At 40.8% G+C, this 144179-nt stretch overlaps 1 protein-coding gene and 1 long non-coding RNA gene across 2 annotated transcripts in view; one reads left to right on the top strand and one right to left on the bottom strand.

Annotated features, from left to right (window-relative positions):
* The window catches only part of LOC140261070 (uncharacterized), a 221259-nt gene extending 203520 nt beyond the window's left edge, over nt 1-17739 (top strand). Inside the window, exons 2-3 of the long non-coding RNA XR_011905664.1 lie at nt 16320-16406; nt 17610-17739. This is a non-coding gene — a long non-coding RNA (uncharacterized lncRNA). The remainder of the gene's footprint in view (nt 1-16319; nt 16407-17609) is intronic.
* A 24541-nt stretch (nt 17740-42280) lies between these two features.
* On the bottom strand, nt 42281-143101 carry TBC1D4 (TBC1 domain family member 4). Its single transcript, XM_072354114.1, has 20 exons — nt 142332-143101; nt 87553-88155; nt 85055-85144; nt 80623-80727; nt 79002-79134; nt 77032-77123; nt 76071-76181; nt 75399-75518; nt 71624-71698; nt 70366-70592; nt 68390-68539; nt 61036-61196; nt 60497-60706; nt 56233-56391; nt 55095-55253; nt 54373-54617; nt 51930-52089; nt 48287-48456; nt 46140-46316; nt 42281-44528 (listed from the first exon to the last, which is right to left on the bottom strand). The coding sequence occupies exons 1-20, from the start codon at nt 142806-142808 to the stop codon at nt 44310-44312; spliced, it is 3843 nt and encodes a 1280-aa protein (XP_072210215.1). The 5' UTR covers nt 142809-143101; the 3' UTR covers nt 42281-44309.
* Nucleotides 143102-144179: the final 1078 nt, after the last annotated feature.

The raw sequence follows: 144179 nt of genomic DNA, 5'->3' as shown, positions 1-144179 counted from the left end.
CAAGCAAATAGGTATTTTCCCTCACAGTATTAGCAGGATTCCATTCAACAGAGCAATCCTGCATCAAAGATACAAAGAGAACACCTATTGATAAGCCACAGTGCCATTTTATTTGATGCTTTCTTACAAAATTGTGGGTTTCTAACTTCAGAAGTCTGATTAAGGGGTGTATGCATTCACAAAGTCTACATTTCATGTCTAGACAGCTTTGTGAACATCAGGTGAGATGTTTCTCTTTCATGTGCTTTTATGATTCCGTAAAAACGTCTGATTTTACTCTGTTAGTGCTTTCAGTCAAGATGCTAATTGATTTTCAGTGGTTATTCACTTCATTTTCTGATTGGATGTACAGACCAAAATAATAATATCTGTTCTACTCTGCGTGATTTACAGATAAAATTTTTATTGACCTCGTTTGTCAAACCCATTTTCCTCTGAATATGTCATGCTGATTTTACAACTGAATCACATTAGATGAATTTACATTCAGCATAGAAACCACAGCCTTTTAACCAAATTTCCTTGTTTAGGTGAACTCTTCACTACAAAGGATGACAGCACCCTATGTTGTATGCAATATTCATATTCCAATATGTAATTACTTGTGATACGAAATTGTTCAGTGATGTGCTAAATACGTAACATAGTGAGACTGCTAAAAAATCCAGTGTTATGGGATAAAATGTTCTCAGTTATATGATGTGATGGAGGATCTGGAGTGTCATGCTGCAGTTTGATATTCCATATAGGTGCAATGTCCTTTGTTACATGCTCCTGACTCCATGATGCAGCCATCTTTCTTTAATGTTGCTCATCAACCTGTGCCCACCTTCCCTTTCATTATGTACAAAAATGGCCACTTCTACTCTTCTCCAGAAATCTCACTTTTCTATATCCTCCCTCACTCCAGCCATAAATTTCTGTCTTCACGCTAACCACAACATCTCCAGCATGACATCTTCTTGGTAAAACAGCTGAAGATGCGTGTGTCTGATTTTCATAGAGGAAACCAAACCAGCAAAACCTACCACTGAGTTCTGATTTGGAACCAGGTGAGACTCCACTTGTCCTGATTTGGTTTCACTTCAAGTTCAATGAGCTCAATAAACACTGAAGCTCAGGGTCAGTCTTGATGCCTTAGTCAGCTCACAAGGGTTTTTAGCTTAGTTTCAGCAAAGCTTCTTGATTCTAAACCCGCTTCTACTTAGAAATACAGTTCTGTTCCATGGTTTGGGGGGTATTAAATTTATTTTCATGATTATGAAATTTCAGGTGCTAATGTATTAAAAGCCTTTTGTACCTTAGCCATGGTGATTTGAAATGGTATAAGTTTAAACAGATTATCATGCATCCTATTCTGGCAATCCCTTCAATTCATTGTTTAACTTATCTAACAATCAAATTGATTGCTATGGTGGAAAGTGAAGAGAAGCCAGAAGAAGAAGCTACAGCATCTAGTGGGAAAGTTCAGCAATGACCCAAAGAGAAACAAGGATCAAATCATAGAATCACAGAATCACAGGGGTCGGAAGGGACCTCCAGAGATCATCGAGTCCAACCTCCCTGCCAATGCAGGTTCCCTTCACCAGGTTGCACAGGTAGGCATCCAGGCGGGTCTTGAATATCTCCAGAGAAGGAGACTCCACAACTTCCCTGGGCAGCCGGTTCCAGTGCTCTGTCACCCTCACCGTAAAGAAGTTCTTGCACACATTTGTGCAGAACTTCCTATGCTCCAGTTTCCCCTTGTCCTGTCTCCACATACTTCTGAAAAGAGCCTGGCCTTGCCACTTTGCCCCCCGCAACTCAGATATTTATGGACCTGGATCAGGTCCCCTCTCACTCTTCTTTTCTCAGGGCTAAACAGACCCAGTTCACTTAGCCTTTCTTCACAGGGGAGATGCTCCAGGCCCTTCACCATCTTTTTGACCTTCTGCTGAACACTTACCAAGAGATCCCTGTCTTTTTTGTACTGGGGACCCAGTACTCCAGATGAGGCCTCACCAGGGCAGAGTAGAGGGGGAGGATCACCTCATTTGAGCTGCTGGTTATGCTCTTTTTAACACACCCCAGAATGCCATTGGCTTTTTTGGCCACAAGGGCACACTGCTGGCTCATGGCCAACCTGTCATCCACCAGGACACCCAGGTCCCTCTCAGCAGAGCTCTTCTCCAGCAGGTCATCCCCCAGCCTATACTGATGCATGCAATTATTCCTCCCTAGGTGCAAGACTGTACACTTGCTTTTGATAAACTTCATCTGGTTTCTTACTGCCCAGCTCTCCAACCTGTCCAGGTCTCGCTGAATGGCAGCACAGCCTTCAGGTGTGCCAGCCAATCCTCCCAACTTCATATCATCAGCAAACTTGCTGAGGGTGGCCACTATCCCCTCGTCAGGGTCACCAATGAAGATGCTGAACAAGACCAGACCCAGCACCAACCACTGGGGAACACCGCTAGTTACAGGTCTCTAACTAGACTCTGCACTGTCAGTCAACCTGTTCTCAACCCACTTCACTGTCCACTCATCTATCCCACACTCCCTCAGCTTTGTTATAAGGATGTCATGGGAGACGGTATCAAATGCCTTGCTGAAATCAAGGTAGACTACATCCACCATTCTCTCCATATCCACCCAGTCAGTGATAACATCATAGAAGGCTACCAGGTTGGTTGAGTGTGACCTCCCCTTGATGAATCCATGCTGACTACTCCTGATAACCTCCTCTTCTTCCAATTGTCTGGAGATGGCATCCAGCACAAGCTGTTCCATCACTTTTCCAGGAACAGAGGTGAGGCTGACTGGCCTGAAATTACCTGGATCTTCTTTGTTGCCCTTTTTGAAGACCGCAGTGACAGTGGCTATCCTCCAGTCTTCAGGCACCTCCTCTTCATCAAAGATAAAGATCCAGGAGCATCAGGCTAAGTTTATGGATGTGGTGTAGGTCCACACCTATTATGCAAATCTCAATTTCAGAATGCAGCCTACAAACCCCAATACAAACCCCAATAAGACACTTTGCAGCAGCATCACATCTGTTGTGGTTACTTTCTGAACAAAGAACATTTGGAAATCATTAGGATAAACCACATAATCAGTGAATGAAATTCAGGAAATCAATTGTACCCAGCTGTGCCCAATGTTAGGTACCAAACTTAAGGCCCTGTTAAAGTCAGTGACTGTTGTGCTGTTAACTTGAAGTGGGCTGGGATTTCATCTTGGTACTGCTGACAGTAATAGAGGAAGGATATAGAATAGATGAATATACTATTCATCTATAGAGGAAAATGGATGGAGGAACACCACTGCAGAAGGAGCTAAGCATAAGCAGAACTGCACCAAGTGATAATTCATACACCTGTGCTATACAGGTTCAGTCTCTTGACAGCAGGCGCACAAAAAGTATGGAATATAAAGCAAATTTTTGCTCTGTTTTTCTCATTGCACTTCAAAAGCACCTGAGTATAGAAAACATAAGCAATGATTTCCTAACTAAAGATCAGACCCCCCCGACTTCCATTAAAATAGGAAAGAATGAGAATTTCACTATTCCCCATTTTTACTCTATTGAGGCATACAGAAAGGATTACACTTTATAATACAGACCAGCAGTTGGTGCAGAATCACTTGTGTAAATGTGATGCTGGCTCTTATCCTTTTGTTCTTTCAGTGACTTACCAGGGGACCCATCCAAAAATGCTGAGATAAATACCATTATCTTTTACCCATCCGAATGCTGGAAGATATAATAAATGTTAACAGTTTTGTCCTGTTAGGACAAAATACTTTTAGCAATCATCACAGGCAGAGATAGAGAACACGAAACAACTCATGCTTCAAGTTCAGTGCTCCATGACCCCAAACCACGTTTTCTAGTAAATACAAATGGTCTCCAACTACTGGCACATACATCTCAGATTCATTCAGAAGTTCCTTATAGAAGAGATGTGGAAGAGAAGAGCTCAGTCTGGAAAAGAAACCCTGGAGAGCTCAGCACAATAGCAAAAGCAAAAAAAAAACTAACTGGTGTGAGGGCATCTCAGTTATGTATCCAAGGAGCACAGAATGTGCAAAAATGGAAAGAAAAAAAAAAAAAAAAAAGAGAGAGAGAGAAAGAGAAAATGTATTGTTCTAATAGGCGTGGTTTTCCTTTAAATATTAATGCCTCTTAAAAGCAGCATTTCATAAACTTTCCTCCAGTCGCAAGCACCGGATGCCAGAAATGCAGATGAGCAGCTGCCCTTCCCAGCCCTTATTTTGGATTTTACATAGTTGGGAGAATCTTTAGACCTTAGAGCATATTTATTCTTTGATTTCTTTGCTAAAACAGTCTGCAGCTTGAGTAAACATTGAGGATGGCATGCAGCCAAGTGGTTTGTCTACATAGGCAGCTTTTTGTTTCTCCAGTCTTCATTCACAGTTACAGCTGAGTAGTCACAAGCAGTGGATGCTCCCTGGAGAATGGCTTTCAACACGCAGAAACAAAGCCAAAACCTGTGAATTTTCCTTCTCCTGTACAGATTGGACCAGTTCAGTATTCTGTATATATCTCAGAGATGATCCAGGCAACTCACTCCCACAAGGTCCAGATCAGATCTCAGACCAGGTTATGCCAGTACAGATTTTTTAGCTTTAGCAAAGTTTGTGTTTTTTGGTTTTTTGTTTGTTTTTGTTTTTCTGATAATAGAATCATAGAATGCTTTGGGTTGGAAGGGATATTAAAGCCTATTTAGTTCCAACTACGTGCTGTGAGCAGGGCTGCCCCCTACCAGCTCCGGCTGCCCGGGGCCCCATCCAATCTGGCTTTGAGCACCTCCAGGGGTGGCAAATCCACAGCTTCTCTGGGCAGCCTGTGCCCAGAGAACAAGTTGAAACAAGTTGAATCAGACTGACCCAGAGCCAAAGTGACAGTCAAAAGCTACCATTTCTCTGACTTATTGTTTAAATAACTCTCATCAAAGTACTTTAAATTTGCCTTCATGTTAAACATGTTGATTCTTCCCTGTGTAGGACTCACAGAATATAGATGAATGGTTAATCTAATGGCTAGAACACTTAATGGAGGGTGATGAATCCTTGGTTCAGGGACCATCTCAGTCCGGTAAATACTTTGTTATGCCATTCCTCACCTGTTACATTAGTTTGAGCTCCCACTGAACCTAAACTTAATCTCACACTGCTTGTCTATGTGATATCACTTTGTCCCAACTTTGGAAAGAGCTGAGAGGACCCATACTGAAGTACACACAAGCACATAACCATTATTATATGAATAACCTCCGTGTGTGATATAACGGAGCATGAACAAACATAAGCAAGATAATCTCTGTTTCCCAAAATTTCTACTCTCAATTTTCGTAATTTAAACCATTTTGGTAAAATTGTATTATTTTTTTAATACATGAGAGGTCTGTACTACTGGAGGTTTCTATTATGCAGCATTCTGTAGCTCCCTGAGGTCCACAGGAGGGCTGAGTAATTACTCTTTCCAGTGGGATAAAGCTCCTGTTTTAGCATCATTGAGATTGCAAATGGAAATCAACTGCTGATCAAAAGCTAAATATTACCTTGCCTGAAACCTGAGTCAATAGATCTCTATATTTAGATAGAAAAACGAAATCTATTCGCAGTAGACCCATTAATTCTGTTTTAGTTGTAATGACAGATTACAGTCTGAAGCCAGGAGTGAAGAGACAGAGCCAGTGGTGAGGAGTTCATGGTATATAGCGGAGATTGGAAAACCTGTATTTACTACCTCTGCCTGAGTGACACATAGTCTGTGAATTGTGGAAATAGACATATTGGAACCTTCTATGACAAGATGAAGGAGGGAAGAGTAACAAAGATTGGTAACTTCAGGTTCTTCATCTGTCAGTTGGTATACATGCCTAAACATATCCCTCTTCTTGCACTTTCAGGAAACTAGACTCACTATTATTACACAAAAAATTTCCAGGCAACAGAGAATACAGGCAAGAGGATAAATGAATATGTTGATAAATTCATATATATATCAGACATACCACACATACATTGTTAACATAAAAACAAGATACTGATTCGTCTTTTGATCCAAATTATCTTAAAATAATAAGACATGAATTTTGAATGTTTTGCACAGAAAACATTGTATGATGTTATTCAGCTCATTGACTTCGTACACAGGCATAGGTGGCTGTTTTTTGAGATTGACACAGTAAACCTTAAGTATGGTATAATAAAATTACCAAAAGGATGATGTTGGGAAAAAAATCTTACAAATGGGGGAGAACAGTAAGGCAAACTTATCTCAGATATTACTTTTATAGTACATTTTCAGCTGATGTAAACTAACTGAAAATATCAGCATTATAGTGACTCTGCTTTCCGAAGGACTTTGTTTCTTTGAGTCTCAAAACAAAAGTCTACACCAGCAACATCTTCCTGCTGCCCTGAGTAACGTTAAAACCACAACTGATCTCAGAACCATACAGAAGAAAATGGTTGTGTCACATCTCAAATCTGGAATTTGTCTCCATGAGATATACATAGTGGAGGGATAACACTCTACATTTTACAGTGTAGCTGAGCTACAAATAAGGAAATATCCAGCGTTTACCATAGATCATAAGCTTCCAAAGTTTAAGAAAACTTTATAGTAATAATTTTTACTGATTTTGCTCTGGGGAGTTGGGTTTTGGTCAACCTGCTGTTTTCTCAGTTGGTATATCTGCAGTGTATTTAAAGTAGGTCTTGGGGTCAGATTTCCCTTGTTTTCACAGTCAGAGGAAAAATTCCTGAGTTGACATGGGAAAACTCAGGCTATATTTTCCTTCTGGCCTCAGATAAGGAGCCACTTGGAGTGGTGTACTGGGTTTATGCGCCAGTGTCTTGGTAGCAGAGTATGCTACAGTTCCAGTGAGTTGCAAAGGGACCATACAGATAATATCCCAGTGCACAGCCATGGAGGAGCCCATGAGGCAGCAGTGGATGAGGCCTGAAGGAGGCACAGCCCATGGATACCCCCACAGGAGCAGCCCCGGGCTGGAGCAGAAGCCTGTGGAGTGCAGCTCGTGGTGGGGCAGGAGGGCTGGGAGACTGACTGTATAGGGGGACCCATGTGGAGCAGAGCCTGAAGGGTGGGTCCCATGGTATGTAGCCATGTTGGAGCAGTGCTTGGAGAGCTGCAGCTTGTGGGAAGCCCACACAGGATCAGTTTGGGAAAGACTGCATGCCATGAGAGGAACCCACGTGGAGCAGGGACAGGGAATGACAATGGAGGAGCAGCAGAGATTAAGTGTTATGGAGTGACCTCATCCTCCCTTCCTCATTCTCTTGCTCCACTCAGGGACAGGAGGTAGAGGAGAGTGGATAGAAAAGAAGGTATTTTTAGTTTGCTTTTAGTCCTCACTGCTCTAGTCTGTTATCATTAGGCAATAAATTATATTAATCTCCTGTGCTGACTGTTTTACACATAACAGTAATTGGTGGCTGACCTCCCAGTCTTTATCTCAACCCTTGAGCTCTTTTCCATCATATTTGCACCCTTTAGGAGAGGGAATATGAGAGCAGTTATGGCAGGGTTTAGCTGCAAATCAGGGTGAAACTACAGCTGGCAATGGGATGACCAGAGCATATTTCACCAGGCAGCCACATGCTGGATAGCAAGATCCCATCCTGATGGATTTCTTTCCAGAAAGACACTTACATTCCCTGCCACAAAGACACCAGGAGTGGCAGAGAATGTCGGAATACCTGCTTCAGGCAATAGGATAGGTTTTGGCTCACCATCTGGCTGTGGCACTAAGGGAAATGCTGGGTTATGAGATTCATCTAGAGGTCAACTTTGGTTCAAGGCCTACTGTTCAGGCCTTAGTACTTCAGTGCTATTGTTAAAAAGACACAATTTTAATAAATCTGCTGACCAGATTTATATAAAGGAAGGAATAAAGCTGAACCAAGCTTTATTCCTTCTGATAAAAGCTGACATTCTTTCCTTCTGCACCAAACTCACCAAAGTGAGAAAGAACTGAAACGAGCATAGATGATAGAATACTGCAAAGATAGGTTTTGCCTGCTTCCTCTACTGGTCTGCTGCATGCCTGTGAAACAAATCTCACTGTCTCTTCATTCCTTAGCCTTCTGAGTAGCCTAATTTGTAAAGAGCTTGAAAAAACATTGATAAAATATCTACATTTTATCTTTATTGTGACAGTTCAACAAAGACAATCATGTTGGGCAAATATTAAAAATGGAAACATTTGCCCTCTCCCCCACACTTAAAAAAAACACCATACATCAGTGTTGATATGCAAATAATAATTTAAAAAACGAGTACAAACTGTCTTGCAAATCGCAGGCTGAGAGTGTAATTTAGGCAGCTGGGAAACCCAAGAAAAACACATTTTCCTTGATAACTAATGAAACAAAACCACTGATCAGTCATGTGCTGTTCATAGTACTGCTTCTCATAGCAAGAACATATTTTGAACTGTGAGTCATGATGGATTATCCATACTTTGTGTTATAATATACAGAAAAAATAAAACATCTGAATAAACAGAATGGTACAAGATGCTATTACACATCTTAGTTCACTAAACTAAAGAAAGTACTCTCATTCTCCACTGTGTCATTTCTGATTCTGATTTCTGTCTCCCACAAAGGTGAGAGAAAAATCACTTCTAGGTGGATCTTAGGCAGTGCACCTGGCCAAGCCAGAGCCAGTTGGTCAGGGGTGTTGCAAGAGCAAGACCTGACCTGCCTACATAACCAGGCTGGGCTTCCTATGAGTGGTGCAGGGTCCCCAGTAGCCATGAGCTCCCCATCATCTACAGGCCTGAGAGCTGGGATGGTAGGTCCTAATAGTGGGGTAAAAGGCATGAAGCAGACATAGGGCTCTTCCCATTTCTCTCTATCTCTGCAGAAATCACTGCCTCTCCTCCAGATTGTATCCTAAATCTCTTGACCATCCCCACCTCCCCACTGCACATATTTACCCATGTCTCTAAGCAGCCACCTTATCTCACCGTCTAAATCTTCCAAGGCTGTACATGCTCTTCCTACTCCCATCTTTGTGCTGCTTTCAGCTGGAAGCATTGATTAGAGTTAGATGTATCAATAAGGGTGGGGCCAATCACGGTTTGTCAATTCATTTGGGCCCTACCAGTGGTTTCAATAAGCATATTAAAGCTCTGGTGCTCATGTGAGTTTGTTGTTTCTGGAGGAGTGTCCAACAGCTGAGCTGGTTGCAGTTCCACAGGTCTGTTTGCCTTGGGAAACTCACCCTATCCCCTTCCATCCTCCTCTCCATGCCCTGAGCTCCAGAAAGGACGGGTGCAGAACAAGAGGGAGCAGGCTGGGACTGCTTCCTTCAGGGGTTCTCCTGATCTCAGCAGCAAATGTGTTTGTGAACTGAGGTGCTCAGATATCTTTGTGCAACACTACTGAGTATTTCTAATCAAGGACTTATCTCTGGTGTTGTTTTTTTCCTTTTCCCCTTTGGAAATGTCAGATCATTGAGTGCTGGACTGTTCTCAATATTTTGAAGGCATGAGTTTTTAATTATTAATATGTGTCAGTTTGATCTTATCTTTTATTGGACTTACAGCTTCTTTCTGGAGATGAAAATAGCTGTTCCTAAAAGATCCATATTAAAGGAACCTAAAAATCTGAAATAAAAATTTCCAAAAGGTCCAGGTTTTTTTGTTGGTGGTTTTGTTTATTTGTTTGTTTGTTTTAATTTATTTTAAGTTAAGTTGTTTGTCTTTCTTCCTCTTCCCTTTTCATCTTAATTGAAGCTAGCAAAGGCCTCACAGGTTCTCTTTCGGACTGAAAAGTTGATTACTCTCCATCTGTGGCTCTGAAGCAGTGTTAGCATTAGCTAATGTCTCTCTATTCTGCTGACCCACTCTGCTGCAGTGTGCTGGAAGCAATCCCCTGCAGAAGCAGTGGAAGGACTGGGATCTACAGTTTGGATGCACAGATCTCCTGCAAAATTGCCTTCAACCTTCATCACTTCTCAGGGAATACAAATATTCTGGGAGCTGAATTCCCAGACAAATTTTTCTACAGGCTAGGAGAAATACAAGTAAAAGGAAAGTCCATGAGTGAGAAATTAAATAAATGTATTTATCCCTTATTTTAAAAAGACTGAGTGCTTCAGGGAAGTGTTGGTCTCTAGTGGGTAATTCCCAACTGTGACAGGTTTTCTTCACAGTTGAGTAGTTAGCAATAGATTATCTACTGCTGTAATAACATTACTGTGAAGCACAATCCCTGATTCTGGCTTGGAGTTCATCCTTGTATCCTTGAAAATCCTTGCTTAGTTATTATTTCACTCTCCATATCTGTTAAGCATGAATGAGATCCACCTCCCTAAAGAAGGGTCTTCTGCCAAGATGTTGGCTGTCAATAATGGATAGAGTCTTTTTGGTATATTCAAGGCTGTTAGGTAAATCAGTGGGATTTTTTAAACTGTATTTGACAGTCCTACTGCTTAGAAGTATGCAGATGGAAATTCATTGGAAAAATAAATAGATAATATGACAGACTAGATTAGGTAAGAGATACTTTTGTTATCTCTGTCATAAATAATCTTACAGTTCCTTATCCACGCATCACCCCTGACAACAAGAATCTTACCACACACCATAAGAAATAATTTCCTTCAAGATGATGGAGTGAGAGAAAATGCCCCTCTTTGTAGCAGCTGAAGATGAGTTATTGAACAAAAAAGATGTGCCTGAAAGCTTGTCAGAAGCACAAATATACACAATGGAACAAAGTTTAACACATTATTATAGTAAGGAGAGAATGGCTATAAATACAAGGTAATCAGGTTTTTCACTTTTATGACTCTACACTTCTATCTATTCCTTGGACACAGGGCTGCATTATTTAAAGACAAATAGTAGACAATATCATAAAACTCCAAGTGATTTTCAATTGCCTCATATTCCCTGACTGATATTAAAAGGAGAAAGAAAAAAACCAACACACAGCAAAACAAGCAAACTGAAAAGAATGTTGCTGAACATGAAATGAGATCTTAGGATGATCCTCATTGTTATTACTGGAACACCATCATAAATATTTATTTTAATAGGAAATATATGTATGATAAACTAGGCTTTTGTTAGAGAGTGCTAATAAATACCAACAGCCTAAGTTGTGCATACGTGTGAGTGGATGTCTTTCCCAGTCAGACTCAAAACCACTCTGGAATACTATACAGAAGGAAACTATGAAATACTTCTGGACAAACAGCTTTCATGGTTTGTCCACTGAATATCAGCATCTGTCAGCTCCTGATGTGCTGCATTTGTGACTAAAGAAGAGAATCAAGGATCCAGAGACATTTTGAACCATGAGGAAGCTGACATTAACCAACAGGAAGTGAATTTTCAAATAAGAGCAAACACCTGTACTGTTTTTTAACATCTTATTTGGAAACTAAGGTAAATCTTTACTTGCCTATTCCCACAGTCATCAAAGTAAGTAAAAACTTATGCTATGGTCAGAAATCTCCTCTAGTGTTCCTTGCCAGTTTTCTCTGGAGGGAAAACTCTCTTCGTGCCCATGTGGGGAAGAGCTTCACCTGGGACAAGACACGTTCAGGCACTCAGCAGAAAGTAATCTTAAATCATTTGAAATGTGAAAAGTCTGGACTGGCTTGTGCCAGAAGGCAGCGTGTCCCAGAGGGGTGCAAAATGGACCAAGTCATAGCAGAGAACAGGCTGACTGAAGGTGGCTCAAGGAGCTTTGTGATGTGGCCCTACTCTGCCAGGTTTCTGGAAATATGAAAGGCATTTCATATTTCAACGTTGTTCAATATTCTATATTTTTCAATATTGAGGACAGTAATGGTGGTAGATTGGATTAGATGACCTTCATGATTCTATAATTCAACATATCTCAATAGTGTTATGGACTTCAAGACTGCATTCATATTTAGTGTAACAGTATACAACCACAGTTTGCACTGATATAGAAGGAAACGTGAGCAACTTCCCAACAAGAACAGTACAGAAACATAGCTCTGAATAACATTCCGTGAGCTGACCTTGGAGTTACTTCATGTGTCTGCATTAAGGATGTTCCACCCGTTCTCTGCAACATTCCTGCATTGGATAGTACAATGCACGCACCCTACTTTCCTTCTGTAGACCCTGCCTTTTTCAATAGAAGTATTCACTGCGAGTAGCTTCATTTTGAAGCAAATGCACATCTGATATGAGGATAAAGCCTAAAGACCAGAGAAGTATAGATTTATTTCCTCAGGGACTCTCACTCATTCCTTATGGTACTGAACATTTCTCATAAAGTAGGATACCCTTCTTCTGAAAAGAGGGTGGTTTTGCCTTTGAAATGCACCAACTGCTGTTGTATGTACATCAGGCATTTCCAGACCATTTTCCTTCAGGTATCAGGAGACGCAGAAGCCCAACCCACCTCCCTCCTTCTCTCTCTTTCCTTCTTTCTTCTGCCACTTCAGTGGCACAAATAGTGCAATGAGCTGCATAATCTTTGCATTCTGTACATCAGTCTTCACCAGTCTTAAGGCTACCATGGGCTGTTTCTTCCAAGGACCAAATATTGAAAATATTGAATAGTGTGTAGTAGTGATAGGAAGCTTCTAAAAGCTACCCCATAATGAAGTGCAAGTTTGTCTTGGCAAACAGAGGACTGCTTCATTGCTTATGACAAAGTATTCCCTAAAGTTGGATATATAATAGGTTCCCAAATCCTCCTTCTGCTTCAATTTCTTAGTATATTCTCTGCAGTCTATAATATTGAAGCAGTTATGATACAAAGAAAGATTCTTGTTTTGCTCTTTCTTCAGTGGGGGGTGTCAGAGCATACTGAGTGACTCAGCTAACGTAACTTTGAAAACATACTGCCACAGCAAAACACTCAGAGATACAGGCTTTTCTTCATTTCCTTCCCACCCCACCCACTTTCTCATTGTTTGCATTGCATTGTTTTCATCTCTGGCAGATGAGCTGAAAATCAAAATCTGAGTGCTGGAGGGAATGTATCGTACATCTGTTTCCAAGTTCAGAAATTATTGAGATCATATTGTTTGTGGATCTACAAAGACATTCCCTTGTTCAAACAAAGACCAATGCCAGTTCTGTCTTGTTCCTGCTGCACATCGTTACATTATTGCTGCTCTATATTTCCCTTATTACTTTTTAAAATCATTACATTTCATCTTGATCATCAGATTGGTACGATACAAAACATCACATAGCTGCTTAATTATGCATGTGAGTATTCAGTTTATCAAAGCGATACCTTTCATGTGCTACTCTTGTAAGGCAGCAACTCCTCTGTAGTTGTCTTGTGATACACATCCCGACATGATTTTATAGCTACCTACACCTGAGTGTCACAACATTCACGACAGCATGTGAGAGCATGCTGCAATGTGATGAAAGCCTTGAAAAACTAGGAAAAATGCTGCTGTTATGCCATGTCGATATTGTTTACTCTGAAATGCCTAGCAGCCACACTTTTCTGGCAAAGAACAGGACTTATCTCAAAACCATACTTGCTGTAGAGAACGGAACTGCCCCTTCATGCACTTGCAACACTTACACAACCACTACTGTTTGTTTGCAGTTTTGTCGCCTTCAGTATTACACCTATTCAGAGGCACTAGGATAGGGGGAAAAATCTCACCCTTCCTAAGCTCAAGAGTAATTAAGCTTCTCATGCACACAACAGGCTCAGCCCAGACCAAAGTGATCTGGCCTCCATACTAAAAATCACTATTGGTGATACTTCTGGAGGTTTCAGTGAACAGCTAGTAATAAATGCTCCCTTTATGCCCAAAAATATGTTTATGGGTATTGCAGGACAGTGCACAGGTACTAACGCTGCCAGAGTCTGTTCTCTAAGTGCTCTGGCATCTTTCTTTATAAAGAGAAATGACTTGATCTTTCATCTTTATCTGATCAAAAGATATAGCAAGAAACACCTACTTGATTTCAGTGATATATGCTTTGTAAATGGGAGGATTACTTGTCAGCTCTCACTGTCTCCCTTGATTTCTGTATTAGATAAGTCTGTTCTCTCAGACAAGGAATGTTATGCTTCTTAAACCATGCTTCTGCAATGAAGACCTAAATGATTTGTCTCTTTGCATCATTAGCTCGTCCTTGCTGTTGAGAAAGGACACTACTGCTTATGAGTCAAACATCCACTTCAGCTGATGAAGAATGCCAAAGAGGTTAGCGTAGCTTCTTCTCCCTTTTGCCCACACTTCATATTGGATCTCCTTGCAGATTAAAAATTATGTACAATACTTAAATTATTGCAGAACTGTTCTGTGCACGCTAGCCCGTGGTTAATAAGATGTTATACTGCAAGCAGCAAATATGCAGAACAAAGAGCAGGAATATGGAAACGATAGGCAGGATAGTGACGTAGTGATGAGTAAAACAGCAGTAGAGAAGGCTGTGGGCCAAATTGGACCAATTTGGGAACTATGGGGAGGTAAGTCCTACCGCAGTCATGATGAATACGTCATTTTCCAACAGGCCATACAGTATCTAAAGAACTAGTTATGGACAGTTCCCAAAGTAATGATAAGTATGTTCTAGTGAAATATAGTGTAAAATAATCAGTTTTTCCATGTATGGTGACAGGTAGCGCAATAACATATAGGAGACTCCAGATATTAGTATGTTCCAATGTTTGGCTGGTCTTAGCTGCAACCATCCCTTTCTTCTCAAAGACAGGATCCTTCTTACCCTGACATGTTATATGGGGGTTCTTAAAAATGCCTTACTAGTATATCTTACCCAGGGTTCCTTACTTACTAATAGGTGCAGCTATTTATTCCTTTCAAGAACTGGTCAGAATAGCTGCGTATTTGCCAGATTTTTCTTCAGTAGGGATGTTATTTTTAATAGCTTAAACTGCATTCAGTTGCATCAATACAAAAATATCAGGTTCCCAATATATATAGTTTCCCACTTTTAACATTCAGCTGAATCAGCTTGTAGCTATTTATGGGTTTTAATTGTTTTAATTACAGCTTTGGTGTCTTTAGTTTTAGGAAATTAGCATATTAGATGGATTATCTCCCTTTTCCTTGGCCTTTGTATGCAGCTCTTTCCTGTTAAATACAGAAAATCATAATTCAGTACTAACCTTATTACTTAGACATGAAAGCAGATTGGAAGCATGATTACTGCTTCCTTTCATTACTATAAACAAAAAAATTTGTCCAGTTGTTAGAACAGATTTATCGTGAATGATAATGGACTAATTGTTCACACAACCCTACCAATTAACAACATTACAGCAGGAATTAATTTGCCTTCTGACATTCAGGACACATGTTGCACTAACCAAGGGTATATGTGGGTACCCATTAATGTAACCTGACAATCATATCTGTGATTAGCTCAAAGTCTTTCACTGAAAATCCACTAGAACTGATAATCACTCCTATAGAAAACAATCATTAAAAGCATACTCTGGGCAGTTCCTTCCCTCAGTATTTTTAACATTAGCTGCAGTGTCATTTTATATCATAAAACATCCATAACCCTATAGTGTTGCCTTTCACAAATACTTCTATTCATTACAAACAGATTGTGTGAAGCATTTCTACAAGACTGCATCCTTTAAAGCCCTGATCCTGCAAATGCTTGTCTTTGATGACACTTGAATGTGGCTATTACTCACGTGCCTAAGGTTAAGCATATTCATGTCCACTGGATCATGTCTTAGGTCCTAAGCATTCTGAAACAGGAACATTGCTTAGAGATGAGTGTACCTCTGGGAATAAATTTTCATTGACGTGTTTCCATGCACAGTGAATAAAGAGTCAATGATGCATGCATTCCTTTTTCTTTTAATGAAAATAAATCCATCCTATGTCCTCTGTGAGACTGGTTTATCATCAGTACATCATAACCAAATGAGTCACAAGTCACTTAAGGCCAGTTCTGCCTCCTCGGACCTCATCCCCATGTCTCATGCTGGTTTCTACTCATGAAAACACAGCAATTAGCGGTATCTCATCAGGATTTACACAGAGGAGGACAATTTCGTACCTGTTTTCTATATTTCAAGTCTGCCAGTCAGGTAAATTTCATCCTACATTTATAGGGCCATACTGGGATGGAGCTCAAATGGACAGATTTGGGTTTGACTACTACAGCAGCAGATGGCCCAGTGAATACAGGACTTTAATGTTTTTTACAGCCTTGATCCTTTCGTCACAAGTATTCATTAAATATCATTGCAGAAGAGTGTACTTAGAGTTCATTACTGCTACTTCAGCAAAACAGGAGAATAATTGCAGTTTATGTTTCTTCACACAGGCATACACTGTTTGAGGGAGACAATAGATTGGAAGAGGATTGAGATCACATCATGTGAGCAGCAGAGGAAGAAAGATACAAATACAGGTAAGCACAATGCCTTTATTTGTATGAGAGTGAGTTGTATCTGTCCTAATGCATTTTCATGAAATCATATGGAAGGGAATCAAGAACAAAGTTTTACAACAAGGTTCCTTATTGAAGAGAGAGAAACACACCCCAGACTCAGCAGAATGGCACTACACACGTGAATGCAGACTTGCTCTCTTGCCTTGCCAATTTCATTGCAAATGTTGTCTCTGTATCTGCCTCACAACTGTAGGGCAGAACCAGCAGCTTCAAAGCCCAACCTTGCCAAATTCTGCACTCAGACAGAAAAAAATAGACATCTCAGTAATATCCCTTTGTACTCCCAGGGAACAGCTAATTCAGACCTAGGCTTGGTAACATGCCAGTCAAACCAACACAACCACAAAAAGGATGCCTTGCTTTCAGGGGCATCCTCCTTCAAGTCCCTGAACTCCTATTGGCTGCTGCTCTCTCCATTCACAGCATGTCTGCTTCATCCCGCACCCCAGCGAGCCACCAGCCACAGCATTGCCCACACCCCTCCATCAGTGATGGGAGGTGGGGATATCCATGGCAACCAGCCTCCAGCGCTGGGCTAAGAGCCCTCTGCTTCCTCCTGCCTCCACACTGTAAATTGGCAGCATTTCCCAGCTGCCTTAGAAGGGGATGTGAGCCTCTGTCTCTCTTTGTTCCTCATTTCCAGAGGATGCCCTTGCACTGCTCATATATTACAAATAAAATACAGATGCTTTCCACCAGCGGTCCTCCTGTACCTTTCCCAAATTAGTGCTTAGTAGGTGAACCATACAAATCACTGACAAACATACAAGCTCCAGCCATGCCAAGCCTTCATAAACCAGGCAGCCACATCATGAATGGATTTTTTTACTATGAGTAAACCATGGGATGAAATATCTGTATTCACTACAAAGCCATTGGTTATGCCACAGGTACCTAGGCAAGTAACAAGTCACTTTGCTCATTGGTGGGGCTGGATGATGAGCACAAATGAATGTGAGCTTTCACACTGATTTCAGTTAATTTAGGATATCAGCAGCCCTGGACCAAGCAGGGCTGCCAAAGATTCTTGAACTCTGTTCAGGGAGTGTTTCCATTCTTGCATGTGAGCTAATATTTTTTTGATATCTAGCTAAATATAACTTGCTGGATTTGTATTCCTTGAATGAAACACTTCTTTTTTCATTCCCTAATTCTTGCCAGATCCTTGGAAGAAAGCAAGCCAGCAGTCTGACAGGAGCATAACACCAAGACTGCAGCACATCCAGGGGCTGATGATAAACCTCTGACTGCACCCAGGGTGCCTCTGACTGCTGTACTACCCTAAAAGGAGGCTGGAAACCAAGTATCTTACCTCATTTTTGTCCAGGGAGGGACCACTGTCAAATGCCTCTGGGTGTACATTCCCAGGAATCTGCCTTTCCTTTGGCCAGCTCACACAAAAAACTACACAGTGCTGCTTTCTTGTAAAGGCCTTGTAGTATTAGTCACTGGATACGTATGCTATTAGAATACCTATGATACAATACATCTGTAGTAAATCTAAGTTTTGATTTAAGAAACCTCACATTTGTAACTATTTTAAATAGTAGGGTGTGGTAGGTTGGTTTGCTTTTTTTTCTTCACCAAATACACAAAAAAATCAAAACATTTGCAATCTGAAGAACCTCTGCTTAAATCTAAATCCCAAATCCCTTTAAGTTACTGTGAGGTGTGGGTCAGGGAGGTGCTGCAGGTGACTGATGTAATGGGCTGAGATGGCATCAACATCTTCTTCAGCTGTGTTGTGAAAACAGAAAAATCAGAAACCTGTGTTTTCCCCAGACACATGTGGTGGATGGGCCACATATGTAGCCTATTAATACAGAGAGATGATATATACAGGCTTTCTGTCTCATCCTTCTAAAAAGGTTATTAACTGTCTTACTTACATCTAAGGGGAGAGATTGGCCAGAGCTGTCATATGTTCCTGTCAGATTTTTCATACTAGCACAGCAAATTAGGGCTTTGGGGAGTTACTAAAAAATAAAGATAGGTGGTTTGGTGCTGAGAGAAAGGAAATGTCGAATATGATATTTGCATAGGGTTTAGCAAGAAGAGGATCAGAGCAAAATTCATCTCTGTGGGGGGAGGGAGGGCTAGCTTGAGTCTCATGAAACACCCCATTAAACCCTCACAGTTTGTGTTATGCACTCCACAGCACCAGCAAGAGTAGATTCTTTGCACAGGAAAAAAAATACTTCCATTAAAAAGAGTAGTCTGGCTTGGCCATCCACAGTATTTCCCACAGGCTCCGAAAAGATATAATGCTGTGTTAGGGTACACTGATGCTATCTTCAAGTACAATGAAGCACATCAGATGCAGCTATCACTAGAACCTGGAAGGAGAGAGAGATAAATAGAGATATCATTGCAATTTTCTCCTACACGAAACAGCCAATACTGGCCAGGAATACAAGAGCCACAGATATGAGAAGTCCAGTTGTAGGAATCCTCCATTTTCATGTGATTTGTATTCTGGGAATGCTTGCTGTATGTTAGTATGTTTACAAAAACAATATGTTATTACTGTTGTCTTCCTGGGCAGCCCATTCCAGTGCCTGACTGCTCTTTCAGAGAAGAAGTTACTCAGAATATCCAACCTCAACCTCCCCTGGCAAACAGGGATTATATATATACAGCACATACCTTTTACTCCACATACATAGTAGAATGCTAATAGTTATAGCAGCAAAGGATATCTCTGAATAAACAGCAAATAAACCCTAAAAGACTTTCTAGGACTGGTGAATTTCACTATCCAGAATCTGGCTGTTTCTTCTGCTTGATCCTGCAGTGAAGTCATCATAATCATGTTTTATGATGCCACAGTCTGTTGCCATGAAAATAATTGCCATGTCATAAATTCAGCATTATAACTTTACTGTGGGATGAAGAAAGAGAAAACAGACTGAGGAGCTAAAAATACTTGGTGAAGCAATCAAATGCCTTTGAAAACTAACCACAAAGTGATGGGGGAAAAAGCAGATAAAAACCTGAAAGATAAGCAGATGTAGGTGGTGGCACAAGACAAATTTGCCCCCAGTGTGAAAACTCTCCAACATGAGACAAACCAGAGCATTTAGGTCACAGAACAGTCATGTCTGCACGGAAAGAGGAACATATGGAAATTTTTTGCTGTTAATTAGGGTGTGCCTATGGCAAGGCCACTGCAGTTGGATTTGCTTCAATTCAGAAATGCTCAGCTCAGCATAATGTTCTAGTTGTAATTCTATAGAGAAAATCAATTGGTTTGGGTTTTTTCCCCCATAAATGACAGAACAAACAATGCAGAAATGCAGAGAAATAACAATCATAGAATCATAGAATCATAGAATTACTCAGGTTGGAAAAGACCTTGAAGATCATCAAGTCCAACCGCAGCCTAACCAGTAGCCTATCTCTTAAAAAACAACCACAAAACAATACCACAACAACAAACCTCTTCTAAGTCATATCCCTGAGTACCACATCCAAGCGGCTCTTAAACACATCCAGGGATGGCGATTCAACCACCTCCTTGGGGAGCCCATTCCAGTACCTAACCACCCTTTCTGTAAAGAAGTTCTTTCTAATATCCAACCTAAACTTGCCCTGGCGCAACTTGAGGCCATTTCCCCTCGTCCTGTCACAAGTCAGTAGTGAGAATAGACCTGCCCCACTCTCACTGTAAGAACCTTTCAGGTACTGGAAGACAGCAATAAGGTCTCCCCTCAGCCTCCTCTTCCTCAGACTAAACAGCCCCAGCTTCCTTAGTCTCTCCTCATAGGGCTGATTCTCCAAGCCCTTAACAAGCCTCGTTGCCCTTCTCTGGACCTGCTCCAGTACCTCCATGTCCTTCTTGTGCTGAGGTGCCCAAAACTGGACACAGTACTCGAGGTGAGGCCTCACCAATGCTGAGTACAGGGGCAGGATGACTTCCTTAGTCCTGCTCACCACACCATTCCTGATACAAGCCAGGATGCCATTGGCCTTCTTGGCCACCTGGGCACACTGCTGGCTCATATTCAGCCGACTGTCCATCAGCACACCAAGGTCCCTTTCCGTCTGGGAGCTTTCCAGCCACACCTCCCCAAGCCTGTAGGATTGCCTGGGGTTGTTATGACCAAAATGCAGGACCCGACACTTGGCCCTGTTGAAACTCATTCCATTAACCTTGGCCCATCGATCAAGTCTATCCAGGTCTCTCTGTAGTGCCCTTCTCCCCTCAGGCAGATCAACACTCCCTCCCAGCTTAGTGTCGTCTGCGAACTTACTGAGGGTGCACTCAATCCCCTCATCCAAATCATCAATGAAGATGTTAAACAGAAGTGGCCCAAGCACCGAGCCCTGGGGGACGCCACTTGTGACCGGCCGCCAACTGGATTCCACTCCATTGACCACAACTCTCTGGGCCCGGCCATCCAACCAGTTCTTCACCCAGCGGAGCGTGCACCCATCCAAACCACGGGCAGCCAGCTTCTCTACCAGAATGTTATGGGGGACAGTGTCAAAGGCCTTACTGAAGTCCAGGTAGACCACGTCGACAGCCTTTCCCTCATCTACTAAGCGGGTCACCTTGTCATAGAATGAAATCAGGTTAGTCAGGCAGGATCTACCATTCATAAACCCATGCTGACTAGGCCCGATCCCATGGCTGACCTTTAGTTCGTCCATGATGATACCTGAGATTATCCTTTCCATAACCTTCCCAGGCACCGAGGTGAGACTGATGGGCCTGTAGCTGCCAGGATCATCTTTCCGGCCCTTTTTGAAGATAGGCGTCACATTTGCCAGTCTCCAATCCACCGGGACATCCCCAGTCAGCCAAGACTGCTGAAAAATTATGGACAGTGGTTTGGCAACCACATCCGCCAACTCCCTCAGAACTCTAGGGTGCAACCCATCCGGCCCCATGGACTTATAAACATTCAGCTTTCTAAGTAGATCCAGGACCATCTCATCACGGATCACGCAAGGCTCTTTTGGTTCCCCCTTCCCGTCTACCAGTGTAGGGGGCTGCGTTCCCAGGGAGTTACAAGCATAACTATTGAAGACCGAGGCAAAGAAGGTATTAAGTACCTCAGCCTTGTCCCGATCCTCAGTGACCAAGTTGCCCTCAGAATCCAACAAGGGATGGGGATTTTCCTTAGCCTTCCTCTTGGTATTGATGTGTTTATAAAAACATTTACTATTCTCCTTAACCTTAGAAGCCAAGCTCAGTTCTAGCTGCGCCTTGGCCTTCCTAATTTTCTCCCTGCACAGCCTCACTACAAACCTGTAATCCTCATAAGTAGCTCCCCCATTCTTCCAGAGATCGTAAACTCTCTTTTTGTTCTTTAGATCAAGCCAAAGGTCTCTGGTCAGCCAGCCCGGCCTCCTCACCCGTCGGCTCATCTTTCGCGATTTTGGGACAGTCAGCTCCTGCGCCTTTAGGACAATTTCCTTAAAGTATTCCCAACCTTCCTGGGCTCCCACACTCTCCAAAGATACTCCCCAGGGGGCCCTCTCAACCATAGTCCTGAGGAGGTTGAAGTCCGCCCTCCGGAAGTCCAAGGTGGACAATGTGAAGAATGGAAGAATCCTCAGAGACTCTGAGCTGGGGCACTGACAGCCCACGTATGAGGCCCAAGTTTGGGACTGTTCCTTTGTATCAGGGTCAGCTTTTGCCCTCCAAAAATGAAGATAGTGATGTTTAGTGATCTGCCTGAAGTTCATTGGGTTGGAATGAAGGAGGTCTGGATTATATTCCTGCCACTTCCATCACTGACTGAGTAATGTTGGGCCAGTTACTTTGCTATGCTTCATCTCCCTTGGCTTGGAAAGGACTAACAATGTTGACCTCCTCAAGAAAGAGCTTCCTGGTCCGCAAAAATCTGGATGTTGTTATTCTGACTGGCATCACTAGGGTGGGATTAATTTGTTAATGTTCAAATGCTTGAAGTATTTTTTAACTCTTTCATACCAAGCCTAGGATTATTTTAATAGTTAGTGGTGAAAGATGGGCACCTCCAATGGCAATTCAACTCAATCTGGGTTAGAACTAACCGAGTTTCTGGAGGATTCAGATACTTAATTTTTAGATTAAGCTTTTATATTTGAAAGAAAATTACAGCTACTCTGAACCACAACTAGTCCTTCCCACCTTATTGCTCCCCCTTCCCACTTTAGTCACCTCCATTTTTGTTGCTTTTCTTTAGGAGTCAGTGTTCTCTGTTTGCGCACAATATCTGTGGGACTCAGTGGGATTGCTGAATGTCAGCACAATCCACAGTGTGAACATTTAGAATCATCTTTTGAAGGAAATGTTGGAATTCTCAGAAACTGATATCCTAAACTGCAAAGTAGAACACTCTGCTGCCATAAAAAATAGGGAATGGAGTCAGCCTGTCCAGATTTATTTTCCACATACAAATGACTTAATAGTAGTCTTACGTGTGACCCCTAACAAAGTAATGGCAATTGACTGTGATGCTTATTTCTCCTGTGACATGTTTTGTGGGGCTTCTCTGAATTGATCTTTGACAAAATTTCAAAGACCAGCAGTGAGGTGGCATACTGTAGACTCTGGATCAGATCTGTGGTGAACCACATTGCCACATCCACACTGGACTTTGCACACGTATGAATATGTCTTTCATATGACTGTCCTTGTTACAGTCACACAGGTACCTAACAGAGTAGGACAATGTGATGCCTGGGGAAAAATTTCCAATAAAGACCCTTGGTGTTCATAATAAGCCTCAGAGATAAAGAAGTTTGATGATATCACATCTCACGTAAGCAGCTGTAAACTGTACTTTCTCACCTGAGCATGAATGGGTCAAAATTAACATTTTTAGTGAGATAATTTGCTGCAGATAGAAGCAAGGAATCAATTGCACTTTATCTAGGTCTTCCTAGTGCAAGAGAGTGTGGGGGTAGATGTAACTGTGAGCAAGTCACCAAAGAGCTTATCAGATTCTTTGGTAGACCTTATAACTGTGAAACCCTGGAAGACCAGTGTGTGAGACCAAGAGCAAGAAGTGTCTGTTTGCTTCTGAGGGTAGACAGGAAGTTCCATTGATATGCATTGTTAATCCTGTTATTCTTCAGAAACCTTTCATCCTTTATCACTGTTGTTTGGGAGAAGCTGGGACCAATTAACTGATTAGAGGAACTGTTTGAGGAACAGGAATGTCTTGCTTGTAAGTGAATGGTATATAAGATGTATGCTGAACACAATAAAGACAGACTATTCTGATGCTACAAGAAACTAAGAGAGCTCTCTAACTCGACTGAGCACCGACAAGAGAGTGTGAATGAAACAGCAATATTTAAAAGAAAGAACAAAGCACTGGCTATGCTATCTGTTAGCTCCAGAATGAAAAGGAGATTTTAGAGACACCTCACCAAAAGGAGATGCTCCCTTTGCGAGCTTGTTTTATTTAATTCAAAACCAATAGCAACAAAAACTCATGGCTTTCATATTTATAGTAAAATGTGAGATCTGGAGCAAGCAAAAGGTAATTATGTTTGAGGCATCAGTCTTGTGATCCACTTTCTTTTGACATTTTCTGTTACACATTTGCCATTAACTCAGCACAGGTTTGGTAGTTCATTTAACAACCTATGTTACCCTAAATATAGACTTGCTTATCAGGTTCAGTGAGGTTCAAGAGCAACTCAACTGTGAAAGATAATTCTCATTTGGTTGGAGAATGTATCTGTACTTTCCAGAAGGGCACACTGACTCCCAAACTACTGTGGGATACCATGATTTCCCATCAGCATTGCAGAGGTTGAGAGCCTGCAAGGCTTTTTTTGTTTTGTTTTATTTTTTCTCTGCAATGATTTAACAATGGAAATTTACATCACATGAGGTCTTCCAAATATAACCGGCACTGATGAGAAGAGATATATTTATCTCCCTTTCTACTTCTCTAAGACCACCACACATACAAATAGTAGAGGGTTATTAGGAGTGACATCCCAGCTGTTTTAGTGTCTTTGTAGTGCAGATTAATTTATTCACTAGGTTTATACTAATGAACAGAGGAACCCAGAGAAAGATTTCTTCATTGGGCTGTGGGAAGGGACTGTAACAAGGCAACAGAGATTATGGCTTTTATTCAGTTTCTGATATTAATAAATACATAAATCTTTGAAAGTACAGAGAAGCAATAAGATGTTTTCCACTGTATGTGATTTTGCAGTCCAATCTATTAGAAGCTTGTAAAATTATTCATGGTCTTTTCTTTTGAGATTAGTAGAGAAAGAATATCTCCTCTCAACCACTTCCTCCTAGGCTTGGAATAGATACTGATGATGACTAAGTTACTAGAAGTTCAGCATCACATCTATAAAGAAAGAGACATAACAAATATTAGAGATGAGTAGGAGATAAAGGTTGGATGCTTTATATAGATAACTACCCATATTTTTTTCTTGTTTATCTGAAATATATAGAATAATATAAGAAAAAGAAATCTGAAACATGCATAAAAATCCCAATTTCAAGACTATTCTTGTTGTCTTCCCTCATATCTCTGAGTTTGCTCGTGTCTGGGCAGATGTTCTGTAGTGAGTAGTCCTTACTCCTTACTTATCCCCATTACTACCATTACAGAGCAATTTTATTTTTTTTTTCCAGAAATTTAATGTAGGCCATTCATTTGTGACATGAGGCAGGTGAAGGACAGCAGTCTCCAGTTGCAGCTCCAACTGTTAAGTTACTGTTAAAGCAACTAATTTCATATTTTCTGCTATTATCCCTTCAGGGTAGGAGGGGTTTGAATTAGTTGTTAGGATTCTTTTTCACTGATTGCCACGTCCAAGAAAGGAAAAGAAAAATATGGTTCATTTGAAAGCAATACTTGTTCAGACAAGTAGTCTACAACTCTGTGTTTGGAGGTTCAGCTGTCTTGCACATTGCTTAGATGCAAAGTCACTGCCTTTTAGTATGGCCAATAACTTTTCTTAGCCAAATTCCAGAGGGATTTCAATTACAAGTCTAGACAAGACCACTTAAATGACTTACTTATTCTAGAGGGAAGATGATTTATTAAATAAAATATTACCTGATTTAATCATGTTGCAGAACTGACTTCTCTACTGATGACCTGGAAAATCCAGAAGGAAATGTAAACTCCCTCAAACTGCTATCAGTATAAGCAGTAGCCATGCTACCACCTGAGTTGTGCCTCCTGAATAGTTTGCTAGTAGATGAAGACATGGAAGCATTTCTAAAACTTCAGGTGGTCCTGCACTTTGAGGTGTAAGGATCTTTCTTGGAGATTCAGTGGCAAAGATTCCCAGCTCAATTAAATTCTCACAGACTCACAGAATTGTAGGGGTTGGAAGGGACCTCTAGAGATCATTGAGTTCAACCTCTCTGCTAAAGCAGGGTCCCTACAGCAGGCTGCACAGGTAGGCATCCAGACAGGTCTTGACTATCTCCAGAGAAGGAGTCTCCACAATCAGTCTAGACAGTGTGTTCCAGTGCTCTGCCACTCTGCAAATGGGTGAAGAAATACAGACAAGTTTATCTGGAAACATAGAACTGTTTATTTTCTATTGCTATTACTATCTGCTCTGCACAGACATTACAAAAATTGTCAGTACTAATGTGCAGACTACTAAATAGTCCGTCCAGATTGGATTTTTACTCAGAAGGAGGCAGCTATGGTAAAATGGTGTTAGAACCAGCACTTAGCTATGAGTGGGATTTAAACGAGGAGGTCCCACCACAGGCCCACAGGCATCTATGTACGGAAATGTGTTTCTGAAAGAAGATATAAAAATCTGTGGTGATAGAACAAAGAGAAATGTCTTCAAGCTCAAGGAGGATAGATTTAGGTTAGATATAAGGAAAAGTCTTTTACCGTGAGGGTGGTGAGGCACTGGACCAGGTTGCCTGGTGTTGTGGTTGATGCCCCATTCCTGCAGATCTCCAAGGTGAGGCTGGATGAGGTCCTGGCAACCTGATTTAGCTGTGCATATTCCTGTTCATTGCAGGGGAATTGGACTAGATGTCCCTCAGAGGTCCATCCCAACTCTAAGGATTTTATGATTCTGTGATGTACCAGCATGGCTAGAAACAAGGGCTGGACAGTAGATGTGTTCCAAACATGGATCACCTTTTCACCAGAAAAAAAGAAACGTACAGAGGCAACATGGTGGAAGCTCACATCCTCTTTCCACGGGCTGCCTACAAGTCTGATATATATCCAACGCCCACAGATACTCATTCCTGGGCTTGGAGTTGGCATATCCCTGATCCGCATCAGGACTGAGAGGACTTTATCACAAAGGGGTTCTGTTCCGTACCTGCATCCATCCTCCAGGCAGAGAATCACAGAATCACAGAATTGTAGGGGTTGGAAGGGACCTCCAGAGATCATCGAGTCCAACCCCCCTGCCAAAGCAGGTTGCCTACACCACGTCACACAGGTAGGCGTCCAGGCAGGTCTTAAATATCTCCAGAGAAGGAGACTCCACCTCCCTGGGCAGCCTGTTCCAGTGCTCCATCACCCTCACCATAAAGAAGTTCTTGTGCACATTCGTGCAGAACTTCCTATGCTGAAGTTTCAGCCCATTTCTCCTACTCCTGTCCCCACGCACTACTGAAATGAGACCATCCTCGCCACTATGCCCCCCACACCTCAGGTATTTATAAGCCTGGATCAAATCCCCTTGAGCTTGCAGGACTTAATCAGTTTGCTGCACTGAAACCAGAAAAGTGAAATACGCATGTTGGAGCCATGGAAGAGATCTCAGTGTGGTGACCAGAAGAGAAAAACGTCAAAGTGTGTCAGTGGTGAAGGATTAACAGAAGTACAGACAGTTCCCCATCATGTAGCATGGAAGCATGCAGCATGCTGGACAATGCTCATAGAAGCACAGGAGGTTATTCTGACCTTACTCTATCTTCCAGCGAGTCTGTGATGACTAATGCTCTGTCACCAGCTCTCTCCAGTAAAAGTGGAAAAGCAAAAACCATCATTAAAATCTCCACATCTCATGTCAAAGAACAGCAATACCAGAAATATTATGCATCTACACTGATGCAGAGTTGGAGTGCATGTAGAAAGACAAACATATTTGAAAGGCAAACCTGGGAAGCCCTGCTAGGTTCTCTTCCCTTCAGAAGGTTAGGCCACCCCTGCCCCAACACCAGCGCTGGCAACATCCAGCCAACAGAATAAAATAGAGAGACATGCTTGCATGCTGTGCTAGTTTGATTAACTTAGCTAAAGTAATTTATCTAACTAATTTCTGAGATGGGGAACAACAACAACGACGTTCACTGCTCACTGAAAGAATAAATGCATCAGGGTAGCAATTTTCCCCATGAAATACACAAGTAATTGAAGAAGGGATCTTGGAGAAGAGACAGGACAAGATGGGTTTTACATAGCACATAACACTGCAGCTTCATGCAGCAATGGGTTCTCCAAATCCTCCCAGGGAAGGTAAAATGTCAGATGTGCATTGGTTTATACATTCACAAGTGTCAAAGGTCCAGCACTGTGCCTGTACTCTTTTTCCCCTTCTGCTTCAGTGAGTTCATATATTCTGAGCATACAGAAACATGCTATATTCTTAGACATCAGGCTTCAGTCTGGAGAAGAGGGGACTCAGGGAAGACCTTATTGCTCTCTATAACTACCTGAAGGGAGGTTGTTGTGAGCTGGGGGTCAGCCTCTTCTCTCATGTAACTGGCGATAGGACTAGAGGGAATGGCTTCAAGCTGCATCAGGGGAGATTCAGGCTGGACGTTAGGAAGCAGTACTTCTCTGAAAGAGTGGTCAGGCAATGGAATAGGATGCCCAGGGAGGTGGTGGAGTCACTGACCCTGGAGGTGTTCAAGAAACATTTGGCCATTGTGTTGAGGGACATGGTCTAATGAGAACTGTTGGTGATGGGTAGATGGTTAGACTGCACGATCCTGTAGGTCTTTTCTAACCTTGGTGATTCTGTGATTCTATGAAAAATGAGAGGGAAGCTGTGCTTTACCAGGTCTGGACTGCTCGCAGGATTGTACAGCTACACAGATCTCCCACAAGGGGATTCACATGAGAAGATGCACAGGGTATGAATACGGATATGACAGGGGGAGGGGGAGGAAATCAAGCCAACTCACTAGCCTCAGAATAATGTTCAAAAATGTAAAATCCCCAAAGCTGATGCTTTCCAATATCCTAACTGATAACTGATGGAGCTGCGAGAAGACAAAGGTTATGAGGAGAGAATACAGGTAGCAGTTCTCCCACATGGGACTAAGTGGGCACAATGACATCTTCTATACAAGAGATATTTTCCTCATTTTCTTTCTGGTACCAAGAATGAATTCACTGAGAAAGTGGAGCCCTTGTGGAAGGCATGAAATCTTCTGCTTAATATTTACATCTTCACTGAGCTCGATATGGAAAACAGGTCTGGGGAATGGAGAAGCAAGCTGCCTGGGGAATACTGGGCTGGGTTGAGCCTCTGCAGAGGCAGACAGCCACCTACTGCCAAAACGTGAATTAGGAACAGCCAGGAGCTGCATTACAGAAAGCCTCATGTGAAACAGCTTTGCTCGGCACACCAGGCCATCTATACTAGCCAGCATCAGCTGCAAACCTGTCTCAGAAAACAGTATATTGTCCTCTCACTGACACCTCTGTGCCGTATCCAGGCGTAAAAAAATCCAAAAGCAGATGACAAAGTGGAGGCCTTCCTCCTATAGATATGCTGCAGGTTTTCAGTTTTCAACTGTGGAATATCCCTCTTCTCTCTTCATCCATCCCTCTCAAATACTCAGAGCTGAATACACAGCGAATTCCCACAGACACAGAGCTCAGAGCTCTGACAAGTATGGGTGGCTAAAGACAGCCAGCAGAGCAAATCTGAGCTCTGGGAGCTCACCACAGGTAGCTGAGCATCAGGTTATTCGGATGGGATGTGCTCAGCTTCCCCCACCTGGAAGGCTGGGAACAAAAGCCTCCTTGGCAGGCATTACATGCAGCTCCCCTTGGTGGCAAACCAGGGCCAGGAGTGGGGGGCAGGCAGCGAACTGCAGACTGTCCCCAGGGAATGGCCTATTTTAAGCCTGCTTGCAAACATCTCTGTATATGTGCTGCGTTTTCATGGAAGAATAATTTAATCTTCATTGCCATCATCAATTTTTGACAGAGAGCACCATACGACATCCTGTTTACAGCCCACTAAATCTCCATTATGAAGCTGTGCTTACAGAAAGAAGAACAATGTGAAGAGCTACGTTAACTTCTATGATTATATTCCAGCCCTGAAATACAGAAAGATGACTGAAGTTACCAAAAAAAAAAAAAAAAAAAATAGAAATTAGCATTTTGCTGTGCTGTTTTCAGGCCCTGAAAGAAGAAAGTCTTGTTTAAGTAGCTTGTAGTAATAGAGCAGATACCTGTAAAAATGCATGTGGAAAATAGCAGAATTCATCCCTATTGCAGTAGGGATCCGTTGTCTCTGGATCCGTGAACAGAAAGGTAAGTACCATTGTTTAGAACCATACAGCAGAACAGAAATCCTGAGACAGAGTATAAGTGAGAATAGTGAGGTTTCACTGATGCTTCCTCCACCCATGTCTTTCATTTAGAAACCTAGGAGGTTTGGTGAGAGTTGCTGATTTCCCCTGGGGTAAAGCTACATAAAACCAAAACACACAACCAGGAGGGGGAGCTAGTCTAGCATTTCAGAAGGATAGGAATAAGGAGGCAACACAAACAACCTGGGCACAAGAGGGACTGGTAAAACCTCCATCAAATCTGACCCAATGGCATCCATATGCAGACAGAAATCTTAGAATCATAGCATCCTTAGAGTTGGAAGGGTCCTCTGAAGGCCAGCTAGTCCAACTCCCCTGCAAGGAACAGGGATACCACAGCTAGATCAGGTTGCCCAGGCCCTGATTCAGCCTCGCTTTGAAAGTCTCCAGGGATGGGGCATCTTCTTCAAGGTAACCACCAGTAACTGGTTACAGTAGGGCAGATCTCTACAGCTGTCACTGCTGCTGACACACAGCAAAGAACAAGTGTTTTCACTGCTATTTTCATATCACCAGTCTTAATCCTGGCTGTGCCAGCTTTCACAACTGCAGTACAACTTAACTCCAGACCACCAGCAGTTCTCAGGCTGAGCTGGCTGCACCCTGGCTCTACACATCCAGCCATTTTAGTGACAGTCCCTTCAACATTCAAGGAAGCTCATTAAGCATCTGCTAAAAGAGCAAAAGGTCTCAGTCCTAAATTTTCAACCAAAAATTTGTTCTCCATCAATAGGTGCATGTCGCTTGTAATCACAAACGTCACCCTTTGGGAAACCATGTGACACTAGATGCTTTCATTGGACAGGGCCCAGCATGCGCTGGTAGCACCATTTCAATGAAAGAAAGGTTCTGGTTTGATATTAGGAAAAAAAAAATATTTTCAGAAGAAGTGATGAGGCCCTGGCAGATGCTGCCCAGGGAGGTAGTGGAGTCACTGTCTCTGGAGATGTTCAAGAAGAGGGTAGATGTGGCACTGATGGACATTGCCAGTAGGCATGGTGGGGATGGGTTGGGGTTGATGATCTCAGTGGTCTTTTCCAACCTCAATGATTCTATGAAAACCCCATCATTTAGGCCCAGACTTGTCCAACTAAGTCAGGTGCACCTAATTAATTTAACATTTCCTCAGAAGTCAGTGAAACAAGAGATCCCCCCAGAGAGCAATTCCAGTCTTAGACTAAATTACTTCAAAATTAGCATAAGATCTGGATTATCCTCTGGAGGTCTTTCACTCCTCCCCTCCTGCAGAGAATGCATAGAAACATACTAATTAGTGCTGCATGTTGTGGAATAAATCTGGACAATACCTCTCCTCCAACACATGGCCTTTCCTTAGCACTGAGATGGGATTTTCTCTGTTGTTGTGGTTTAAAGGACATCCAAGACTCAACGAATGTTTCTAACCCTGCCTTACTCTTCCAGCGTAGGTTTTAATAAATATAAATATATATTCTCTAAATTATTTCATTAGACATTGATGTGCATATTTAATGCAGTCGTATTAAAACTTCCCTTTCATTTCTGCTTCTAACAGCTATCATTTTCCTCATGCACCCAACCTCCCTTGTATTTTAAAAAGTCTCATGGCTCAACACTGTAAAACAATTCTCAGTGATGTCATCTCCCAGTCATCTGTTTCTAGTGGATAGATACTTCAGTAGTACTTCAGCAGTGACATCTCCTGCCTGTGCACAGCAAATTCAGATCTGCCTCAGTATCTTAATTCAGCAGGAATCTCTGGAAAGCATTTATCTGGAATCAAGAGGAGAAGAATGAGATACGACAGCCAATGTGGTTAAAGGACGTAGCACCACCTTCATAGAATTAAGAAAAAATTAAAAATCTATAAAATGTTATTGTTGAATATATTTTGTAAATTTACACTAAGCAAAGATTATTATTATGATTATTATTTTCAGTCTCCAAAAACAGCACTGCAAGCACCCATAATTCTGTTAGAGTGATAAAGAAAAAGGTTGAAATTTTTGGTGCTATTTTCCTGTTGGGTGATAGAAACAAAATAGAAAATGACTAACAGCATCACTATTTTTACCAAGTTTGCTCAAGGTGAAGTTTTGCCAAAAGGAAAAGGAGATATTTTTATTACCACCTTCAAGTATTTTAATTCAGAGTCTGGCACTACTGATGGCTATCAGAAAATGACCATCTTATTCTATAAATACCGATAGAAGAATATTTTTATATAATATATGTAGCAGCATTCTATGCCTCACTCTTGAGTCAGAGCACTGCATAGGCTTCACCTAGGAAGCTCTGACATTGTCCTGTTTGATACCTCCTCTGCAAACAATATTTATATTTCCCCAACTCTGCTTTTTGCCTCCTCACCCTTTTGCTTCCAGAGAAGTTGTTCTACTCCTTTCTCGCAGCTTAATTTACCAGCCTTCTCTCATCTTTCCTTGGGGGGTTACAAGGAGGTTGGTGAGAATGCAGAGGAAGCCAGGAGTGCTCCTCAGCCCCCAGAGAGTCACCCTTGCCTTTGCTGTCCACACTTCTCTGTGGAGTTCTCTGCTTACAGTTTTCTCCACCATCACCCAAACATGACCCTTCACTTGAGGTTTCCAGGCAGGAATATAAGGAGCGGGAGTAGGAAACACTGAGAGGGTTTTGATTTCTCTAAGGAGTACCTCACTTCTCAATTGGCCAAATCATCACCATCTCAGCTTGGCACCCTGCTTCTCTTTACCCTGCTACACCCACAGTGGTCTTTGCCTTGTTTGAGCTGCCTTGTTTCTCCTTCACTGAATCATAGAACTATTTGAATTGGAAGAGACCCTTAAAGTACACCTAGTCCAACTCCCCTGCATTGAGCAGGGACACCTACAGCTGCATCACATTGCTTAGAGCCCTATCCAGCCTGACTTTGAATGTCTCCAGGGATGGTGCATCCACCGCCTCTCTGGGCAACCTGTTCCAGTGTCTCACCAGCCTTATCATAAAAACTTCTTCCTTATATCTGGTCTCAATCTCCTGTGCTAGTTTAAAACCACCTCCCCTGTCCTGTCACCACAGACCCTGCTACAGAGTTTGTTCCCTCCCTTCTTACAGTCCCCATTTAGATACTGAAAGGCTGCTCTCAGTTCTCCCCAGAGTCTTCTCTTTTCCCAGCTGAACAGCCCTAACTCAACTCAGTCTGTCCTCACAGGGGAGGTGTTCCATCCCTTGGATCATTTTTGTGGCCCTCCTCTGGAAGCGCTGCAACAGGTCTGTCTCTCCTGTACTGAGGACTCCGCATCTGGATGCAGCAGTTTTTGCACTAATTTTCCTTTCCTTCCAGCATGCACAGCAGAGAGCAAATAACACAGACTGTAGAGCAAGCTGCGGTCAGAAAGTGAGCAAGTGAAACACTCGCTTCTGCTGACATTTCTTTGTCTCCACAGCTATTAGGGACAAAACCAAAGAAGGAAATAGAATCTGAACCAGCTCTGCATTGTGGTTAAAGAGTCACAAACTCTGCTGAGAAACTCTGATCATTTTTTTGCCTTTTTTTTTTTTCTCCTTCTGCCTACATCTAATGGGTTCCTATTTAATTGCTCTGACAAAATTTGCCTTGTGGAGATCAGATAGAGGATTTGGAAGAGAGAGTAATTGTTAACGCCTGTAACAATTAGATTATGTAAATGAGAAGAGTGCTTCAGTACTTAGGTAGTAGACTTTGCAGAAAGCTCAACACCACAAACCTTTGCAAAATCAGTGTTACACTTAAAGTTAATCCTGCATGGTATAATAGCCATGACTGTGCAGCTTTTCATGTGGAAGGAAGGACAGTACTAACAGCTTTTGTAAAAAGATACCCAAAAGAAGCCATTCTCAGCACACAAGTTTTATTGCTCCTGCAAAATCACAGAAATATGCTATATGCTCTTTATGCTCTGCTTTTATGTATCACTTACACAGATGCAACATATCATTTGTCATTTGAAAAGAGAGAAGAACCAAACAAGCCAGACAGATGCTGTTGTATCTGTAGGGTTGCAACAAAGGCAGCCCCGAGGAGTTGTGTGCTCTAACAGCCTACCTTGGTATCTGGATTTCTAATGAAACAAAGAGCTGCTCTTCACCCACCATTCAGAAGCCAAAGCCATGGATGAGGGCTTTCACCACATCTAAGTTCAAAAGCTCATCTCTTCCTTTCCAAGACTTCAGAAGTTTAAATGATGGTGAACTTGGTGTACTGGAAAGAGCAGAGCTGTATTCAAAGTGCTAAGGGATTTGGTTGTAGGTTCTTCCTCCTCCCTCTTATGCTATAGAGATGGAAGGGGGCAGTTACACCTTGAAACATTCGTAGTTTATGAGAAAGTTGCTGGCAGAGCCCAGAAGTGAGACTGTGGACCTGACTTGTGACTCTGGACTTCATGACAACAGGGACCCAAAGCACACAAAACTGGCATCTAATTCTCTTTGTATGCCCAGTGCAACCCCAATCCTTTTTCCCTGTTGCAATCTGTGACCCTTCCTTCCTCTCTGTTTCTCCTTCTGAGCCATTGCACTGTGTCTGGAGCTGGATGCTGTTCCACATGAATCACAGACCAGTGGAGAGAGCACATTTATTTCATGTCAGATGTATTGAACTAGGCCCCAAACTCCAGCACCCTCTCTATAAGGTACCTGCAGCAGCTCATCCTTCTTCTGCACCAACCCCGGCAGTCCCAGGCAAAGCTTCTCTGATGTTCATCTTCCTAATACACACAGGATGTATTACAGTGCATTTCCGTGTTTGGGGGTTTGCACTTCAGATGTACTTCAGATTCCAAGTCCCATGGGATGAGGGAAGAAAGGGAAAAGATGAGCAGCCTGACTGGACAAGAGCGGTAACTCATGGACACTGAGAACATCACTCTTCCCTCCTCCCCCTTTCCCACCCCTCCAGCTAGACATGGTGGCTGGAGAGCCCAGTCTGGGACTCCAGAAGCTAGGAAGGGCAGAAGGTTCTGCCAGGGTCCAGGTTCACCTCAGAGAGGAGGGAGAGAGTCTTATGCACACACCAAGAAGCAGAAAATCTGCTGTATCCCAGATAGCCTGAGGGTTCGTGTTTTGTTTAATAGCGTGTTCATTATAATTTCACTCAAAGTATGCCATAGGAGAGGGAGTCAGTAATTGAGAGCCTTTGAGGGCCTAATCACACTCATTATTTGAATCTCCAAGTATAATAACAAACACACAGACTGTGTGGGCTGTCACTGTTGCATGTTTTCTCTTTACTTATGCTTTTTCTAGGATGCCTTTCCTAGAGAGAGAGGAGAGGAATATGTTAATATTAGGATACACCACAGCCAGAGAGAGGCAGATATCAAAATGAGATGAACTAGATTTCCTCTTTGGAGGTGTCTTTATAAAAGCCAGTGGTGAGCCTAAGGAAGACTGAATCAAGTCTCCCTACATCTGATAGTAAGCATTAACTGTGCGATTGAGTGTCTCCCCAAGCTGACCCTAATAATCTTGGACCCACTCTGCTCTTAGCAACTTACTCTCACCCTCCTTCCCACCTCATTGATTTAATGGTAAATCTCTTGGGGGGCTGTACATCTTTTGCAGTCTTACCAGGTTTGTGTTGCAACATCTCTCTAGGCTTTCTTATACCACAAACACTAAGTATTGTTTCCAAAACATAGGTTCATCACTTAGCAAATTCACATCATTCCAGCGCTTTGGCTCTTTTTGTAGGTTTTATCTTGTATGCCATGATCATTTCAGGCAGTGCTAGAAAACAGGCACATATCTTTTTTATAAAGAGTAAGTAGGAGAAATGTCAAGAAGCCAGAAATCTTCAAAAATTGGCACGTTATCATGTGCTTTGGCATAAATAACCTACTAAAAGGCAGAAATGTCTGCCACATCCACTTTATGATTTCCTGTCACAATTCCATTTCTTCCTGCTCTCCCACACACAACCACTTTACACTTCCCCATCCCTATCTAATGAAGAAAAGTTTACTCCTGGTCTTTTTAACTGTGTTGGGCCAGCTTACACTGAGGGACAGATAAAAACAACACCTTTATATACTAGGGGCTTTACAGCCACCCAAATCACAGAATCATAAAATGGCTTGGGTTGGAAGGGACCTCAAGGATCATCATATTTCAACCTCACTGCCATAGACAGGGTTGCCAACCACCAGATCAAGTACTAGATCATATTGCCCAGGGCCTCATCCAACCTGAGGCCCTGGACCTATAGCAAGGAGGTAGCCATGTCAGGCACATAAAGCATCTTCTTGCATTGTGCAACCTCCACAGGAGCATGTCTCCTTATCCCGAGAAACTGGCATACAAGGCTCTGCCTTTTCACAAGATCCATGGAAGTGCATCTTAAGAATCCACAGGGCCGGCAAAAGTGAGAAGCACACCACACACAAACCAAGGTAATGGTCAACTGTCCCACCCTTGGTGAAGAATGCAAGCAGCAAGGGAAAGGCTGCATGTGTGGGAGCCAGCTGGCCTGAAAGGAAAGCAAGATACACAGCAGGACCCCATCTTCCTGAAGAGGCAGCAAAACAAGAGAGCATTTAAGAACAAACGTTGAGGAGAGCAGGAGTAGGTGGAGAGGCAGCATGTTTGGAAAAAAAAGAAAACACAAAGCAACATGGATAAAGCAGGGACACTTGGGAACAACCCACTGAGTGAAAAAGAAGTGGTGGTGGGGAACTGGTGATCAAGAAGGACAAAAAAAAAAAAAAAAAAAAAAAGGAGGAAAATGATCAGTAGAAAAAACAATAAATAGATGAGGAAGTAGAGGAAAAAGGACCCCCCCTTCTCCCAGCTTTGGTATTAGGTTTTGTGTTTTACTCTGAGGTGAAAATCAGTGCTGATCTGCAGTCAAAATCAGGATGTAAAAAGAGTTGGTACCAAGTATCAGAGCTGGGCTACCCTCCATCACACCATCATGTTTCTCAGAATCACAGAAGGGATGAGGTTTGCAGTGACTTCTGGAAGCCATCTGGTCCAACCCCCCCCCAGCTCCATTAGGGCTACTGGAGCAAGGTGTGCAAGCCCAGGCATCTTTTGAAAATCTCCACAGAGGAGATTCCAGGCCCTCTCTGAGCAACCTCTGCTAGTACACTGTCTTCTATAAAGGACAGGAAATGTGCCTCCCATACAGGACAGAAATGTTTCATGATGTACAGAGGGAACCTTCTGTGTTCTAGTTTGTGCCCGCTGCCTCTTGTCCTGGCACTGGCTTACTGAAAAGAACCCGGATTTGTCTTATTTGCATCTTCCCTTTATATACTTGTACAAATTCATAGCGTCCCCTCTGAGCTTTTCTCTTCTCTAAGCTGAACAGTCTCAATTCTCTCAGCCTTCTTAGCAACAAGGAAATGTGAACCAGGATCTTTTCTGACAGGCTGATTTCCAACTGGATAGTGCACAGCACATACTGGTGTTTGAGCTTTCTTCTGGTGCAGGTCCTAGCAATTCTTATTGAACATCCTGTCAACCTCCATCTCTCATCTGTTGAGGTCCCTCTAGACAGTAGCATGACTCTCTGGCACATCCCCTGCCCCACCATCTAGATCATTAATGAATATATTTGTTATTGGTCTCCAATTTGACTTTATTCCATTAATCACCACCCTATAGACTCAGCTGGTAAACCAGTTTTCAGACCACCTCACTGTCTGCTCATCCTGCCCATACTTCATCAGCTTCTTTGTGGTTCTTATGGAAGAGAGCACTGAATGAATTACTGAAGTCAAGGAGGGAAAAATCCACAGCTCATTCCCATTACAAAGCCTGTTCATTTACTCATAGCAGCTTATAAAGCTGGTTAAGTGTGACTTCCCCTGGAAAGCCAAGAATATCATCAAGAGGATGGGTTCTCTTGTTCTTATGTGACTAGGAACAGTTTTCAGATTTAATTGCTCTATCAGTTTCCCCCAACCACTGACATAACCAAATAACACAACTCTCTCCCACATGGATAAGTTTATTGTGTGTCTCACACAGAAAAAAGGAACCAAAAATATTTGTGGACTGGATAAATTCTAAGGCAGAAAAAAGAGAGGAATAGGGAATAGAGCAAACCAGGTGCTGTTCTTCTGCAACTTCCCAACTTCTCTTGCAAACATGAAAGTGTTTTTTCTCCCTCCACAAGGGTACTGACAATCTTCATACAAGTATGCTTAAAGCTTTGTATGAAAGCTGTAGGCATGTAGGCCACCTTATCTATTTATTTATTTTTTTAAACAGAAAAGAGCCAAAAAGATTTTTTATTCTTTTGAGTCAAGAACTGTACTTATTGGTCTTTATTAGAAAACTGTTAGAAGTTCCACCTCGTTGATTTATTACACACAAGTACATATTGTTATAAAAGCAGTAAAGTCACTGTGAGCAGTTCAGTGGTTCAGCATCCCTCTCTTCCCTTTGCTGTTCTATTTGGAAAGACTGACATTCTTCTAAAAAGATTGGTACCTTTGCTCCTTCCACAACAGGAATACTAAGAGTCAGCAATGAATACTTGTTCGAGCCCATTAAAGCTCTCTCAGGTTTTCCAGATTACTGTGATGGTAGAAGACACAAATATGACAAATCTCAGTTGAGATTACAAGTTGGCAGTGCATTCGGCACCAATAGCCCTGTGACTGCTCAGTGCAGCACAAAATTACTGCCAGCAGGGCTGCAGGCTGTACAGAAAGGAGATGTGTGTAGCCACTGAGGTCTCAAGACCTTCTCCTACTCTCCAAAGCCTTAAGCACTGCTGAATATAATACCTTCTAATGGTTTCTTAAGTAAATATGTGACATCAAGAAATTACTCTGTAGATTCTCCACCATCTATATTTACCCAGGCATAATACCAGCTGCCTACGCAATTTCTGCCTTGTTAATGCACAGCAATAATCATAGATCCACCCACAACCCATCTATTTTGGTAGAGCACAGGAATAGACATTAAACCTATAAATGTCAGAGCATGCCTTCATTTTAGATGTTGGTATTATTTAAATTAGCACTTGAATGATGTTTCCACAACGTGATAGCTTTTCAAATGATGGTATATTGCACGTGAAGTGCACTGGTCCCGCTTTAAGCACCTTCAACCCATTAGGCCCATCTATAATTTGGTGCTTTTAGAAATGCAAACACATTTGTAGAAGAGATGTGGTCTCTTTGTTTAAGCCCAGGGGTCCCCAGGGAAATGCTGATGCCATAATCACCTGCATATAGCTTAACATTAGGCTCTGCTTGGTAGGTAAACACACCGTGCATGCGTTGTCCAGACATATTTGGGAACAGCTGTGTCTTGGTGGCTGAATGCGTCCTCTGCATTTCAGAGTGTGACATCTCAAAGCAATACTCTTGGAGGGAAAAATTCAAAGTGTGAAATGGAATTAACAAGTAATGTTTTCTCTGCACCTCTGCGAAAAGATAATAGGAAGAAATCCTTCATTTATGTTCCAATCACTGAAAATACAAGAAGATTAATTAGGAAAGCTTATTACAAGGAAGTCTTGCTTAGGAAAAAAAATACAGAATCACACTGCAAGTGGAACAGCTCAGGGCTGGTTTCAAGAGTCAACAAATAAATCCTGCCCAGCCAGAACAGTTGAAGGGAGACACCCAGAATCAGACTGCTGGGGCACAGTATGCCCACCGTAGAGTGTAGAAGTGGTTCCACAGTTCCTTTGCACAACAGAAGGGGCTAAACATCACAACTGAAGGCACCTGTTTCTGAGAACACTGTACCTGCCATTCAGAATGCCCTCTTATTACAATAAATTATTCAGCAAGAAACATCTCATTTTGTTACAAATAGCATGCAAACAGAGCGCTTTAAGACAGGCAATTCATTTACTTCTGCTGCCAAAAGTTAGAACCATGGTGTGCTCCTTGCATATGTTGTGTGGCGCAGAAGCAGTGCCACCATGAAACTGTCACGCACAGATGTGCATATAGAAGCAACAGTGACATCTCGTGGACAATGCTCAAGTACAAATTTAACAGCTCAGATTTCTCCTGAAGCACTCATTGGCAGCAGACTGATCGCTGAAAGATTATGGGAAGTGTGTTTTCCTGCACTGGAAAACCACACTTGAGTGCTGGGACAAGGTTTGGGAACACAGTATGGACACATGGTCACACAGGAGGCATGTGACAACAGGACTTTTGTTAGTACTGGTCTCCAACGTCCCCACTTACTCTGATCTGTTTCGCATCTGTGCTGTTTCAGCATGTAAAATCCAACTGGAAGATGCCTTTCAGGAGCATGCAGCCTGCAAGTGATAGGACAAGGGGGAATGGTTTTAAATTGAGACAGGGGAGGTTTAGGTTAGATATTAGGAGGAAGTTTTTCCACTCAGAGGGTGGTGATGCACTGGAACAGGTTGCCCAAGGAGGCTGTGGGTGCCCCATCCCTGGAGGCATTCAAGGATATTTCAAGCTGGATGTGGCTCTGGGCAGCCTGGTCTGGTAGCTGGCGGCCCTGCACATAGCAGGGTCTTGAAACCAGCCACACAAAGCCTCTGCTTCCTTCCTGGATGCTTAGTAAATTCACACAGCTGTGGAAGAGCTGCTTCCAGGTTCTGGCTAACCTGGATCCCATCTTCACACCGTGCCTCTGGCTATCTGTATTCTCCAGGACTGCCATTATTTCAGGCAGCCCACTTGACTTCTGTTTTTGGAAAATGATGATAAATTTTGTTTGTTTACAGTCTCTAAAACAACTGAGGCAAAACATATATCAAATACACTGACTGTAAAAGCTGAACTATGGAAGTACAAAATCAAATGATGAACCTCCAAAGTGATAATGCAGCCTGACAAAATGCTTTACATTCTACAGCTCTAACACATCTGTCAATAACCACCTATGACAACTGTGTAGATTGAGCAGATATTCACTATGACTTGTGCGCTAGCTAAGTTACCTCAAAGCACAAAAGCTATTCATACTAATCTAAACCTAAAGCTATGTAGGTATTAAGTGTCCAAATGTAGACCCACTGGACCACACTAACAATATTAAATTCTTAGAATAAACTGTTCTAATTGCTCTAATTGCAAATTGCTCTGCTTTCTTACAGTAATGTTATTAAGGAAAGTGGTGTTGTGCTGAATAGGAAATAATCATCCTACTTCAGATTAGTTGGGCATATCATGTTATGCTTTCGAGCCAGGTCATAACTGTAATGTGGCATTTGCCAGAACAATTTTTCAGTAACGTCTGATCATCTTTCACAGAAAAGTTAATAAAATAAAACTTGAAGGCACCTTACGTAAGCATTGTGCCTCGTAGGAGTGGGGATAAGAATAGCTTTGTGGACAACTTTTCAATCCTTAAAAGATGTGAATACCAGAGAGTTCCCTATGTTAGCCCATCTTACCAGACTGACCTATTTCAACTGTATTCCTAGCAACTCGTGTTCCACATTTACAAGGCAGTTTGCTAGCTCCAGTGAGGGACCTCTTCCCAGACCTTTCAAGATTCAAGAAAAGCCCTCTGCCAGCAGAAACTCCTTAAAACAGCAGATACTTTTTCCTTTTAAGTTCGTTTTTGTAGTCAGTGTGCTGAGAACTAAGAGTTCTATTGTGTTTAGCTGAGGCAGAACAACAGCTTTGAGAAACATTTTTTTCCACAACGTAAAGAAGATAAAGGAAAATAAAACCAAAAACAATTGGATCAAGCCCATTAACCATGCCTTCTCCCAAGCATATATGCTTGCTGCTCTGCCTATGACCTATTGAACATTAGATTTCCCTTTGTATAGTAACACAGCTGCAACCAGAAAAGAAATTGCCCCTGTAAAACTACCTATAACACAGAAAGGGATAAAAGAATGTACGGAGAGTGACACACACCTTATTCACAGTCTTTTAAATAAATTTTTTAGCTCTTCATCTGAAGGAAGTCTGGAGCATATTTGCATGACTGCAGGTTTCAAGCTAGACATCCCAGAGATACTCTGTTACAAGCCCCACTTTGGTCCAGAACACAAAGGATATTAACAGATGCTTACCTCATTGCATTCTCAGTTCTGTAGTTTATTCCTACTTGTTGCTATGGTGCATTTCTCCTCCTAGGTCAGATGTACAGTACAGAGTTCATCAAATCACTATTCTCAACATATTTACACACTAAACATTCTACAGAAGAAAAATAACTTGTAATCCATTAAGAACAATGAAAATATTTTCCCAGGAAGAATTTATGTACTCCCCACATCCTTCTATAAATCCCGTTTTGTCACAACCAGAAACTAAACAGCTTCTTTACACCTTTCACTTAAGCAGCATTATGACAATAAGGGTACCTGAAGTCAGCCAGAAAACAGAACTTGCCAGAGGCCATGGGAAATGCAGCAATGACATTTATTGGAATTTCTCCAGGCATCACATGAAAAATTTGATAAGTAAAACAGAGGATAAAGCGTATTCAGCCCATCTTAAAAAAAGATGCATCTGAATAACCTTGATTCTTCCTAATACACACTACTGCAGTTCCTGGGATTGGTTTTGTCTATGTACACCAGCTAAAACTTACTTAGAACAAAACAGCAAAAGAACTGCCTTTCCACTTGGCATTCCCCATCTGGTACAATACAACACACAAAGTGTGTAAATACTTAGACAGATTCCACATAAATTTATACACAGTGTTAAGACCTCACACCCCAGCTGTGAAAAGAAAGACCGTTGCGTAAATCAGTATTTTTAATCAAGTAAAACAACATGGAAGTAAAAAATAAAATAAAATAAAATAAAAATCAAGAGACCCCCAAACCCTTCAGTTCCGCAGAAGTGTGCAGCAAACCAGCACTGTTGTTCCTCCCTTTAAATCATGTTAAAGATTACATGGAACTGTAACACTTTCTAAGTACTCTCTTTCTAAATTGGACAATCTTATGCATAAAGACACCACTGGATTTGGCACTTTGCTTCATTGTTTTTGTTTTAAAAAAAAAACTGTTTCCTGAAATACAGTATAAATGGTAAGAGATAACGTGAGCCACAGTAACACCCCACTAACAGCTCAGACATGCACTCCAAAATACGTGTCTATACAAATTTATCTAAGATTTCTCCAAAATTCCACTCCAAAGCGTTTTCAAATCTAAATACATCTTTTTAAACTGTTATAAAGATATTTTTCTTCCTTGAAACGACCAGAGCTTACCTCACCTTCTGCTCAGAACACACAAATCTGTGACTTTTTTTTTTTTTGCTGTTTTTCAAAGGAGACCATAAAGCAGGATTAAAACATGAAAAACCTGAAAAGCATTATTAAACCACACCTGTACCTTCAGAATCACCTTTGAAATGTATATTCACTGTATGAAAATTGAAAGGTGCTATGTCATGTTTGAAACTTGCTCAGTCCTCTCTCAGTGCATTTAACACTCTACTTCCTGCAATCTGCCTCAATTTTCTCTTCAAATTAAATTTAGGAACAGTTTTCTGGCTCCCATTAAGCTAAGAAAAGGCTTCTTGCAGTATTTCTTTGGTTAAACGAGAACCTTTTACATGCCTAGTAAGTATCCTGTGGAATTAACATCGGAATAAATACTGCTCCACAGCTTTACTTCCTTCCCCCCGATCATCACTGACCAGTCCCGGGTGGAAACAAGCAGGCTAGGAAGGAGGCACCACTGCTTTTGTGTACAGATTCTTAAGTCTAAGGCTTGATGATGATGCAATGCTTTTTTTCAGGTCCAACATGCATGTGGAAGTACATTGCTGACAAATACAGCCCAGGCAGCAAATGGCACTAGAGCACCTCCTGCATGAACCAGGCCATGATACTTATTCTGCATTACTGGTCTATGAGCAAAACATCAGTAGAATTAGAAGAGAGGCACACATGAGTTCACACAGATTTTCCTCAGAAGATGTGAAACATGCTGCTCTTTGGAGGGATATTACATTCTTTTTTTTCTTTTTCTATTTTTTTTCTTTTTTTCAAGTATTATTCAACATATATATATACACTTTATATATATAAAGACACACTATCTTCATTTCACTACAAGATAAGCACATCCAGAGTGAAATTGTAGTTCACCATTATCTTGGCTGTGAGTACTCAAATTTATCTTTTCCTTTAGGTCAACTTTAAATATACATCTACTCATCATAATTACATGTGAGAATCCTTTATTTCCCCCTTGTGATTTATTTACATAATCATAAAAAAAAAATTAATAGCTTGAATTTGCATACTGAGATTTGAAGGCCCATCTGTAGCTCTAAGTGTCCCAGCACTAGTTTTGGGTAATAACATTGCCTATTGCTAAGTCCTTTGAAAGCAGCATACCCATCTTTTCATTCCCTTAATATTTGAAGAAACGCTGCCCTACAATACCCTGGTTTATGGCTTATTCCTTATTTTGTTTTATTATTTGGATTGTAGTTTACTTCTTTCAGGAGCAGTTCACAGTCAGACAATGCTTCTGTAGGCAAATACTTAATTATCTGCTCAAGAGTCTTTTGATATGTTATCTTCTCCTGTTCCAGGGACTGAATTGCAGTCTTCATTTTGTTCTCTCGAGTCAAAATAGTCTCCAGGCTGGATTCCAGACTCTGAATTCTAGCATGAGCAACCTGTAAACAATAACATTATCTTTTTAATAAATCAAGATGTTCTGAATAACAGTTGTTTCTCTAATGGCATGCTGCTTGGTAACATCACATAGCTACATAGATGTTTCTAAAAGACATCCATGTAGGCAGATGATTCATTCCTACTGCATACCATGCACTGAATCTCCTTAGAGATGCCAGATTAATCTGAAGGACTTCTGAAAGCTTTAAACAGGAAAGAAGACACACAAGCTGCAGCAGGTAAGCAACACTTGGGAGTAACGAAGAACTGAAGTTACAGGGGGAAGAAGGGAAATTGGGAGCATGAGTAGCACTGGAAAATTGTCTATTGACAGGTGGGAGCAATGAAAACCCTATGAAATAAAATTAGCAAGACAGAGATGAGAGAGGAAGTGAACCTTAAATGGTTCACTTGAAAAGCAGACAGTGTTCCCTCCCCTCCAACAAAAGACCTATGGTTTCTCCTCAGAATAGGACACTGAAAAGAAAACAGAAACCATACACCTCAGCAGAAGCAAATGCCTCTCTGTAAGAAGTGAAGAAATTCTGACTATTCCCAGCTGGGGGACAAAGCAAAGAACAACAATGAAGAAGGTATGCAAACAAGAAGACAAAGAGTCTAAGGTACATATGAAGAACATTATGACGCAGCAGTCTGGAAGAAAAGAAGAACTTATGAGTTACTAATTTGAAAGGCTCCTTATAATTATTCTATGCCCTTGCTGCATTTTCCGAACAGATACAAAAGGTCAGGTGGTAGACAAAAACAACAATAATATAGTAAAAATAACGATAATGACAAAGTAATCCTTATTTTCCACAACACCAGAAGAGCGTAGCACAGCAAACTCAGCCCATAAGCAGAAAAATAACACTGTTCTGATCTCTACTGTTTTTTTTTCCCCTGCTTCTGTTCTCAGGTTTCCTAAAGTGAAGGTGCTCCATGAAAACTTCACAATGCTTGTTCAAGTAACAGTTACACCAATAAATGACCAGGTGATGCAAAAGACTTCTCTTTCAAGAAAATGCAAGACGGCACATGTAAGGAAACCTGAAACAAGTTTTGGCCAGGCTATTGGAGAAAGGCTGAAGAGTGAAGGAGCAAAAGAAGCCTTTTTAAAGCATGACTGAATCAAAGGCACACAGCTGTCTTAAAGTCTGCTACAAGAGGCCACCTTCCAAAACAAGACTATGCCTAAGAGCTTCAACAGACAGAAACAGAAAGATACTGCCTACAAAGGCCCAGAGAGGTCTTTCTAAGCCTACTCAACTATGGATTATTTCTTTAAACTTCTCAGTACAGAAGCAAGGCAGTGAAGAGACTGAACTGTTTCAGCTTTTTTCCATCAAGATGCATAAAATTTAACCAATAACTTTTACATGAAGTGCAGAAATAATTTGAGAAAAAAGAAATCTAAAACAAGAAGGAAGAATATAAAGAACAACAGACAAGTTAAAAATGCCTAACAGAAGCAAATCACTGTAATGTTTAGCTGCATAAGGTCTTACAAGTAGAACACTTTTTGAACAGTTAAAAAAGAAAAGACACTTTACTATCAGCTGAGCCATAGAAATGCCTTCTCCACAAGTTTGTGATCTTTAGTCATTTACCTGTAGCTTCTCTAACAAATCCATGTTTTGCCTTTTCAGGTGGTTGTTTGCCCTCTCCAGCTTCTCCAGTGGCTCACCATCATCACAGAGGTTCACATTTTCCTGCAGTTCATCCTGCAGGACATGGTACTCTACTTCATAGGCATGCAGCTGTTTTGAAATATCCATTTCAAATACCTGCCATGAGATAAAAGAGTTTTTAACTACATCAGAAAGACAACATCTTTATTCCATTTGAAAGTTTGTCTAAGAGAAAACTTTAATTATTCTCTTTCCTATACCTTTCAAAAATAAACTACTTTTAAAGCATGAATATTTTAGCATATAGATTTCAGAATAAATCTGATCACTATAATGTTGCCAAATATCACCTCTTGCTATCAAATCTTATCATCTTTTGTGCAGGAGTGCTAAGTTGAAGACATACATAAATATATATATAATTAAAGACAAAAGGGTGATCCAAGACAACCATCAGGGTCATACGACCCCTTACTGTTTGTATACCAAGTCACAGCATCTCAGCTTCTGAAGGTTAACAGATACTTTATACTGGGAAGGATGACTACTGTGACATCAATTCTGTTCCTTATTACAGAAGCCACAAACATTTCACAAACAGAAGAGACATGGATCCCCTACATGTTTTGCTAGTCTTCAGGTTATTTAAAATGAGACAGAACATAAAAGCATTCATTCTAGGTAAATGCCATTTTCCTCTGCCAACTACCCAGTCAACTCTATCAGTGCATTATACACCTGCATAACTTTCATTATCCTGCATTTTTCTTTCATTATCTGCAATAACAATGGTCCTGAGAATGACTACACTAAGACAGCCAAACGATTCCACCTGCAGTAGCCCAGGTAGGAGTGATATGATACAAGCAGTGGGCACATGAATGCAGATCCAGAAGGCTGACCAGCATAGGACCACACCACAGGCAGGCAAGTGACCTTCATCTCAGAGCTACGTTGACCCATGTATAAACACACCCATTTCCACTAAGGTAACATACACTGTTATTTACTTGATCAGATATGGCTCTGCACAAAACCATTTCTACCATTCTCATCATAGCAAGGTTGCTCAGCAATGCACACAGGCAGCAGGACAGAGATTTATTTTCCACAGTATCAAAAAAGATTGAACTACCATCTCTGCCACTGCCAAAATTACTGAGGTGTGAAGATAGACAGTGAAGTGCCTGACACAGGTTCAGCATTGCTATCACAGTCAATATAAAGAGGAAGTGAAGATTTAAATGACATCAACAAGTGACTTAACTGACAGCACTTAAATTATTCCAGTGTTAACTGAGCCACAGGAATGTAGCAGTATTAATTGAACTCCTACATGGAAAGATGGTTTTCTAGAGCTGTTCTGTTATCTCTAGTTGCCACAAGAAGAGGGAAAACTGCTCACTCATTCCCAGCTCAGATAGTAGACTGAGATTCACGTTCAATTTGCATCTTCATTGCAAAGAAAGAGGATGTGGAGAGATGAAGATCCCAAGGACTGACAGCACTTCAAAACAAACAAGGCGCTTTCCCCTACACCAACACCAGTAATTCTTTATTTATCTTCCATTCACAGCTTTTGCCACCATTTTGCAGTGACATTGCTTTTGCCCAGCTGACGATGAAATGTATAAGCAAAGTCATGTTTTCCCAATGGCTTAGATAGGAAAAGATAATCCTCTTTCATATTTTTAGGACTAACTATAATGTAGGAACTAAAGTCTTTCTAAAATCACAGTTTAAAACCCACTGAAAACTAGATCACACAATCACAGAAGGGCTGAGGTCAGAAGGTATCTCTCCAGGCTATCTAGCCCAAACCTTGCTTCATCAATGCCACTTGGAGCAGGGTGCCCAAGTCCACATCCAGGTAGCTTTTGAAGACCTCCAAGGAGATTCCACAGTGTCTCTGGGCAGTCTGAACCAGTGCTTCATCACTCATACGGTAAAGAAGCACTTCCCGATGTCCTATTTCTACACAAGTTACTGGGAAAATGAATCCATTTCATTTCACACCAAAAGGGACATCCTGAGAATACATCTACATACTCTGTAGACCCTCCTTAGGCACAGACTTCTAGAAGTATACTAAATTGAAAAAGAAATAGAGAGAAAAACAACTTTACCTGGGTAATAATCTTTTCCATTTGAGGTTGAGTCATGTCTGGAATAGTGGTTTTAAGAAAATCAACAATATTCTCAAAACTCTCACATCCCATTATAGCTGTCTCTTGACTGCTAAGTAGACTCAGTGCTACTTTAAATATGACTTCTGTTCCTTGAAGAAAAATAATGTCTAAAAAAGAAAATAATTGAAATACCATGAAAATGAGTGATTTTTTGGTGTGTTTTATTTTTTATTTTAAGCAAACATACTGCAGATTTATTCAGTTCAGAAGTGTAACCTGTCTTAATTCAGCATGAGCCTAAAACATATACAAGCATTTCCTATCATCTTGCAAATGACATGCTTTCTATGTCTACAATAGTTGTCTGCAATAAACATTTCATTACTGTCTACTCAGCTACAGGCTGTTAACTAACTGCTAACTGATTTTAAATACATCTGTGACTGAAAAACAATTGTGAAGTGAATCACATCACAGCATATTGATGTTTTGCTGTTTTCTACATGTAGAAGCTAGTCACACAATTGCTCAAGTTGAAAGGAACCCGTTAGAGGTCATCTAGTCCATCTTCCCTGCATCTCCCCTGAACAGGGACACCTACAGCTACATCGGGTTGATCAGAACCCTGTCCAGCCTGACCTTGAATGCCTCCAGGGATGGGACATACACCACCTCTCAGGGCAACCTCTTCCAGTGCCTCACCAACCTTGTAATAAAAAAATTTTTTCTTATATCCAGCCTAAACCTTCCCTATTCTAGTTTGAAACCATTTCCCCTTGTTCTATTGCAACAGACACTCTCCTCTATAGAGACTGTCCTTTCTTATAGCCCCACTTTAGAACACTGACAGGCCACTATCAGGTCTCCCCAGAGGAGAGAGGACCTGATAGTCCTTAAAAATGATAACAAGATTTCCACTACCAACCATAACTTTCTCAAAACCCATCACAGCCATCACATTAGCTATAATTTATGCTTCAAACCTTTATTTTGAGGTAATTATATAATAATTGCATGGTAATTATATAATAATTGCATGGGTGTGAGGGGAACGACCAGGCCCTGCACAAGACAGTTGAGGCAGACTGCACAGAAATTAGAAATCTGATTATTAACTAAAAACTCAGTATCAGCAGCGGACTAGAGGGTATTGAGATGAACACAACACATGAGCAGTTCAGATAAGTCTCCTGTGCTCTTGGGCTTTGTCACACCACCAAGAGCAGGGCTATGCTGTATGTCCCAGCCTCCAACAGCGATACACATTGAGGCCATACTTGACTCTAGTCAGACACCACAGGGTAGCATCAGGACACTGAGGCAGTCATCCTTTTCAGACAGAGTTTCTAAAACCTTCCCTTCTCAAGTCTAGGATACATATTTAACCAGCACAAGCACGTTCTATAAGCATATAATTTGTAATTGGTAGACATCAGCCATCTGTTATCAGTATGTGACAACTGCGTGTAAGACACTGAAGAGAATCATAGAATGGCTTGGGTTCAAAAGGACCACAATGATCTTCTAGTTTCAGCCCCCCTGCTAAGTGCAGGGTCCTCAATCATTGGACCAGGCTGCCCAGAGCCACATCCAGCCTAGCCTTGAATGCCTCCAGACATGAAGAGGCAGGAATCCAAAGCACTAGGAATTAAAACAGCATGTTGGCTTCTCAATTTTGAAATAAAAACATGCCTTGCTCAGCTCACTTAACAGAGTAATAAACACTGACCTTTCACATCCCCTAAAGAATTAGGTTTCCACATTAGATGCCCACTGAAACTGGGGTTAAAAAAAAACAAACAAACAACAAAACAACAACACAGCAATCAAAAACTACCACACTTTTGTCTTGAAAAATAGAATAATGAAAAGAAAACAGACACAAAAATGCTCGAGTGCCCAGGAATTTGATAATCCTACTAGAAAGGACATGAATCAGTAACATGAATACTACTGAAAAACATAGAGAAATCAGTTGTTCACCCAAAGAGCAGTCAGAAAACTTTTGCTGCAAAAAGGAAAACAAAAAACAAAAAAAAACCCACAACTTCGGAATACAGAAATTATCAAAACAAAGTAAGTAGACAAAAAAATCCTTGCAAAACAAGTAAAAAAAAAAAAAGGAAAAAAAAAACTTCTAATAATAAAACATGAGACAAAAGTTATACATTCCTTAAGAAAATAGAACAATGAAAATCAAATGGAAAGGTGTCTGTTTTAAAAGGAAAGATATATTTGTTGCATATTTGCACATACTGAGTTTCACACACGGTACAAAACAAAGCAAAATAAAATGCTGCATTAGTAGGGATTTGATAAAGCTGGCAGTTCTTTACTGATATTAAAAGAATATAAACCCAAGTCCTTATGCTGACACTGTGAAAATTACAAGGCATGACCAATATTTAAACTTCTGTACTAGATGTTATCTGAAGAATATTATGAAAAACTACCTAAACAGAACAAGAGGCATTCTACAACACTTCAATGTATATAAACACCTAAATCATCCTTTAAGTTCAAATTCACTTGAATTGTTAGGGAATTTAGGGAGCTAGAAGATATGGTTTTAGGGAGCTAGGCGATATGGTTTAGGGGTTTTCTGTAAGTATGGTGGAGGGAGGATGGTTGGACTAGATGATCTTATAGGTCCTTTCCAACCTTGTGATTCTGTGATTCTGATTCTGTTACTAGGAAGTACTTTGCAGAAGTTCTTAAAAAAAACTTTCTTGAAAACCATCATGTTCTTTTTATTCTTTGCTGTGCTGAAGTTCAATTTGCAAGTTTCATGAGATAAAATTTTTCTATAGATGTCATGGTTTTATGAGTTTTGGTTATCGGTATTCCACATCACAACATAACATAGTGCACTGGGAGTTAATGCTCCAGGTCCAGGTACCTGTCTGGAAAAGAATAATTACATTCCCAAAAAGACTGTTTGCTGTTTTGTTATCATTTCTGCTCAGAGGGAACAGATATAAGGCCTTGGTAGGTCACTTGACAGGCTTTTTTCCCTTTTTTGGCTCTCCTCCCTGCTGCTTGACCCTACTGCATGTCTCACCTCAGCGTTATGGCAAGGCCTCTCTACCTTTCTGACACTTTCTCATTATTTTTGATTTTTTAGCTTCAATTCTAATTACATTGTATTATAGTGTGTTACCTTGCATTCCAATACCATATTTAGTAAATTAGTTTGTTTCTCCTCAGATCGCTGCCACTGTTTTTAATTATTTTGGGGTCCGCTGTTTCCCCTATCCAGAAGCACAGATTTGTGAATCCCTCTACTCCACTAGTCACGGAACAAGGCCAAACCAGCCCATAAACTGTTAACAGCAGGCTTGACTAAACACTTGATGCACAAAATGCATTTACCACAAACCTTCTTCTATTCATGCTTCAGAACTCAAGTCCTTACTAATAACAGAAGACATAATTGCTCATGTCTGATGTTTCAAAGAATACATTTGGTTTTCCATTTTGAAAAGGAGCTGACATTCCAGTATGAGGAGTATTGCTACTCACCACCTACAACAGGTCACCCCAAACATCACTAGTATTTAGAAGACAATTCCCTTCGAGTGTGAAAACACAACAGACAATGTCATTCTATTTATTTTTCCAAGAGAATAACCTTTCTTACCAAATACTCTGGCTACGAATCCCAAAGGAAACTGAGATGCAAACAGCGTAAGAAACCACGGCGCAGCATAAAGACTGGGGCTGATTTCATTTTCTTCGAGATGATTATAGAGGTCTCTGTGGTAATCATGAAGAAGCCTTGACAGCTGATACATCTGAATCTACAGTGTGTCAGGGGAGCAGGGGAAAGGGAAGTGGAGAAAGACAAGTTCAGCTTTACCATTCATATTTCACTTGAGAGATATTAACTTCAGTACAGATGGCACTGTAAATTGAAGCTTAATTGCTGCCTAGGGCCTCAGGTGATATCTACCCACATATAAACAACCCAGCCTTAATGAATTCAAACTAACACAGTCATTAATAACAATGAACAGTTAGAACCACATTATTAATTAAGGAAGTATCATTTCAGTTCAGTTTCATAGGTTTCAGGTAAGAGGAGAATCATATAATCACAGAATGGCCAAGGTTGGAAAGAACCACAATGATCATTCAAACCCTCTGCTATGTGTAGGGTCACCAACCACCAGACCCGGCTGCCTAGAGCCACATCCAGCCTGGAAACATACTGACCTAATTGGAAACATATTGATCTAATTAGATCAACACATCAAAACTTGCCATTTTGGATCAATGAAAGTAAAAGTAATGTAAAGTCAATGATGCGTCAAAACTCTTCTGTTTGTTTTTTGTGTTTTTTTTTTTTAAGTTACCTATTTCAGCTTTTATACTATGAACCTTGCCCATACTTTTGCTGCGCTTCGTATGCTACAGTCATCACTTTGGACAGCTTCCATACTCACACAATGTTAGATGAGGCCATATAGATATACCAGGTATGTATTTCCCAGCACACCTCCCTCATGCCACCAGTACAGAGAAATGTAAGATACTGATGCAAGAATATGCTGCTATATAACCTCTCAGAGCAAAGCAAAGTTATCAGAAGTTGCTGTTCCATGCTAATAAATAGCACTCTGTGACAAATTATTTCCTTGCAATTTTGATTTTGTACTGATTTTAGATTCCACAGTTAAGTTGCTCATAAAAAGCAGAAAATAAAGAGCAGGAATGTATTTATTACCTCTTAGGTACAATTTTGCTGTCATCAGTGACTTGTGCTTAACGTGACTGTATTCCTGTATAGTGGATCTAGTTGCTTTCCTACTTTTAATGGTCATGACTATTCTCTATCACAAACCAAGCACACTGGAAGCTACCAGTCAGCATCCACAGATAGACTGCTTCTCATTCAGTCAAGTTCCCTAAATGTCTGCATGCATTTGAATCCTTGCTTTAAATGGTAAGGATGCTAATTAAACACTAATTAAAGTCTGAATAATGTCAATGCAAAACACTTTTTGATGGCAAATTGCAACCATCACATCACTACCACCATGTAGTGCACTGGGAGTTAAAGAGTTAATGCTTCAGTTTTGGGCACCTGTCTGGAAGAAAAGAACTACATTCCCTGGAGAACTCTGCATTCAGAGAGGAGATAAAACCCTCAGCAAGGTCATGAGACCTCCCCTTTTTCAGCTCTCCTCCCTGCTGCTCAACCGAGTAGCACATCTCACCTCAGTGTTATGTTGAGGCCTCTCCACCTTTTGGACACTCTCTTCTCATTACATTTGATTTATTAGCTTCAATTCTAATTATGTTATATTATAGTGTGTTATCTTGCATTCCGATACCGTATTTAGTAAATTAAATTTGTTTCTCCTCAGATTGTTGACACTGTTCTTAATTATTTTGGCGTCCCCTGTTTCCTCTTTCTGGAGGTGCGGATTTGCGAATCCCCCTGCTAGTCACGGAACTGGGCCAAACCAGCCATTAAGGTACTGACACTGCCCAGGGAAAAAACAGTTTATGTAGATCTGAAAGATTTCCTGTTTCCTTCCTAAGCAATCTTAAGTATCTGCCGATATCTAATAAAGGCTAATATTGAAAAATCACCTTATTTCATTACTAAGATACAGGATTCATAATTTGTCAGTTTTTCCTCTGTGTTGGGGTTTGCAGCAGGGAGATGACAATGAGAGAATGATACCATGTAAGAACGGCCTGCGGCGTACATAGACCGGCCACTGGGTGTCGCTATTGACTTCATTTAGACTTTTCATAAACCTCAAGTCTTTATAATTGAAGAAAAACAGTATCAAATTTACCTTTAAACTCTGCCTGTAGATACACCAGCAGAGAAATGTAGACTTTCCAATCAGGAGACCATGAGAACGTGTGACAAGAAAAGTCTGCAAGTTCCAGACTTTTTTGTTTGCAAATTTGGAGCCACAAATGGGTTTAACGGTAACATTTTTATGCACCTAACTACCTCCAAAACGGAGTTAAGAGTTTCATAAGCCCCTGGAGAACACGAGCAATCTCAGACTGCTCAAAACTCATTTAAAACTCTGTTTGCTTTACAAGAGGGTCTGACTTACCTGTAGTGACATCATGTCTGGCCTGTACTGTTTACGGAAGCCAAGGTCATACATGAGGAACTTCAGCATTTCAAAAGCCTGTTCCTCACTCATATGTAGAAGCAGCACTCCAGCTACAAAGCTTATACCTTGACAGTAACCCACTTCCTTGTCCAGCAAAGAGTATGCTTTCAGGAGATTAAAGAGCGATAGCTGTCCTGCTCCCAGCTGGGTAGAAAAGTAAGGATGTGTAGGGAATGTCCGTCCTGAGGTAAAGAGAAAAGGAATAGTTGATATTCAATTCCTCAAAAAACAAAACAAACAAACAAACAAAAATGAACCAAACAAAAAAAACAAATCCATTAGTTAACAGCATTCCTCTCTTCCCACAGGCCTCTTCCCTCCACTTACATATGCAGGTTGATTTGAGTAAAAGCAATCCATATTTTACCACAGGCTTCAGATTGTGTCCACTCAACTTATTTCATATTCTCTTTTCCTGCACATAACTTGCAGAAATGACTGCTCAATTCCTCTTTTCAGACAGACATAGGAGAGTGTAAATAAGAATAACATAACTGAAGAAAAGTAACGCTACAAGGATACTAAGAGGCACATGTCCTCACAGTACAGAAAATTGTGTTCATACAGCAGCATCCATCTCCAGCAACAGCTTCCATTAAGACTGGTGTATTTACTCTAAAGACACATCAGAAAAATCTCCCAGCCACCAACAGACATACCTAAATCTACAAGGATGGCATGCTGCTGAGCTGTCAGTTGTTTCAGAAGTTCTTTGTAAGAGACATCAGGAGGCTGCTGCTTGTTTGGCAGTCTGTGTCTGACTCGATGTTGCACAGCCAAAAATTGCCAAATTTCTCCTCGACGACTTTTCGGTACACCTGTAGGTCAGTCAGAGAACACGAGAGGCTTAAGTCAGGGCATCACTTTTGTGCTGTAATGTGCAAGAATTTGCTTTATGAAGTCTTAGCTTAACCAGCCCAGAGGATCCCTTACAGCTTCTGAAGTTGTTCACTACATACTGCATTCTCTCAGCTCAGTCCCACTGACTAAACATTAACTACAAAGTTATGATAACTGAACTGAGCAACTTCATTAGGCAATTGAGGTACAGACATCACTTTGTTTGCCACATCCAGGCTGCTAGCCTCCAGCAGGAAGAGATGCAGAACTCCATCCAGGACAAGATAAAGAGCTACTTTTAGGACTATGACTACATATCCTAGAATCACAGAATGGCTTGGGTTGGAAGGAACCTCAAGGATTATCAAGTTCCTATCTCCCAGCCACAGGCAGAGTTGCCAGCTGCTAGATCAAGTACTACATCAGATTGCCCATGGCCCCATTGAACTTGGCCTTAAACACTTCCAGGGATGGGGCACCCACAACTTCCCTGGGCAACCTGTTCCAGAAGCTCACCAATCTTTCCGTAAAAAACTTCCCTCTGACATTGAATCTAAATCTCCTCTCGTTTAGTTTAGAACTATTCCCCCTTGTCCTATCACTATCTACCCATACAAAAAGTTGATTCCCCCTCCTGTTTATAAATTCCCTTTAAATACTGGAAAGCCGCAACAAGGTCTCCATGCAAACTTCTCTTTTCCAGGCTGAATAAACCCAGTTCCTCCAGCCTATCTTCGTGGCCCCCCCTCCAAAAGCTCCACATCTTTCAGACATAACACCACCTCCTATCAGTTCAAAGGCTGTATGTTGTGGAGATATGTGCAAAAAGAAGGCTGGTTTTTAAATGATTTTCTGCTACTGAAACCAGGGTACTGCTGGTGATTTCCTTTAGTATAAAAAGGCAACAACAATAAAGATCCTCAGACTTGATAGCTAAAAGCCATTCTACGCAAATACCTTCTTTCAAAATGCCATGAATATCTTCCATATCACATCGGATTTTGGCTCTGCAGTTAAGTAACTTCTTATCCCAAATGTTTATGATATCTTTCTGACATGTACCAACTTCATCATAGTCCAGTTTGACTTTTCTTGATTGGAGTTCATCTCTGCTTGCTAGAGCACAGAGCATAAGAAAAGAAAAAAAAAAAAAAAAAAAAGAAACATGGAAAAACTGTAATAACAGATAATTATACCAGACATCAAAAATCCAGTTGGATACGTCTACCTCACAATCTGACGAGAGAGAAATACTCTTATTACAATCCATTGGTTAATTGCTGAGATGGGGCCAATGCTCTGACAAAGTGCTTGCAGGTAGCAATTCAGCTTCTGTTACTGGGTCTTGAACGTTAGTAATCCATGAAATACATGAAAACGTTTTTTTAAGGCTTGGGGCAAGAACAAAAACCTGCTCGACACACTGCACTGCAATAATACCTTTGATGGTTTTTTCATTCATACCTAACGTCAGAATGATTTTAGTGTGGAAAGTCCCAAACATAAGAATGTTTACAATAGAAATTTAAGAAACAAATTAGGCACACTGGCCCCAGTTTTTACACATCCCTTAAGAGGGTCATTAGGGCTTCTTGCACTGCTGCCCGGCATCATCAGGCTGACTATAAGTGAATAAAACGGAGAAAGAATCTAAGAAGAACCATATGCAGAAAAATGCATCCGTACTTCATGCACAGAACATACCTTACTGTACACCTAACAATTTTACAGCAGAATGCTCCTATGGGCAAGATATTTTATCCAGAGAATTCCCTATTTATAATGTAAAACCATGGCATTACTTTGAAATTTCATGGAGGAATAGCTTCCATTTCTATTACTGAGAAATTAACTGTGGTTGTTTGATTATACATGATATGCACACAGTAAAATGTTGATTCCACATACTACTAGCATCAAACTGAAGTAAAGATCTGAATATGTCTTAATTTACAGAGGTAGGCTTGATTATCATTCAGCTGAACTGTGTATTTCACAGTATCATCTCTGAAAGCCGAAATCCAGTTTATCCCAAATTTGCCTTTATCTGTGTGCAGTATTCACTCCTTGCAGGAGACTCCCTCCTCTGTACCGATGAACTCCTGCTCCCAACCATCATCTATGTTAAAGCAAACTCTCATATCATTACATAACCTGTAAAGCAATGTAATCTGTTCCTTCACATAATCACCCTACTTTGCATACAACCAATGCTGATGAACCTGTAAGCTCACTGCATAGCTAATCAGAAGATTTAGATGATAAATTACTTCCAAAAGCTGTACGTGTCATGGTTTTACAATGTTTGGTATTCCACATCATACCATCATAGGTGCACTGGAAGCTAATGAGTTAATGCTTCACATCCAGATACCTGTCCCAGAAGACAACTACATCTCACAGAGATGCTTGCTGTTCTGTTACAGTTTCTGCTCAGAGGGAAAGATAAATCTGTTCTCTTATCACAAGATGCTCTCTCTTTTTCCATCCACATGGCCCAGCTAGATGTCTCACCTCAGCATTAGAGTAAGGCCTTTGGTTTTTCAGACACGCTCTTTCATTTGATTTATTGGTTTCAATTCTAATTATATTGTATTGTATTATATAGTGTGCTACCTTGCATTTCAATATGTTATTTAGTAAATTAGTTTGTTCTTCCTCAGATCATTGCCACTGTTTTGTTTTTAGGCCCATCTCCCAACCCTTTTCCTTCTCCTGAGGAGTGAGTCCATGGGTCCCCCACCCTGCTAGTCACAGAACCAGGCCAAACCAGCCCGTAAACGTTGACAATGTGTTACAACAGTGAGATTCTATTTACTGAAGATTCCTGAGTTCATGTAGGGACAACTATTCTGCAAGGTACAGTACTCTTCCATAAGAATCAATAATACGGTCTCATTAAACGAACCTGCAGCCTGACTGGGCCTATTTTAAACACTAACCTATTACTCTATAATTTCATTTGAGAATGCTCATTCTTCCAAGCAGTACACAAGTCTGTGACAGACTACCAGGAAAAGTTGCTTTGACCTGCTCAGAAAAAATAAAATAAAACACAAAAACCAACCACGCTTATGCAATTTGTAGAACTTACCTTCTGCAAAACAAAGAGCTAATAGTATCCAAGTCTCCTCGACAGCAAAAATTAAAGGAAAAAGGTTCTATTAACATTTTGTAAATAAAAATAAAAAACAAACAAAACCCCCAAAACACTACTGAAAACCATCCTACATCAATTCTAGTTTAAAACCAGTCACATACAGCTGAATAAAATTGCAAGTAGGAACCCGGCTGCTAGTAGAGAAATGGCTGCATTTTGGTTATCACCTTTTTCATTCCTGAGATCTACTCTTACCTGTAGATTAAGTCACCAACCACTGCCTGAACCTGTGTTTATTTTTAAGCACACATCGGTTCTGAATATGTATCACCCACAAAATGGTGTATGTTATAGCAGCCACAAAAAGGAAGCCTAGAGATAGGCATTAAAACAGTTTATTCTCACCCTCTGAAAATGAGATAAGGAATTTGAGGGCTAGACTCGATCTCTAGAGGTCCCTTCCAGTCCCTATAATTCTGCAATTCTGTGAATTCAAGATATGCAAAGCACATCATGAGAGGACCACATTCGTTACCAGTACTTATGATACTGCATACAAGAACAGACCTTGGAGTGCAAACCAAGATGTGGGATAAGTAGATGGGTCCCCATTTGGAATCCTCACTGATGACACTGACAGGACAAAGGGTAACATTTAAACTAAAAGGGGTGAGATTTAGATTGAATCTAAGGAAGAAATTCTTCACAATGAGGATGGTGAGGCACTGGCACAGACTGTCCAGTGAAACTGTGGATTTCCCATCCCTGGACATGTTCAAGGCCAGGTTGGATGGAGCCCTGGGCAGCCTGATTTCATGGGTAGCAACCCTGCTCATGGCAGGGGAGTTGGAACTAGGTGATCTTTAAGGTCCCATCCAATCCACACCATTCTATGATTTTATGACACTCCTGTCTTAGCTATTAGGCAGGCAGAACTTCTTTTCTGCAGAAGTTACAGAATGGAAATAAATTACAGATGAAACTTTACGGAATTGGACTTATTTTAACTGTTTTCAGCAACTCCAACTTTGTGGGGGAAGGTATGGAAAAGAACTGACCCTCTGAAGCTCATATTACTGGAGGAATTAAGATGAAATTAGTCACTACAGCAGGCATCCAAACTTCTGCACCCCACAACAGTAGAGTGATAATTTGCTAAAACAATGAACAATGAAGTGGGTGAAGTTAAAAACAGACATCTCTCTAGATGATCCCTATGAATCTTTAACCTTCACAGAAGTTTGTGCTAACACAGTGTGACAACAGTAGAGAGAACACACAGTAACAGGCTACTTGTGTAGAAAATACTTTCATATACATATCCTTCCCTGTCTTCTCAGTAAGGACCACTGAAAAAGGAAAAACAATTAACTGGCCCTTTAAAAGATCATGATGTCTGGAGAATCCAGCTATCACACTGAGATCATACAGCATACAAAAGATGAGGGAAGCAATTGCAGAGAGGACATCTGAAATTTTTAACTTGCATTGAAAGCTATTATTTTCAGGATTTTTTTTTATTCTAGGACAGACATTGCATCTGAGTGGTTGTTTGTGCAAGTCTTAACCAATCATAATAAAATATCTTAGTCAGGAGCTCTGATCATTAATAACAAGCCTGGCCAACTCAGATCTATTTTTGACATACCTTAAAAGCCAGCTGTTCAAAAATCATATTTGGGTACAAATACTAATAAATTACCGTTGTGATGTGGTTAAAGGGGGGGCAGAAAACCTGGTAAGAAACGTCACATGCTGCAAAGAACTGAAATGAGTTATAGAGGGCAAGGTTTACTATACTTAATGTTCACATAGCATCCCTTCTCCTGACTCCACATTAGAATTCCAGGAGAAGTCGGGCAGATTGTGGCAACTATTGTCTAATATGCACTAAAAGGGGGAAAAAACATCATTTTCTTTGACTAAAGTGACTTGGACTGTTGGAAGGTGGACAGAGATCCCAATAAACTGACACATGACTGAGCAAATGCCTTTCCTTCTAGCACTGTTAACCCAGAAGATACAGAAACACAATGTTTGAGGTACCTGACGCCAGTACAACTTCCAGTGTTAGGCAGCAGAATCTGTAATAGCTTTACAGGTATTTTCTAAATAGCTAACCTTCCAGCTTCTGGTTCTCTTTTTCCATTCGAAGCAACAGAATTTGCTGATGGATGGCTTTTCTCCACAGACTTTGTAGTTCTTCCGAGTTTTTCTTCTCTCCCGTTTTATCTGTACCATCCTCATTCTGCAATACTAAAAGAAGAGGGTCTTCCTCCAAGGGTGGAGCAAGAGGGGATAGCGGTAACAATTCACTTCCGTCAAGACTATCTGCAAAGAATCAGAAAACTATTAGAGGGAACTCAGATTGTTTGACCTATCATGAAAATTTATATCACAGCAGAACAAAAATAGCTGAGTTCCACATTCAGCAGTGATTCCAAACATGGAGAAACTGCACTTCAGTAATACAGAATCGTTTTTAAATAAAGTGTTAGGGTCACACAGTATGTGAAAGGATAAGCACAACTTCTCCTCAGTGAGGTTTTAGCAACAACGCTGCATCAAACTGACCCCCCTTTTCCTTTTATATCTTCACATACTGCAGCTCACTGTAGTACTAACTATTCAGCAACAACTGCTCGAAAGCACGCACAAACCTGGATGCTGCATCTTGGAAGCAGATTTGTTCATAGGCGAAGCTACCCGCAAGAATATTCTCTGCCGCCAGGAGATGCGGCGAGGTGTGAGTGTGGCCCCCACTGCATTTAGAGATTCGCTGCTGCAGATGTTTGATGCTCTTTTCTTTCCCTCCCCATCACTGAAGGAAAAAGAAAGAAAAACAAACAGGTGGGGTGATCAAAGGAAGTCACCTTTGGATTGAAAAAAGAAAAAACAAATTGAAACAAAAATCTGCCTACTGTACAACAAAAACTACAGAAGCATTTGCTGGAAAGCTTTAGAAGGCAGAGTGCTGTGTGCGCGAGCTTCACCATAAACAAGGAAGTATCCAACTTGTAGCAGTGCTGTTAAGTTTGCTCAACAATACCACTGGGAAGAATTCATATTATTCATACAGTGCTCAAATAGAAGAGAAGAATAAAAGCTAAGTTTGTTAAAAGCTAAGAAAACTTCAAGCAGGAGGAAAAAAACGTACTAATATTCAGCTGCTAAAACTTGCCTTGCCATACATCAGTCTTACATGTTTGACTTGATGCAACACCCCTAAAAGCATAGATTTTCCTTGTACAGAGCACAGTGCTCCATTTAGTGCCATTTTAAATGGCAAGATGAGCGCACAGTATTCTACTGGAGGCAATGTTGTGCCTTTCTCTTAACTGTGGTTCAGGAAATGGATGCTCCACTTGCAGAAAGCGAGTCAAAAGTCCTCATGCTTTACTAACATCTCCAACTAAAGGAACAACCTTTGCAAGGGGAGGCTCAGCTCCCACCACAGTGAAAAAATATCCTCTCCAATCACCAGGTAGAAACAGACTTACACAGTAATTTCCAATAGTAGCTTATGCTGCTGGAAGAAGCAGGGAAGCTTTGCCAGAAAGCACAACTCTGCTAACTATTACCAGAGATAAGGATATTTAGCTTCAACTTTTATAAGTACTTGAACCATTTTCATAAATGTTTCAGTATTCTGCACTTGCAGTAATGCAGTATGTGCACAGGTCTAATACAGGAATGGATACACTGATCCTCTGTCACATATCCTTCCATGCATTAGCAATGTGACACACCGGTAACTTGAACTCCACTTACACACTCACCAGCTACTTTTTTTTTTTTCAGTGAACATTCACTGAATACAGAAGTCACCCATAAGAGCAGCACTGTGGGACAGAGAAGACTTACCAACCTCTTACAAAATAATAAGCTGCGAAATGGAAGTACTTATCTACCACAAAGTAAACACAGTAGAGAGAACAAACATACACAGAATAGTATTTCCCAAAGGTAAATCACTCTACTCTAGGTGCCTACATTTGACAGAGCCCTTTGTTAATTGAGCCTCAAGGTATCACTGTGGTTTGGAGGAGATAAGCCAAAGTCCTACAGACTGTAGTTGCATTGAAGAATAGGTATGGATTCTCAGGGAAATCCACCATCCCTGAAGGGAAAAACAGCTGTACCAACACACCAGCAGCTGTACTCAGACCTTCATCCTGTGAAGAACTAACATGTTACAGAACAACGTCCATAAAAGTAATTAGATAAAAGGAAAGCCCAGCAAATTGGACGTTTGCTATGCTTTTAGTGGTAAGTCAGTTGAAGATGACCACAATTTCCCAGCTGCAGCCATGCTCTCCACATCTGGGTTGCACAAAAAGACACCTGCAAGGGAGGCAAGACCACATCTTCTTGAAGTTTCAGTTACACCAGTCTACCAGCTACACCATACTGAGCAGCACATCTCATCCTGCAAACACTGCACTGAATGATTATCCACACAACTAGATCAGACCTGTTCAGTGATCAGTGCTGTCCCTATGCTAGTGATCTACAGCAGCTCCCTGATGTCCCTAAGCCTCAGCAAGCAAACTGACCTCACTATTACACATAGGCATTAGACCCAGCTTTCACATCATCGATGGAAAAATAACTGTATTTTCAAGTTCACTTGCTCATACTCAGTCAACTACCTCTGCTTTCCCCTAAAAACACCACTGTGGGTAATCAAGCTAGCAGCCCAAATTATTTGCCACTTTTTATACTTTCTACAGTGCTTCAGTTCCCTGTGCTTAACTCTACTGCTGGACAGTTTCATTTGAGACCCCATACTGTGCTAACCAAAATAGCAATAAAAAACAGTCTTGCTGGATTAATTCTTACATAATCCAGGAGGAACTATTCTTTGCGCTAGATACAGACTACAAAATTAATTTTGAAACTGCTGTCTTCAAAAGGTATCTCAGCCCAGTGACCCCTGGAAATATACTTAGTTTAGGTATATTAATCATAAGAACTCATGTTTCTATAAATAACAAACAAAACTGCTACTCACCACTTCAAGTCTTACATATCACATGTCAGAACACAAAAATTAAGTTATTCCAGGGCAGAAGCTGTATTCCTAAGCAGAAGCTATGCAAGAAGTAAAAGAAAACTCAATTTCTTTTGCTGCATACAAAAACCTACATTTGACTGGTGCACTCCTAAATGGGCAGTCTTAGGAACAGCATTCAATTTACAATACTAAAATTTACAGGAAAGTCAGAATAAATCATTGGCTATTTTAGGCTATGGAACTAAGTTGTTCAAAGCTGTTTAAGACATTCAAATCCCAGAATTCACAATAGGATGCAACAGTCATGTGCTACCTCATGAAATGTGTAAATCGCACAATTCTTAGGCCTCTCATTTCCTGTTAGATCATACCTACCAACATTCCTGGGGCATCTCAAGCAGCTACTACTGACCACTTCCTCTTTCTCTGATGAGTGATCAGAGAAGCCACCTTGTATTCAGTACAGGGCAAGGGCACCAAAGAAAAAGAAATTTAAGAAATGGGAGACAGAAAGAGAGCAAAATTTCCTTATTTCTATTTTGAAAGAAAGAAAAACAAAAGATCTGCATGTACAGAGTAAAAGCAGGAAGAAACTGGAACAATTTTGGTAATATCACCTATCGTGTGATCAGTGGTTCAGAAGGTTGGTGCAAGAAATTAATGCGTTAACTCAATTACATATTTCCCATCTTGAAAACATGACTTGCACAATGCTTATCCAGAAACTTTCCTATCTCCCATGCCTAAATTTCTTTGTCTGGCTTTGCTCTTGACCAAACTTGGAAGAAACCACATTACTTCTGGTTTTTAAGGTAATTGGAATTTAAGAGTCAGGCAGGCATGTAGATGCTCTGCTCAGACAAGCCAACACACCTCTGAAAGTTCTTCTAAACAAGGGTGCTCTACTTGAGCATTCTTTATCCGTTCCCTGCTAAAAGTAGAGATTTATTCATGTCAGTGGAAAGACCATAAGTAAGCGCAGCTGCAAAGCAGTGACAACAGCAACAAAAACATAAATCCAGTTCAGTCACAGCTACCTAAAAGTAGAGTTTTTACTGCCTCCCAACACGGGGAAAAGAAAACTTTCATGACTTTCTTTTCAGGGCACGGATATAAAACATCAAACACTCAGAGGGTAAACTCTTAAGAAAAGACCATAAACACTCTGTTTTGACAACACACAGGCTTAAACATCAACATGGGATGTGTTCTGCGAGGTTATCTAGCAGGAACAGTCAAACATTAATTCCAGTTTTCAATGATATCTTCCACTTTAAGAGAAATTGCTAGCTAGAACTCAAGGAATCCTGTAACTGCTGCAAAACTATGGGTTATAGAGTCTAGACACTGTGGCAAGGCAGAAGATGGATATTTCTTAACAAAAACAAGAAGAAAAAACAAATACACACATACCACACTATTCAACTACATTCTGCACATTACTGTCCTAGTGCAACCTACCCAGAAGATCGAGAAAAGCTTCCAGTGACAGAACGTGCAGTCTCAAAGCAATGGTCAGGCTATGATCAATACAGGAAATCAGACTGTCAAGAATTTTTCTCCAATGCAATATGGTTAGGATACACTTTTCAACGCAGAGTTACCGTAACTATACTTAGCAAGGAAAATGCACTGAGGTTTTAATTAGGGTTCCTAACAGCTGACCAGCTTGCCATTCTTTGTCTTGTAAAGTGCTGTCACACTTCATTCTATCCCATCTTAACTTACATGCTCAGGAAAACACTAAAAAAAAACCTCAAGCTGGGCCTGGTACACATTGAGGCTTGTTCTCTATCAGGATAGCAGGCAGCTCTCTCAGCAAAACAGCATCGAAAAACCATAAAACATTTGAACTTTCTCTCACAAATAAACTTTCAATGACACATCTGCAAGCTAAATGAGCGAAAGTCTGATGAGTTTAGTGATCATGGGTTGAAAAATACAATTCATTCTCCATTAGTCAATTGAAATGAGAGTTGGATTACCTCAGTCACTTACAATATGGGGATTACTTGTTAAGCATGTATTTTTGACTATATTTGTAATATTCACTTAACTAAAATAAACCCTACTAGCTGACAACACTGAATTCACCCTCAACTACAGTAATTTCCTTATCGCAGCACGTTATGTGTAGCTGTTCCCAGAAAGAGCCATAACTAATGAGATGCCATTTTCACAAGAGGTTTTACAAAAATTCAAACTTAAATGTTATCAGAAACCCGCATACAATGAAACCTAAGCAGAAGGAACGTTTTCTTACGGAAATTGCTCTTAATTTGAAGATCTTCTCAACTCACAATTCAAAACACCATTACTGTGAAACCCAATACCTTTAGTTGCATGTACAGACAAAATGAAAAAGAGTAGTGCCTCAGATATTTCATCTTGGCATTACCTGGCATTAAGTATGGTTTTTATCAACACCTACATTCCACAAATTCAAAACACTGTTTTTAATATATCTGGCTGCCCACAGAAACTGACCCAGGAGTTGGTTAAGCCTGAACTAAGTCTGCTAACTGAAGGGAGCAGAGGAACAAAGCTGGACTGGAACTCAAAGAAAAGTAACACCAAGGTAGTCTGTAAGAGGTTATTTTCTTCACCATTTCTAGCACACCTCCATTAACAGTCCTTATTTTCTGTTACTTCTACTAACCCACTTGCTGCTTAGTCTAGTATTACTTCAGTCCAATAGAGACCGGAAAATCTAGGTATGTGGTTTGCTTACATACTGACTATTATTGGACACAGGGTGTACAACAGGTGATATTCAAAGCCTACTTGTACAAGGATGTGTTGACAATTTTTCCTCAAATTTCAAAAGCATACACTGCTGACTTATTCATTTGTGCTTGAATAGAAAGGTAGAGTCACTTAAAAAGTTATTCCATCTTCAAAGATGTGACACATTACTAAGACTGGTTTTGGAAAATCTTCCCAAGTAATGACTGGGTTATATTATCCCCATACTAAGACAGGGAAACTAGATAATTTACCATTTCCTGTGGACTTAAGTTGGTGAAGAGAATGGGCGCTGGTTCTGCCATTAAGGCACCACAACCTTCCTGTAAGGACATCTCACCTTATTGTACTCACACACTAGTTTACTCTTCTAGGAAGACCTGAACTATAGAATCCTCCTACTACATGTTTCACAATTGTCTCTATATTATGAGTTTCTGGCTGTATGCTGTTCACACGGTTACAGATAGGAGGTGAGGAAGAGACATTATAGATGTCAGAAAAATAAGGCAGGATACGGTGTGCTTAAAGAAAAGATATATATTTTGTATTTTGCTATTATGACCTGTGAATTATTAGAGATGACCAACTTAAACCATACCTCAAGCCCACGTTTAGGTCAACTACCTCCTATTAACTGATGTATTTAATTCCTTTAAAGAACCAACAAAAGCTTATGTAGGGTATGCTTGGTGCTCCTCAAACACTTGCTGTGCAAGGCCACTGTCATGACAACCAGTCAGAAGCCATTATCAGCAAGGTACGAGATACCATGGCCTACCTTCTCTGCCAGAAAGTTTTGGCTACAAACTTATTTTTGATAAACTTGTTATTGCAAACTCAGTTGTTCATGACCTTGGGACGTTACACCAGGCATAAAAAGGATGCCTGAGAGGGGATCCAGGTCATCATTGCTGTTTGCTAGTTCAAGACTGTCACCCCTGGGTAAACACGTTCACCCTCCACCATCCTATCTCCAGCACTGTGAGCTATCACTGGAACTGCCTGATTCAGATCAGTGATCTCTTTTCTGTCCATCTCTCTGTCTCTCTTGCTCTTTCTCCAGTTCTTTCTTAACAACTTTTAAGACAGAAAAGGAGTGAAGTAATTGCAAGACCTATTTCAGTCTTCTAAATGCTATATCTTGTAAAGTTGTTAAGTTCTCAAGTTGATAATTGCAAGACATTTTGGTTCCTTAAGGTTGCATAGTTCATCTGCACATCTGCGTAAGACTGATTCTAAGTGATGCCATCTTATAAAGTTGTTTAGTTTAGCCATAGAGCTAAAATAGATCTAATTGTTATAGTGCCAATATTTTGGGGATAACTGCTTATCAGTATTTTGTGATAACTGCAGTATATAGATTCTCATTGAAATTGATGATTGTGTGTGGATTGTGTGTATATAGTTCTACCTTAATCAGACCAGGGGTATTTGTGAATCTGGCAACACTTTCCCACCCCTAATGGGCAGGGCTTCACAATTCCTTACAGCCTCTCCTAAAGCGGAGATCAAAAATTAACATGAGCAAGTTTAATGAAACTGCATTCCACAAAGTGAAAAAAGATTTAATTAGACACCCCTGAAAACTTCCATACCCATCTCACAACTGAAACCCCCACATAACAGAGTCCTGATGCATCCAAAAAGCATCATCCTGAAGGAGTACCTATTCTTTATGCTATGAAGTATGACATCCAGATTCACACCGATGTCTGAAAGTCCTTCTTGTATCTTGGCTTCTTCCCCACTCACCTTGAATTGGAAGTCACTTGGCAATTCTCCCTAGAAATATCACATCCAGTATAGCTCAGCTAACTTGACGTTGTCCCCTCTCCATATACATCCCACATTAGTACTGTACTCATGTCACTTTGATCTCTTCTCATTTTCATATCCCAACAATTACAGCCACACATGCTGGTTTGCATTCAGCAGAGAAAGCATCCAATTGGCTAACACCCCTAAAAAACACTGCATTTCAAGCAACAAACCAATGCAGCTGATTTGCAACACAATAAAAGAAACAGGATGCAGGTCCTAGATGTCAGAAGACAAGCCTCAGTTCTTAACAGGCTTTTTTAGCCAAAAGCCTATTCATCGGTGCAAATCAGTGTCAAGTACTTAGGAAGTGTGTTAGAAATGCAGGAGCACAAGGCAGAGTAGGAGGGATCCCACAGGTTGCATTGCACTGGGAATCCTGTTGTTAAGCCATTGGCAGTGAGGAACTAGGCAGGAGACAATGCTCTCACCTCTTGGAGAGGTCACTTTCTGAGTGCTGGAGCAACCTTCCTGAGCCCTGGTAAAAGGTTTTCAGGAAAGAAGGGGCAGAGAGAGAGGAAGGGAGACCAGGTGATGCTGATTCACTCTCACTGTGAAAGCGATGAATCCCAACAATAGGACTGTGCAGGCAATAAGAGAACATAGCAGACATGTCAGCACAGAATCAGATACAACAGAATATCCAAATTAAAAACACTGGCCAGGTACCTCCTTTTGACTTACTTTGTTTCCTGGAAAATGAAGCATATCAGCTGTGCCACAGCAGTTTTCACACTGACATTGATTTTATTGTTACATTTGATTTATTTCAAGAAACATTTTGATAGCAATGCACAGCAGGTAGAAAACCTTATTTTTTCAGTCTTATTATTCTCAAAGGGAAATTCAGAAAGACAGTCTCTGAAACACTCACAACAGCCTTAGAAAATTGCTTCCAGTAACATGAATCACATTGTAGGTTTTGTCCTCCCCCATTTCCTGCTTTCAGAAGTAATTTTAGTGGACTGCTAGAACACACTATGAAGCAGATATTATTTAAATGCAATAATTTGGAATGATTTTTGAATCATTAGGAAAAGGGAGACCGAAAATCCCAACCTAGAGCCATACTGTTACAAAGCAGTTTGGACTGAAAATCTGCTGACAGTGCAAATTAATCAGCGACTTCTTGAAAGTTATTACAAAGAAGCGAAGTCAGCAAGTCCTTCCTGTTTCCTGTTTGCATACAACATGGACAGTGGGAAAAAAAAAACCACCAAAGTTTATCTCAGTAAAACCAACAAACAAAAACCCTCTCTTTAGAAACAAAGCATAACATGGCTATTTAAAGTCTTCTTTCAACCCTTGCTTGAAAGTATTCACCTCTTCCATTCACTTCACCTCTTCCATTCTCTTAAAGGGAATAAAATTATTTGCTTTTCTCTACAAGCTGATGTGGCATTCTCAAGTAAGCAATAAGTGATTATTTAATATCATTTTCATAATGAGCCTTCGAAAAGCTTAAGTTGCAGCCATGCACTTCAACAGATGAGCAGTCAGGAGAGAGTGCTTTTCCAGCATAGAAAATTCGGCCTGAATTGTAGAATGGCTTTGGTTGGAAGAGATCTTTACCACCTAGTTCCAACCCCCTGCTACAGGCAGGGCTGCCACCCACCAGAATGGACTGCCCAGTGCCGAATCCAACCTGGCCTTGAACACCTCCAGAGATGGGACAGTCACAGCTTCTTGTAAAGAGTCTATATTATAATGGTTTTAGAGTTTGCCCGCTGACTTACTGATGAAGGTAAGCATGATGGAGACAGAGAAAGTTGAGCAAATCTGAGTTGGTCCACTGTGAACTATAAGGACCTCTCCTGACCAAGCGAAAGAACTCTGCCTAGCTCCTGAAGCAGAAGGATCCCACATGACGTTAGCTGGAGAGCTTCCAAACAGGAAGGGGAAAGAAATTACAGGGGAAAACTCCTGCGGAAGGCAAACAGCAAAACTGCATGCCCCACAGTTCAGAGGAGGCATTTAATCCTTAAGTCCTTTAGTGGGAGTCTTCAGCAGTTTTAATTCTGGACATACTTTCCAGGAGTCTGGCTAATACAGCAACTGGCAGTCAAAGCTACCAGCACTTTATCTTATCCCAGCATAAATCCTCAAGCTACAGCCTCTGCAGTAAGAAGTGCTGAGGATCTCTTCTCTGTAAGGCCTGCCTGTGGCACAGCCAAAGGGCTCAAGCTCAGAACTGGCAATAAGCAAACACACAGATTGGCAGCCAGCCTGGCTATCTATCCACTGGCTTGTTGCTTCCTCTGAGTCACTAATTTGGGGATCAGCCAGCTGCTGCACCAAGCTATTCAGAGGCGAAGAAGACAAGCTGAAAGTAAAGCAATAAACCCAGAGCAGCACAGAAGCAGCTCACATCAGAAGCCAGTGTGCTGACACTGCAAATGGGACTTACCTTGTTGGCTCAATGGTGCTCTGCCGCAGCAGTGGGGAGCGGGCGCTCAGGGACCGGCCGTTCTGGAAGGTTATCCGCCGCCGGGAGCTGGAGGGAGGGTGGCTGAAGGTGTGCGCGCGTCTCCTGAACTGGGGGGAGTCTGAATCCTCCTCAGGAAATGGCTGCCAGGCTGAGGACACCGGGGATGCCGGAGGAGTGATCGGTGGAGAGTCGCCCGGAGAAGCGTCCTGGAAGGAAGTGCTGGAGGAGTGAGGCCTGCAGGAGCTTGCCTAGCCCCACTGGCCACATGCAGCATTGGGGCACCGGAGCCTCTCCACCCTCTTGGTCACGGCCTATTGTATGCTAATTATCACCCAAAACAGACATCCTTTGGTAAGTTACGCTGAGGCTGCAGCGTCCTTCTTGGAGGGAAAAGAAAAAAAAAAAAAAACAACCAACCAAAAACGGAAAGAGAAAGGAGGAATAAAAATTCATATACTATGCAAAATCATACTGTTTATTCTAGATCTCTTCTTAGAGGATCAACATCCCAGCTACTGGACTTGGGGCTCTTTTGGGAGAAAACAGGGACTGAAAAGACCGGGGAAACGGCTGTGAGCTATAGTTTCCTCGACATATCATGAGCATGCTTCCTGTACCGTCACAATGATATCCTGGAAGAGAGCTTGTTATTACACAGACAGTTTGTGAGTAACTGTGGCAGGAAAACCATAACAGAATCTCCATCTCCTGGGAAAAACAACAACCAATCCCCACATGAGGTCAGAGGAAGAAGATTGAAAACAGGAAATAAAATGAAAGTGAACAGCGTTTCTCCCCCCCCCCCCGGGCCCCTATAGAGCATCCCCAACAGATGTTTTTTAGGTCAGCATTTTAACTTCCCTAAAGCAACTGTTACTTACAGAAAGGAGTCCTCACCTTCAGAGCATTTCCTTACACTGAGATAAGAACACTTACAATTGGTTCAGCAAAGCTGACCAGAAATTCCATGCTTTTTGTAAAAGCAAAGGAAACATCAGAAAAATAGCCCAAACACCACCAGTCTGGCAATCAAACAACAGATTAAAGCCGAAGCTCCAAAACAACATATATGCCAGCTTTCCTATAACCTCCACCCCGCAGTGGAAACTCCTATTTGAGTTTAGTAAATTGATGTGCTTTGTGCTACTTCGTTCAAACTGAAGAAAAGAGGCATGCTCATGCTTCATTATCACCCATGCATGAAAGTGTGCCCATTTGAACTAAGCTCCTTACGCACTTTGTCAGAAGCAAGGCTGTTACAGCGCTCAAAGCTGTCCATGCTTCCCAAGCGGCCTCGCATTCTGTTGGCTCCCTGCAAGAAAAAAAGTGAATAATTTAGTCTGGGCTTTTTGCTTTTCCCAAAGATTAAGCAAAAATGGCAGCAGCTGCACAGGTGAGTACAGGACAGTCCCTGGCACGTGACGTGTTTGATAGAAGACATCAGATAATGGGGCAAGTACTGGATTTTGCAAGCAGTTCTTTTCTTTCCCAAAGAGTTTTAACCAGACAGCTCTTGTCTGAAGCACTAAATATTCATTCATGTGAGACAGCACATCTGAGCTGGCTTGAACACCAGGTTGAGAAAACCTGCAGACTTGTGTACTGCACCCTGTACTGCAGCTATCAGATGCACTTGCTATGATCTCAGAGAACTTATTCCACATCTAGAGATCTCAGACAAATTAAGTCTACCTGGGAAAAAGGAGAGAATGCACTACAACTGAGTAAGTGCTCTTTCACAGCAACTCCAACCAAACAAGGTTGGATATGAGCAAACCTTTTCAATGGCAGTGAGGTTAGCACTGAGGCAAAGTTGACAGAAATTGGCATTAACTGATTTTGGCTGAACCTGTTCAGAGTCATCTGGTTTCACAGAAAGACATTACAAATCAGCAGTGCTTTCTACTTCCTTCTGCTTGTCTTCAACACCCACAAAATACAGGCAACATTTACTGTCGGACATTACTGACTGTGGAAATAAGTCGTTTTCACCACCTTAATGGGAAAAAGAAGTCTGAGCTTTAAAAAAAGCACAGACAGACACAGAACACAGTAGCTCTTCTTGGTGTTTCTGCAACTTAGTGGGGAAGTTTTGTCAACATTAGCGATGTTTATTTAGCCAACTTTTCCCTGGTATGGTTTATTTTCATTTTCAAGACTTACAGTGCCCCTTAAGTGCATTATCCCATTGAAGCTCACTACCAACGAATGCTCTGTCCAGAGGGGATCTCTTCACTGACCCTCATAATAACATAAGAGCAAAGGATAACTTGGAAGCTTCTTACTTGATTTAAAAACATGCTTTTGGCACTCTAAGAAAGGCTTTTAGATTCAGAAGAAACAACAACAAAGGTTAACACAGCATGGGCTAGTAGAAATGTGTTCAGAAGGTCAAGAAGAGGTTATATTTATTTTTTCCGAGATAACATGTTAGGAAACCACAGCCTGTTTTCAGTTCAAACCTGACAAAAACAAGATAATTCCAGCAAAACAAACAAGTGAAAAAGTGGAATTCCTATGGGAGAAAGAGATGCCAGAGCACAAAACCCAGCATGTTTCCCTGCGGCGAGTGGTGAACAGCTACTCATTCACGTAGCTTAAAATGTCACTTGATGATATTTATCCTAGCTATGAAGCTATTCACTTCAGAAGTCTGCTTAGATGTCTGGCAACCATATACTTACTTCTAATTTGCTAAGATAGAGGCTGCTTAAGTCTCACCTCATATTTACTGACTTACATATATATATACACATACACACATATACATGCATACACACACACTTAAATGTATTTAAATATGCAATAAGATGCTGAATGTTAATTTTATAAGAACTGACGTTCTTTCCTACTCTTTTTGTTAATAATTACACTTTAAAATAAAGATGGTGAGTAATGTACAACTAGCATTCCATAACATTAATACCATATTGCTGGAAGCTGGCTTAAGGGAAAACAACCAACCAAAACAAAAATCCACTACACTAATGGGTATTTGGTACCTAAATACCTTTAGGAATTAACTGTGATCTATTAGACTTGTTATAATAGTCTGATGAAGAATAAGAACTATGAAACAGCCATTATACAACATACGTACACATGTATCAGACACAGAATGCATGCACATACTGTACAGAAACAATCATATAGACTCATCAAATGTCGCCAGTTGGAAGGGACTCACAAGGATCATCGAGTCCAACCCCTGGTTTCACACAGGACAACCCAAAATTCAGACCCTAAGTCTAACAGCACTGTCCAAACACTCCTTGAACTCTGGCAACTTGGGGCCATGACCACTGCCCTGGGTGCCTGTTCCAGTGCCTCACCACCCATTGATTACTTGATTTAACCAATTAATAGTGGCTGATCTGCACTGTAAATTATTTTTCTAGTTCTTGCATTGTGTGACCTTTAAATAGATCTGCAATGATGAACCCCTCCATGCATCATGATTCACTGCAACACAATGCTGTTCCTGACCTCTAGCAGTTACAAGCAAAAGATGAGACAACCATTCTCCTAACAGCAAGTCTTCTTCACAAATAAGCAAACTAAAAATGGCCCAACACGGATTTAGGTGTCCACTGCTGTTAAACTAAATCACAGACTGAAAATGGATCCTTGTGCTATAGAGCACAGCATGGTACAGTGGCCCTGGTGAGAAAGGAACATAATGTATCAGAAACAGCTATTGATGAGTATCTCCCTTCTAAGATATTTCAACTCAGCAGTGCATTTCTCATAGAAGATTTTTCTTTCACATAATACAAATACTGTATCCGCATGTGGCCACGCTGCTTTTCTGGGTTATTCCCAATGATGTATGCCATTTCCACAACCACTGCAGAGTTCATACCCCACTGTCACAGTCAGATCACATTCCAGTCACACATCCTTCAGACATGAGAAAGAAATCAGACTCAGCACAGGCATGACTGTAGCTGTCATCAACTGATAGCATTTCAGACAAATGAAATTATCCAGATCTTCTGAACATCATTGCTCTTTTGCTCTTTCTATATTCAGACCAAATTCCAAATATGTATAATTTGCTACAAAACATAATCCAGATTTGACCAGGTGAGTATTAATCCTAGAGTCAATCCATGGTCAAATTCACTCTTCACCTAAGTAGAAGTCATACTAAAGCTTCACCCTTGCAAATAATGTTTTGATTTCTTAATATGGAATATCTGTGATATCGCAGGTTTGCATGTTACTTTATGGCATGCTCATAAAGCTGCAGGACAAGTGCAACTTAGGCATTAGTGGCATAGTACTAAAACACTTTCTAAACTATTAGTAGACAGAGCTCAACTTCACTGCTTGAATTATATGTGGACCTCATCGTTTGTATCACAGCTCACCACCTCTTCAGTCTAGTAACACACAAGACACATTCACATTGTTCTGTTACTTCTCTATACATTCCTCCTCTGCACGCAGACAAGGGGCAAAATCTGCAATTCAGGCATTTTCTTTAAAAGGCTAATTAGAGATTTCTAGTAATCATCCACATTGTGCCTGATTAGCAACACTGATATGAGGAGTAATAATTTTTCCCCCCACTTTTTTTTTTTTTCCCTTTTCTTAAACAAATTGACTTTTTTTTTCCTATAAAAAGGACTCCTTAGCTACTACTTTCCAAAGACGGTTAATGATCAACATGAGCTTTAGCTATGAGAAGCAAGGTGTTAATTCTCAATTTAAAAAGCTCTAGTTTATTTAGGTGCATTTAATCACTTAAAAACAACAACAAACAAACCAATATTCCCCTTTGTAGGATATAACCATTCAGCCCTTTCTTTCTGTTTGCGTGGCCTTACCATAAGCTTTCTATCCTAGTTAAGACACCATCAGCACAGCCAGAACCTTCAGATTTCAAAACGGTGATCTAACTTCATCACGTAAACTGAGGCCATAAAACGAACGAACAAACATCGATAGGACTTTACTGTCAAGGATATCTGGGAGAACTGCTGACAACATTTTGTTACCCTTCTTACCCTTGAGAAGATATTTTCCAGAGAGCTAGTCAAGGATTTCTTGGCCTTGTTTTTCAGAACGTCAAGTTTAAACCTGCCGCCACTGGTGGTGTTTTCTGGAATCACACTGTTAGACGCAGTCTGTTGATATAACCAAGGACGCATTTCAGCTTTGGCAACTGTTTTCGCAACTGCAGACCTCCAAAACTAAAACTAAACCAAGTTACATAATAGGCAATACATCCCTATTCTTCATTTTAAATATAAATTTAAAAACAAGTTAAAGAATGTTATATCCCTAAAGACTATTTTGTAAAAGCATATACATTGAGATCTATTTCCTCTGCCAGACAAAACAGTAGTTCAGACTGACATCAATGCCCTCTTCTTTCTTATTTTGTTCTCCCTAGAAATGACTTTTTGAGAATGGGGATCAGGAAGGACAAGAAGGACAGAAGAACTTGCACTGTCAAGAAACAAACCTAAAAATAATTGCTTGTCTTCCTCCCTCTCTTCCTAGGCATGTCACAGTAAATTAAATCAAATTACTTATTTTTCCACCATCTTCTCTCAATTACAATACTCAGTTTCAGCTATCCCTAATGAACTCTAGCAGCAACCTTTCTGGTATTCAAGGTTACATTTGAATATGAAGGGAAGGAGGGAGAGAAATCACACAAAGTCAAGCTTTACCGATGGAGCTTCACCAATGTGAACGTGCGTTTTCTGCTTAGCTTCACAGAGTTGGCGGAGATGTAGGATCACAAGTTCATTTTCTTCCTGGTCATTCTCAGGCTTCATTTTCTGTTAGTAACAGAACAAAGAAAAGAAAAAAATTAGTCTTTCAAGTCATTATTTACTTATTTTCACTTCCATGAGTTCTTTGAATGTAATACACTGACAATCCAGATGCCAAAGTGCACAATTAATTAGTCACACCATCATTTGTCTGCCTTCGTACTCACAAGTAAAATAGACCAAAAAATTCCATATAGAGAATGTTGCAGGATGTGGAGGGGAAAGGGGACCTTAACACTACACATTTTATTTATTTATTTATGTATTTTTCAAAGCTTGTCTCCTTTTGTCTAAGCTTATAAATGGAAAAAAAGAACCCATGTAAATCAAACAGGCATTCCCTTCTTGAGGCTGCTAGAAAGCAGAGTAGCCTTTGAAAGCATGAATTACTATATAGGTCATTCACTTGAGTACATTTGCTTGCACCAGAATTTTGCCTCAGAATTTAGGTCAAAAGAGAGCTTCTGAAAATGCCAACCAGTTGCCTGATAGCTGTATATTTCACCTGCTCTCAATTCATTCTCACATCACTTTGGTAAAGAAAAATGTTTACAGATGAAGAATTAATCTTAGACATAAAATATCCTCTGGGTAAGAACAGAAGAAGTTTAAGCAGACTTGGGAACCAGAACTTCTCTGAGAGCAGTGTATCATCATTTAACCTCATCATGAGGTGAGGTTAAAGCATACTATTTCAGTATGATGGTTGATGGAACAACAGTAAATTCTAATCTAATTCTACCAGTGACATAACAAAAACAAAACAAAAAATAACATATAATTAAAAGAAAATAACATCCAGTCCATTTTGGCATGGGCTTTTTCAAATCTGAGACAACAGCTTCTAGCTTATTACCTGAACACGTTCAAAAATGTCTGCTTGCTCATTATCAGTCAGTGATGACAGATGCCTCTGAATTACAAGCTTGGCTCTTGGTGGGTAAAGTCCTGACAAGAGAAAAGAGTATTAAAGCTTCAGGATTCCCAAACAACCTTTTGAAACAGTTTTGGGAAAAAACAAAACAAAACAAAACAAACAAAACAAAACACAATAGTACAAAACAAATATAAACTTGTTATTTAAATTCATAGAAGTTCTATGTGTGATATTTGTATATCGGCAGCATACTTGATAGGAGATGCTTTAGGTCTTTCCGAACCACAGGGTTTTATATCATTTTGATAGCAGTAAAAATGGAAATAACAGCTGCTAAATGGCTGGTTCCACTTAGTACAAGGGTTGTGGTGCTCCACTGACATCTGCCTTCCTGGTATCAAGATCACTGGGATGGAAGCCTGATATCTGTACAGGAGGGGAGGAAGAGAGGAACAGACCATGGATAAGATCTGAAAGATACTCAATGCACAAGATACTAAGATGCTACCAGAGGCTTTTCATTGAAAAGTTCAGATGAATGTCTGAACAAGGAAAGGAAAGGGTGGAGGACATATAGAGAACGTCACCTTTAAAAACAAGAGCAACATAAAAGCTATAAGAAATCAAGAAAAAATTCTGATCTTCAGAAAGGCCCACATTTGCTCAGATCTTATTCTAGGAACCTACAAAAACCCATGGGGAAAAGAACTGCCCTAGATGAGATAAAAATACATTCTCTTCCACCCAAGACAGACTATCATCCTAACAGAATTGCAGTCAGAGCAGATAAAAAATTTCAAAAGTCATGAAGTCCTGGATTTGATTACAGTAGAATTTGAGATTCTAAAAGAAGAAAGCAAAACAGACACTCAAGCCTTTAAGTCACTAAGCACAAGTCTAAAAAAATTCTACCACAGTATTTAATTTGTTACCATAGGAAAGATTTAACCCAGTCTTGCAAGTATATACATTCAAGATAATTACGTTGCCTCAGATGGAAGCCTCTGTAGTTTTCTATTCAGGGAAGACTTTCCCAGGTAAATCTGCACTTCTGTATAGCTACTGCTGAATCCAGAAAAAAAATAAAAATAAAAAGTCAACAGAATGTCACTCCTCTAAGATCTCATACTTCGCTTTTTATCCACCAGAGGGAGATAAGCAGCAATTATCATCACCAAATCAGAAGATAAAAGACTATTATAACATACTTGCTTTTTTTTTTTCCTTTTTTTGTCTAAGACACTTTGCAAGGAGATGTATCAGAGTGACTACAAAAATAGGATGCTGCTATCCGTATTTTTTAATTCAGTCTAACAAGATATTTTGCACTGGTTTTGGCATACCTCACTTCCACAGAAACCAGAAAGAGTTGTGCATTCATATTTGAAGTCAAGTAGTTGTCTTGACTTACTTTAATAAATATTAATGTCCTATCTTAATCATTTATTTCCTATGATAGAAAGGAAACCAGATTTTGAAATAACTAAGAGAGCAAGCACAAAAATTAAAATGAAAAAAATAAGACTAAAAATGCCTCCCACAAGAATGAATACACGAGAAATGAAGATCCTTTCTTGATCACTACTGTCTCTATGATTCATTTTGAAATAGCGTATCTTCAGGAAAGGGAGAACTGTTGGCTTTTTTGTCTCTCTTGATGTAAGATAAACATAACAATAAAGGAGTATGTACTTAGAACACAATCTGTATTGGAGTCAGTTGCTCATTACTGCAGCTACCTCCATTCAGCTGCACAGAGTGGAAAGTAATGGAAAGACCTGCATATTGGGATACTTTTCTCTCTCTTCTCACATCAGTTAAACTGAAAGTGCGATGTTGACACAAATTTTACATGCACAGTATGGTATTTCTAGAATAATCAGGCAAAAAAAGTATGGTATTTCTAGAATAATCAGGCAAAAAAATTGTAACACAAATTCAGCTGCTACCTTCAATTCTTTCACAAAGTTTGTGCAATGAATGCATAGGACAGGCCTCACACAGCTTAACCTGTGTCTTGGCACTTTGAAGAGCTGCAGCAGTGCTAAAGGCTTGCTTCAAGGTAAGCATTACCTCATCAACCTAAAGGGGAAAGAGAGAAAAGACAACATGTAAACAACAGTGCATGCCATATACATCAAGTAAGATTCACAGCTTATATCAGAGCCGAACCTGTCTGCTGTCTTCTAGAGTTCAAGGTTGTACCCCCTGCCTTCTGTCCATTCTTCATAGACAAAAGGCAATGAGTTTGCTACCTGGACTTCAACACTGGTGTTTTCTGAAACCTCCAACTACTTTGCTGACACAGAGGATTTAGTGATGGCAAATGAATATGTAAAGATAGAAGACAGAAGTTGGTATTTAGAATGGCCTCCACATCTAGCTTGCATTGTGTCTAGGATATATCTGCATGCATGGACACCTAAATACTTCTAGAGATTCACCTGTCAGTGCATTTGAAAAGAGCTTCAGATACATGTCCCTCTCATAATACCAATATATAGTTAAGAGCAAGTCAACAAAGATACCTCAAATGAAAAATAAACAAAACAATGTTAAGCATACAGATTCTGACCACACCAAAATCACGAGAACTGTAACTAGGTTTAGAGCCAACGTACAAAAGCCTACTAACACAGCCTGCCTGACAGCAACAAATTTGGAAAACACTAGGCTTTTACAGCTCTACACTGCCGCAAGTCAAACTGCTGCTGATGATCAAGGTATTGCATTTGAAAGTAGATCAGTAATGTACACTTTGTACTGCAATGTGGACATTCACATGCAAAACAGCACCCGACCACATGGAAGGATTCACAGATACTTTGTTTCTTCACAGACCACAGTTTAAGAGCCTTTGAAGCAAATTATGAATGGTCAGATTTATCAGTAAGTCAGGCGTAGCATTTCACGTCAGTACAAAGATTCCATTGAACTCGTAAGTCTCACACCAAGCAGTTACCACTATCAGTTAAATCACTGGCACCAGGTACCTCAGCCGAAGCATACCTACTTTATGAAACTCTTATTGGATTTTTTAGTTGCACACATACCACATGTGAACTCAGGTTTTGTGAATCTTTGATCAGATGCTGTTATTTTCCTCTCCTGAGGAACAAAACAGATTACAGCAAAAACGCAGAAGCCATGTGCAGGATCAGGCAGGTTGTAAGAATCCTATCTTGAAAAATCTGTTTGGGTTTTATCAGCAGCTTTGTTGCTGATTAAATACAAGTAATTGCATGATTAATAAGGAACCAAGCATCTCAGAAATAAGTCAGTTACACTCAAATACAGAGTCCAAACATGCTTGCAGCTTGAATATATGAACCCATCCACCCAGGCTTTTCCTATTTGTTATTGACATCCTCATCAGCAGAGCACCAGCATAAGTCTATAGAAGAACAGAACATGTGTGTTTCCTATATATTCATTTCAAATTCACAACTGAGGTTCAGAGGTGTGAGACATGACCACTGAGACAGCTTATAGAGCAGAAGATTCCCAGGGTGTTGGAAATGCTTTAGACACAATCTGATGGAAATGTTGGGATCATTTATAAATACTCACCAGAGACTCACTTGCGCACTGGAATACATAGCAAACATATTGGCTTAATGCAGGTTCAACAGATTCACGGCAAATGAAGCCAAAGTGATCAACATGTTTTATACCCTAAAAAAGAGTTTTGTATTAAAAATAGAGAGTTTAAAGTAGTTTAAAAACCAGCATCAGTGGGCTATTTTACAAACATGTTTAGTTTCCAAAGCAAAACCGAAACTAGTCACCAGACTCCAACACTTCTCAACACAAAAATTTGAGAAACTATAAATACATGCTTCTAATAATCTATTATACAACCTCAATAGTTAATTTTTAAATGCTTTTTGTTCGTTTTTTGTTTGTTTGTTTGTCTGTTTGTTTTTTGCATTAAGAAATTACATAAAGCTGTAGTTTCACAGCAATAGATCTGGACCTGAATGTCTTCCACGAGGAAAACAGATAATCAGGGCAGACGACAAAGCAGTCTGAAGCTGTAGATAGCAGCAGGTCAAGGGGAAACTGTTTTAAGTTGGGGGGGGAGGAGATTTAGGTTGGATATCATGGGGAAGTTCTTTACAAAGAAAATGGTGAAGTGCTGGAACAGAGGTTGTGGATGCCCCATCCCTGGAGGTGTTCAAGGCCAAGTTAGATGGGGTCCTGGGAAGCCTGGTCTAGTATTAAATCTGGAGGTTGGTGGCCCTGCCTGTAGCAGGAGGGTTGGAGATTCGTGATCCTTGAGGTCCCTTCCAACCCAGGCAATTCTGTGATTTTGTGTGATTCTGTGTTTGAAGTAGTTCTTGTAGGGAAGGCCGCAAGCACTGAGCCCACACTAGAACATGGGACTGGAGTAATATCAAAGTAGCAACAGATCCTCTCTTGCCTGTAAATAAGTCTGAACAACACCAAAAGGAGCAGGGAATGAGCAAAGGCATTTAGAATTCCAACTGGTTTCTTAAATAAATTCTGTTTTTAGACTAAGTTACATATGAGAAGTTTCATGAATTCCTACACATTACTACTGATGTTTTATTTCAAGTTACTATTCTAACTGCTTGAGAGGGAATGCTGCCTTGCTAAAAACAGCACGGAGAAGATCAAAGACAGCTGCTTCCTAAGAAGCACGATATTCCCAGTCTCAGTTCAAGGGACATGACTCACTATTGTTAAAGCTCTTGCCAATGTTTTTATCATCTAAGTATGGTAATAGCAGATTCTCTCCAGAAGAAAGCCTAATCCCACAAGTACAAATACATCAGAAAACAGAACTTGGTTGCTTGGATCCATCTCCAAAGAAAACACCTATATCATAGAAGAGGGGAGGAGGCCAAACAACTTGCCTGTGTCTACAGAGAACACTCCAGACAAAACTAGTAACACACTACGTGACACAATGAACATGTTGTTGCTACTCCCAGCAGATTTTAAAACTAAAAACAAAATTCCAGAGGTTACATTTGAGCAACTTAAGAGAAACTTAAGTGCAGAGACATTCTAAGAGCATACGGCTTCCATCATTTTACCACAGTCCACACCAATTCTGACTTAACTGAATCCACTTTCATGTAACATGCAAAGTCTTCAAAAGAATATTAATAAAAAACAAACAAACAAACAGATGGATACACACATTTTAATCGATATTACTGTGAAGGGTTGCCTTGTTTTGCAAGGGAATTGCGTTTACTTAAGGTGGATCAGAGAGATGCCAGTTCCCTCATTGCTGACCATGCCTGGACAAGCCTACTGCTGTCAGATTTGTCAGGCTCCACAGGAGAACATGCGCAGGGGAGAAGGACGTGACACTTGCACCACCAAAGCGTAAACAGTACAGTATGTTCCTCCACCACTTTTCTTCAAGAGTGGTCTGACTCAGAATGCCAAATCACACACATCTCTCTCGCTTTTCTCAGTTCTCCCAAGGTCAGCAAGGCTGAAACAAGGAAACTTCTTCAGCTGCCTGACGGTGCACATACAGGGGCCTGCTGTCCATTATATCTGCTGCTTTGACAATTATGTAAAGCGTGGATAAGGAACTAAACAGCCAATCAACCACATTCATAGAATAAAAACACCTTTACTAGACCAGACTAAGAGAATCCAGAATGCAAGCTGAAAAGAACATATTTTTCATTGTTTTCAAAGCTCAGGAGAACAAACATTAATAAGCTGCAGTTTCACAACACACGGTAAATCACTTCCCTACAAATCCACAACAGAGAAGCCATGTGGCTAGCAGGGTTCTTGAAAGAAATACTGATGAGCTTTATGCAAGCAAACCCTTACTTGGGCAAATTACATATTTCATTTCTACTGAACATAGGGAAGAAAACAACTGACTTCTCTAAAGCATTTTTATGCATTACATGAGAAACCCATAGTATTATCAGCGTGTGAGTTATTCAGGCATGCAAAATGACCAAAAACAAACAAACAAACAAACAAACAAAACAAAAAAAAAAATTGCTCCAAATGACAGCAAAATCTCCCCCTTCCAAAGCCCAGTGTGCAGCATCACCTGACATTATTGACCACATACAATTATTTTACTGAAGGAAAAGCAAGGTGTCAAAGGTCTGCAGTGGTCTTGCTGTTCTCCACCACAGAACCATTAAGGTTGGAAAAGACCACTAAGACCATCTAGTCCAACCATCAACCCATCACACCACCATGCCCACTAACCATGCCCCTCAGTGTGAAATATGATGCTATGAAGTCAGCAGAACAAAGGTTATCCACATCTAGGACAGTTTTGTTTGCCCATTTTAAGTATGTACATACAACACCAGAATCCAGTAGGTAATAACCATCACTTTTATTCAGCTCAGTACACCACTCAGTTCAGGGGGCAGATGGAAGGAAGAGTCAAACCATCTACCAATTTTGCTTTCTGTAACGCTGCTTTAAGAATCTTTTTTATCTATAATTAGTATACAGTTATTGGTAAATAAGTGCTTGATTATATTGTTCCACACCATATTTGCACATGCCTTTTTCCACTTCTAGCTGTAGACAGACTCCACCTAAGGGCCTGGACCTACAGTTGGGCAGTTTAAGGCCCCTTTAATTTTCAAGAAGTGAAAAGTTCTTAATTTGTATTAACACTGGCAGCACAGCCATATAAGAGCAGATTTCTAATTAGCATTAAAATGAGGGGTGAAATGCAGGTTTAGAGTATACCAGGAAGCATACTCCAAACTAGAATAATAATGCTTAAGGCGGCCTAAAATAACTCATGTGCATGGGCAATGGGAGAAGGTAATTTAAAAAAGACCTTAAAAGACAAAGTGTCACAACTAACAGCTGTTGAACAACAGCAAGTTAGGACAACAGATCCCTCAGTCTTGACTTTTCATAAGGCACAGTTACAAGCTGGAGAAAGCCAGCTTCACCTATTACCATATTCTCTAGAAGAAATGATGCAGGCAAACTGTTTTAATGGAAGGCTGATCTGATGTGCTTCTCCCTTCACTCCAGAGGCTTCCAGTAGATCAGCTACTCAGAAGCAGCACTTTCAGAACATCCTGAACGGATGTTAAGCTGCTTCCAAAATTAAATCCAATGTTCTTCCAAAGCAGAACTGTTTATACTTGGCTTTCTGACCAGCGATGAAAGCTATCACTACTGCAGCTCATGCTGATAATTTTGTGCTCATTTCTGTACTTTAAGCTCTTTGGGAATAACACTTAGTGTTGCTTTTATTTTTTTGCAGTATCTACTCGTAACTGCTACCAGACGAGAGTAATCCCTGATCTGAATAACAGCTCTCACTATTGTAAAGTCAAATCACTATTTCGTCTGCTGCAACTGCTTATGAAGCAATCACAATTTAATATTCAACTATTTCAGCTGTACTCCCCAAAGAAGTCAATGACATTTTCCTCTCAAACTTTGTGCAGAGTTAATATACACATTTGTCACGATCTCTCGAAATCTTCCCTATTTTTAAATAGGGGATCAAATGGGATAAAGCAGCAATCTACTATTTATCATAATTTAGACAGATAGGATAAACTGTTTAAAAGTGGCCTCTGAGACTGAATAGAAAAGAACAGCACAGAATGCTGGGGAAAAAAAACCAACCAAACAAACAAAAAAAAAACACCTTATTTTTTCAATTTTCTGTACACTAGTATGGCAACCAAGCTAAGAACAAATCTACTCCTTTTCATAGAATGGCCTAGGTTGAAAAGGACCACAAAGATCATCCAGTTTCAACCCCCCTGCTATGTGCAGGGTCACCAACCACCAGACCAGGCTGCCCAGAGCCACATCCAGCCTGGCCTTGAATGCCTCCAGGCATAGGGAATCCACAACCTCCTTGGGCAACCTGTTCCAGTGTGTCACCACCTTCTGTGCGAAAAACTTCTTCCTAATATCTAACCTAAACCCCCCATCTCAGTTTAAAACCATTTCCCCTTTTCTTCTGATAACCTATACATTGCTTCCCATTAATGCTTACCTGAGAACACGAAGAGATATCTTTAAAATTCTTTTCAAACACAACTGATTTGGTGTCTGGACTGATGAGGTTAACTTCAAATCTTCCAACCTTGAAAAAACAAACAAACAAACAAAACAACAACAACAACAAAAAACAAAGAACAAGAAAGTCTGGTTTTATAACTGCCTTGGAGGCACAGTGCTAATGGCAACAAAAATGTCAAAATCTATCTCTTTCCATTTCACACAGTATACCTTCAGCATAGTGGCTTACTCAGGAGTAAGGGTGCCGTAATTAAGCCAACGTTGAGTAATAGTATTCAGCAAGAACAATACACACCATTCAATAGGAAAATAATTTGGAAAGAAGACAGCTGGGGGGGTGGGCTTTTTCATTTTGAGTTATTTTGGTCAAAAGATCACATATTTGGCACATTATTAAGATCATTGATACAACATCTTCATTGATGATTTGGATGAGGGGATTGAGTGCACCCTCAGTAAGTTCGCAGACGACACTAAGCTGGGAGGGAGTGTTGATCTGCCTGAGGGGAGAAGGGCACTACAGAGAGACCTGGATAGACTTGATCGATGGGCCAAGGTTAATGGAATGAGTTTCAACAGGGCCAAGTGTCAGGTCCTGCATTTTGGTCATAACAACCCCAGGCAACCCTACAGGCTTGGGGAGGTGTGGCTGGAAAGCTCCCAGACAGAAAGGGACCTTGGTGTGCTGATGGACAGTCGGCTGAATATGAGCCAGCAGTGTGCCCAGGTGGCCAAGAAGGCCAATGGCATCCTGGCTTGTATCAGGAATGGTGTGGTGAGCAGGACTAAGGAAGTCATCCTGCCCCTGTACTCAGCATTGGTGAGGCCTCACCTCGAGTACTGTGTCCAGTTTTGGGCACCTCAGCACAAGAAGGACATGGAGGTACTGGAGCAGGTCCAGAGAAGGGCAACGAGGCTTGTTAAGGGCTTGGAGAATCAGCCCTATGAGGAGAGACTAAGGAAGCTGGGGCTGTTCAGTCTGAGGAAGAGGAGGCTGAGGGGAGACCTTATTGCTGTCTTCCAGTACCTGAAAGGTTCTTACAGTGAGAGTGGGGCAGGTCTCTTCTCACTACTGACTTGTGACAGGACGAGGGGAAATGGCCTCAAGTTGCGCCAAGGCAAGTTTAGGTTGGATATTAGAAAGAACTTCTTTACAGAAAGGGTGGTTAGGTACTGGAATGGGCTCCCCAAGGAGGTGGTTGAATCGCCATCCCTGGATGTGTTTAAGAGTCGCTTGGATGTAGTACTCAGGGATATGATTTAGCAGAGGTTTGTTGTTGTGGTATTGTTTTGTGGTTGTTTTTTAAGAGATAGGCTACTGGTTAGGCTGCGGTTGGACTTGATGATCTTCAAGGTCTTTTCCAACCTGAGTAATTCTATGATTCTATGATTCTATATGGCTAAATGATAAGATCCAGTAAAGAAAACAGCAGAACTACACAATCTGTGGATGGCTTGCTTTAAAAAGGAAAACGAAAGCAAAAAACAAAAGCTAAAACCTCAAAACCACCGGCACCATAACAATTCCACAGATCAACCAAGAAACTATGCTAATCTTAAGGTGATGCTTTTAGTTTATACACCAATTATGAATGAAAAAGTAGAGGTTCTGCAGCAAGTTATCTTTCAGTTTTCCCAAACCGCTTCTCAAGTGTACAGAACTTTCTCCACAGGGACTGGGGAGTTCTGCAGCTAATTTCTTTTCATTACTAGTGATAGTCATGGCCCAAAGCTCAATGCGTTCTCACTTCAGTTAGCACTTCCCCAAGAAAATAAAAGGCAAGAATGATCTTAAATGCAAATGGAAAGACAAAAAAATCAAGCATATAGCTCCCTATTATTTTAGGGTTCAAAACTCATTTACTTGTATTTTATGGGTCACCTCCTTTAAATGTTTTCTCAATACAAGCTCTGAAGATATCAATGCGCTTCAGGCAAGAGAAGTAAGAACTGTAAGGCAGGAAACAAGAAGACCTCAGTGCAAGCAGATACTACTTGTCTGGGAAAGACATGTTTAACATCAGCACAATTTATCATTAAGGAGCTGGCTCAAACATAAGGCTGCAAACTTAGGAGCTTCTTTTTAATTGAACAACAAGAGGATAAAGGATATATTCATAACAAAATTGTCATGGATTATCTTTCTGAATAAAACACTTTTTTTTCAGCTGAGCCCCAGATCTCATCAGCATCTCACCAGATCTCAAACAGAACTACATATGAAATACTCAGATCTGTCCCTAGAAACTCAGTTTTTGTTGAGCATGAGTAGTTTCTTTTTCTTTAAGAATGTACCTTGGCTCATGAACTGTGCTGACTATCTTAAAGCCCAGTGGCTTTTATTCCAATTATTTATGAATATATGCATAAATATTTCCAAGAAATCATGAAACCACACTGAATGCACACTACTTATCTCACAAGACTTGTCTCAACTTCACACTGGATAAGTGACAAACTCCTAGGACACACCTGAAACAACATCGTCCTGTTCTTCTCAGAATCAGAGGGCTGAACATGACTGGGTGCACTTGCATGTCTTCTACGTGGCTGTATTTTGAAGTTTGCATCATGAACCCTTCTTTGCATAACTGCAGTGACGCTGCTGCATCGGGAACGAAATTCCTGCTGCTCATCAAAGCCAGAGTCCTCCAAAATTCGCTCTGGAAAGGAGCTACGGGTGCTGGCCAGGTTGGTCAAGTTGTTCTGGCTGCCAATTGTAAACATCACAGCATGCCCTGTAGTGGTATTTGGACTTTCCAACTCCTCAAATGGACTATCCAATGGAGAAGTTGGTGCATTTCCTTCACTCAGAGGTAAGTCCAAACTTGACTCGTTATTCCGCTGTTCATTGAGTAGTTTCAGGCGCTGACGCTCATGAAGGCTGAATTTCTCAATGCAATCATCAATTAATGATGAGGGAGCTTTCTTGTGAGCCACTGTAACCTTTCCACAGTACAAGACCTCAAATTTTTGAGAGTTATAGAAGGCATCTTCACTATCCTTACTTGGTTTGGTATCTTCTTTCAGTGCTGCTTTGGAGACTTGTCTTATGCTGCTGATGACATCAGGAACCTAAAGGACAGTTCAAGAGGTCTCTTTAGCAGGCACAAATATGAGCACAGATAGAGAAAAAACAATTGTTACTGTAAATATTCCCACCAGTTATTCAGTAGAGTACCACTACTTCTTGGCTGTCAAAATAAAAGCAAATTCAAAATTCAATATTCTGTGCAGACTATTTCTGAAGTGAAAGAAAAGCAAAACATTTCTGATATTTTTCACAGGAACTCTTGCAGAATATAAGGTTTTAAACTATCAAAGCAATGAGCTTAATGTATACTGACCAATATCTGCATCTACTTTTTTTTTTTTTCCTTTCACTGATAGTGCCTTTTCTGCAGCCCTATGACATAACATTAAGGTTTTATTTTCCTGCTGTCTCAGTCATCACAGAACACCAACATCTCTCTCTTCTCCTCCACTGTTTTTGCCTACAGGTTCCTACAATATTCCTATAAGGTCAAACTGCACATCACTGTAGTCAATGTTAGCCCTGTATCACTTGGTCTTTTAAGGCCACTTGGCTCTACCTCCATTATCCCAGTCACCCAGAGAATGTCTGCCTTCAGTATCAACACACTTCATATGCAAGATCCCCCTGCCCTCCTTTTTTTTCCTTCTCTCTGAAAAACAAACAAACAAGAATCACGCAAGTCTACCGATGGTTGATCAGAGTGGTTTTACTTCTTTCAACACTACCCATCTCTGGATAAACCCAGCTTCTTTGTCACCAACTCTCATCTTTTCCAGTAGGATAACAAATAGCATTATGGCACATGCATTTGGAAGGATGCAAGCTACAATGAGATGCAGGGAAGCTATCCATGCTACTTTCCTTGCAAGAGATATCAGTTCTCCATGCTTACCTATCCAATGCAATCAATCAGTAGTGAATGCTGTATTTCATATAGTGTCTCACCACTTGTATAACACTTTTTTTTTTTTTTCAACCAAATATAAGAAAATTAAGAAGAGAAAAAGTAATTCTGAAACCACAACTTAGAAAATAAACTTTGCTTCCTACAGTATTGCTTTATCCCAGTCATGATACCATCTGAAACATGCTAATAAGGCAGTGAACTTGTATGCCAGCACTTTTGCAACTCATGGTGGAAAATTACTTGATCTCAACCACCATCTCCCATTACACACCCCTCCTCCATTGGCATTCAACATGAGTCTGCTTCCACTTCATTTGTTGCAAAATTAATCCACTTACTCCATGATCTACTGACCTTTGGCTTTTGTCCCTATAGACACCATCATCATCATCTTGATTTTCAACAAGGCCAAAAGTTAGTCTTGATACAGTGCAGCCTGTAGGCTGTATTTAATCTTTATTCGTTTCCACTGGCAGGCTGCTTTACCATTGCCCATTGTGCACTTCCCCCCCTAGTCTTTGACAGCTCAGCCAAGGCAGATATCTCTTAAAGTATCCGTGCTGATTCATCAAGCAACAGTTTTTCTCACTGACCAGTTTTCTTCTTACTCTTTCTATGATCTGTGTCCAAAATCCTTTAGTATTTTAACAAACAAACTAGCTTTCTTGTAATTAAATTTCCCTTTTGAAAATCCAGACCACGTTACAGGTCAATTTACTTACATTTACACTCCAAGTATAGTTGATAATCATACTCAAAGTGCAGATATTCAATATGCAATCAATTGGATTAAGCAATGTCAGCTCTTTATCCAGCTACACAGATTTATTTATTTTTTGTTAAAACATGCCGTAACTCCAAGAACTGGGCTTTGACACTTGTTCCTAACTTCCACAATAGAAACCAAAGAAGAAATTCTTAAGTCTTCCAAAAAAAAGCCTAAAAGCCTCCTAACGCACCCTTCTGCCAACAAACGTCTCGACTGGGCGCATCACTTCAGTATCACTGTAAGACCTACAGCTTTCAGATACTCTCTCATTATATTTATTAGTTTTGATTCTAATTACATTGTATTATAGTGTGTTATCTTGCATTCCAATACCATATTTAATAAATTTGTTTGTTTCTCCTCAGATCGTTGCCACTGCTTTTAATTATTTTGGGGTCCCTCATTTCCCTTTTCTGGAGGTACAGATTTTGTGAAATCCCTCCAGCCCAATGGTCACAGAACCGGGCCGAACCAGCCTGTTCACATTTTTGGAGAAGGCGGGCAATGGTTTTCATCTATGCTTTTCTGAAATGCAAGATACAGGAAAAGTTATGAAAATCAATAGCAGCAACCACACCAACATGGTTTTTTACACATTTCTTTAGCATAGATCATTGTGAGTTGTTTTTTTTTTTCTATTATATTTTGCTCCTCACTATATTAAGCCCTAGTCACCATCGAAGTTGCACCATCCATGTTGTGTAACTTTCTTTGGATTTGAATATTAGCTTAGAAGTTGTTAATGTTGAAATTGCAGGGCAAAGTTAGACAAAATGGTAAGCAGAATGGAGATTAACAAGAGTGAATTAATAGGACAAATCTGCTTGAATATTTTTAGAAATCAGTTTAATAGCATTAAGAAGACAAGCTACAGAAACATACAAAACTTATTAAAGTGTTTCAAATTTTAGAATTTTCCTACAGTAGCCTCACTAAACTAAGCAACTAAAGGGGAGAAATGGGATGCTTATTATTTAAACCCATATGGACACTTTGCATCTTCCTGGACATAAACCACTGGCAGTCAGTTACAGTAAAGCAAAAAAGTTAAGCAATTCTTCTATATATATATATATATATATTTCATTCACCTATACAGAAAGGAAATAAATGCCTGGAATAAACAAGCCATTTATCTAGTGTATTCAGAATTTTTGTCTTGAAAATTGAAGGAAATTACTTTAAGCAAGGAGACGGTAGAGGAAGATAGGCAGTGTATTTGCAGAGGCATACTTTCTGCCCTAACAAATACAGTGGAGAGAGTGCTGGAATTCTGCAAGGAGAATTAATTCTCTCAGGTCTCATCACTCAGTATTGTTAAGCAGAAAAGCAGAAGATGACTGCGTTCCAAAGGGAGTCACAGAGGGCTTCTCAGGTGAAGAAGTATGAGCTGATAGTCTGATGGCACTTTTCTGGGACAGTTGTTCTCAAACCAGGAGGAATGAAAAGTGTAATACAGGACATGCCTATATTTATCACTCATTAAGCTCCCCTAGATTTTGAGGGGCAGCACACTATGACATGAATACCCACTGTAACACACATTTTTATGAATAGTAGAAAGGACGACCCAGGGAACTACTAACCTGTCAGCCTCTCCTCAGAGACAGGGAAGATCATAGAACAGATCCTCCTGGAACCTATGCTAGATTTAGATTAGATATAAGGAAAAACTTTTTCTCTCAGAGAGTGGTCAGGCACTGGAATGATTGTCCAGGGATGTGGTGGAGTTGCCCTCCCGGGCAGTGTTCAAGAGGCGTCTGGATGAGGAGCTACAACATATGGGTCAGTGGTCTGTGGTAGCAATGGTGATGGAAGGACAGTTGGACTAGATGATTTTGTAGGTACTTTCAAACCTTACAATTGGGACATCCAACATGGCTTCACCAAGGGCAAGTCCCGCCTGACCAACATAGTGACTTTCTATGTTGATGTAACTGCATCAGTGGAGAAGGGAAGAGCCAGTGATGGGAGCTCTGGGTGTCCATGTTCATTGTGTGGGGGGGTTGGATCCTATGGCCTTTAAAGGTCCCTTCCAACTCAAGCTATTCCATGATTCTGGACTTTGGTAAGGCCTTTGACACAGTTTTCTATAACATCCTTCTCCCCAAATTTTCAAGAGATGGATTTGATAGGTGGACTGTTCAGCAGATGAGGAACTGGTTGTGAAATCATACTAAGAGTGGTGGTCAATGACTCAACATCTGAATGGAGATCAGCAACAAGTGATATCCCTAAGGGGTCACTGCTGAGATTAATGTTCATCAGTGATATCAACAGTGGGATTGAGTGCACCCTGAGCAAGTTTGTAGATGACATCAAGCTGCATGGTGCAGTCAACATTCCCGAAGGACAGGATACCATTTAGAGACACCTACATAGGCTTGGGCAGTGTGTCCAGGAGAATCTCTTGAGGCTCAACAAAATCAAGTGCAAAGTCTTACACATGAGTTGTGTCAAATCCCACTACCAATACAAGGAGGGGGACGAAATGATTGAGCACAGCCATGCAAAAAGAATGTGTGGGCTTCAGATGAGCTTTGCTCCCTTCCAGGATGCTGAGAGGTATATACATTTACTAGAGACAGAAGCAGTACTTCAACATTAACAATCTCCAAATAGTGTTCACAGCTACTCCTTCTAAATCTTAGTAAATTAGTGGAACTGTTGAGGTTTTTTCAAAGCACTGAGATGTTATCCAAGGCTAACAGATGAGAGCAATTGTTCAGCAATGTTTAAGAGCCAAGAGAACTCAGAAGAGCAGAGGTCCTTCTTCAGGGCCCATACCAAAAATCCTCAGTGTGAAGAGAACTGCCTCCAAAACTTGGTTTCACAAAAATAAAATGTCTAAAGGTGAGAGGCAAGTAAGAATAGCTTTATAGCAACATTAAGGAGTCAATATTTCACTCTAGGGAAACATGATATATCTGGTAAGTCTAATTAAGAAAAAAGCCACATGGGGATCTAAATTAAATATTTGAGTAGCTTAGCATTATATGAATCTCTCTTTACCTAGTTAAATCTGATTCAATATGTGTTGATTCAATAAGGGACATCAGCTGTGCTCAAATCAGGATAGACGTCACTAGTTGAGTTCTGCACCATCTACAGTAAGATTCATTTCTGAGCATAAGAAATAAAATGTGATAGGCATTACACTCTTTCCGGTGGGCTGTAGGGCTTCGGTAAGCTGAAACTAAAAAACACAGCAATTTTAGCCTCATGGCACTCCAAGCTATTCCATTTGCACTTGACAACCCACAGTTTTGGTCATACAGACATTATGAACTACTGTGGTGCATAACCTATCTGTCCAGCTAGTTTAGATGAACACTGCAGCACTTAACTCTGGAAAAACAAAAGAAAGGAAAGTATACTAACAACCCTCCACTAAATCATGTCCCTGGATGTGGTGCTCAGGGACATGACGGAGGATTGTTAGGGTAGTATGGCTAGGTCATGGTTACACTCGATGATCTTAAGATCTTTTCCAACGTGAGTGATTCTATGATTCTATATTAGTATATCCCAGATCTGCTAATTTCAGCTCTGCAGTTCAGAGTCTCCATCCAATCCTGTCCTTTGTGATTACATATCCTAGTTTCAGCTGAGATAGTTTACTTTCTTCCTAGCAGCTGATAACAGTGCTCTTTATTCATTTTAAGATGAGAATAACATTGATAATGCACCAGCATTTTTGATTGTTGCTAAGCAGTGCTCATGCTAAGTCAAGCACTTTTCAGATCCTCAAAAGGAGATGGGGAGAAAGAACCAGGACAGCAGGCCCAAACTGGCCAAAGGAATATCTTATATACTGTGCTGAACAATAAAACTGGGAGAGCTGGCTCAGGAGTTTGCTGCTGCTCGGGGTATGACTGGGAATTGGTTGGCAGGTGATGAATAACTGCACCGTGCAGCATTTGCCTTGCATATTCTTTTATTATTACTATTTTATTGTCATTATTATTATTCCCCCTCCCTTTTCTGTCCAAAAACTGTCTTCATGATCAAGCCATGAGTTTTATCTAATTCTCTCCCCCATCCCAATGGTGGGGAGTGAACATACAGCTGCATGAAGATGAGCTGCTGACAGGTTAAACCACACCAGACCTGCAAGAGGGTCACATAAGGAGAACAAACAACTTCCTCATGTATAAACTGTACAGAGTACATACAAATACAGTATGAGCAAGAACCACTGTAATATACATCAAGAAGCATAACTGTGTTCAGTACAGAAATGTACTTTCATGACGGGAACATCAGTTAAACTGACAGATCTAAGGCAAGTTCTTTCATCTAACTTAATTAAAAACAAAGTCAGCAAGAGAAGACTACATGAAAATATTTAACATCAAACCGAAACATTCTCAGGAATTTTCATGTCATGCAACAAGATTTTTGCTATAACAACATCCAGTTTTATCAGCATTGCTTTAAAAAAAAACAAGAAAGTTAACTACTAGGTGCTCGCCACTTACAAGTTGTAAAGTAGAGAGTATATCAAGCCTACTGAGCCGTGAATGCTGTAGTTCTCCATGCTTTTTTTTGTCACAATTCCAGGTGGAGTATCTCCATGGAGATACTGCATGCAGTGATAGAAGTTAGAGTGCTAAAAAAAATAAACATTATTTGAATTTACAGCAGCCTTCACCAAACAAAGGTGGAGCTCCCCTTTTTGCTGGAGAGTCAACATTCAAAGCTCCCAGCGGTAATAAGCACTTTCCATTTTAAGCAAAAAAAACAACATTTTGACACTATGAATATTGAAAAGAAGAGCACAATTCACTTGCTGAATAGTTTCACATCCAGAGATTTCATTGTGCTGCAAATTTCAGACTGCAATTCAGTAACAAAGCAGGGCTCCTTTTCGTAGCATAAGGCTTAAAGCTATCAGCATGAAGGACTAATCCTACAAATAAGCCTAATAACTCTGGCTGCCTAATGACAGCAGTTCTAGTAAGGAGATTACACGCAGAGCACCAGAGTCACTCTGCTCTTCTCTCTGCACCACCCGGTTCCCATTAGTATCAGATCTTCCCAGCACACAGTGAAAGGAGAGAAGCAAATGTCCCGCATGCAGTCAGTACCTTACGGCATGGGCTCCAGCTCAGGAGCAGAGGCATGTTCAGGCAAAGCTGTCAGCAAACCTTGGTGCAGAGAGCACAAACGCTCGGCAGAAGATGCCTGCTATCAGTAAGAGTTAGGAAGATCCCCTCTTGGGAGGGGCTGGCGGTATCTGTCAGCGCTGAACACATCTGCTCAGCTCGCAGCCTGGCAGCACAGCAAACGTTATGCTTCGGGGGCCAAACGCTTCCTGACCTGGGACTGGGAGCTGCCTGTATTTGAATAGCTGCAGTCCCACTGGTGATCTAACCGCGTGTATTTGAAAACAAACAGAAAGCAGAGAGAGGAACAAAGAGAAGCAAGACAATGTCCCAGAATTCCATACTCCTTGTTTCGTTCATTATTGGAAGTTCAACATCTATTGACTAGAAACCACAAAAAATGAGCAACTTTTGTACAGGAATCAGATTGACACAACTCTCTTTTCAGCTGCACAGCTACAAGATGGGAGAGAAGAAGCCAGCCGCTGCAGCAGAACACAAGCAGAGACAAGCCGCATATCATATCCTGTTGCATATCAGGCATTCAACACTGAAGTAAGGTTCTTATCTCACATAAAAACACATCCAGATGCCAGCTGAAGCCCATATATCAATAACTTTTCTCAACCCAGAAAGACGGGAAACAAACTGCTGTAACTGCTAGATTCTATGATACAGATGCTCTTATACGCATCCAGGCAGTACAGCACTGATCACACAGCCCTTCTGCGCTCCTACCTCTGTTGCATCACACACTGAGGACAAAGCTCCTTAACTGCTGGGCATCTTTCTCACAAAGAGATAAAAAGACCAACTCAGAGTGATTCACTGTAGGCAGTCACACAATTGATTTGTTGGCTTTGTTTATGTCTGATAATTAAAAACTGGAACAGAAGAATTTGCATCCCTCAGCTGACTTAGTGCTGGAGGAATATCAACATCTTTAGTGTTACTGAAATAAGGATTTGCAGCCAACAGAAATGCTACTGCAAAGGAAAAGAATAACAGAACTGCTCAGAACTTCTGCAACCCATCTGCATTTAGTGTGTGTACTTCAAAAAAAGAAAATAAAGCTTAAGAACACTGAGTCAGTCTCTCAGCAGGCAGTAATAAACTCCCATCAACTCTGAAGCATTCTGCTGCAAGTCTGTGCTAACATAAAACAAAGCCAGTAGCAAGGAGGACAGAACATGGGCTCTGGCAAGGAAGGATCCAGCAGAAGCAGTTTCTGAAGCTTCCAGCTGACAGTCACTTCCAGCAGCTGGTGCTTCCATGCTTCTGCTGTTTGTGAGTACAGCCAAAGCCTACAGCAAAACGCAAAGGATTAGCCAAGAAATCCTTTCAGGATTGCACTCAGAAAAGTTATGCTTACAAAAGACACAGCTCACCTCCTATTAGCCTGGCCTATTCTGTTTTCTAGGTCTCCATTCAGAACCCAGTTAGGTTTGCTACTATGCACTGGAACAGGTTTCTCAAGGAGGTTGTAGATGCCCCATCCCTGGAGGCATTCAAGGCCAAGCTGGATGTGGCTCTGGGCAGCCTGGTCTGGTGGTTGGCAACCTTGCACATAGCAGGGGGTTGAAACCAGATGATCTTTGTGGTCCTTTTCAACCCAGGCCATTCTATGATTCTGTGATACTAAATGATTATACTACAAAGCAATGCACTTGTTTTACTCTGCTATTCAAATTCATGCCACATTACTGGGACATCACACATCCCTGCTGAAGGCAGATCTGAAGATCATTATATCAACCTAATGGAGAGAGATTTTTAGATAGGCAAGATTAAATAGTTTAAAAAAAGAAAAAAAATCATTCATCAAAATAAACTTTATTTGAGTTCAACTCAATAATTACTTGCACTGTTTGGTCTCAATGCAGTCACCAGACAGAAAAGCCTACAAAAATTGCCCAACTTCCACTTGAAGAATATGCCACACTACCTAATGTGCTGCTGGAAACTCATGGATCATCTATCGCATTCTGTGCACCACATGCACACAAGATGCTCTGTGCCAAGTACCCAAATTTGAATAAGCAGTATAATGATAGAAGGTGGATCAAGTTACTTAACAGGAAAGAATGTGTAAGAGGTACAAGATTGTTTGGATGCCTGAGCAGACAACGGATGCCTTTTTTTATGCTTGCATGATAGCACTCCTCCAGGGTATATCAAAGAACTGAATGAATGGCAGTGTAACAGAAACATTGTTTTCTGTGAGGAAGGCACATACGGTATTTGTTCTTATGTTTAGCCCAGCTAAAATTCAGCTTTTCCACCTTTCAGCAGTATACACATTGCTTGAATACTCTGCAATCCACAGAAGTCTCAGTACAGATAAACACAACTGTCAGAAGATTTGCATGTTCTTCCTTAGAACATGTAGAATAGTAAACCTCAATTCATCTACCAGTTACATACTGTGAGCATATACAAGTATTCTCAGGTTTGTTTCCAAGCTTGGGATGTAGTCATAGAATCACAGAATGGCATGGATCAAAAAGGACCACAAAGATCATCCAGTTTCAACACCCCCCTGCTATGTGCAGGGCCACCAACCACCAGACCAAGCTGCCCAGAGCCACATCCAGCTTGGCCCAGAATGCCTCCTACCTCTTGCTTGCAACATCCATTCATTGTAAACTTTCCCACTGCTTCATCCCATGTGTTCTTCAAGTATGAAAGCACAGATTCAGAAATGAAATATGGATTTACTCCTCAAAACTGTGTTGTGAACTTAGGTTGGCACTTCAATTTTTAGAAAGATTTACTAAAGACAATGTCGCTCTTTGGATCTCCAAAATTTTGTAACACATACCCTATTTTTAAAGGAGCTTGCTGTATAAGATGGCCACATGGACTTCCCAAGCAATTAATGCATTCCCCACATTCATTTCCTTTAAAAATAGAAGAAAATAGAGTGCTACCGTTGGACAGCTCATTAAAGCATTTTGTCCATTTATGGCAAATCCTCAAATGCAGATCAGAAGATAAGGAATTTCTTTCTAGCTTTAAGCTGTAAGTGCTAAAACAAGTGCTCCATATATGATGTTTTGGCAGAATAGTTTTTAATTCAGTAATTTTAGACAGAAATTCTCAAGATTTTATCTTAAAAAATGATGAACTAACGTACCGATAGACTGAAATTAGCACAGCCTGGTAAAGCAGCTTCTCCCTAGTTGAGAGATCAAGCTTTCAGTGCTCCTCAACCACAATGAGCCCACATTTCATTGAAAACCACAGGCATCTGACTTCCATGGATGCAAAATGACATTTACAACTCATTTATTACAATAGCTGCTGCCTTCTGTCCCCGAAGAAGATGGTATGTGCTTATTAACTCACTGTGAGCTCTGGGAGATGGATATAAGGGAAATGGTTGATCACAGCCTGAACCTCTAATTAACTATCTGAAGAAAGCAATGAGTCAGCTGCAGGAGCACAGGTGAAGGTAATTCAGCTGTGCTCCCAGAAGGGGTGGAGCTTGACTCCACCTCTCCCAGATCCTATTTAAGGGCGGACCACCACTAAGGTAGCATCTCTTTCTGGAGATTGCTCCTTCGTGGAGTTCTTGCAGTGAGCCTTGACATTGGTGAGCACCTATGTTGAAGGTCTCAGAGCTAGTGAGTGCTTTTCCTTAGTTACCCTCTAGCTATTTATTTCCATCCATATTTGTACTATTCCAACTGCACAGATACCATACTTGTATTATTTCCACTGTACAATGGGGGACATGAGACTCCATTCTGCCTAAGAGAACTGTCTCTTGCCCAGGGTATGGTCAGGTACTACAATAACTGGAACAAAATCTCCTTAACAATGTTGGAAATTCCGTAATGAAACAAAATCATAGAATCATTAAGGTTGAAAAAGACCTTGAAAATCATCAAGCCCGACCATAAAAAAAACAAAGAGTTAGGTCTTTTCCCACTTGATGTTCTCCCAGAAAGCCTTAACTGCAGTAATAAGAGTACAATAAGACTACAAATTTTAATAGAAGGTTTTCTTGAATTTTCTACTGAAGACTCCTTTGCTAGAAAGGGCATTCACTAAAAAACTGAAAGACAGACCTGAATTTATCAGCCAGTGCGCATATGGGAGAAAAAACATGGACTGCAACAGTTTTTCAGCAGTTTCTTTACTCTTGTCAAGTAACGTTCATTAGATCTCTAGTAGTTTAGAAGCATCCACTTGTGCAAGTTCCAGCCAGTATGGAAATCTCACACCTTACAAGAGGAACTGCTTTATTTTACAAGACTATAAAACACCCAAGCAAACAGTAGTACAATCATTCTCCCAGATAATGACCAGCAAATGACCCTACAATAAATACAAGGAATAAAAAAGCCTCAGGAAGCCCTGTTGACCCAGATACTGAATTCTCAGCTGCCTGGAGCCCAAGATGTGTGGTGGAACAGAAGCGCTCACCTAACCTGGCTTCCTCCAGCACCACTCCTTGAATCCAGTTCTTGAATTGCTGCTTTGACTGACTGGTGGGAGCAGAAAAAGCACTAACACCATGCCCAAAGGCACAGCTAGCACGCCACAAAACACCCAGCCCTGCTCTCACTGGGAGTCATGAGTCTAATCTTGTCAATCTCTAGCTGTTATAATAGTACGATTTCATCAACAGCTTATATTAGCTGTGAAAAGAATACAGCTAGATAAGGCATTCGAAATTAAATCCAGACAGCTGAACGTATGAGAGCATCTCAGACTTCATAGCTGGAAGCATTTGTTTTAATTTTTTATGCAGAGGAATTCCAAAATAGCTACAGAGTTGCCATCAATAGTAAAAACAAATAAATAAATAAATTCTAAAAAGCACAGCTCATAGGACTCAGGGGTAATAGGAATGGAGATGATTTCCCAGAAAGCTCTGACACCAGTCACACAAGTACAAAAACAGTAAAGCAAGATTGCTGCACCAACACTGATATACAAGATGAGCAGTCTAAGGGGAAAAAGACCCAGGAGACTATTTGCATATACTCCCAAAAAGCTTACGAGAAAGTTGTTTTGGTTTTCATACTAAGCTCTGTAAAACTGTAGGCAAAGGGCATGAAGGCAGGCAGTTACCATATAAGGCAGAGAACACAGTATGCAATCAATACAGGGAACTAAGACAGATGGAAGGGAGCTGACAGCATGCGGTAGGGCAGGAGGCTTTGTTTTTAAGCAAACATTTTCCTTTACCTCAGGTAAAATTACGTTTGCAATGCATCACTAATTGCTGCTGATAGACACCCCTTGTCTCAGTGCTCCCAACTAATCTTTGTTTTCTCATTTCAGTAGCCATGGTAGTTATTTCTAAGCTAGAAATTGCCTGACAGCATAAACTGTAAGGTAGTCCATCCAGCAGCTCCTGCTAAGTGAAGAATTCAGGGAACCAGCTGCTGGGGTTGGCTCCTGTCTGTGCTGGTCAGACAAGGAAGTCAGCTGGAACTAAACAGTCTTAAATTAAAACAGTGGAAATTTAGCTTAGATGTTAGGAGGAAAATTTTGACTCAGAGGGTGGTGAGGCCCTGACACAGCTGCCCAGAGAAGCTGTGGGTGCTCCATCCCTGGAAGTGCTCAGGGCCAGGTTGGATGGGGCCCTGGGCAGCCTGAGCTGGTGGGTGTCAGCCTGGCCCACGTCAGGAGTGTTGGAACTGTGTGGGTTTTGAGGTCCCTTCCAGCTACCCAAGCTACTCTATGATTCTGTGAACTTACAGAGCTAATACTGCTTACAGTGTTCACAGCAAGAAGGGTGGCATGGGCTTTATCCCATCCATAAATACTCTTAGGATTTCTAGAATCTGGAAGCCCACTCTGCTTCACCACTTTTGCCAGCATCTCCATCTTCCTAGCATTATTAGCACATCTTACTTATGTGCCTGTATATAAAGGTATATTCCTTGCATGTACTGGAGAAGGGCAGCAGGGACCCAGCAGTGTCTAGGGTTTGGTGAAAATGCATTTAGACATAACAGCAATTTCTGTGACATGGCTGTTTCTAGCCTATAATCTAAATGCTCACTTCAGGACTCACATAGGGATGAATGAGAAGGGAAAAGTGCTTTCGCCACTGACCTAACAGAATACTTCTGACAGCAAATTATTTTAAAGGATAATGGAAATCCCATTTGCTTCAGAACACCACAGGAGTTTCTTAAATCATTTCAGCTAGGATATTACTTCTCATGCTCAAGAGTGGGCTTTAAGTAACTTCAAGTTTAAGAAGTAGGTGCGAGAGTTACTCTTTCTTAAAAAGACAGTTTCCTCTTAGGACTGACGACTTTAAAACCCATTTTATCCAGTGACACCATTCTGCAGCTGAAACTAATTTACTGCTTATTTTGTTTTGTTGGGTTTTTTTTGGTTTTTTTTTTTGTTTTTTTTTTTGGTTTTTTTAAACATACAGTTCAGATTATGAAATACTTCCTTCTGCAACTGCAACTCAATTTGCTGAAGAGAGTTAGCAGTAAACATAAGGCTACCGATGGGAATAGGAAAATAAGCTCCCTGAAGGAGTGAACTTCATTCCTCCCCCTTCTCCTCATCTACCCCCTTTCTCCCAGGGGAGTTTCCCCTATCTGGGAATTATCTACATTGGAATTTATTCTTGGTCATGTCTGGATGTCCTGTTCTCCCTGAAGTCAAGGCTGAAACTTGTTTTGCAAATCAACAAGCAAGGACACACGCCACTTGTCTCAACGAGAGAAGCACATTTTATAATGTATCTGCTCATCATATCTAGGAAGGCAAGATAAATGTTACTCCCAGAGCTTCAGTCTCTTGTGGGGGGGGATTGGCACATGTACCCTCCTTTGCATGCTGTGTCACCTTGTAAGGGCTTCCAAAACAATTCCATACTTTCCCATACAATAGACATTGATGAACTGCAGAGAGACACAATAGCAATCTCCACTTTGAAGCTCATACCAAACATGACAGAAAAATGCAACACTAGTCAGATTTACTCTGTCAGGACATTTTTCAGTCATACATAGCACAGTCTCAGGTGCTTCAAAACTGAGTTTTACAATGGAGTAGGAGTAAAAGACTCAGAGACTTATCAACTGAGCAGTATTAAAACTATGAATGTTCAGAAACTCATATGAAGCCAGCTACCTAGCAAAATGTGAAAAATGCCCAATTCATTTGAGAAGCTCAATTAACTAAGAATTTAGTTTGTGTGGATTTGTAGCTGTTGCATGAACAGAAGTGAGTAAAACTCAATATATTAACACCTTCACATCTTTAGATAAAGAGGAATCAGACTGACACAAGCAGAATTACGATTTTTGTGTGCATGAGGAGGCTGCTATAAAAGGATTATGATGTATATTAAAGCAATGGCAAACTGTCAGCAAGAGCAATATAAAAACATAAACAAACACGTCCGTTCTTCCAAATAAAGAGCTTGGTATGTAAAACATTTTTAAGTGGTATACAAGAGCAGTCACAGTTGACACTGGCCCGGCTAAGGCTGCCCTACTCAGACAGTTTAATTCTTGTAAAATGATTTTTACATCCTGTTTCCCTTCATGGGAACACTGTGCATGACAAGCTCAGTCTTGGATGTTCAATTTTATATCACAGTAAAACTACTACAGCCCTTCTGAAGAGTATATGAGGTGATGGAAAGTGAGCTTCTACTGACTCTACTACAGGAGACAACTACATACTGCGCAGAACTGAGATTTCATTTCTCTGTGTTTGATCTATAATCTACATTTTTTACACACACTTACTCTTCCCAAGTAGTGAATAGGTAGGAAAGAACCTATGCTATGCCAAGATCCGTCTGCGTATCTCAGTCTTTGCTCAGCTTATGTGACTGCTTCAAAGATGCATTACATATAAAGAGCTATTCAAATCACTCACCAGCATGCAATAATTGAGACAGAATCACTTTCCATTAGTAGCAGCCTCATAGTAATAGTGAGTCTAATTGAAATGATGCCTGAGGCTGACCGTAGCAGATAGGGAATCCAGAACACAGAGTTGCTGCAAGGAAATTGTGAGTCTCGACAGCATTTTCACATGTATTGTAAAAAATACTATCCACAAGCAAATTCATACCTGTGCCCTTTTTTGTACTAACTTCACAAAAGGAAAGTATTTCAAGCACCCATTAGAAATCAGTTCGTGCTAAGAACATACTAAAAGAAGAGCTTACGAAAGAGTGTTACCTACAAGCTCAGCTAATTACAGGAAGACAGAACAAATTCTGCTATAACTTGTTAGGTTGACAGGTCTGAAGTTTTAGGCACGAGTGCAGATCAAAGAATAACAGTCTTCCAAAGAGCTCCCTAAAGCATCAAGACTGAGTGCTCATCACTTCCGGAAATCAGTCATGCTCAGGTGGATAATCAGGTAAGCAGGAGGCTAATTTCGAGGCAGAACTTCTAAGAGACACATTAGATAACAACGAGTGTGTCATATAATGACATCCTGGTGTAACACATGAAAGCGCAATACAAAACTTAAGAGTTACAAAACTTTTCCAATGATAAATAATTGATGACTCCACAGTTCAGATACAAGTAAAGAACATTAGTGCTAGAATTTGGGTGTGTTGTTTTTTGTTTTTTTTATCCTGGACCTATCAATATAGGCAGGAAACAAAGACTAAAGGAAGGTAATGTTGCTGTAATATAAACTGACTGTAAAAATTGTCTTACCAAAAACAGAGTCATCTTGCAGGCATTCCACCCCCCGCCCCTCAGGAGCCTTGTATTGTTAACATATAGCTACACCAATTACCAGCTATTGGTTCCCAAGCAGTTAAGAACTGCTCATGATACATATGCTTCACAAACTGCCACATCTTGATAAAACCTAAGGGATACACACCTTCCTCTCAAAAATCAGGATTCTCCCCCCACAGTCTTTAAGTGACCACAATTCTTAATCTGGAAACCTACAGTAATAAAGCTATCAGTCTTCTAAGAAAAAATAAATCCTTGCATAATTTCTACCCAGTTAGCGGAATACTCTACTGTTCAATCCAGCAAACAAAAAGCCAGATATTTAGAAGACTTATGTACTACACAAGGATTTAAAAAGAACACCCCTTATATTATAATTTTCTTTATAGCTTGTGGCAAGCTTCCCTATTTCCCACTTCTACTTTCTCCTATTTTAAAAGATACTTTAAATAGAAAAAAGCTTCAAAACAGAGGAGGATACTTGATGGAGAAAGCTATCATCCACTGCTTCTATTTCATGTTCTTTGATTTCATTTTCAGGGTTTAATCTACCATGGTTTTTAGGGGAGAAAAGAGGACATGTGGCTATTGAAGCGGTCAAATCCTGAGACTTTTTAGTCTCGTAAGAATGAAGTATGTGGTAGTTAAGCTTTTACAAATCCCCTGTTATGTTAAAACATGGAAGAATACAACACTTTGTGCTCTGCTGTTCTTGGAAGGGAACCTGACAGGAAGCTGACATGCAGCTAACAGCTCAGTAATACTGCTGTAAGAAGCACATAATCACTGACACAGCACCAATCCTCTCAAAACAGGCAGAGTTCTGCCTTCAGAGCAAGACCCGGTATCTTACGGGCCGAAATTAGTTCAGGGAAGAGATGAAAGAGCAAAGCAACTCCAGCTGCTAAAAGCACAAGCAGGTGCTTCAGGCATTTATCAAAATGTTAATGGACAAAAAGCGAAACTGGATGTCTCACTCTGACTGCAGGGAGCATAAGTGGAAAGCCTGAAATTGGCATAAAGAGTTGTATGAGTAGTGACAAGAGGAAAGGTGGAACCCCTGCCAGATGGGAACCCTCCGAAACAGTTGGTGCTAAACATGCAGCCAATGAGGAGGAGATGCACCTGGAAGCTGTGATGCTGAAGATCTCCCCTGGTATTTTCTCAGGATATCACACCAATAATGTTTGTTGCTATATTTGTTCTTCCTAGAATCACAGAATCGTTTGAGTTGGAAAAGACTCTTAGAGGTCATCTAGTCCAAGTCCCGTGCAATGAACAGGGACACCTACAGCTCCATCAGGTTAATCAGAGCCCCATCCAGCCTGACCTTGGATGTCTCCAGGGACAGGACATCAAACACCTCTCTGGGCAACATGTTCCAGTGCTCCACCACTCTAATTATAAAAAAACCTTTTTCCTTCTATCAAGCCTAAATCACCCATTTTAGTTGGAAACTCTTTCACCATGTTCCATCATTAAAGACCCTAATACAGGGTTTGCCCCCTTCTTTCTTCTAGTTCCCCTTTAGATACTGAAAGGCCGCTGTCAGGTCTCTCTGCAGCCTTACAGCAGTAAATAAGTAAGATTGCAACATCACAGAGGGGTATTTTTTTTGTGTGAATTTTTTTTTTTCCCTTTTTTTTTTTTTTTTCCCCCAGGGTCTACTTACAAGTTCATGCCCATAAAAGGTGAAAGAATCCCAAATGCTCATTTACAAGTATCAAAAAATTTCCCACACCGACACTACCCAGCACCTTCACAGGCTCTGTGAGCAAGTTTTCTCCCAGTACATGTAAAAACCTATGGCTAGGAGACTCTTTCTAGCAGATGCTGTTAAAACTGGCAAAAAAATGGAGTTTCAAAACTCTGAAGTCCGTACGTCATTTAAAATATCTACAAGATTGGGTAGGAGGAAGAGCTGCCCTTTCTAATAGAAGACGTCCCTTAATCACCTTAAGAACAAAGCTATAGTTATATTATTTCACTGCTTATCTATACACTGTTCTCCATTATCTAACAAAATATACATTGTCCTAAAATACGCTGCACTGAGGCACTCTTAATTTCCACAGGCCTGGAGCACGTGTACTGAGCCCCATTACAGGCACTGCAGGTAGTGCAGTGATGGTCAAAGGAGGACAAAACAGATGTGATGACAGCAGAGACAGCCCTAAAACGAATGAGGTATCCAATGCTTGTTGTAATTTGATCATTCCCTTTATAGAGTACAAATTCAGGGCATGGCTGAGCCCAGCAATCTCGGTGGTGCCCCAGGGAAATTGTATGTAAAAGGCAAAATATCACACAGGTGGCGCTGTAAAAAGTGCAAGAAACAACCCTGCAAACACCAAGGAAGCAGAGAAAAGAGGGAAGTTGGTCTGCGCTGACACTTTGCACTGTCATTACTATCCACATATTGTAAAAGAGACTTTTTTTTCCTAACAGCCTATTTTAACACCTAGACTTAATCACACTGTTCCATCACAATAGCAGTCCCTGAACTGAAAGGACAGCACAGGTCCTATTGCATGCCTTTGCTACTGGTGACCAACTGATAGACACACTAATAGGGGAGACTTCTAACTTTAATGCAGAAAATGATCACGTGGCAAACGCTAACTGCTGCACTGGAGCAGTAGCTTAGTCGTAGAGCTGTTCTCATGCCTCAGTGCACTACCAGTGCTTTACTCTAACAGAAAGGAGCCTTTTACACTTCAACCTTCATGTTTTTATACAGCGGCCATTCAGCTGTGTGTTATTGGCTACCAGCTTTCCACAAGGCAGCCAAGAACTGGACAGCAGGCTTTTATTTTCATGTCAACAAGGAAGAGAGCAAGAAACACCCACCCACATGCAAAGGTGCAGTAAATAAACCTCACAGCACACGCAGTGGGCTTCACAGCACTTGGCAAAGGAACAAAGGTGTGGCTGAGCAGCCACAATGCCCTGCTACCCTCCCCCCCCCACCACCACCACTACCAGTGTTTCTGCATTGTAGAGATGCAGGCTCTAAGCTGTCTCCTTTCACATCCATGTCCAGCAGAGTCCAGATCACCTGCTTTCTAGAATGGTTCGTAGTAAGCAGGTCTCTATGAAAAAGAGACCACAACATTCAGCCACAAAATCAGCATTTTTATATGCCTTACATGCAATGTTTTTGGTCTGATACACATCAGTGTACAGCAGTAAGACTTCCATACAGTAACTGTAAACCCCATGCAATAGGAAAAGAAAATATATATATATGGTACAAGAATTACTACAACTTGTGCTACAAACTCCCTCAAAGTTTTTAAGCAAAAGTAGCCCAGCTACGTAGTCCAAAGGCATTTGGGTAAGTAATGGATGATTTTTTGATGTTTTCTAGCTGAACCACCTTACCTAATCCCTGACAATGGGCACAGCTTGTTTGTTTTCTGGAAGAAAGAGGTTTCTCTGTTCTGCTGCTGCACTTGTTTGACTAGGAAGCTAGACAGGAATTGTTCTTCATTGTATTTGCTAACAGCGGAGAGAAGGAGCAAACAAACCTGTTTGCTCAAATGCTGCCCTTCCGCTACTTCATCATTTAAACAAAAAAAAACTGTTGCCATAATGTGAAACAAAAATAGAATGTAAGTGCCTCTTAGTTTATTATAGTCTAAGTTCAAAGAATTCTCTACTTAGATCTGATTCCCCACCCCCCTTTAATAAAGCCCAAGAATCATAGAATGGCTTGGGTCAGAAGGGAACTCAAGGATCATCAAGCTCCAACCCCTCTAGCGCATGCAAGGCCGCCAACCTCCAGATCTCATACAAGGCCAGGCTGTCTGGGGCCTCATCCAACCTGGCCTTGAACACCTCCAGGAATGGAGCGTCCACAGATTACATCTTTATTATCTTTTTAAAACACACAGAAGAGGATCAAAACAATAAAGTCCATAACTCACAAAATGGCAGAAGTATTTGTTTCACAGCAATGCAGACTTATTATCCAGTGAGAAGCTGGGCAATGAGTTTCACGTGAACACCGACACAGTGACTGACAGTCATCAGCTGGCTTCTCAAGTGTAAGCCTTCCCTTCCTACTCTTCCTCCTTAGGACAGTGGTAGCACCACCACATTTGGCTAGTCACAGATCTTCAAATCCAAGGTAGCCGGCATAACATTTTAAAACTTAGTCTGAGTCTCATATCTCTGATGAAGTGAGCTCAAGCAATTCACAGATGCAACAGTTCTGAAACTGTCGATCAAAACATGACTTCTCATGCTTTAGGCATGACTATTTATTATGAGTAATACCCAGTAATAATGAGACTGGATTAATAATTTAGTGGGTAGTAAATAAAAGATGGTGAGGAATATTATTATCGTAACTTATTCATGTGCACTAATCATCTGATGAATAAAATGGAACTTGAATCTGCAGCTGATTCCACCCTGTCATGCCTTCCCTTCCCCCACATCTTTTTCGTGCAGCGAGTCTTTATGATTGAAGAATCTGAATTCCCAGTACAGGCAATCAAAATGCAGTTAGATATCAGAAAGCCTTTCATCGTGCCAGAATTTGGTCAGGGACAACCACTCCATAGACTTAATTTGCTAGGCTGCCACCGAAGTATATTGGCAAGTTGAATAAGCACAGTTTGAGGTACCTACAGGTAAGTAAATTCGGGACTGTGAAACATCTATACAGCAAAAATCCATATATAACCAACCCCAAGGTTAACAACCTCAAATGAAGCAAGAGTCCTTTTGAAGATAAAAGCATTCATCTCCTATTGCCTATGGTAGTAAGCTTACTAATAAAAAAAAATTAAAAACCAACAATGTAGGTTCCGCTGAAGTCACTGGAAAGACTCATTTTTAAATGAGTGGAGCACCACACCATAAACAAGTTTACTGAATGCAATTTTTCATCTCAAGTGATGTCAAAAAGACAATAGCTTTTTGACCTTCATCTTGATCATTAGAATTCTTTCCCAGTTATTTTCTATTACCTTTGCCTCTCTGCCTCATGTAAGTTTGGAATTGACTGCTATGTTTAAGAAACTCATTTCCTTTTAAAGCAAATTCTTCATAAAACCCCTTAGTTATTCCATTAAAACAAAAATGCCTTAAGGTAACAGGCATTTCCTATCATCTTCCTATTTAATTATGAGAATTCATTCACTTCCAATTTGGCTTGTATCCTGAATTTAGCATTATGCTCGAGGAAAGATGAAAATTAGCATATATATACACACATATAATTTATATATATATATATATATAAATCATAATAAAATTGTATATGTGCCTATACATGCACATATAAAGGAAAAAAAAAAAGCCTTCACATCTTTCTCTTACATGGCACTACTATCCAAAAGGTGCTTAACTTTCTAGTGCAGCTAAATGATCAACTGCCATTTGAGCCACTAAAAAAGCAGCTGTAGTACTTGTTATCAGCCAGCGGCCAAGCATCAAAGAAGGCACAGCTCTTCCTGTTGCATTCTGCACACCTGACAGCGGTATTTCAAAGGCTTCCAACTTCAGATTCTGATAATAAGCACACTCTGAGAGAAAGAAGGTCATGCGTCTATACGACAGCAGGTGTAACAACCTTCTGCCCTACTAGCCCAACCATTCCCTCATGAAGTTATTATGAGCTAGTTCCCTTCTTAACAAGGAAGCTGATTTAAAAGAAAAAAAGAAGAAAAAAATGAGCCATTTCCAAAGGAGCAGTCCTCTTGCTGTCATCTCTGGCTCCCTCTCAATCAGAATTTATGTTTAGCAGAATAAATCCTAGGGAGGTTTGACCTAAGCTGGCTCTAGCAAACCTGGGATCCTGAGAGAATTGCACCACAAAGCTCTGGTGAGTTTCTCTAATTTATAGAGTCACAAGGTTGGAAAGGACCTACAAGATCATCTCATCCAACCGTTCTCCCATTACCACAGTGACAACAAACCAACTAAACCATATTTCATAGCTCCTCATCCAGATGCCTCCTGAACACTGCCAGGGATGGTGACTCCACCACCTGGAGTTTCGACAGGACCACCTCATACACATTTATGGAACAACTCATCATACTTGGACAGGTCTGGGAAAAATCCCTTCCCCTGTATCAGGGAGTGCATAGCTTCCAAGAAATCTTTGCTCATGTTTTAGACATTAGTCAATGCATGTTTGATGACACTTTCTCACAGAAAGCAACTAAACTTGACCTTAATCATATGCTCCATCTTGTGTGGAAGGGGGTCCTGCTATCACCCAAAGTTTACCATTTGGGCATAATACTAATTATGAAAGAAAAATAAAAGACCATGCTAAAGATTGTACGTGACAGATATTTTTTAGCAGATCAGCTAGTTTTCCAGCAACTGACATTTTTGCAGCTGATGATAAGCCATGTCAGTCTATCTAAAGCAAAGCCCAGAAGATATTTCTCAGTAACTACAGAGCAGCCAGCACCTGAGCACTTTTCTCTGTACCTCTGTTGCAAAGCAGACAGGTTTGAACAAGAGTTGGAATATTGCTTGTGCCCTGACCTGTACCCATCTAAGGACTGGTCTGAAGGCTTTCCAAATAGGTGGTGCTGTCTAATGGACAAGAGATTGGGTTTAAGAGGAGATGCACTCAAGGTGGTGTTGAACTAATCTGTTAGTTTAGTTAGTGTCTGAGGATCCTGGGCATCTACCTATGCACATCCAACAACCAGGCTGCCGCCTGGCATGTCTCCTCCATGTTAAAAAAGCTTCATGTGACTGTGGAGTAGAAATTAATCACACAAGGTGTCACTGCCAGTCATTCAAAGGGGGAATTCAAAGTCATTGAATCAGGACTTATCAGTTATTTGTTCCCCACAAGTGATTCCCTTTGGGGTGAAGAGAAGCGAAAATACAGCTTCTAAAGATCACATTCTATATTTGCAGTGTACCACAGTACCACACACAGAGTGAAAAGAACACCACGCACCATTCTGAAACCACAGCTAGTGTTTACCAATAAAAAATTCCCTTCCAGGTCCATAACACTGCCAACATTTTGGGGTTTTGTTGCACAGCTCCAAGAGCTGTCTCAGCTCCCAGTGTTTGCAGATTTTCTCTGCTAACAATTATTCAGAACTGTTTTTCCTGCTGTGTTGTAGAACAATAGGAATGATAAGTGTACCCAAGAGCAATACTTGAATCAAAGATTATTGATATCAAGTGTTGGTATTTGGCAGGAGATGAACCAAGTTCTGCTCCATTATGAACCACTCCCCTCGACCAAAATCCAACCCTCATTTTCCAGAGGAGGAAGAAAAACCTCAGCCTAAGTAAAAACAGTTAAGAAGGTTACCCACTTTAGAAGCTACATCTAGTCCCACTATTTCCTAGGCACTGACAACAAAATCCATACAAGATAACCCAGGCATACTTGAACTGATGTTCATCACAGGGCACTGAGAAGATCTGGGCTTTGCAGTATACTCATCTCCTTCAGAACTGGGCAGTAACACCAACAGCCACTAGTGTGCTTTTGCCCACTTTGTTTTTAATCAGGGATGTTTGTTTATTCAGCCATTATGATCTGGGAGAAAGTACAGTTTTGCTTTGGTAAACTTCGATCACTGTCAGCTTTCCCCTGGGAATCATTGTTCATAAGGGCAAAATTTGCTTATCTTAATATTTCAGTATTTTCTCCTATTTGTATCAAACATCCTTTATATCAAAAGGTACACATACCACTGTGTTATTTGAAGCACTTCAAAGCTTTGCTTTTAAAAAACAGCTACTAAGCAGATACTCAGCTGCAGCTTACCTCTGTGAAAAGAGGCTTGAGGGCCTCTTTTACACAGTGCTAGAAGCATTTTGCAAGCTCCACAATTGCAAACGTGGACAGATGAGATGTATAGGATGCACCATACAGGAACAGTGGCATGAGGATGCTGCAGCAGGGCAGGGTGAAGGTTTGTTATCCTCAACAGAGGAGTGGGAGAGGGAAAAGGCAGGAATGAACTAATATTTCTCAACATAAGAGATATATACCTACCTAACTGCTTGCTGCATTAACAATAAATGCAAGTACCTGAGGAGTGAACTACTAAATACAAGCAGCTTCTCAAAAGCCAATACAGACCATGAAATGAAGCACAAGGGAAGAATGTGTTACAGCTAAGGTAACCAAGGGTTCATCTTTTTTTTTGTAAATGAAGCAGCATAATCAGAGACTGAATCTCTTCACTTTAAGCCGTTCAGTAAAACTTAAGTATTACAAGAGCCAAGTTACATTTCAAGCATTTATTTGTCACTACATCCAGTTCCTCTTGGTTCTAAAGTTAAAAAAAAAGAAGCAGTGGAGCATGTGGAAGTTTGGCACCATATGCACGTTGCTTAAGGCACTCTGAACAACACAAAGAAACAGACACAGAACTGTTTGAAATTGAAACGCTACAACAAACAAACAATAAAACCCCATCTCCTGCCTCAGTAGAGATGCAATCCTTACAAGTCAATGGAAAGATACAATGAGTTTATACAAAACTATAAAAAAGGAGGGAATATGACTGGTTCTTGGTAAATATATTAACTGACATAGCAAAATGCAAAGTTTACCCTTCAAACACAATGATGCTGAGACATATAAAGTGGGGGATATTTAATAGACTATTTCAGCCCTTTCTGCAATAGTAATCCTTCTCTCCCCCTCATCACCTCCAGCCTTTTTCTAGTGCACAAAGTACAAGTATCTTATTGTGAATTTTGCTGCGGAACCAGTTAAACCTTAAGTCGATGAATACTTCTATTCATATTTCTTTAAGTGGAAATTGATGGAATAGTGAAGTTTGTTTATCAGTGCAGTCCATGGAGCAGAAACAGATTAGGTTAAAATCCTCACTCTGCAAAAAGTTGTTGACTATAACTGTGGCGTGTCCAATTGGGCATAGCTGAAGCACATGTCAAGCAATGTTGCCTGTGCAAATATTATATGGACTCTTAAACACTCAAGTGACATGAACCACTTTCGCTGTCCAGTGAGATCAAGCGCAGAAACAAGCAATGGGAAAACTCATGTCATTTATACATGTTGATAAAGGAGACGAAGGCTAGTATTTTGTAAATGATATAAATGCACATTTTGTTGGATTTTTCTCTTCGATCTCCATTACCAACTAATTTTCTTAATACATCTGTAGTTCATAACCAAGTGGACTTCACACTAGTATTTGCATAACAGACTCTCTAAGCCCCAGTGTGAATTCAATATTTGACCTTATAACTCCTGCAGCACACTGAGCCTCACTTCCACTCATGCTCTGACAAACCAGGCAGATCATAACACCAAGACACTGCAGCAGAAAACAAGTACCAAAATTATTAGAGGGCAATTTATTTTGAAAAATCTGAAAATCTCCTTAATATTTTGTGTTTGTTGTACCACCAGGATTAGCAAACATATTTTCTCCTGCAGGCTATGAAAAACAAGCATTGGGGAACCAACAATGAACAAGAGAACATCAGCACTCACAGCAAGCGTATCTCACAGCTGTACTCAAAGATAGTTTGCAACTCCACTGTCTGAGACTTATTTTTCAGTCTGGCAGAAAAGTGATCTCATTACTAATATTAAACTGCAATATGAAACCTCACACATTCTGGCAGGAAAATATTACTTTAAAAAAGAAAAAAAAAAAAAAAAAAAAAAAAAAAAAAAAAAAAAAAGAAGTCATAACACTTGAAATCAGTAGGCAGTCTGACAGCCCTATTGTGAAAACATTTCCTGATACTATTAGCAAAATACTTCTGGCTCTGAAATTCAGAATCTTGATTTTTCTCGTTAAATGAATGCAAAAGCTGTGAAACCCAAGCCTCATACAGGCATTCAAGAGGAGGCCACTAAGATGATCAGTGGGCTGGAGCACCTCACCTAATGAAGAAAGGTTGAGGGAACTGCACTTGTTTAACTTGAAGAGAAGGCTCTAGGGAGATCTCATTGTGGCCTCCCAACACTTGAAGGGAGCACGTAAACAGGAGGGGAATGGCTGTTTACAAGGGTGGTACACTCACCCTTAACCACTCATTATCCTCCCTTCAACCCATTTTCAGAACACAATATAATCCCTTCAACACCATACCATCATAGCACTTATGCTTTCCAACCCAGAACACTTCACACTGGAAACACTATGAGCCACACAGAGTACCTAACCTACCCTAGGAGGCCCCGTGCCTGCTCTACAAGAAACCCAAGCCAAACCACAAGCAGATGCATAGCAGTGTGGGCACTGCTCATACCCTCTCAAGAGAACTAACCAGGCAAGCTTGAATACAGGCCTCTGATCTGTTTAGTGCTGGACTCAAGAACAAATTTCCAGAATAGATGGCATCAGCAGGACATACATCAATTCAAAGATGCTGTCTGAGGACAATATCATGTCATTATTTATCCTTGCACATCACCCTCTGCAATGCAGAATTGACTCTATCTGTTCTGCTGTGCAAGAAAGTCCTCAACTGCTAATGCTATCAGCTTTGTTGTAATAAGATTAAATCTATCACTCAAGACTGTACTTCACACAAAACACCACCATATCCAGCAAGGCACGTGCTGTTCACAGTAATATTATCCTCCTGGAATGTTAAAATGAGTGATAAATTTGCATGCTTTTCAGTATCAATACAGAGGGGAGAACAAAACTGCATTACGTGTAACACACTGAGTTAAATGGCAATGGGTTCACAACGTGTCATAGTTCTGCACCTATGTGAACACCAAAACACCAGTTTGACGAACTGATGCACCCCAGGCCACTGATGAAGTTGTTATTGTATAAAGGTAGCACTTTGTGAAATACAAAGCACAACAATAGGATTTTTAACTAATTTTTCACGTATGCCTCAATGTGAGATATGAGCTAGAATAACTAAGAGTACCATCTCTTTGGATCCAAAAAGGTAACAGACTGATCAATAACTCAGGACATTAAAGCCTATGTCTGCATTACAGCTGATTTTTTTTCTTGGCTTCAGCTTTTGTCCTCTCCCAGGACTACAAGAACATCCAAACTAAAGGACCCCAGTTTTATTCCCCAGACTGCTGACTGGGTTGGTGGTCAGCAGTAACCTTTACCAACTTAAGTACACGTACAGAGCATTACAGCATCAACAATTACTGCAATGTTAAGCCTTCTGGACAAGGTTCAACTTTTGTGAACCTCTGAATTGATGAAAGGATTTCTACTTTTCATTTTTCCTTTACAGCATGGGCAATCTTAAAATATGAACTTAGAGGCCTCCTAAACATGTTTGGGATACACACCACAGTGCACAAAGTGATCCTACTTTTACTTTGCATTATCTTCATAGGCCCTTGAAGAACTAGTTTTACTGCACCAGTGTCTCAGCTCTGCCAGCTATATCCACACCACACTAAGTTTCCTACCAAACTCCATATTTAGGTAACTTGTAAATATGTACAAATAAAGAAATACAACAACTTTTTTTCTTCTTCTTCATCCCATACAAGCTTTTATTCAGTACAAAATCCACACAGAAATAACCGGTATCCCAACAACATAACTATACTAATCAAAATTTCCTACTGAAGGCTGTTGTTTTAGGACTGCTTTCCAAAGAGCCTAATCTAAAACACGCTGCAAGTACAACCCATATGGTTGAAGAACATTTTCTGTCATTATTATCCCAAATATTCTTATTACGTGGGCAATATCATGGAAATTCAGCAACAGTATGAGCAGAAAAACAAAGGCAAATAAAGAAAAACAATGAATATTAATTTTATGACTAGAGAACAGAGTTCATGTGAGAAAATAAGAGCTCCAGCATAGCAGACCATCTGTTACAGACCACTTCTGTGACTGCCAGATTTTTTTATGTTTTTTTTTTTTATTTTATTTTTTGGGTAGCTTCAGTCTATACTGTAACAATAATGATTTAGATAGACATTCCTAAGTATGACAGCAATGACAGCACTAATTTTATGGGCTTCTTCTTCACAATGGCTTTTACAACTAGTAAAATGTAAAGAGCAGAATTTAGCTTTATACTCACGAGTGAAATAAATCAATTTACATAAAGAACAATAATAAGAATTAAATGTTCTGTTACACTGATGCATTTTTGTGGTGAAGAACATGGAGTGGAAGGACAGTATATCCTACAAGTCAGCTCTAGGTGCACTCCAATAAAAAAGTAAGAAACTTTAAAATACAGAAACCAGAAAAGGACATTTATATAAATAACTACTAAATTACTAAACAACTTCATTTCCTTTCACAGATTTATAAAGCATACACTAAACTACAATAACAACAACAAAAAAACAAATTTACAAAATAAAAGTCTTACCTTTAGAAAAAACTGTTGTTTTTTTCCTATCTGCTAGCATCCCAAAAGGCATTACATATATATACATTTGAAACATATATAAGCAATAAACAGGTGAAAACCCTTTCCTAAAAGTATACTCGTATTACATTAGTCTAACACGTGCCCCAGATCTCCTGACAGATGGTAGCAACTGAATGCCATTCAGTTGGAGGAGGGGTCCAGGATTTTACACAGAAAACACCTGATGCCACATTCAAAGGCTTACTTAAAGGATTTACCACAGGTGGTGTCTGATTGAGATGGTACTTTGAAAACTTGGTTTGCTGTTTTAATCTTTTTTTTTTTTTTTTTCCCCTCAAATAGAGGATTTTTTAAATTTTTATTTATTTATTTATTTATTTATTTATTTATTTGAAGGCAGCAAAATTAATTCTGAAAATGTGATATTTTCGTTCTCCTATCTAGAAGCTATAAAAAGTATGGTTATTCATTTTTGTAAGTGGAATCGCTTTCAGAACGTGGTGGTTTATAAACTAACCTGAAAATGACGTTCCTTATGTTTGTCTGAAAATTTACTGATTTAAGGCCTACTGCTGCATCCCTAAATAAAAGTGTACTTTTAACACAGTAACCACAGCTCAAATCATCCTGAAATTAGGTACACTTCCACTTCCTCATTTGAAAATTAAAGCCTCAATCTGAATAATGCTTCATACATTTCTAAACACTGTTTATTTTATGCTGCGGTCCCACGGGCTTTCCTGACTGCCATTTCTGTACTATAGTTGCCAACTGTGTCTTGCTAGTACACTGACAATGAAACAACTTCTGCACCTCAGTTGTTTGGACCAATGCTAATGATCCTCAATTTCTTTTCAAGTTGGTTAAGGTTGTTTAACTGCTCTTATAGATTATATTTTAAGTGTGTGTTTTACTAAATCTCCTTTACTTCATTTGGGCTTTTGAGCTTCTAAGTACTTCTAAACAATGTGATATACGTTTCTGAAACAAGCCTGAAGAATTTCTTCCTAGAAGTACTCTTAGTGTTTGTTCCCTAAATGCTTTACTGTTTTTACAGCCCTGTTTGACATGCTGACTCACACTTGATGTACTACAAGAACTCATGAATTACAATGACCAAATTTCAATGCCTGCTAAAAATCTGCCCATCGAGCTAGAATATTTCTATTTAATTATTCACCCAAGCTGCTGTACCACATTTATTAGGAAGACTTGCTTAATTTCTCAACTCTTATAAACTCAATATGGGCAGTTAAAATTTTCCCTCAAAGTAGTACACAGTCTCTTGTTCCATCCTTTGTTTCTTTTGACTTGGTGGCCTATACTACAGAATAGATAGCATATTATCCCAGTTTAGGTATTCCAGACCCATTTAAGGCTGAGTAACTACATGTTTGATTGTAATTCCCCAGATATGCCATGAAGTCCTGTAGCTTAGATAAAAAGTCATTTATTTTAAAACACAACTAATATATTTTTATCTGCTGGATGATATACATGAACTAACAAATAGCAGTTCCTATTTCTGCAGGAAGAAAGACTAAGTATAAACCTCTAAAAAGTATAAACTATGGCAAATGTATGAGTTACAACTAAAAAGATGTATTGCTGCACTAAGCCTTTGCAACCCCAGGCCTAAAAAATAAAATAATAATCTTTGCAATCATGGGATGCCTTGTCTTGAAAACCGCTTGAACAGCTATTTCAAATATACTCTGGACTTCCAGTGATAAACTATGAATATTCAGCTTATAGTTATCTACTTTGCAAGAATTTCACTGCTTTGCAGCTATGGCAGCAACCATGTGCAGGATTTCTATATGAAGATTTCTATAATATGTTTATTACAACTGTTCCTTTTTCTTGTCAGTAGGTGTCTGTCTGTACAGACAGACTGTATACCTGAAGTCTCAGCTGATTTTCCTTAAAATGCACACTTTTCTGTTAGCAATAAGAAAATACCCTGATAATCCAAAAGCCTGGATAAAAGTTGCTGTTTCCGTTTGAGTAGTTCATTGGCTGGCTGTCTTTTCAGATCAGATATCAAGAAGAATTTCTTCTCAGAAGGAGTGGTGTGGCACTGGCAAAGGCTGCCCAGGGAGGCAGTGGAGTGACCATCCTTGGAGGTGGTCAAGAAATATGAAGATGTGGTACTGAGGGGCATGGTCAGTGGGCATGGTGGCAATGGTTTGGTGGTTGAACTAGATGATCTCAGTGGTCTTTTTGAACCTTTACGATTCTGTGATTTAATCCAACTTCCTTTTTTTTTCATCTTCTTTTCCCCCAGTTGACAGTTCTGCTAAGTCAACCTCAGAAAAATGAGCTTGGATAGAAGACAACCATTTAGCTTCTTTTATTATTATGTATGGTACATACCCAATATACACACAAGAACACGAAATAACATTGTAAAAACAAAACAAAAACAGGGAAGTATAAAGCTTAGGGAATGTCAGCATTTCTTGTGAACAGATGTCTGCACTTCTCTTACTCTGCAGCTTTGTGGAGTCATGGTGACTAGGTCAATGGACACCCAGACTCAGATGTGAACAGCCCTCGAGAGCTGTTCTCCGCTCTTGAGTTGTCCAGAGCTTTCTGGCATTTGCTGCTGCCATTCCTCCAGCCACATTCAGCACCAGCTCACTCTCCCCCCAGCTCAGTCTAAGAAATTCTCAAATTTATTTTAAATTAAAAAACACTATAACAGACATCATATAATCCAACAGTTTTCTTACCTCCTCAAACAAATATTTTCTTCATTTTGGGGTTGTTTTGCATGGTAACTAGCAAATGTACACTTTTGCAATGTGCCATTACTCGGTTACAGCTATAAAACTGCTTCACAAAACTAGCTAACAAATCTGAGAGATCCTCTGTTAGCATTTTCTCAGCTTTTCAGATCATGGAGACTGAAAATGTAGTTGCAGGCACAGCAAAGGGAGAAGCTTTCGAGTTGTCAATTTGCAAGTCCTAACACATGCAATAATCTGCAAATCCATATTCTTCAGCAAATGTGCACATCTGCTAGAGTTCTTTCTAGCTACACAGCTTTAAAACTTACTGTCAAAATTAATACCTCCTGTCAACTATGGCATATTTTATCTGATATTCTATTTTTTCCAGGAAAGCATAGCACCATGTTATTGCTTAAAAGCATCATATGCCAGCTTGTAACTGTATTCCAACTGGAACTTAAATTGCAGTATAATTAAATATAGAAGCAGATGAAGCATAAATAACTTCAACTCAATTACTATAGCAGAAGCATCTTCACAGTTTATCCCTATTTCATACAACTTTGGTTTTAAAAATGTCAAGTTACCTTCCAGTGTATTTACCGGATGTGCTGCCTTTGGCCAGTATGGGAAGCCACCTGACTGCCCTCAAGCAAATAAGTTAAGCAACTGAGAGCAACAGTAAAATAAATATATCCAAAACAGTTACCTAAGGCTTTTGCCTAAATGCAAATATTTATCAGGGTAACTAATATCACTGTTAAAGCAGTTTTGATTTCTGAAAAACTTCTGAGGAACTCTTCAATAACTGACATCCTTCCCCTTCAATCAAAATACAGGAGCTTGAATTACACACAAACTGAAACAACACAGCTAGCAGCCTGCTGACTGTTAGAAATACTAGGAACTCAGCAGATAGTCTTGCAGATTGCCTTGCACTGGAAGAGAGCCTGAAGGGAAGTGAGTCCAGTGATGTTCATCTGATCTTTTTCTTTTCCCGTGGTGAAGACACCCCACGTCCAAACGCATTTTCCTGGTCAAATCCTGACCAGTGCTTCCAGGTTTTCCAATGGAGAAGAAGCATATGGGTTGTGATAGGGAAATATTTAAATAAAGGTGGCAACAAAAAGCAGCGTGATACATGTTTTTTTTTCTCCTGTGGATAATGGACAGGGAAAATGCTCCAAGATCCACTGTCTCCAAGTGCCTCTTACTCTCACTTCTTTTTTGTGTGCTGTCATACATCTAAGTGGTGAGTGACAAGGTAGCCCTGGAAAGTGCTATATCCAGGATTAAAAAATCATCTAAACATGCCTTTCTGGATTTCAAGACTGTTGTATGTGAGAATAAGCAAAACTTAACATTCCGGACTAACACTAATATCCCCCTTATGTGAATGAGATGGTTTACTTTCAACTGCTTCACAGAAACCTTAGGAGTACAACTGACCAGCTTCAATCACCCTACTGAAAGCCAAAAGCTTATTTTGTCTGAAAGAATCCGCAAACTCTACTAGCTAATCGTGAGCAAAGATACTGAAAGGTTGAGTGAGTTCAGGAACTTCTGTGTTGTCACATACTTGAACTGGACAAAGAAAAGTTCAGCAGAATTACACACTCCTACACCATATCTTTCCTAATTATATTTGATCTTTTCATTTTGGTTACAAAATTTATTTTGGAATCTTGGAGCACTGACACTTGCAAAAATATTAATGATCTTATGAAAATATTATAATCTTATGATCAAACTCTCAAGTTGTATTGAAAGAAAAACCTTCCAAATGACTCACTGGCGTTCTTACTCATGGCATTGCTTCCTGATTGGTTAACATTATAATACTGTTTTTCTATGCAAACTTTGGGAACCCTAATTCATGGGGATCTATAAAATGCAAACTAATATTCCACAATGGAAAATAACTTTGTTTCTCAGGCTGCACCACGCTACAGATGTTGAAGAAAATTCATCACAGTCAATTTGGATTTCAGGGTGTTTTTTCCCTCTTAAAAACTGGATATCTGAATTCACTCATATGGATATATTACTTCCTTCTTTCCTTACTGTATTTTTTTCCTGTTCAATATTTTTAATTTTTAGAAAACAGTCTTCTTACTTCTTAATTTTTAGAAGCAGTCTTCTTACTGTGAGCAGCAGATTCGTCAAAATTATCTAGGCTTAACATGATGTTATGATGTGGAATACTGATAGCAAAATTGCAACATTGCAAAACCATGACAATTCTAAGCAGCACCATCATCCTTTTTGACACAGAATGGCTGGAGCAAATTTCATGGTGGTGGGTGTTGTTCTTTTCTTTATCCTAGACCACCATCGCTACAGCTACTCCTACACAGTAATTTGTGTCTGTACTGAAACTCATTGACTAAACTTATGCCTGGCCTTAAAATAAATAGCCTAAAATGAAGTGTGCTACATGCACTGAGAAACAAGAGTGCACAGTTCATGCCTTAAGGCATCGACATCAAAACCAAAGCATAACTAAGTATATTTTTCCCTCTAGTAGCTCTGGGGCAAACTTATGGTTTCTTCAACAAATACTTGCAGGTCCAATTATGTTAATATTTCTGAGATTAATCAGTACTTTCATCAGCCTGAATAATTAATTGTCCTTACCCCTGAAAGTACAACAGAAAAGCAAATGAACAGATTTCCTTGATGAAAATTCAAAGGAAATGGACATGATTTAGAACAGTATCATTTTCTTCTCTGACTACTCCATGGGACAGTGTCCAGCTAAATACCAAATTTTAGAGCTATTTGGGGAACACATAAAAATACAAGTGATTATTATTAAACGGAGAAGAATTTTCTACCTTAGCACCACAGGATGTTTATTCTGGATTATGTGTCTATCTAGACATTAATACATTAGGAACAGTTCTCGCATTAAAAAAAAAAAACACACAAACTTGCTCAGGATGCTTGGAGGTTATGTTACACAGAAGTATTTTGTTGTTCTGAGGGCTTTCTTTTGATCAGTCACAACACATGAGTGATGGCCTAAGGATATTCACGTGAGAAGTTCTACACTGACTCATTGCTCTGAAGATCAGACTGGAGCTTGGGAGATCAGCATCACATGGGATGTGGCTTGATCTTCCCACACTAGGAATCTGGAAGCAGTTGGTTGCCAAACAGCTGCTTCCAAAAACAGGCAGCGTAGATGAAAAATACTCTGGATCAGAAAACAAGCCCAATTGCTAAGGAAGAGGGAATATCTTGGTATGCTTGGTTTCCAAAGGCAAATTCTGATTATTTTCTGTAATACATGACAAATCACAAAAACACAGCAGTAATACACCTGCCACGTGGGTTCAACACGCAACACCCTCTGAATGCTCAGTGGACTTGGGCTTCAGGCCAGGCTGCACTGAACAGCTAAAATAGACTGATAATGTAAGGCAATCTCATAGAATCATAGAATGGCCTGGGTTGAGAAGGACCACAAAGATCACCTAGTTTCAATCCCCCTGCTATGGCAGAGTTGCCAACCACCAGACCAAGCTCCCCAAAGCCACATCCAGCCTGGCCATGAACGCCTCCAGGGATGGGGCATCCACAACATCCTCCCATGAAAAAAAAAAAAAACAAAAAAAACAAAAAACTGCTTCTTGTTGCATTCCTAATTGAAATGATGACCTAGTAGGTAACTGCTGAACATTCAACTGCTCCTACCACGTAGTCTGAACCAAACATTTCTAAACCTCATTGGCTCATTAACTAAAAACAAACAAACAAACAAAAAAACCAACAGTGAAGGAATCTTAATGAATGAATGTCCTCCTCTCTTCATACATCAGTCTGGGAGTATGTACATGTATTTATTTTTTCATATATATAAATACACATACGAAAATTCAGAAATCATAACTCATGAGAGTTTTGTTCCTTGTCAATGGAAAGATTGTGAAGATATGGTGCTCTGCAGTGTAGGCTGTTGGCTGGGTGCAAGGCTGCAACATCTTGATGTGTTCAGTAGCACAATCCAGACCCTCAAAAGTTTGGAAGAATAAAAAATGTCCTCCATTGTGCTTTTATTACATATATACATACATGAAAATGAATAGAGCAATCAATATCAATAAATATGGAAGGAATCTTCAAAGAGATACAAAGCTTGTGCTGACAGGTACCTCTATAATTAGACACAATCTAGATGTGTTACAATCCAGATGTGAAGGTATCTGAAATAAATGATAGAAATCTGTCTTATAAACTCAGCAGCTGTCCCAAAAGAATATAGTTGGCAGTCCCTTTCTCTTAAAGAGAACTACACTTACTGTTAATATATATTAGCAGTTTTAAAAGTAACTACCGTATATTTACGCCAACTACTAAAGGGTGCGCTATCAAAAGGTGCCCTTTGTAGTTGAACTCGGTAAATTAGTGATCATTTTTGAAATTATATTTGATAAACATGTATTTATTAGGAACTCTATTCTCAAAAATGAGACCGGTTACTTTCAGCTAGGCATGGAGCAGTCCTACCATAATATCTCAAATCCAAATGCAGCTAAGAGAAGTTATTACAGACTATAATAGCTCTTTACTAACACAAGCATGACTGAAGTAATTTTAAATAGACATAAAAATACTTTCACAATGCCATCAAAATACTTTTTTTCTTTAAAACAAAATTACATTTACTGGATTGAATAGGGATTCAACAACTCCAGTATCTCCCAGCACCTCTAATTTAGCAGTTTTGCTGTTTTGAAATATAATGGAAATAAACAGAATTTTCCTCTTTTCCACAAATCAAGAGAACTTGTGTCATGCTCCAAATACATAATTTGTATTTACCTCGTGGCTAAAGCCATGCAGTTACCTCCTAGTTTTCCTCTGACCTGAAAAGCAGCTGTTTAGAAGAACTCTAGTTTCAACCAGAGGCTCAGCTCCAGACTTCACATGTATGGGATTCACTAGCTTACCAGGTTGCATACAATATATAGTCCCAATATTGTCTTCAATGCCTAGTCAAAAGGCAAGAGGACTACTTCTCTGTAGTCCTTACAGTGCCACACCAGGAAGATGCTCTGCCACTTGGCACTAGTTCAGAAAAGAGTTTAGGAGCCAGCCAGTGAAAGGATCAGCATCTGCATCACCATCTTCTGTCCCTCCTCAAGGTGATCCCACAGAGGAACATTTCTAGACCCTCATGGACCAACGACAATTCTAGTTCCTTCCTAGACTTAGCTGGTTTGCTAGTCTAATTGAAGGGAACCTATGGCACTCCAGTGTTCAAAATACCACATGCAATCATTGCTCAGAACACATCAGAACGCTCAACATTATTCTTGTAAAATATGAAGGGAGATGATACTTCTAAGTCAGTAAATTTCTGCAGCACTAGAAATCTCAGCATTTGCTAAGCCAAGCACTAAGGCCCACATAACAAAGCCAAGCATCCACCATATCTGCGGGTGCTACATAATGGTACAGAGCTCTGGTGAGATCAAAGGAACACCACTATATTTAAGAATAACTTCTGTTTTCAACCTGTTAGTTTCCAAACACTAATGGCATCTGTGGATTTCAGCATTGTCTTTTAAGTGAAAAAATAAGGTGCTTTTTTGGCATTGCACTCTCCCCATCTCCCCTTCTCATTTTCACACTGAAGGAGCAACCCTGCTATATAATTGGTCATTCAAGTGGGTACATACCTCCTCTACATATCTGAGAAAATACATCTAACCCCTGTAAACTGCTACTCTCCTTTCCTCTGATGAGAAACCTGGACTCCCAACAAAGAGATCAGAGAGATAAGATGCTTATCTTCCGATTTGTTCAACTCTTCATATAGACCCATTCAACCCCATCCCCAGAGGCGTTCAAGAAACATGTAGATATGACACTTAGGGATACGGTTTAGTGAGCATGGTAGTGATGGGTTGATGGTTGGATTACATGACATGAGAAATCTTCTCCAACCTTTATGATTCTATGACTGTAAGACACTTAGCATCCAGATTTTAGAATATGCTGAAATTCTAACTCTATTTAACCTGTGTCCGTAAGATGTAAAGTCTTTTCTAAAAGAATAGAGCTTGTAATTGATTTTACTTGTCAGCAGGATTCCAAACACTGGCTTATCACTCTGTATTATGAACTTGTAAGCATCATTCAGATAAAATTAAGGTCTTCTAGTAATGAGCATTTTGGTATTAGAGATGGAAATATTTATCTAAACGGTAAAACTTCAGTTCTTCCTAATCCCTTTCATTACCTCAAGCACAAACTGGAAACATCCACTATATTAATCCAAGTTTGAGCATACTTGCTCATTTCCACATACCCATGTCTGAGATTAAATTAACTCATAACACATTTACCTTTAATCTTCTCCCCCCCCCCACACACACATGCATTTTTAGTAAAATTCTCATCACTTCTGAGATGAAAATATCTTAGAGGAAGAAACAGCGTCCACATCCCAGAGAATCTGCATGAAGAACTAAATGACATCTTCAGCAAATTAAATAAAAAGGACATTTCTCTCCAAAAAATAAATAAATAAATAAATAAAAATAAAAATAAAAATAGCACATCATTTTAGATATTTTTTTTTTTCCCAATCTGTAGTTTTAAAATCAGAACTGCGTAGGTCTCCAGGAATGAAAGGATGCTCAGGTGAGCCAACAGTACATCCTGCAAGGCATTGGATTTAGACCCACAATTTTATCCAGCTTTCAGAACTAACATCTTTGAAACAGTCAAATCACTGCTTAGAAAGAATTACATTTTACCTTTGGTTTCTGTTCATGTTAAAAACTCACTCCAAGTAATTCCTCCAAGGCATCTGGATACTCAGTTTGGCAAGACATTAGCTAACAGATAGCTAACAGATGTTTGATAATAAATAAATATATGTAAGTGGGCAGATTCCCTGGATGCTCACCAGACCCTGAAAGTACTTTCAGACAACCTTTAGCAGTGCTACTTCTGTAAGAATACATTTGATTTGAGTGCTGCAGAGACAGGATTTGAACCAAATATATAGAGATACGGGGGAAAAAAAGACATGACTAAGAAGAGGAAAAAAGAAAACTTTCAAGAGAAGGACGAAGAGACAAAGGAGAGAGAAATTAACTACAGAGCAATACTTAAAGTCGACAGATTTGGGAGTGGGAAGGGAAAGAAGACTGAGAAAAGAAACTGAATTGCAGGTGAAGCTGAAAAATAGTAGAGACTAGCTAAAGACTTCACAGAAGGAATAAGGTAAAAACAAGCCTGAGAGATTGATGAGGACATGTGACAGACGAAGGACTGCCAATACAAAAAAACAGAGGTCAGAAAAAGATCTGGGACATTTGAGTCATTCAGTGTGCAAACATGCTTAGCAGCAGCAGCCTGCAAACAGGCTTGATAACAAAGGAACAAAATTAGGCAAAGCTAAGCTGGAAGCAGAATGCATTACATGAGAACAAGGAGAACCCAGTGCACACTGAAATTCTCACCCCAGGATCTGAAATGCTTCTTCTCATCAAACATCTGGAAAATATTAATGTCTCCTCCTCCACACCCCATTAGTTCTGGAGGATGAGAGTCCTCTTCTACAGTCAATTATCCAATTACTTCAGAAGGGACACAGATTTGCAGTGAGATTGTTGACAATTCTTTGGGGCATCAGCATTTTCTGTCATGAAAGTTTGGTGGTTTGATGGGTATTAGTTTGTTTTTGTTGAGTTGGTTTTTTTTCTAACCAATTTCTTTTTCTGAAAGCTAGGTGAATAGATATGGAAGTTGGCAGCCCTGCCTGCAGCAGGGGAGTAGGAGCTTGATGATCCTTGAGGTCCCTTTCAACCCAAGCTGTTCTATGATTCTACGATCACGCTAGAGATTGCATAAGCTCTTGACTTCATGTGCAGTGACTGGTGGTTAAAAGAGCCACCACAAAAACCCTGGTTCATTCCTGCCGAAAAAGGACAAGATCTGAGAATGAACCAGAACTGCACTGGAAGACAGCCCTTTTCCTCAGGTTATAAGCAAGATAGCTGCACATGGCCTGAGGAACACAAAACAGAAAGAAAAGACAAATTTGTAGCTACAGAAGATAAACTGCAGTGAAGGAAAATGATGTAACTTCTACTGCTATGGTCTTCTGTGGCGCTAAACAAACTGCTCAAAACACTTTGAGAGCTTCTCAGATTCTGAGTGACCGATTTGAGGTCCTGAAGTCTGAGCTGGGATGTTACAGAGGGAACAGACGAAGGTAGAAAGTCTGGGCATACAGGCCGTCTTCACAAGACAGTCCCTACACACCTGAAGTCAAGCCTTCAAGTGACAGGTATGTTTTATGCCTATTCAGGCAAAGAAATGCCTTTCTGAGATTTCTTTTTATTTCTTAAATTGAGGCACCTCCTCCCTATTCTCACAAATGTAATAATGAATTTAATCAAGTTCTTGTAGAACAATCAGATGCTAACGAGTAGCTCAGAAAATTCTTTGAGGCCTTTCATAAAGACATCAATGCATAATGCATTCGTAACACTATTTTTTTTTTTTTTAAACGAGAAAGAAAGAAAGGAAATGCCTCCTAGTTGTTGTCTACAGTTTTTGTTTGTTTCGCTTTGGATTTTTTTGTGCTTTCTGCCATCTGCAGGTATTGCTACACTCACTGTCAACATCTGTGGCAGAACTCTGAGAAAAGAACTTAGTTTGCAGACCCCCCCAAAGTTATGAGAATGTCACCAGACTACAATCTAAAAAAAAGTGAAAATAAATAACACATACACAAACTATTTGGAAGAAAGAGCCAATAGCATGTCTGAGAGTACCCAACTTCATGTTAAATCGAATAACAGCATCTTTTCAGAACATTTTTGTACTTTCTTCAAGTTAATACTCCACAGGCCCTGGAACATGTGCAGAGAAGGGCAACAAAACTAGTGAGGGGTCTGGAGCACAAGTCTTATGAGGAGCAGCTGAGGGAGCTGGGATTGTTCAGTCTGGAGAAGAGGAGGCTCAGGGGAGACCTCATTGCACTCTACAACTTCCTGAAGGTGAAGAGGGGTTTGGCCTCTTCTCCCAGGCAACAAACAGGATCCAAGGAAATGGCCACAAGTTGTGCCAGAGGAGATTTAGATTAGACATAAGGAAAAGCTTTTTCTCACAGAGAGTGGTCAGACACCAGAATGGCTGCCCAGGTAGGTGGAGTCGCCATCCCTGACAGTGTTCAAGAGGTGTCTGGATGAAGAGCTATGAGAGATGGTTTAGTAGCTTGTGGTAGCAGTGGTAACAGGAGGACAGTTGGGTGAGATGATCTTGTAGGTCCTTTCCAACCTTGTGATTCTATGATAGTAAAGTGAAGTATGTCTGCTGGAAGAATTCTAGATACATTCTTATTAAAGCATATTTCAAAGCAGCTGACGAATAAATCAGTGTTTAAAAGCCTCTGTAAAAATTTAATACAATCTTTTATAAACCTACTGGACTTCATTTAGAAAAGAGTCCTTAACTACACTGTCCTTCAGATTAATCCTCCAAGTTGAATCTTAGGCTTCCAGCCAATTTCTGGAAAATTTATACCCGTGAGCAAATTCCCTTAAGTCAAACAGACTTGCACAAGAACACCTGAAGGTCAGCACCCTTAGAAATAAGCTTTGAAAGAATCATCACTTTTAAGTATTTAAGTGTATTAAACATTGCCAAAATAGGAGAGCTCTGCACAATAGCTGTATCTGTAGAGTCAGCCCAGCTGTAACACAGGGTAACTGCATATCACGTCAAAACAGGAACTGCAGCTCTGAACAAGGCAGCATGACTGCAAGGTCACAGAGAAGGTTGTTACTAAACTGGGAAATAACCTGAAGTAAAATACTTTATTAGAAGCCACAAATACGACTCCTGCTGCATGTTCTAGACTTCTGGCTTACAGAAAAGGAATTATTTACATGACATACAGAGAGCTGGACATTTTAAGATCTGTTCTACAAGTAGGAGCTCTACATTCATTCAAAGCAGGCATAAGCACTGCATTTTGCAGATTTCTTTATGTTAAACTACAGAACCAGGTCAAACAACCCTGTGCACTAAGTTATGCTTGACAGCATTCAAATTACTTTACAAGGTCTAGATGTTCCCGTGTATTTGTTTTTGCAAGGTGTGGATGTTTCTGTTCTACACTGTTCTGTCAGAGAGCGCATGGGAGGGTGCAGGTTCAGGTAAAGTTATATGTTCAGAATCAGAAAGTTAAAATCATTTAAGAAAACCTACCTTGCCACAGAGTCTCTGAAATGGAACAGAAATGGCTCTCTGAAATGGAACAGAAATGGTACTCTGAAATTCTGTGATAAACTGCTTCAGTTCCTCGTGAATTTGGACACTTCTTGAAGAGCAGTGAAAGAACAGAGGGCCCATGAAAAACTCTACCCGCTCTCCTGCTGCCACACTGCTCTGGGGCAGAGGGTTATGAGATATTCTTCCCATTCAGTTTTGAGCCCATCTGCTTGGGAAAAAAAAAAAACACACTTGAGAGCTGAAGGGCACATGCACTACTAAACAAAGTACAAGCACGCTTCATCTTCCAATCAAATTTCAAACAGTATCTTATATATGGAGACATTTGATTGAAGGTTAGACCTGTAGTTATCACTAGGAGTTAGACACACTTTAAAGAAAATAATTGTCAACAACCAACCTGTTGAAACACTTTTCCAATAGGCATGATGTTCAAAGACCATTAGTTGAATATAAACTTTTGGAAGAATTAATCTTAACTCAGCTGCAAGGAAAGCATTCTCTGAGATTCACATTACAAACATTCAATCCTCATTAGCTATTCAAAACATGAGGACAGTGATCTACAATACCAGTCCTATATGACATTAAGATGCACAGAAGTAATTGTTAAGATACTTCCAAGGAATATACAAGTTGATACATGAACTGCAATTGCATTAACAGCGAAGAAAAAAAAGAGTACTCTTACTACTACTTGCGGGTTCATACTGAAAAATAAATGAGAAATCCGTGATTATCTCAACGTCATGAATATTTGCACATTTTAAAAGCTCAGCCATTAGAGAATGTTGCTGAACCAATTAAATGCTCCAGAGATTAGACTACACTTATCTGCAGTTTACTTTTTCCACAGCAGTTCCTACCAGGCTCAAGTTTACTTTGCTCTCAGCCAGGCCATCTACCAGCTGCAGGGGCAGCCGAGCAGTAAGAAGCATCCTTCCACAGCAATTTGTCTCAGTACAAGCAGTAAATGACTCGGCTGTTCATGTCATGCTCCAGGAGTTACTCTGCAAACACAACAGCTTTTTACCACACAGCATATCATCCCCTTCCTCCGAAGCAGGCTGTTGTGTTTGTTTTCTATGTTTTTTGTTGTTTGTTTTGTTTTTTTTTTTACACATATCTTCTTTCTAAAACATGATGCGACTGACGTGGTCATAAAAGAAGCAAACTTTTGATACTTATCAGCCATGAAGTATTGATTTAAAAAATAATCATATGCCAGGTAGTGGGGTTTTTTCTTCTTGTTTTTTGTTTAAAGGGTGTGAAGGTGAAAATATAAACTTCTAACATAAAGGAGCCTTAAGGCAGAAAAACATTAGAACTCCCCTGTTCAAACTGAAATTGCCTTCATGCATGCAACATGAAATAACTCAAATTAATAGTTATCATCCTGATAACTATATCTGAAAAGCTCAAGTCTTAGCAATATACAAAAGAATGAATGGCTTTTTTTTCCTTTCAAGTTTTAATTTGAATCCTGAAGGGTTGTGGTTCTGTGATTCTTGGTCAGAATCATAGAATCGTATCATAGAATCATAGAATGGCCTGGTTTGAAAAAGAACATAATGATCACAGAATCACAGAATTGTAGGGGTTGGAAGGGACCTCTAGAGATCATCGAGTCCAACCCCCTGCCAAAGCAGGCTCCCTACACCACATCGCACAGGTAGGTGTGATCATCCGGTTTCAACCCCTCTGCTATGTGCAGGGTCACCAAACAACAGACCAGGCTGCCCAGAGCCACATCAGGCTGGCCTTGAATGCCTCCATGGATGGGGCATCCACAATTTCTCTGGACAACCTGTTCCAGTGCATCACCACCCTCTGGTGTGAAAAACTTCCTCTTAATACCTAACCTAAACCTCCCCTGTCTCAGTTTGAAACTATTCCCCCTTGTCCTGTCACTATCCACCCATGTAAACAGCCATTCCCACTTCTGTTTACACGCTCTCTTCAAGTACTGGAAAGCTGCAATGAGGTCTCCGTGGAGCCTTCTCTTCTCTAAGCTAAACAAGCCCAGTTCTCTCAACCTTTCCTCATAGGAGAGCTACTTCAGCCTGCTGATCATCTTAGTGGCCCTCCTCTGGACCAACCCCAAGAGCCCCACATCCTTACTGTAGTGGGGGACCCAGGCCTGGAAAGAGTACTGCAAATGGGGCCTCACAAGAGCTGTCTTGAATCACCTCTTTGTATCATATATGCCTTAACATAGCTTCTAGGAGGATCTTGTCCATGCTCTTCCCAGGCACGGAGGTGAGTATTCATAGCTAACAGTACTACGTGGAGTACTGAAAACCCTTGCAACAAATAGATTACAATCTTGGATTGGGATAATTTCAAGGATTTGGGAAAACAGAAGAGCATAACACAATAAAATACCTAATGGTAGCCTTGTATGCCCATATAGTAGCAAGACTAAAGACAACTGCAAATTTGACATGTTTCCGCATGCAGCTCAAATTTCTGCAGCAGATTCCACCATCTTTATGCCAAAGTTCCTACTCCTGACTTCACTGTAGCCATTCATGTCTATCAGCTAGAGAAAACAACCCTTCAGCAGGCATGATCCCCTTGAGGAATGCTCCTGGTGCCTGCAAACAAGGCCAGCTAATCCATGTGCCAACTGAAATTTTCACATTCCCCCCAGTCTTCACGGGGCTCCAAATGACACTAACACCACACACTGAATCTAAGCTAGAAACATGTCACATTCACCTGCTTATCAAATAGAACTGAAAGGTATTTTGACATTTTAATAGCAACAGCACCAGAAGGAACAAGAAACTTCAAGACTATAATTTTTATGACAGAGTAGCATCAAGAGACTGCCGTATTTGAAAGCAGGGTGATATTTAAAGCAGTACAAAAACCCTGAGATGTGATACAGACCTGTAAAACAGTATCACCTCCCAGCAGCTGGTAACCTTTATTGGGAAACTCTGCACAATTCTGGCAGAATAACTGCTGGAAATGATTCTTGATTTAATAGCAGGGTCCTCAGGACACAGACTCAAGCTGCTGACTGAGTGGTGTTGTGAAACCAATCTAATGTAACTGTTCCTGGGATAAAAGCACGAAGCAGATCCTGCACAGCCTAGTGCAGATTCTTGTTGCCACACAACAGCAGACCTTGAGGAGCAAGGATGCACTGAATTTACGCAAGCTGCTCTCTGTAACAAGCTGGAGGGCCCACATGGCAACAGAATGCTCAAGTGCATTAAGATACTTCAGTAGCAGGACACTGTGGAGCTTGTCCTTAATTCCCACAGAACTGGCCAGCAGAGGGTTAAAACAAAGTAGCTTCATTAAAACAAAGCAGACTTGAATGCCTTAAAAATGATGGAAAGAAGAACTTTCGGTCAAAAAAGCCAGATGATCCCAAGTTTAAATCTTACATTTGACATGCTTGCAGTCCGTAATCTAAGCCAAATGAGAGCCATTATATAGATGTGAGCACACTTCAAAACATTACCTAAAAAGACTGAAATACGTAGCATAGCAATAAGCATTATACCAGAGCATTTTAACCTTATTAGGTATACAAGGCTGTGTAGGCACACACAAGCTGTCTATGACTATCACTTTCAAATTCCCATACAGCAACATCAAAAATTAGCAAGGGTATGACATGAAGTAAAAGAACTGAAATGCAGAACAGTGGATGAACACATAGAAACAAAATACTCAGTTACATAGAGAAGCACCAAGCGCATTAATTCAGTGCTTTGGGTTGGTTTCCACATTTCTCACACCTCAACTGTGTTACTGTGTATTTTAAGGACAGCTGCAGATTGAGCAAAAGAGAAAAAGAAATACAAGTAACAAAACTCATATAGGTGGGCTGATATGCTCTTTGTTGCTGTTTGTTTTTTTTTCCTACATCATCTTCTGTGGTGATTTTTAAGAGAGAAGGTCACTGTGGAGGAAATGCATTCATTTTGCAAGCTTCATGCCACCACACTGAACTGCAAGTATTATTTTTAGTTCTTCCATGCACTATACAGAGATGGAATCCGAGACGTGAGAAGGCATCATGCCAGGATGTAAACCCTCTCCTTCTGAGCTGGCTTTAGTCATGTTGCCTTGCACCCACTCGGCTCTCAGCCTCAGGTCAGCATATTTCCCCAGTGCTAAATCTGAGCACATGCACACATACGCCACGCACCAGCCGCGTGTGCTTCATAGAGTGATGATATGGCTGAGGTTGGAAGGGATATCAAAGATCATTGAGCTCCAACCCCCTGCTGTGGACAGGGCTGCCAACCACTAAATCAGGCTGCTCCGGGCCCCATCCAACCTGCAGATGGTTTACAAAAAAAGAAGATCCTATTTACAAACTGCTCAGCAGTGCTCAAGCTGACAGTCCTACTGCACACAAAATTAAGCGATTCCCATTGAGTATAAGCACAATGTTAGACCCGAAGTATTTTCTACAGAAGACACATAGTTTAGAAATTTTCTCTACAAAACCCAAAGTCCTGTACATGAGCCTAAATAAAATGCTACAGAAAGAGCAGCGTATTTCCTGAAAGCTCACCTAAATATCATAAAGAATTTACAAACTAAAGGCAGCAACATCTGAAATTACCTTCTCCTTCTTCTGCTTATTTCAGTTTTGTTTTTTCTTGTTTTCCTTAGTGCAACTCCCAGACCGCCTAAATTGCCACAGAAGTACCATAATATCGACTGCAGTCTGATATTTATTTCCACTTCCAAGTGCAGAAGCACTCTGCACTCACAGCACCATCTCTTTCTAATCTGTGTGCTATCAAGAATTAATTTCTCTATCTTACATTACCATGCCCATAATTTTTCATGCTATGACAGAGCAGGGCAGGCAGGAACCACCAAGCTTTTGGGGCAATGCAGTCCCCCCAGTACACATCAACTTTATACACCAACCTTCAGCATAGAGCACAGCTAGAATTTGTGTGCTTCTTTGTTTCTACACTTCCAGAAGAGTGGTCCTAAAGAAAGCAACTTGTTTCTCTCTGGCAAACACAGCCCTATTAGTATGTGCTACCCTATTTCTATTTTTCTTTGCAAGTTCCAGCATAATTTGATTTCCAGCTTTAAGAATAATCAAGGCAAAGCAAGAAACAAGCCATGAGAAGGCATATCTAAATGTTTCAATGAGTTGCAACATCATGCATACTAGTCTTTCATTGCTCTGTGTCTGAATATTTACTCTGGTTTAGGAATACCCAAGAACCCACAGACCACTGGCTGCTCACAACGTTCACGAGACACTGCTTTTTCCTATTTAAAATGAACACAACAGGAAACCCATATCAAAGTCACAGAGTACATGAAGTATATTTAACATCAGCATCCTAAAAAATTAAATATTTATTAGTCTCGCCAGAGAAAACAAAACTGTGAGCAGTCTGGAAGCCAGTCACTGCTATGCCCCAGAGGATAATATTCTTACTTACCACAACATGTTTTTAGATACATCACAGATCTCTAAACAGCACTGAGCAGATCTACGTGTTCTTGCCAAGAGTATTAATGAATTAAAACAACCCTGGTCATTTTAACTGAGCAGATAGGCCGTTATGGCTTATTGATATGCAAAAATGAACTGTGTGACTGATACGGTAAATAAAAGTGGCAAAAGCAGAGGGAATACCACAGTGACAAGAACAGAAGTAGGGAAAAATACAAGCTTGTATGGTATTAGTTTGATCTCATCATCTAGGAGCTTTTACAAGACTTTTCATACAGCCTTTGAACTCTGAACAAGAATCCTCTGTCATGTTTGCATTTTAAATTAATGTAATCCCTCAGTAAAGTGCAATACGTGCCCAATACTGTACAATCAGTGGTTCCAGAGATGCAGAGCAAGGAAAACCTCACCATGTCACCCTTCCACATCTTCAGAAGAAATCATCCCTAAAAATTCTTTAAGTGTAAAGAAGAGGAATGGTAGGAAAGCAAGTTTAAAAGTCTGTGAGAAAACAATCCATGCGAACAAAGATAAAGGTAACTCACTCTCACAAGTAACTAATAAAGCCAGGAAATGTGGTTTAGTATATACAATTCCTTGGAAGCAATAAGCAAAATTTCTAAATGCAACCCAGAGTCCATTGAAACAAAACATGTCACTTTATTTTTTTTTCCTCTCCAGTTAATCAGCTGAAATATTTTGCCTGTCTTATTCAAGCTGGAGAGAACTGCAGTGCATCCAGGTAACTGCTTATTAATGGGACACCTTTCAGGGGCTCTGAACAAAAAAAAAAAAACACACAATTTAAGCCATATTTTACACGTACTTACTATACATAATCTGCACTGTCTGAACAGTCTTCACGGTATGAAAGCTTTTGAAGCACACCTCAGGTTTTTATTCGGTTGACTTAAGGAACTAAAGACAAGTATAAGAACAGAAGAGACATGTTATGTACCGCAGCTTAAGTCAACACACAACTGAAGTCAACACACAACGCTGCACTTCATGAAGACCCCGGGGCTGCTCTGCTGCATGATTCTTCTCTGCGCAGGGAGAACCCTCAGAGAACAGAGGAATCCCACCAGCACCATCATTCCAGAGAACAGAGCAGTTAACAGAAGTCTTAAATCCTTCCGGTGGTTTCACTTCTAAGAGGGATGGCTTTAAGTAGGCCTCACTTCAAACAACAGGACATCACACTTCACTTCAGGCAAAGAAGTAGAGGGAAGGGAGCACAGCTTCAGATGCCAGTAGATGGTAAAGCACAACTGTGCTCAAAAGGTAGACTGACTGGGTTTTTCAAGCCCAGAAAGCATGAGAAGACTAAAAAGCTGAGACTGTGATTTGAGCTACAACGAGCCCTTGGGGATGCCTGCAAGTGTTTTTGTTTGTTTGGTGGCTTGTTTGTTTGTTTAACATTGTTTTCCCTGTAGCCCTAAATATACTACTAGAACTAATCCCTGATGGTACAAACAGGCTTACCTCTGACAAATGCTGAGACGAAGATTGAATTACCAGACTACTCTCAGACTGACAGGACAACCATGTATGTCTGTTTGCCCGCCTCACTGACCTACCAGTTGTCACCTAATTAAAACACCTGGAAAGGGGAAACAAGTTCACCAATTAACACATTCATACACAAAAGCAATGTACATTGCCTGGTAACCACAACAAGTCACATCCTTTGTGCAGCCTTGATGCAACTACCTCTGCATTTCAAACTTTCCTTTCTAACACTCCTTACTGTCTTCCTACACTTTGAAGACTTCCTCAGAGCAGACACAGTTGTTTATTACATGATCGTGGGGTTTCTTGCATTACTGACACTCAGATTTATTTGGAAGGCATGTTATTATATACAGTCTGGATACATCCATTTGTGCCCCAAAAATAAGGCAGTAGGCATAGTATTACAGCCTTTACAGAACAGAGTATCACACATCCTGTTTAAGATTTATGTTACATCACTTTACTGCTTTCATGTTGTTGTCCAGCTGCCCACAATCACTGTATTATTTATGACTTCTGCAAGAGATCTAGCAGGTCTGGCCCTTGTACCCAATGATCTCCTTGTGGTTTATAAAGATGCCCCAGAACACTGCAGCCAGTGGAGGTAGACAATGCCATAATTCATAGACAAGACAGATGATACATGTCATTACACAGACAAACTCTTCCTTCTCCCCCATCCCCTTCTCTGAATTTGAAAGAGTACGGTGAAACCACAAAACCAGAACCAGGTGGCAAAGGACAGACAGCTGGCGCCATGAGGGGCTCAAACCAGCACTGCTAAAAGTCCTATGACATACAGCATAGACTGCATAGACAGCAGCCTCCATGACAGGCCTCTGAAATTCATCTGAGTTCACCTCACTGCCTTAGAGAAACTCAAGATGCTCAGAGAGATCCGAGCTAACTGGGAAAATGAGTGGAAGAGATGCAAAGAAGGGTGGACTGTACACATCAAAAGCAATACCAACCTCTAAGAAAAAGCAGAGATGGGAAGCAGTCAGTCATGCTACCATTATGCAACGGCTGACGGAAATCAAAACTTTTTTTCTTCAGTATTCACTTTCATAACCACTAATTTTGGTCTGAGAAACCAGCCTAGAAATCAAATTCTCCCTATTGTCAACATATACATAATCTAGCCAAACTTTCTGGCAACTATTTTTCTATTTAATTCTTTTTGAAATTTGAGAAACGGAACTGAAAAACACGGAAGCAACCTCAGAAAAGAAAGCTTGATCTGGTGTGCATAAACGCTGCTTTCCTTAAAACAGCCTTCTTGCTTTCTGATCAGTATGTTGCCTGCAGCCACTCTCAGTGAGCTTACATCATTTCATATGTTTATCATTCTAGATTTTATTTTTCCCCATCTGAAAATGCAGTCCCCGGTAATATTCCTTCTGTTCCCAAATAATTGGGTGGTTTTCAGTAAGTGCAAAAAGAAAAATAAATGAATTAGAAGTATGAATTCAGCAGGTAAGAGAGTACTCAAAATCATTCCTTTTTGCTAAACATGAATTGGAGATAAATGGCTACACAGCAACGCACAGAAACAGTGAACAAATTTGGTTTTATTATTCCTTCAATTTGAGACTTGGCAGAAAATTGTCACAGACAATTTTTTTTTTTTTTCCCAGAACTGGAAATTGAAGATAGCTGTGTGAACCTAAAATGAAACATACTCTTACGTATGATTATCTACGTATTATCTATTATGCTGATTCTGATGTTCAGGAAAACAAAAATGAAACCTTAAGCTCTCAACTTTCAGTTCCATTTCCTAAACCCTGTCAGATATTTTTAAACCAAAGCAATGACAATAAGACTTTGCATTTGAGCCTTTGTAACCCATGTAGGCCGGAGATAATAAGGCTGCTTGCAGAACAATTCTGCATTCATTGCAAGTCCTCAGCATCCATTTTGTTTTGAGCCACAGCTTGTCAGTTTCTCAACTGATGGATGAAATTCTAACCCACACAATCTTAGAAAACATTTTGTTTTGATCTCTCCAAATCCTGTTTTCACAATAAGACAGGGAAATTAAGAATTACCTCTTCCTTCTGCAATCCAAATATGCTCAAGTCTATCTAACCAAGCCATGTATCTCTCTCATTTCCTTCAAAGCCCATTTTTTTCCCCCACCATGCTTGTTATTCCTATTCTAAACAACTGATCTGATGACTTAACCTGTGCAACGTTCATTAATATTAATTGAAACAATGCTGTACATATGTACTTGAATATTCCAAGAGTTTGCATGGATTCATCCCATGCTCCTAAGTCACGTGAAAATTAATGCACAGAACAAATCTGAATAGGAAGTTCACTAACTTTCTTCAAATGTTTCTAACTTACATTTTCTAATCATGAGCCTTACAGGCTATGATTTTATTATAGCATAGAAGCCTCCTTCAGATGATGAAAACTAAAGGTTTTGTCCTGATGTCTCGTTTTTCACAACAAGCTGTCCTATGGCCTTGCGTTGCTGAAACATATCTTACAGACAATTAATGCTCACTTGTGATAGACAAACCATTCTGACTGACCCCGTGCATGGATCTACACAGCACGGATCTGGGCTACAAGCAGGCTGCCTTCTGCTCTTATCTCTAGCCCTCTGCCTCTCCAACTCCTACCACAGCTTTACTTGGTCAGCAAAATGCTCCACTACTTCTGCTTTGGCTTGTGACAACCTCGTCCCACTAACTCATGGCTACAGCAGAACACCACAGCCATGTTCAAGACTCTCCAAAGCCCAACCGTACTGAGGTCCATGCAATAGAGCAATATTCTTTCAAGGCCAGCTCAGACTGGTCCTGAAACCACACAGCAGTAAACACAGATCACTGCTTATAAAGTTTCTACAAGAAACACAAAATGCGCCAAGGAAGTTTTTGCTTAACTGGAGGAAGCATGATTATGCATCCTCACTGATAAGGATCAGTTAGAATATAATTAAATATGAGATGCGAGTTGAAGTTAAAAAATAAAAGAACAACAGCTCGTTAGAAGGGCTCATGTATTAAGAAGAAAGGGTAACAAAAAGTAAATAAAAGTAAAGGAAAGAAAGGGTAAAGCAGATCAGTCCCTTGCCTCCTCTCAAAGATCGGGAAACTGAAGGCAACAAACAATATCAGTCTGTTATATGTAAGAAACTTGGTGGTCCATGGTAAAAAAATCACTGTTTGGTTGAGAATGCTACTCAGAAAGGCTTTTCTTGGTGGCTGACAGCAGGGTATGCCTGCTCTACTTAGAAACTAACTTCTGCTTTACAACAGCAACCAAAAAAACCCAATCTGGTCCTGTGGTTGCAAAGAAAATCTGCCAGATTTAAAAAGAGACAATGCTGTCATCTAAGTCTACAGACAGACTCTGTGCATCCTACGTAATTCTCAAATGACAGCAGCGCAGAACAAACATCTCTGGCTGCTGCTAAGAAGCTGCTTGCCAGCACTAAGCCAGACAGCTACCCTCATCCACTTCAGCTGGCTGCTACTTACAAAAGTTATCAGGAGCAGCAAACACTGCAGTAATTCCAGAGGAAAAGAATAAAAATCTTTTGTTCCCACTCCAGCCAGTCAAAGAGCTCCAGGAGCTTTCCCTCCCCTTGGAGTCGAAGAGTAAAAGAAAGGGACCCTCTATCAAAAGTATCTCAGCATTCACTCCCCCCAGCAGAAGAATCTTAGCATTCGCCTCCATGCAGACAGCTGAGCTCTGGTCTGACACCAAGGTACTGCTCCAAAACAGGAGCCCATCCACTGACTCCTGCTTTTCTGCTCTACCCACAAGTTGTTGGTTTTCAAACAAGAACACAAGCATGTAACCACCTCGTGGCAATATTTTCTGCAGTCAAAGCAAATAACATTAAAAGACGCTGTCTTCCTACCTGATGTTATCAGAGCACATACTGCATTGGCTTTTGATTGATCATCTACTTTGGAAATGTGCAGGAATTGGAAAGATGTATTGGCTTCCTTCTTGAATAGCAGCTCATTTCATATTAACAGTGAATGAACACGCACCGTAGACATGGTGGAACATATCTGATGGGCAAAGCAACGGGCTCAAAGCCAAAAATTTCACCACGCTGCATCTTGAATTACTTCACCAGAGCTGTGATGTTGGAAGCCAGTTGTTACCATCTTACTTTGATGGCTTCATCCACCAATGAAAATGATGGGTAGCCATCTTCTAACTCACAGACCACAGAACAGCTCCTGCATCCTTCCTTCATCCAGAGCGACCCCAGTGTGCTCCTGGACCACCACACCATGGTGCAAGGGAAGTGTTCAGAAGCCAAACCAGCAAATCCCCTGTTCACTGTGCATACTGTGCTGGCACAAGCACAAGGCCAGAAGGAAGGGATGAGCAGCTGAGAGGAGGAGGGCAAGACCCCTTCTCTCAGCAGCAGTGCCAGCTTGTGCTGACTGAAAGAAACCACAGCACAAGATCGAAAACAAAGTCACCTTATAATAACAGATATGAAAAGTAATTTCTAAACTAATACGCACCATGAAGCTCATAACCACAATGGATCAGAAGCATGCACTTCTGAGGAAGTACGTACACATAAAGATCTTGAAAACATGCAAGAACAACACCAATTTTATAATAATTGAGCTCCACAAGAAGATCTTTGGAGCTAGCAACTTGTAACCTGGCTTCATCCACTCAGGACTGAGGTTGAGCAGAAACCCAGAGCAGAGGACTGAACAGACTGAGCCAGCCAAGCCTAGTAACATAACTTAGCAAGGAAATACACTTCTGTATTATTTCCTTTTTGGTACCTGAAAAAAAAGCCTGTTAGAAACCCATGACTTGCACTGCTGGCTGTGCATCTACTACCCTTGTTAGGGCTCATTTGTCTAGGAGCTTGTGCCAAGCTACCCTTGTGTGAAGGCCACCTATTCTTTATTAACAGTTAAAAGGTTAAAAAAACCCATATTGCAGATAAAACTTAGACTACGTTGTCGGAACACGAGAGGAACTTACAAAAGGAAATGGATTCAGAATAATACCTTCCTTCAGTAGGAAGTCTTTACCTATAGTATCAATTTGCATTCATACTATGCACATAGGGACGTTCTCCTCAGAACAAAAAAACAGAGATAAATGGTTTAATCAAAAAGAGCATCTCAAGTGTAAATGCAACCGTGAGAAATACTACACGCAAGAGTAATTTACAGCCAGTACCTCACAGCACAAGGTTGTCCCACGTCACGGCACCAGACCAGAGCTATCCAGTAAATAATGGTCAATCCAAAGCATCTTGCCAGAAGGTCTTGGTTTCTTCAGTCCGTATGCTCACCCTCATAAAGCGACATCTTGGCTACACACTTGCCAGCCACTATGCCTCTGTTTCACGCTCCTTGTGCGTGCTCCCTCCTGACCCCTTCTCCTGGCAGAGCTCAGTAGGGCTGCAGCTGCCAACAAACCTCTGCTTGGAATGCCTCCTGTCCTGCCCCAGAGGACAGCTCAACCCACAGCTACATACACAATCTAAATCCCTCCAACGTAACAAGCTCCGGCAGTGTCTTTGCTCAAGTCAAAATTAATACACTAAAAACTTTTGGCAAGTCCTCTACGTGGTTTTGGTAAACTGCTGTATTTCTAATTGCATGTGTTTTTCATAGAATGGTTTGGATTGAAGAGGCCTTCCTCTAGTTCCAACCCCTTGCCATGGGCAGGGCTGCCACTCAGCAGGTGAGGCTGCAGGGCCCCATCCGATCTGGCATAAGGCACCTCCAGAAATGGAGCACCCACAGCTTCTCTGGGCAGCCTGTGCCACTGCCTCACCACCTTCATAGCAAAGAACATCTTCCTTACTCCTAATCTAAATCTGCTCTCTGTTAGTTTAAGGTCATTACCCATTGTCCTATCTCTATACCCCATCCACATCTTCCTTGTTTTCCTCCACTTTTTAAGTTTGTTTTTTCTTGTCACATACTTCTTCATCTCTGAAAAAACAGGGGAAGGTGTCTCACCTTACTCGGACCAACTACTCTTATCCAAAAGCCTTTGCTGTCGCCATACTAAACCAATGGCTGAACCTGCCTGTCACACCTCCAGACGCGGAGCGGTAAGGAGCTGTTCCTGCACATGTGATGCGTGAGCCAAAGCCCGTTCAAGAGGCAGAAAAAGAGCCCTACTGTTCTTTTTTTTCCCAGCTGGCACTTTCCCAGCACTGCCTCCACCCATACCCAGGGCTGTCCGAGTGTGCCTGAGCACGGCCAGGTGTCCTTAGCATGACCCTCCGGGCCCCGAAAAAACAAGCTTCCGCACCACCAGCGCAGAGCACCATCCGACTGCCCAGCTCCCATGTCACGCTGCTGGTGGCAAAACACAAACCGCCCACCAAGGGTCGGGCTGAACCCCGTGCACGGGACGGGGGTCGCTCGGCATCCCGCGGCCCCAGGCACTGCCCCCGCCCCGCAGCCCCACTCGCCTGATTGGGGTCGGTGGCCCGGAAGACGTGGCAGGCCATGGGGGAGTCGGGGTTGTCGGGTTGCGCCTTGATCAGGTAGGCGAAGTAGGTGAGGTCGTGGCTGTTGTGGATGAAGCGGGCGATGTGCTGCGCCTTGTGCTCGAAGATGAAGACGGCGGGCGCGGGGCTGGCGGGCCGCCCGGGGCCAGGGCTGGCGGGGCCGGCGGGCACGCAGCGCAGCGTGGGCGATCCGAGCAGCAGCAGCACCTCGCGGGCCGGCACGCCGCCGCCCAGCGCGCCGCCGGGCTCCTGCCGCTGCCCGCGCCGCCGGATCTCGGCCATCAGCCAGGGCAGCATGGGCAGCGTGGTGCGCCGGTCCAGGCACGCCGAGCCCACGTACCACAGCCTGAAGCGCTTCTCCCCAGGCGGCGGCGGCGGCGCTTCGGGCTGCTGCTCCAGCGGATGGGAGAGCGGCTCTCCCTCCCCCGGCTTCTCCATGGTGGACACCGCGGTGGAGGCTCGGCCGCGGGGCCTGCGCTCAAGCCGGGCGGCGGAGCCGGGACTGCCGCTAAGCGCGCATTCAGCCGCGCTCCACTTCAGCCCCACTGCAGCTCTGCACCGCACCGCCTTCTCGAGCGGGGTCAGCCCGCGGGGCGGGGAAGGACGGCGGAGTCACCCGCCCACTCCGAGCCGCCCCGGGGAGGAGCGGCGAAGCTACGCCCCGAGAGGGCTGCGGGGCACGGCAGGGGGCGAAGCGGCGGAGTGCGCACTATCCGCCAGGTGCGGCCCGGTCTGGGTGTTCGTCTCGTTCGCTGCGCTGGAGAGGGGAGGAGAAACACCTCGGGAGGAAGGACACGGGGAAGGGGAAGGAGGTGGGGAGTCTGCTGTGCCCAGTGCCGCTTGAGAAAGCTCCGCACTTCTGTGTAATTATATTTTATATTATATTACATTTTCAAGGCCAGGTTGGATGGGATCCTGGGCAGCCTGATGCAGTGAATGGCAACTCTGTCTATGGCAGGGCCTGAAGTGAGCTGTGGGGAATCAGAGCTTGTTGGGCCCTGGGTGCCTTCTTTTTGCTTCCAAGAGGCCCTAGGGCATCTGGAGGTGCATCTCAGGTCCCTGAACTTCACTGGCTTCTAGAATCTGAATCGTAGTGTCAGGAGGGATCCTTTGCCGCCTTTCCCACACCTCTGTAAAACATACTGCTCATCACACCAGGGCTCTGTGTGCACTTTGCTTACTGATGAGTTACAGGGATGTGGTTTAGGAGCCTGATGGGTTGATGGTTGCACTAGATGGTCTTAGAGATCCTTTCCAACTTAAGTGATCCTATGATTCTTTGTTGGCCCACAACATCAGAGGTGGACGTTGATGGTATGTCAACAGTGGCTGAACCTACCCACCAATATTCTGTTACATGTTGTTGCTGTGCAATAGACAGCGGCAGAGTAACAGTCTGACAGAATGGTTTCTGACATGGGAGCGCGTATGGAGTAAAGGTGTGTCACTGAATTCTTTCATGTAGAAAAAATGGCACCCACTGACATCCACTGATGCTTACTGAATGCTTATGGAGACCGAACAGTGGATGTGAGCACTGTGAGGCAGTGGGTGGTGTGGGTCAGCTGTGGCAGCAGTGACAGTGGGTCGCCTCCGGTGGTGCATATTTTTACAAGACTGGTGAAAATGCGTAGATAATGGTAGTGACTTTTTGAAAAATAGTGTTTGTAGCTGGGAATTTGCTTTATCGAATAGTGCTATTGTGCTCTTCGTATCTGTTGTAGTTTACATGGAAATAAATAGGGGGCATTACTTTCAGAGTGGCCTAAATAGTAACTGGACTCCCACTGGGCAGAGCTTTTCCAGATG

Source organism: Excalfactoria chinensis, chromosome 1 (genome assembly GCF_039878825.1).
Source record: "Excalfactoria chinensis isolate bCotChi1 chromosome 1, bCotChi1.hap2, whole genome shotgun sequence".
NCBI lineage: Eukaryota > Metazoa > Chordata > Aves > Galliformes > Phasianidae > Excalfactoria > Excalfactoria chinensis.
The sequence above is the reverse complement of the archived record's forward strand: the minus strand, read 5'-3'. Positions and strand labels throughout refer to the sequence as shown.

Excerpts from the sequence above, each read along its gene's own strand:
- TBC1D4 (XM_072354114.1), bottom strand. The coding sequence starts at position 142,808 with ATGGAGAAGCCGGGGGAGGGAGAGCCGCTCTCCCATCCGCTGGAGCAG. Across the intron at positions 76,182-77,031 it reads ACATTTTTGAACGTGTTCAG|AAAATGAAGCCTGAGAATGA; the intron begins GTAATAAGCTAG and ends TGTTACTAACAG. Across the intron at positions 60,707-61,035 it reads TTCCAAGATGCAGCATCCAG|ATAGTCTTGACGGAAGTGAA; the intron begins GTTTGTGCGTGC and ends GATTCTTTGCAG.